The 141,647-nt window shown below is 39.8% G+C and overlaps 13 protein-coding genes across 28 annotated transcripts; 6 read left to right on the top strand and 7 right to left on the bottom strand.

Annotated features, from left to right (window-relative positions):
* Positions 1-26,141: 26,141 nt before the first annotated feature.
* On the bottom strand, positions 26,142-32,414 carry LOC6564024 (RAC serine/threonine-protein kinase). 3 transcript variants are annotated; one of them, XM_001989469.3, is made up of 7 exons: positions 32,303-32,414; positions 28,623-29,521; positions 28,340-28,537; positions 27,191-27,580; positions 26,879-27,112; positions 26,659-26,805; positions 26,142-26,597 (listed from the first exon to the last, which is right to left on the bottom strand). In XM_001989469.3, the coding sequence occupies exons 2-7, from the start codon at positions 29,145-29,147 to the stop codon at positions 26,514-26,516; spliced, it is 1,578 nt and encodes a 525-aa protein (XP_001989505.1). In that variant the 5' UTR covers positions 29,148-29,521; positions 32,303-32,414; the 3' UTR covers positions 26,142-26,513. The 3 variants fall into 3 exon arrangements, with proteins under 3 accessions (XP_001989505.1, XP_032592780.1, XP_032592779.1); XM_032736889.2 differs by having other exon boundaries at positions 32,299-32,355; XM_032736888.2 differs by having other exon boundaries at positions 31,838-32,318.
* Positions 32,415-39,122: 6,708 nt separating this feature from the next.
* LOC6564025 (unconventional myosin-XVIIIa) lies at positions 39,123-69,863 on the top strand. Of its 5 annotated transcripts, none has more exons than XR_004365165.2 (15): positions 39,123-40,077; positions 43,859-44,257; positions 44,386-44,572; positions 45,483-45,649; positions 45,722-46,632; positions 46,732-47,335; positions 47,402-47,596; positions 59,092-59,226; positions 59,298-59,525; positions 64,117-64,482; positions 64,552-64,830; positions 66,810-67,768; positions 68,051-68,434; positions 68,502-68,804; positions 69,147-69,210. XR_004365165.2 is itself a non-coding variant. In XM_032737237.2 (15 exons), exons 1-15 carry the CDS (start codon positions 39,373-39,375, stop codon positions 69,388-69,390), a joined length of 5,922 nt encoding a protein of 1,973 aa, XP_032593128.1. In that variant the 5' UTR covers positions 39,123-39,372; the 3' UTR covers positions 69,391-69,863. The 5 variants fall into 5 exon arrangements, 4 of the variants coding, with proteins under 4 accessions (XP_032593128.1, XP_032593131.1, XP_032593129.1 ...); XM_032737237.2 differs by having other exon boundaries at positions 68,502-68,660; positions 69,147-69,863; XM_032737240.1 differs by lacking the exons at positions 39,123-40,077; positions 43,859-44,257; positions 44,386-44,572; ... (4 more) ...; positions 59,092-59,226; positions 59,298-59,525 and adding exons at positions 60,850-61,119; positions 61,463-62,688 and having other exon boundaries at positions 68,502-68,660; positions 69,147-69,863.
* LOC6564026 (lipase member H) lies at positions 47,708-49,721 on the bottom strand. The gene is made up of 3 exons (XM_001989471.3): positions 49,502-49,721; positions 49,153-49,411; positions 47,708-48,868 (listed from the first exon to the last, which is right to left on the bottom strand). The coding sequence occupies exons 1-3, from the start codon at positions 49,563-49,565 to the stop codon at positions 48,034-48,036; spliced, it is 1,158 nt and encodes a 385-aa protein (XP_001989507.2). The 5' UTR covers positions 49,566-49,721; the 3' UTR covers positions 47,708-48,033.
* Positions 55,540-57,377, top strand: LOC116805424. The gene is given in 2 exon segments (XM_032737242.2): positions 55,540-55,639; positions 55,641-57,377. Coding segments are annotated over 2 exon segments (1,704 nt in total). The 5' UTR covers positions 55,540-55,582; the 3' UTR covers positions 57,288-57,377.
* A 1,302-nt stretch (positions 69,864-71,165) lies between the features above and the next one.
* Positions 71,166-78,768, top strand: LOC6563399 (NACHT and WD repeat domain-containing protein 2). Its single transcript, XM_001989472.3, has 14 exons — positions 71,166-71,321; positions 71,420-71,829; positions 71,885-72,029; positions 72,091-72,316; positions 72,381-72,822; positions 72,905-73,105; positions 74,033-74,619; positions 74,991-75,252; positions 75,313-75,705; positions 75,764-76,077; positions 76,127-76,230; positions 76,365-77,495; positions 77,815-78,014; positions 78,078-78,768. The coding sequence occupies exons 1-14, from the start codon at positions 71,219-71,221 to the stop codon at positions 78,759-78,761; spliced, it is 5,202 nt and encodes a 1,733-aa protein (XP_001989508.1). The 5' UTR covers positions 71,166-71,218; the 3' UTR covers positions 78,762-78,768.
* On the bottom strand, positions 78,758-89,345 carry LOC6563400 (protein mini spindles). 4 transcript variants are annotated; one of them, XM_032737176.2, is made up of 16 exons: positions 89,097-89,345; positions 87,360-88,125; positions 87,234-87,304; positions 86,240-86,559; positions 83,664-86,176; positions 83,337-83,574; positions 82,745-83,265; positions 82,276-82,377; positions 81,585-81,995; positions 81,256-81,445; positions 80,940-81,193; positions 80,543-80,873; positions 80,292-80,477; positions 80,091-80,229; positions 79,805-80,004; positions 78,758-79,687 (listed from the first exon to the last, which is right to left on the bottom strand). In XM_032737176.2, the coding sequence occupies exons 2-16, from the start codon at positions 88,046-88,048 to the stop codon at positions 79,607-79,609; spliced, it is 6,246 nt and encodes a 2,081-aa protein (XP_032593067.1). In that variant the 5' UTR covers positions 88,049-88,125; positions 89,097-89,345; the 3' UTR covers positions 78,758-79,606. The 4 variants fall into 4 exon arrangements, with proteins under 4 accessions (XP_032593067.1, XP_032593068.1, XP_032593069.1 ...); XM_032737177.2 differs by having other exon boundaries at positions 79,805-79,980; XM_032737178.2 differs by lacking the exon at positions 82,276-82,377.
* Positions 89,346-89,652: 307 nt separating this feature from the next.
* LOC6563401 (methyltransferase-like protein 23) lies at positions 89,653-90,680 on the bottom strand. Its single transcript, XM_001989474.3, has 2 exons — positions 90,374-90,680; positions 89,653-90,314 (listed from the first exon to the last, which is right to left on the bottom strand). Exons 1-2 carry the CDS (start codon positions 90,521-90,523, stop codon positions 89,697-89,699), a joined length of 768 nt encoding a protein of 255 aa, XP_001989510.1. The 5' UTR covers positions 90,524-90,680; the 3' UTR covers positions 89,653-89,696.
* Positions 90,681-90,940: 260 nt separating this feature from the next.
* On the top strand, positions 90,941-94,161 carry LOC6563402 (inhibitor of nuclear factor kappa-B kinase subunit beta). The gene is made up of 6 exons (XM_001989475.2): positions 90,941-91,136; positions 91,729-91,992; positions 92,059-93,260; positions 93,327-93,508; positions 93,575-93,979; positions 94,040-94,161. Exons 1-6 carry the CDS (start codon positions 91,019-91,021, stop codon positions 94,080-94,082), a joined length of 2,214 nt encoding a protein of 737 aa, XP_001989511.1. The 5' UTR covers positions 90,941-91,018; the 3' UTR covers positions 94,083-94,161.
* A 1,000-nt stretch (positions 94,162-95,161) lies between these two features.
* LOC6563403 (protein takeout) lies at positions 95,162-96,217 on the top strand. The gene is made up of 3 exons (XM_001989476.2): positions 95,162-95,297; positions 95,353-95,727; positions 95,784-96,217. Exons 1-3 carry the CDS (start codon positions 95,201-95,203, stop codon positions 96,092-96,094), a joined length of 783 nt encoding a protein of 260 aa, XP_001989512.1. The 5' UTR covers positions 95,162-95,200; the 3' UTR covers positions 96,095-96,217.
* A 4-nt stretch (positions 96,218-96,221) lies between these two features.
* On the bottom strand, positions 96,222-97,703 carry LOC6563491 (protein takeout). Its single transcript, XM_001989477.2, has 3 exons — positions 97,577-97,703; positions 96,752-96,992; positions 96,222-96,685 (listed from the first exon to the last, which is right to left on the bottom strand). Exons 1-3 carry the CDS (start codon positions 97,701-97,703, stop codon positions 96,247-96,249), a joined length of 807 nt encoding a protein of 268 aa, XP_001989513.1. The 3' UTR covers positions 96,222-96,246.
* Positions 97,704-99,980: 2,277 nt separating this feature from the next.
* LOC6563492 (GATA-binding factor A) lies at positions 99,981-116,849 on the bottom strand. Of its 5 annotated transcripts, none has more exons than XM_032737555.1 (4): positions 116,571-116,849; positions 101,922-102,509; positions 101,578-101,848; positions 99,981-101,065 (listed from the first exon to the last, which is right to left on the bottom strand). In XM_032737555.1, the coding sequence occupies exons 1-4, from the start codon at positions 116,598-116,600 to the stop codon at positions 100,365-100,367; spliced, it is 1,590 nt and encodes a 529-aa protein (XP_032593446.1). In that variant the 5' UTR covers positions 116,601-116,849; the 3' UTR covers positions 99,981-100,364. The 5 variants fall into 5 exon arrangements, with proteins under 5 accessions (XP_032593446.1, XP_032593445.1, XP_001989514.1 ...); XM_032737554.1 differs by lacking the exon at positions 116,571-116,849 and adding an exon at positions 105,969-106,016 and having other exon boundaries at positions 101,913-102,509; XM_001989478.2 differs by lacking the exon at positions 116,571-116,849 and adding an exon at positions 105,969-106,016.
* On the top strand, positions 106,280-107,253 carry LOC122322519. 2 transcript variants are annotated; one of them, XR_006246672.1, is made up of 2 exons: positions 106,280-106,803; positions 106,862-107,253. XR_006246672.1 is itself a non-coding variant. In XM_043215114.1 (2 exons), exons 1-2 carry the CDS (start codon positions 106,544-106,546, stop codon positions 106,893-106,895), a joined length of 303 nt encoding a protein of 100 aa, XP_043071049.1. In that variant the 5' UTR covers positions 106,283-106,543; the 3' UTR covers positions 106,896-107,253. The 2 variants fall into 2 exon arrangements, 1 of the variants encoding a protein (XP_043071049.1); XM_043215114.1 differs by having other exon boundaries at positions 106,283-106,803; positions 106,853-107,253.
* Positions 116,850-126,892: 10,043 nt separating the features above from the next.
* Positions 126,893-139,002, bottom strand: LOC6563493 (box A-binding factor). Of its 2 annotated transcripts, none has more exons than XM_032736747.2 (6): positions 138,708-139,002; positions 129,927-130,267; positions 128,888-129,761; positions 128,322-128,826; positions 127,351-127,735; positions 126,893-127,289 (listed from the first exon to the last, which is right to left on the bottom strand). In XM_032736747.2, exons 2-6 carry the CDS (start codon positions 130,265-130,267, stop codon positions 127,193-127,195), a joined length of 2,202 nt encoding a protein of 733 aa, XP_032592638.1. In that variant the 5' UTR covers positions 138,708-139,002; the 3' UTR covers positions 126,893-127,192. The 2 variants fall into 2 exon arrangements, with proteins under 2 accessions (XP_032592638.1, XP_001989515.1); XM_001989479.3 differs by lacking the exon at positions 138,708-139,002 and adding an exon at positions 134,125-134,207.
* Positions 139,003-141,647: the final 2,645 nt, after the last annotated feature.

Here is a 141,647-nt window from a genome sequence, read left to right as displayed (position 1 = left end):
ACAGAGTTATCGGCATGCAAAATTGAACAAAACTTATGCAGGTCATTCGCCTGCCCAGCTTTGGCAGCCAACTAGTCAGCTAGTCAACCAGACAGCCAGCCAGACAGAAAGACAGACGGACAGCTAGCCAGTCAGCCTTGTTTTGCTGTTATCCTTTTTGTCAGCTTTCACGCACAACGCGGCGTTTGATAAATTTCTTAATTAGCAGTTGCTTCAGTTGATTCAGTTGCTCTAGTTGCTAATTGCCAGGCAGCCAGTGTTAATTTCAAAATATCAACGCGTGCCGACGCCGCTTGCAACATGTTGCAATGCGTTGACAGCAAATGCAATTTGAACTTGATGGCCGGCAACGTGACATGCATATTAAGCAGCCAAGAAACGCAGACAGATAGCAGACCTGGGCTCCGGTTTTTTCTTTTTTCGTAATATAGACTGCACTTTAAATACGCATAATGCGGCGGCACATGCGCAATTAGTCGTGATTGAGTCGCAAGTTTATTTAACCGGCGGAAAGCAAAAGGCAAAAATACAACAGAAACAACAACAACAAGAATGACAACAACAGCGAGTTCAGATAACAACAAAATTACCTAAAAAGCGTGGAAAACTCTCACTTTTACTGACTGATTTCGATGAGTGGATTTTCTGTTTTTCTTTTTTATTTATTTTTTTGTGCTGTACACTAATTTTGGTAACGTTTGATCGGTGTTCGCTGATTATGAGGCATTAACTTTTGTCGATCGATTTCATTTCAGAAATTTATGCGTCTCTTTGATTGATTGCAACTAGCGCCTTGGCAACGTCTGTTGCCGCAGGCGTTTTTTGTGATAAGTGTTATAAAATTTAGGCACCTTTTAGAAATCAATATTCAGCAGGCCGATGGCAATAAAGTTGCGTTCAAATGTGACGACGCGTCGAACGGGCGAAAGGCTACAGCAAAATAAATCAGCAGGCTCGCAACCGAAACGGTAATAAAAATTTCAAATCCGTAACCGTATCCGAACCCGATCCGCACTCGTGCGCTGTGTAAACCAAACTGCGGCCGGCAAAGCAGCAGCCAGCGCATAAAACTGCGCCACTTGCCGACTTTGGCAGATGCCCAAAGAGAGTTGGAGCCGACTTAGCGCAGCATAGGCGGCTAAAGAGAGAGGCCAGCGAAGCGAGTGAGCGAGTGCGATTGGCCAAAGAGAGATTTATGGCGGACAAGTTTGTGCCTTAAGTCTTTTGTTGAACAGCTGATTGGAAGCCCCCGAGTTAGCAGCAGCCGCAGCAGTAACAGCAACATCGTTGCTCTTAACTTGCACATTGATAAGTATACGGAGTGGTGCGAGTGTATAAATGTTTACGGTTTGGCGACCTCGACCCCCCAGGCGTGTGATATCTGTGTATATAAATTTTAGCAACTTTTCTTTTGGTTCGGCCGCGATCCCAGGCCGTTGTTGTCACTGTTGGTCACTGGTCAGTTATTTTGCAAGCAAGCTTCGTGTGGGTGATTCATGTACGACTGAGACGACGTCTGCGTCTGAGTCTGAGTCTAGAGACTGAGACTCCAATTGAGGTCTTAGTCGAATGATTATTTAATCTCCATATTAACGCAAGCCGTATTTGGTCTGTGTGCGGTTTCTTTATTGACTCACTATATTTTTTTTTGAAAGTGGGTCAGTGTTAAAGATTTATTTTTTTTCGAATTTTTTTTTGGTGGGATTTCTTATGAGTTATCAGTGTAACGGTTATATAATATTGGTTTGCGCTGAGTGCAGTCTATTGTACTTTTAATATGACCGCAATGAATCACAAATTGTGGCTTGACACCTGGAGATTATGAGTGCACCATTTGCATTATAATATTGGAAAAATTATGTGATACATTCAACTTTTTCCACAGGGTACAATAAGATAACAATTCTTAATAATAGGAAACTGAGCGCAGCTCAGTTCTTTTGATGAACGATCACTGATCTCTTACAATTGATAGTTCCAACAGTTAATACGACATCAGTAATGATAGCCGCTGTGATCAAATGACGATCACTATTGCCTGATCGATTTATCAAAAACCAGATACTAGACACACATACACATATTAAAATGAATAGTCGCACATTTGTAAATCGTTTAACGATCATCTTGCAGTTCATTGAACCGGTGACTTAAAGAACTGCGCTTGGGCATTTGTACAAACACTGCAGGTGTTAATGAATGGGAATATTCTACGGCATACATGTAGTAAAATATTCATGCATGGCTGCCCTGACTGATAGATGGCATTCCCAATGAGATCTGGCCAAGAAGTTCACTGACAGAATATTCAACACCGATCGCAGATTACTTCTGTGTTACTCCGACATCCATTTTGCAAATGATCATTTAACACTGTCAGTGCTCACTGATCATAAATCAGGCTGCCTGAACTAAATTTTAATATGTAGATGTTTTATAGGTATTCATATATATGTGCATGTATATATATTTGTCCTGAGAGAATGTTAAAGTGTTTCATATTCCCATTGTGGGAAAGAGAGTGTAGCGATACTTAAATATAACAAGTTTTGGCTATAGAAATTAAAAATATTTGTTACTACATCAACGGCACACATATTTATTTTCTTCTTGCTGTACGCTGTATCTATAAGGAAAAGCTTTAGCAATCATAAATGTTTTCAGGGCGTGCAATAAAATCGAACAAAAGGTTTTTAATTTGAAATCAGCTACCACTGTTCACAAATCTACTTAAGGGCACGTGCACGATTTTACATTTAACCTGTCCATATAATTTCATGGGGAGATTTTGTTAGTCAAGTAATAGCAGTAGCAGAAATGTCTACGTAAAAAATGAAAGTACTGCGACTTAACAAAAATAATATCTACCTGCTCCTGGCTGGTTGTAAGAAACATAGAAGTGTTTTTCTTCTGAATATATATCATATGGTTTGCTTAATACTAACTATTTTATATGAAATCGTATTCGAGCGTTTTTCTAATTAAAATCTGATTAATTAAAGCGTGCATCTTCAGTAAATATTTGTATGTACATTATTACAAAAATAGTTTATTAGACTTTTAAAAGCCAATAAATATCTTTATTAAACGCTCTGCATGAACTTTGTTGATTTGCTCGCACCAATCAGTTTAGCACAAACTTTCAAACTGAAATAGCCAATAAACACCACCCTACTGACCCATATACCATCGACGCAAAGCTCTCGGGCACCAGGTTCCCAACTCCAAAACTAAAACCAGTGATAAGTCGAAGCCAGCGGCCAGTAGAGGCGGACCAAGCCCAGTCCCAGTCGTAGCTCGAGTCGATATAAACTTGATTAATGGTTTACACGTGAATCAAATCGAAGAAGAAAAACAAAGTTAATTCAAATCACCAGCATGCATTGTAGAAAGAAGTCTCAGCCAATATATATTGGCAATTATGCTGTGGCTGATTGGGCATGCCCCATGGCACTAACTGGGCCCGATCCTGTTGTCAATGTCAACTCTGCGCAGCTGATTGACATTTGCATAATATTGTGCGGGCCTAGTCAAAGTGAAAGTCCATGCGAGATTAATAGGTCGCAATTTGTCATATGACTTCACACGGATGTCTTCTTGGAGTGGCCTAGTCTGCTTGCTCTCTTCGCGTGCACATCATGTCATTTTCATTCAATGTAATTGTGTGCTGTCAACAATGCCAACAAAAGCGCGTTAAATGACATGTGCGAACTCAATCGATTACCATTTAAGTAGGAAGTGTGCGAAAACTTATGATGGGTGAAAATCGAGTTTGTGTCTTAAGTCTTTCGTATTCGGTTCCGCGCTTTGGCGCACACAAACGCAAATCTGACAGTCAGCCCACGCAGACAAACAGTCAGATATGCACATACTTAGCAGATATACATACAGCGCTAAAAAAAAACCTTTGGAATGTGGAAATTAATTAAACCGAGGAAAAGCAAGGCATCAAAGTGGCTGCAACATTCAACGGCAGCTGTCAAAGAATTTTTTCATTTGTTCCAAGTTAACTTGAAGGTTACCGCACACGGTATCTGCAGCTACTACAACTGAATTGGCAGCGTGACGGGGGTGGTGGTGATGGCGATAGCGATTCACTGGAATCCAAACATTGCATGCATCAAATGACCGTAATTATTAAGTACAAAGTGAAGATAGAGTACTACTAATACTACTACAACTACGATGGGCCACTGGCCAGTGCCTGCGACGAGCCCTGTCTTTATTTAATAGTTGTGTAAGTATTTTTCACAGCAATATTGAATTTTCCACACACATATGACATGGGTCAGTAACCTAGAAATGAAAATAACACCTTGCCTACTGCTGTTGCCATAAATGCGAACGGAATGGAGCAACGATGAGCCATGAGCCATGAGCCAAGCCAGAAACTGAACCGACCAGGCGACCAAGCAACCAACCAACCAACTGTCGACCATCGACCGAACCGACCCCCCTGTGTTTGCTAACATTTCAAGTCCATATCTATATCTAAGCATGTGTATGAGTCGACGTCAACATCAACAAGAAGACGAGAGAACCTGTATGAAAGACAAGACTTTTGCTAAGATCACTAGAAAATTTGTTAAACCGCAAAAGAAAATGTTGAAAACACGAAGCCCAAACCGCAGAAAAATGTGGCGAAAAATGAACGCACACTCGTACGCAAGCGGAATGTAAATTAAAACACTACTTAAATGTTTATATAAACTCTAACAGCTCTTAATGGGCAAGGCACAGTCCGAGTCAGAGTCGGAGTCGGAGTCCCAAAAAAGAGCCAACAACAATAAGAATAACAATGAAGGGGGGCATCGACACCCAGCCGCAAGACGGTCACAGTCACTTAACAGTTGGCATTATGATATAATAAACAATGCTGACGAAAAGTCACAGAACCACGCAGACGCAAAGAAAGAAGATCAAATGCGGTCATATACCTGGGCCAAAGTCAAGTCAGTAGTGGTTTGGCATGCGTGTTACGAAATAGCGAGCGATATCTTATAAGAAAAATCGACGAGCACCAACTTGAAGTTGTTCGTAGATTAATTTCGAGTGACAAATTATACATGAAACATAACGGCACTCTAATATTTATGTGAAGATCCCCACTACCTACTGCAGCACCACCTCAAAACTCTACCACCATCAGACATGCGTGGCGATAAGTTTTAGGAATGACTCTGTTCATGAGCCGGTGTGTCTTAGCCAGAGTTCCTGGCTGGTGCGGCAGTTGACAGCTAAAATTGAGATTAATTGTGTTAAATTAAGTGAGTGAGAAATTACAAAATTATTGCAACGCTGCAGTTAGAAACTGCAATCAGTTGAATCAGCCCCAACCACACAACGCTACCTTCCTGAATCTGAAGGCCCGTTGCTGTCGCCCTGTCGCTCTTTGACTTGAAGGTACCTACAAATTGTCTTGGGCTGTTTTGGCAGCTAATGCTCGTTTTGTTACCAAGCCCGCCAACCAGCCAACCCGACAACCCCCAGAACCAAAAGGTGCCAAGCACAAATTACAGGTGTATGCGACTGAAGGCTGCGAAAGATGCATTGCTGTGATAGCATTGGCATAGCACGTAAATTGCTGAAGGCTGTTGATTTGCTAAAGTGCACTTAGCTCCACACAATCACACATTTAGATATTCTGAGAAAGTTCTTCATTTAATACATTTGTATACCAGTGCACAATATAACATTTTGGTATGTTAAAGTTGAAAATGTTGCTTATTTTATCTGTATTAGTTATTAAGAAATAAGTTTTTCGCTATTACTTGCGTAGATAAGCTGTGAAAATTCTTTATTTAATTAATTTATTTATAATCACGTAATGAAATGAACTTCTTTGAAATATTTAAATAGATGCCAAGGCAATTCTAAACATTTATTTATGTCAAATGGACAATTTGTAGAAGAAAAACAGATGCAGATATAGATCTCTGTCATACACACACATATATATATTTTTATGGGCTTAAAGACAGTAGAAGCTATTAGGCTTGCTCTGCAGCAGTGGTTCTTAAGTCCAATCAATATATAGTTAACCCTTGCAACGAAATGATATTACTTTGCATTCAATCAGCGGCAGTTGCCCAACTGGTGATGTACCTGTGCAACAGTTTTAAAGAGCCCACACCCACAAGCCCCGAAGGTGACACATCACAAGAAAACAGTTGCCCAGTATTGAAGAGCGTTACCAGTGCCGCAAAACTTTGAATCTAACATGTGTATATATAAAAAGGCGTTGCCCAATAGTCAGTGGCAGTTGGAAGTTGCAATTTTGGCCACAGGCCGCATGCCAATGGAACGAACCACAGGAACGTCAAAAGCTGTTACAAATTGTGCAATTGGTTTGGGTAATACTAATGCTGCAGCGCTCAAAACTATTCTCGCTCTCTCTATACATATGTTTGAGTTTCTAGACCTCGGCAAGTGTGTAACTGTATGTGAGTGTGTGTATTAGTGTGGGTATGTGCTCATCAGGCCGCCACCAGCGGTGCAGACGTGCCAAAGAGGAATATAACAAACTAAAATGGTATACGACCACTGCAACCTGTTTAAGCCAACAGTCCCAGCCCCAGCTCCAGCTCCAGCCACACTTTACAGTTTGATTTCTCACGAGGCAGCCGCAGCAGCAGCATCAACAGCAGCAACAGCAACTGCAGCAGCAACAGCCGCAGGACCGTTACTTACTTACATCTGGTTCCGCACTTCAAGTTCAAGTCAGACATGTGGCTTGCCATAGCAGGGAACGGCTGCAGTCCCACTCAGAGTCCCAGTGCCAGCTTAGCTTTACATATTTGAATAGGGATTTTGTTTTCACTTCTGTCTGGGTCGCATTCAAGTCACAAGGTCAGTGGTGTCACGTACTGAGCCGCTGATTAAGCCATTGCGTCCGAGTTAGAAAGCGAATTATGTAAAATAATCAAACATAAGTATACATATACTTATACTTTCCTTAAATACATATAATTTTTATTTGATTTCACATCGCTCAAAATAAGAAGGGTTTGCCATCTTTTCCACAATAATAAACGTTAATAATTTCAGACATATAATTATAAGTAATCGTATTTAAATCTAAGATTTCCTTCTTTAACTACTTAAATTCACCTTTTAACGGTTTTGGCTTGCCAGTAGCATGAAAAACGCTACCAACCAGTTTTGTTGGTGTTTCTATTGAAGTAAAAATATTTGCAAATATTTCGCTAATGCGAGAGTCCCATGCCAATATGATGATAGTGATAATGATGATGATGATGACACAATAATGAGTTCTAGTTTCTGGTGAAGTCGACAGATATTGCCAACCCATGTAATTGTCGGCGTTGCATTTGTCAAACGTTTTTTTCATTTACCCCCTTTCCTCCCACCCCAACGTCCCGAATAGCTGACGCAGTGCAGCAATTAAAAAGAGATTCTCGTGTCAGTGCGTGGCCCTGGCTATTGCTCTGGACTTGAACTGGGAATATCAGTGGTCGGAGTCGTAGCTGCTTGGGGGACTGGGATTGATGCTGTGATTGAGCTGCACTTTGCGACCAGGCAAACCAACCGAGCGACCGACCGCAGTGCGTGGAACCTGTTTACTTGTCTATATTAGATATGAAGCAACGATAAGTGGAGCGTTGTGATGCCTTTGGAGAGCTGTGCAGAGATTTGCAGCAGCATCAGTACCAACAGCAGTAGCTACATCAGCAGAAGCAGCACAAGCAGCAGCTGAGATCGTCAATACAAACATGGCAAAGATATCAGCGACAAGCTGACATTCTCTAATAATTGGCAAGTGACATTCCTTCGCGCTTTGAATTTACAGGATTTATGGTCAAAGGCACTGAGTGGTTATACTGTATACAGCCGTGCCGTCATACCCTACCCTATATCTACATCCTCTCACCCAATTCTTTCTTTGATGCACATCCGCTTGCACTTTGGCTACTACTTCAAATCCATTAGTCCAAATTATGTGGCTGCTGTATGCAAGTTTATAGCTCTGCCTATTCTTAACTGACTAACTCCCCAGCCCCCAGTCTGCCCAGTTCCCCCATTCCCACAAGCGACCCTCTAGCGACCGTGGACTGTTGCATCTTATCTACACGCGCGTTTTATGAGGCGCCGCCAGCATGAACATCTTTATAAAATTATATCCATGTTAGTCTCATCCACAGCAATTAGCCGAGAGAAATTCAGCATGTGGGTCCATTCTCCAAATAGAGTTTTCCTTGGCGGCATCATAAATGCACAATTGGGCAATGGTTAAATATCTATAGAGAAAAAGTTAATATCCACTTTTGTCCGCTCTCTGAGGAGTTTCCAGATCATTATTAAGGCTCGTAATTTGATTGTCTACCAAGTTTTATAATTAGAAAAATAAACTTTCACAATGGCACATTAATTTTTTCTCAGATAACTGGCGAAAATATATTTTGAAAGTCATAAGAAGTAAATTTAAACTACAATGCCATTTTATTAAATAAATATGAATTAACAGAGCATGCATTTGAGAAATTGTCTGTTGTTGATTATGAAAAAGGTTAATTGGGCTACGAGCAAAAAACAAGTGATATCATTTATATACAATTATAATATCTGTCATTCGGTTCTTAAAACGGGACCATTTTCTAGTCGATTTGTAATACTTTACTGAGAATCTCAAAAATATTGGCCGAAGAAGAACAATTTTTGATTGCTCCGTGGAACATGTGGAAGGCAAACAATAAAAAAAAACGGGGCAAAGTCTCATAATTAAAGTTAAGAGCATTTCACTTACAGCCCCATTTATTTTAATTACAAAGGCCGTTCTGCCCAAGGGCAGGAATACCTGTGTATGTTTGCAGTGAGAATAGTAGTCATTTCATATCTACAATCTAATATTTGGTTGGTAATAAACTTAGCAAGCACCTGTCCTGATTGGCCTGGCAACTGCCAACTGCAAACAGCTTTATTAAAATAAGTCGAAGCTTAAGGATCTGTCTGGTGCGTGGTCCCATTTCGCGCGCTCCAAATCTAACAACTTCAGTTGACCCAATGCTAAGCAGCTATAACTTGGACAATGGCCCAAAGCAGTTTAATGGACGGACAGTCGCCGACGTCGTCGTCGTCATGGTTGTCGTTGTTGTTGTCTTTGTTGCGTTGTCGTCTTTGCTGCGCTAAAAAAAAAGGGTGGAACAAGTCTTGAGACATGTTACTCCATACTATGCCAGGCAGGCAGCAATGAAGTGAGGCAAAATGTGCTTGGTTGCCTGCTGTTGGACATGTCCAACTCGGACTTCGATTCCAAGTCCCCGTCCGAGTCCAAGTCCAGCACTTGAACTTGTTCCGCAAAACGTGTTTGGTATTTGCCTCCGAAAATACAGAAAAAAAGCTAAATAAATAGAAAAGAAAGAAAACGAAGAAACAAAAACAAACGCGAACAGCAATTTTTGCTGCCTTGCCTTGGTGACTGGTTACGACCAGGTGAACAGGCGACCTGACACTGGCAGCGGTTCTGCTTGTACTTGCCAAATGTTTTTGAATATGATTACCAACAGACAGACACACATACGAGGCAAAGCATGTTGGCCCAGAGCCAACAATCGAATCACATAACCAGCCCCCAAGTGTGGCCACAAATCGAATTGCTGTTAATTAATAGCAAACAACTTTGTCGTCTTCCAGCCAGTGGCCGATTCACTCAAGCAAACATGCAACAGGTGCGACTAATTTTGGTGGCGCCCCACGTACACGCCCTTTTTATAGCCCCAAACGTATCGTGTCTCTCAACTGTAGCAGCATCAACCTTGTTAGCTCAAAGTGCAGTTAGGCTCAGACATACTCTTTCTATTTTTTCTCTTTCTTTACAGCTTTTTGCATAATTTTAATTTGTGGCATAACTTGTTTCGTAATTGAGAATTAAATTAATTTAGCAGCAAGTGCGTGCGTGCAGAACTAGTCCGATGCCACAAACTCGAGTCCGGCTCTCGTTCCGACTATTGAGTCATTTGAGGAAAAGCGGCAATAAATTGACCAAGATAAGCAAACGTATGCCAATATTTATACCACTTCGTGCTCGCATATGCCGTTGTTAGCCTTCTGCTGCCTGTCGAATATTTCTCTAATGATCGAACCGTTGATAGCTGGCCGCAAACATATCTATCTTTTATTGCACGCAATTTCCTACCAGCTGAATTCATTCTACAAATCATTTTGCATTGCGCATAGACAAACATTTTTAGTGGATGCTGGCAGCGCAGTCGCCACGCTCCTAAAGATAATCAGTGGGTAGGCAAATAGGTAGCAGCAGCATTAGCATCAACAACAGAACTAAAACAAGCTACCAGAAACGCAATATGTAGACCTGACCAAAGGACTGCAGCCACATCTATCTGTGTTTTGTACAATGGCATTAGCATAAGTAATCAGAATTTGCAAATTGCATGTAATTATTGTAATCGAATTGGAAATGCTGGCATTGCACTGCTTCAAAATCAAATATACCTTTACAATTGTTGACAATTTGTAATCAGATAATTGATTTCCTATAATTGTAATAAGTGTATACAAATATAAATGGTATTAAGTAATTAAGCAGAATTTACTGACATATTATTGTCAGGAATGAGCGAAGCATATATTCGTCAAGCTTTGATTCTACAAAAAAAATCACTTTGAAAGCTTTCCTACACATAATTTTAAAATCATAAAACATGAACATATTTTCTACAAAATTAATAAAATAAAGATTGAAATAATATTGGTTTTTATAATATTTAAATAGCAATAATAAATATTAATTTATCGTTTACATAATTCTAAATTCAGAATTTTACCTTTAATAGAAATATGTTCAATTTTTGATAAGATTAAAAAATTACATATCCTTGCAAACCGGTATTAACCTGTTGACATACAAATATTAGTCCAGAGATTGATATATTATAAGAGTTCCGAACTTTACGACAAACTCTTAATACTCTCTACAAGAATATTAAAATGTTAAATAAAATTTAAAAAAAAAATACAATTTAAATTCAAATTTCTATTGAATTACAAATATGTATATTGTAATCACTTAGTAACACTAGAAATAACACAAAAAATGCATAACAAGACAGCGACGAGTCATCTTGTGGGCAACACAAGTATAAATATACGTCTTTAAGTGCAGCTGATTAGTTGGAAAAACACAGAGATCTTAACTTGTTGAACTTCCTGTAAAGTGGTTACAGAGAAAAGGCAGGCACAATCACACACACAATCCGCGTACAAGAGCGTATACATATTTCGATATGGGCCAATTGATTTCATTGCTAATGATTGCTAACGGTTTCCCAGACACTTGCAACGATTGCTGCGGAAATCAGTGGTTATCAAGCAACGCCCGATTCTCATACTAACTGCGCTAACTGCCACAGGTGCAGCGTACAAAACTGCGACTCGACTAGCTGCATATTGACGCACAGCTCTTGGCCAGCTAGTTGACCAGTTTTCTACTTGGCCGGCTGTGATCATGTACTTGTACTTGTGTTGGCTTTTTATCTGGGCAACGATTTGGCGCACGTTTGTGTGTGGTTTGTTCGATAGTTGTCTGATTGATAGTGCATTTCGTTTATTGTCAGTGACTGTCTTATCGCATCAATTCCAATTTGTTACCCACTTTAGCTATAGGCAAATCTTCTACCTTTGCAGCAGATCGGCAGGGAGAGAGAAAGAGAGACAGAGAGAGTTTTGGCAATCTAATTTTAGTACCTAAATATAATGTGAATATGCAGGTTTCCCTTCTGATCTGTTCTGGTCGTTTGATTACATTGAGCATGCTCTTAAGTCGGCAAACTTAATCGTTTAAGCTGAAGCGCTTTGATTGATTTGCACACGCGGCACAAATGCGCTCATGTTTTGTATGCATTCATTCATTAATATATGTATACAATTAAAAGCCACATTCAGAAGGCAGCGACGCTCAAGACACTTTCATTTGATGATTCCTCACGGCTGTATAATTACCCTATAAGACTCAATTAACTGTAAATTAAAGAAAATGCTCGATTACATTATGGCTGCACTTAATGTCGCGTGTGATAATGGACCAAAACCAGAAAGACTGAAACTAAGACTGGGACTGAGACTGAGAATGAGAACTTAACCCAAGCGAAGACGACGACGGCGACGATGCATGGAGACGAGCACGGCAAGATCAACTCTTGACGTATAAACAGGCAAGTCGAATTAGAGCGGGGAAATGTGTACGAAAAAGATAAAAAGCAAAGAATTAAGTAACAAGGCACTTAACGTTTACACTTAACAAGACAACGCTGCAGTCTTGGCCATAAACCCGATGCTGCCCCGAGACTGAAACAGTGACTGCAACTGCGACAGTGACTGAGTTTGGGTCTAAAATGCCATTAAGTGTCATTGCTCATTCCTGCAAAAGATTGATATCAAACTTTAAATATGCGTACCCAGCAAGCAGAGTGGCAGAACACAAGAACTAAATACAACAAAAATAAAAAACATCGACAAGCCCAAGTCCCGAATCCCCAATCCCCTGTCCCGGTCTTCACTATGTTTGTACATACCACAAACAAACTGATGATGTTCTCGAATCGTGGATGAAACTGTAACTCAATGAGCAGGTGGCGACTAGTAATGCGGTCAGGCTCGTTAGTTAATCACATTACGGAATAGCACACTTCCGTTACCGTAACCGTTACCGTTAAGACAGTGCAATACACAGAGACAGAGGGAGAGTATCCTGGTAGATCCTTGTTCTGTTGCGCTCTGGCTTTGCTTGCACGGTTTGCCCGATCGCACTTGTGCTAGACAAGATCTTGACAAAACTAACTCGATCAGCATTGATCAAACGCATTTCAACTGAAAGTCATGTGTCGGACGCCGGCTCTGCCGACGCCATCAGAGCAGCAGCGATCCGCACTGCATCCCAACTCCCAGCTCACTCACAATGCAGTGCAGAAATTTATGGCACCAGTTGGCCGCACCAAGCAATGCGCTACAAAATGCTCACCAGCATTAATATTTCAGTCTGTTAATAAATAGAAAGCGCCATCGCTCAGCTAAGCCTCAGTTGCATTCCCAAATGGGCTGATACCAAATGCTAAGTGGTTTTTGGCCATAGATCAATCAGTAATGGCAAAAGAAAGTCGCACATGTAGCACCCGATGCTTAGGAGCCTACTACATTAAAGACCGAAGATAACTTTCGTTAATGGTCTCAAATACTAACGTGGGAAAATATTATCTAACACTTTGCATTCAAAGTAAAACCTAAACTATCTTTAACATCAATGTAAATGGAAAATAAATGAAAACTTAAAAGTAACTCTTTTTTTACACCAACACAATAGAAAAGTATCATGTCATTTAATCAATTGCAACATGTCGTGTCATTTAATTAGTTACTACAAAAATTACATATTAATTTAAACATATAATATTCTATGTACTAAAAGGTATAACAGAAATTTAACTTCAATTAAACTTATAAAAATTAAAGGTTAGCAGATTTGTCCTACCATTTATATTACTATACTAGAAAATAAGCAGTAAAAACTTACCTTCTACTGCTTATTTTTATAGTGAGGAATACAGATTAAATTCAAATTTCAGATAAACTTTAGTTATTATGTCAACAACTTGTATTTTAAATTATAGTCCCTACAACCCACATATTAACCATGTAGCGCATTACAAATGTGAAAAATCTTTACACAGCAGCGACTTCAATGCCGGGCATCGACGTCGACGGCAACGTTCAGCTCGTTTTGCTGCTTCTCATTTTGTGCATGGCTGGAGCAACAGTACAATCAAGTTTCCACCAATGTGAATTAAATAGTTATCCAAAAGAGAGGCGACAGAGAGCTGACCAAAGCCGCAGCAGCAGCAGTCGAAGCAGAAGCAGAAGCAGAATCAGCAGCCGCAGAACGCAAGAAATCCCAGACGTAGACCACAAAGTAATGGAAATATTGAGAATTCCTTGGCAGTTGTGGCAGTGGCTCTGTTGACTGTGACTGTGACTGGGAATGGGAATGGGCCTCAGATGGGGACTGGCTAACTGACTAACACTGCGACTAGCACCGGCGCAGTTACTCAAAACGACCATTAGAAACGAACATTAGCAGAAAGAGCTGCAGCAATAACAACGTCGACGGCGAAAAAAAAAAAACTAACGAACCTTGACAATTAAGTTTGCGCCACACTGCCAAACCCAATTGGAATTCAATGTGCATGCAACGCCGGCAGCAGCCGTAAATGACGTTGATGATGATGCTCCCCATTCACACTCCCAACCCTCAGTCTCATCATCATTATTAGCTGGCCATACTGATAATGATGTTGGTTAAGATATGACCATATACTAACACACACACACACACAAACACACACACACACATATATATATATATAGACACCGACTCGTCTCGCGCGGTTGTCGCTTGCTAATTCGCCAACAAATGTTTGTTTATTGTTGTTGCTGTTGCAGCGTCTACATGTGTTGGTACAAATCGATGCGACGCATAAATTGACTGCAGCTTGCAGCAGTCTCCTCGCAGCACATTCGAAAGTCGCGTGTTGATGCGCCAAGTGGAAAAATCTCGTTAAAGGTCGTGTCACAAATTCTACCCCATTGCCAGCAGCAGCAGCAGCACAACAACAATGCCGCATAATGCCATGCATCAGTGGCGAAAACCAAAATATGCAAACTCGTGCCGATGCTAACACAATAAATTTTGCTTATCTGGCCGCAATGGCAACCATCTATAGCTACACCATAGACTCCCATAGCTATCTAAGCTGCATAGTTGGGTGGCCGGCAGACGCTGCAGCGCTGTTGCAAGTGGTAGCCGAAGCAATCAAAATACATTTGTCGCATGCAATAGTCGCTGAATTAAGTTTGTTTTTTTTTTAGCTCTGTAAGATTTATGAACTCACAGTATTGATAGATGTGAAGGGCGGAATTCTAATGCTTAAACTGTTGTGCAAACATTGAAACGCAGTTGAACTATCTGTCAGAAAATGTATGTACATTAAAAGCTAATCGAAAGAACGAATTAGAATATTGAATAACCAAATCTCCCAGTTAATTTAAACACATCATTAGTACTTATTATCTTAAAATCAAAACGTTAAATCTTACCAGTACATTATTTATATGCTTACATCTATCTTGGATGTTATTGATAAGCTTATCGAAATTCTTTTTTGGGAAGCATCACAGAGCTAATTTGAATATGTATAAATAAACTTCACAGAATAAATAATCGAACATAAAAATATACATTTTTAATATAATAATAGTACTAGTCGAGAAAAATGTTCGAATTTAAGAACATTTCTAAGTTAAGAAATCTACAGTTACATTTCCCAAATTGGCACTTTGAGCGCAATTTTCCATTTAGAGTTTTCTTCGCATTCAGTCAGCAGCTAATTATGTGCAATCATCCTGAACCTGCATCTTGTCGCAGCTGTTATCTCAGTCATTGTCCCCCATCAGACAGCGACTTTGGACAGACTGGCATGCGTGACCCCAATTTACGAATGTGATGCAAGAGAGAGAGAGAGAGGGGGGGGAGGGGAGAAGAAGGAGAAGTAAAAAAGTGGCACAAGTTGTAAAGGGCAAAGTGGCGAGAATGAGGATGTGTGCTTGTGGATTTGTGGGTTGCGATAAGCGATCACAAAATGAGGGATAACTGGTCAGTTAATGAATGGGTTCGCAATAATTGATGATACTAAATTGAGCAAATGGTCAAACCCAAAATAAAGAAAGAAAGCCACAAGGGACTGCAGCAGAGGCTGCAACTGATGTTGCTGCTGCTGCTGCTGTTGCTGCTACTGCTGCTGCTGCTGTTGTTGGTGATACCCAAATCTAAAGTGATATTTCACATCAACCTTTCTCCCGGGCCTCAAAAGCGGACCCGACGGCCGTTAAGCTACATACATTAAATTCCAATGCGAACGTGGCTGTAGCTACGGCCTTTTAATCAAGCACATTTCGAGCAAGTGATTTTATTTCATTTGTTTGTTGCTGTTGGTGTGGCTGTTGCTGCTTTTTGTGCATTTTTGCTCACTGACCAATTTAACCGCTTGAGCACAAAATTTCACCGCAAGATCATCGCACTTTGCACGCAACCCAAACAGTCAAAAAAATAAAAAAATTAACTTAAACTCAAACTTTAATAAAAAAAAAAAGAAAAATAAAACAGTAAGCCCCAAAAACAAAAAGACGTTCCTGAGCTACCTTCCAAAGTTGGACATGGGGCATGTTTATGTTTATGTATAAGTTTACTTACATTTTTGGCCCAACACAACACAAGAACAACAAAAAAATGAGAGCAAACAGTTAGCTGGCAGGCGTGCTGCATTTGCAGTCTGCATTTCGAAAATTGGTGCAACGCTGCAGTGCGTCTCTGAGTGGCACTCTCATGCTCCAATTATTTGGGCAGTCCTGTCATTGATTATATCATTCAAGCTGGGTTGAATGCACCCTCGGGCATTTTAAAAGCGCTATTCATTAGCCTATGAATTTGACGCTGATAAATTCATGAGACGTAGAAATCATCAGCATCATAATACATCACACAAAAACCCACAAACCACACATATAGACACGCCTGAATGATGAAACGATTGCATGAGGCAAAAGGCACACTTAAGCTAAATCCACATCCATATATCCATTTTAAATGCCCCCCAGTGAAACACCTGAGCATTCATCTACAGCGTCGTGGAGGCGGACGGGGGGCTTGCATGAATTTGCGCAAAAGCCTTAAAATTTAATTAAAAACAATTATTTAAAAATAAAATTTAATTAATTGCAATGTTGCATGAGTAGACTGCACCTCCATTGCTGTTGTTTTTTCGTGGTGGTGTTGCTTGCCGCTGTTATTGTAACGGTGGCAGTGGCCTCTTCACGGGGCATCCACACTTCTTCGACTACAACTCACGGGTGGTAAAACTCGTCGTATGCATATTTTCTGTCCGACGTCCAATTATCCGATTATATCGGTGTTGTTATTGTTCGCTTTGAAATTCAATATGCTGTGTGGCCTACATAAGAGTATGGGAATGTGGAACTCTTCTCTTGGCCATGGGATATGCTCATGTTATGCTCCGTTGCAAGTCGCATGCCGGTAGCTGCTTGTAAGTGTTTTTTTCTTATTTAATATTATAGTTGGATAAGTGTATTATTAGCTAATTAGATTAACTCGAAGTAATGAGCTGTCTGTTTCAGCACTTAAAATCTCACCACACACATTTCTCAAAGTATTCTATTCTTTTACCTTACTCACATGGAAATAACCTGTAGTCAGGACTAAATACATTTATGTATATCGAACAATATTTACAATAATCTCTCCGAGTGCGAAGAAACACATTTGGCTTCAAAATCATTGTTCTAATTTATAGATCTACTAAATTGTATGCAAACTATTATATGAATAATAAATATTTTAAGTAACTGTTAAAAATCACACGCTACTTGATAAAAAATAAAGCAGTTCTCAGGTACCTTAAAAAACAGAGATTTTTTTTTTTTGCTGCGTGTTGGCAATGAAGAAATTAACATGTTGCCACAAACTATAGTTATATATGCCCCGAAATTGGCAACAAGCACCAAGCAGCAAAAACTGCAAACATCCCACGGGCAGTAAGCAACGCATTTAAGAAATGCGCCCAAAATATGCAGAGAACAAGGAAATGTTTACTTTGGGCAGTTAAAATGCCGGGTCTGAGTCCAAAGTGACCGCTGCCCAATAATTTCGGGCCAGAACGAAAGCATCAATGTTGGCAAATGCCAAGTTGCGGTATTGGCCGTATGCTGTACGCATAAATTTAGCCTTAATTGGCTTTAATATTATGTTGTCAGTAAAAACCGAAATCAGCAAACGCCAATCAAAAGCAACAACCACGAGGACAATCAGGATGGGAATCTGAATTGGGACACGACGTCGGGCCGAGACAGGGATAGGGACAAGGGTTAGCAACTTGCCAAATGTGGCACGTTTTCGAATGTAGCGGTGTTGGGCTTAATCAGTGGTTTCCACGCAATTGCCAAAAAAAAGTATAAAAACCGAAAAAATAAAATATAAAACGCAAGGAACAAAATATGTGAAAGCAAAGAACAGGCCCTTCCATAAGCCAGATGAATGCGATTGTGGCAGAGCTCTGAAATATTGAGGGCCAGCTCTGACTGGTCACTCATGGTAGTCCCAACCATGTCAATGCGCCCAGACCTTCGGGGGCTTTTTGGCGCATTAGCGGCTAGGCCGAGAGCCGGGTTTGTCTTCAAGTCTGTGTGCAGGTTCAATGCCACCCAATGCGATTTTTACTACCAATGTTTACTTAGGTATACAATGTATGTCCTTATTTTAGAGATGGTCTCGTGAAAAATTATTATACTATACAAATTATAAACTTCATATAAATTTCAATTAATCTTTTCTTCTGTATAGTATATAAAACATATTTATGTAACTTTTTAAGAATGGTGTTGTCTTACTGAGTACATTTCTGCATGAGTCAAATTAAAACAAAATACAGAACGAAACGATTTAGAGACTAAATAAGTTGTAAACAAATTTCCAGTAGACGAAAAGAAAATAATATTATTATTATTAATACTAAACCAATTGTTTTAGAGTTTGTCTATTGATACGATATTTAAAAAATGGGTCTGTCTCGTCTCTAGGACTGTCAAAACATTGTTGTTGTTGCTCACAAATGCGCTATATGTATGACCATGACTGTGGATAGGTCTAGTCTGGGCTATGAGGTAGTAACATCAAAAGTTCATTATACGCGCCCGCGAATCGTGACATTGCATAATGGACGCTGCAAGTGGCCGGCCAGACATGCAAGGCACCGCCACGATCGCGTCAGTATGCTGTATACATATTTATAAATATATTTTTATAAATATATTGCGGCACTGCCACACCTACATGGGAAGCGCAGATCTTTGAGCAGGTAGCCACCAGACGACTAGATAGCCAGTTAAATTGATTCTTTCCCTAACGGATCCGTTCGCACACATCTCTGGTAGCAAGCAACAGGCAGCCAGCCGGCCACGGCTACCTCACATATTGGACGTGGTCACGGTCACATATGCCTTCCAGTTGCCCAAATCCGTCACAGACTGCTTCATGTTTTAACACTGTCCAGTTTGCAATTAGAAACCTGGCAAATGTACCCTCTTATCGCTGCACACTTTTCCTCATTTTTAAAGGTGTGTTCACCGTTTTATTTTATTTCTTTTTTTTTGTGGCACAGTCTCAGCCTTAGTCTCGACTTGACAACCAAAACTTTCAACCCATTCCATTCCATACCACAGCAGCGCCTTGTCGGCCAAATGTTTTGGTTTCAACAAACGAAGACAACAAAAAAAAAATTAAATAAAAATGTGTACGAGCATTTTTTTTCTTTTTTAGGTTATCGCATGGAGCAGACTCAGAACTCGTAACTACATACATACATACATACATATAACTCCTACATGGGTTGCTTTTTGTCATACCTATAATAAAGGCGTTTCGTTCTATGTCCAACGTCTATATTTGGCCAGTGTTCCTACTGTTGCTGTTGGCGCATTGTTGGTCAAGCCGCAAGTTGGTCAGCAGCCTCGGCCCAAATAGGAGTAGAACCACAAGCAGCTGTAATTGTTGACCCGTTTTCATACCACAGTCTGCAGCATACAGCGAACGGGCACACTGGCAAGTGGCGTTGACATGTGTAGCCAGGCTTATCCGCCAGTTGTAAACCATATCCATATCATATCCATATCCAAATACATATTCGAAATTGTGGTCAGGGTTGAAAATGTTAGCCGGAGCGAAGTGAATGCTTTAGATAATCAAAAGCTGCTACCGAACGAGAGAATTCAATTTATTATAATAAAGCAATCAATTGGGCTATCAACTACACAAAAGTGCATTAACATGTAGTGGAAAATATACATACTGTGTAGGTCAGGTAGAAAAATATTCGGTTTTTGTTGTTGTTAAATTCAATAAGAATAATATAATATTAATGCACATTTCTTTCTATTTATCTTTTACAATCATTTCACTTAGGTCTTGTAAAATTTCCAAGGAGTGTCACGAAAACTGAGCGCAGGATACACACACCTGAATAACTGAACCGAATGACTTTCCCCACATCCAAGGCATACTGAGCACGTTTGTATTTAGTTCCCATTGATTGGCAATTGGCGGCGTCGAACAACTCAATCAACATCATGTTTCAACCTTAAAAGCCGTAAGCAAAATTGCAGCGAAATCTGCCAACAACTAAATACTTCGAAAAAAAAATAACAAATAATAATTGCCCGATCAAGTCAACAAATCTATGTACACCGAAAAGGAGTAACACAACAATCGCAGACAACAATGCAATAACGTTTAGACGATGAAGATTCAATCCACAAAACAGGGGACGCAGCAGCAGCAAACACAGCGATCAATCAATCAATCATTTTCACTCAAATGCCGCTGTCGATGTCTTGCCCTATAGATTTCATTATGGGCATAACCATAACCCATAAACACTGAGTCTCCAACTCTGAGACGCAAACTGAGAAAGATACTGTAGACGTGTCGTATTCATCAGCTGGCCGGGCTTAGACATGGGCTCTCCCTCTCTGTCTAACTGCTGTGCAATTAAATAAACGAAAGTTTTTCATTAATTTCGATTGCAGCGACTGCAAGATAGACGACACTGAGACCAATGCTGAGCTTTGGATCCGATGTTGTTGATGTATTTTTTTCATCGCGCTCTTAAAACAATTCCAATTCATTAGCGACGCTTTTGGGCCTGGTTGTCAAACATACCGGCGTTGTTGGGGATCTAGTCTTGGCCAGACTCTAAGTTTCAGCTTGAGACCGGCTCTGGCTCTAGCAACTCTAGCAGCTCTCGGTTTTGGTTTTGGGGCGTGCTCTCATGCTGCTCATAATTTCTGATGGATGTGACGTGCTTTGATGTATTTCACTTTTTTAGTCAGCCAACGGGTTGGAGCAGGGTGCGTGATAGCGGGGGTAGTAGCGAGGGGTGAGTGATGTGGTGTGTGTGTGTGCTGTTAAGTGCCAGCACATTCGCGTACTCACAAGTCTTTCCTGCCCAGTCGCAGTTCCAGTGCCAGTGCTGTTGTCGCAGTTGTGCTGACCATTTTCTAGTTTTTAGACACATTTTCACATTGCTATAAAGCAAACAGCTTTGAACAGTGCGCGCCAACCAAAAGGTGAAAATAGAAAAATCGTTTCGCAAATGAAAAGCGCGTAGCAAACAAAGAAAACGAGAAGCAGCTACACTCGACAAAGGGTACAACAACTTTTGCTTAACTATCTTTCAAGCTATTTTCAGGTTTGGCCTGCATTAATCCGACAAGAAAGCTCCTCAATATTCTAAGGGCAGCATAATATATTTTTGATATGGTTAGACTATACAATCAAATTGAGCTGATAACTCAATAACTATCACATATTAAAAACTCTCTAAACACATTTATATATAATAATAAAAGAATCAAATTAAAGAAAGAGAAAATAAGCCGACTGAATCAAGTATACAAATAAATAATAATATATAATATTCAAAGACAATTTATAACACTAATAATTGTAGCACAAATTCGAATAGATCTTATATTATAGAAACTATCTGAAAATTATAAATCAAATAAGCAAATAATGATAATTTTTACTGTTCCAGTAGATGATGAGAAAAACCTAGATACATAGGAAAAATTAAACGGCATTTAATTTTGAGTTGATATTTTTGATTATTTAATTTTGTTCAATAAGAGTATCACTAGTTCGACTGATAGCTGATAGCTTAGTGTTTGCCATTTCATTTTTTGACATCAGTCATAAACCGTCGTCGGAGATGATTTTAAAAGGGAAAGCACTAATCGCACTTCTCCTAGCGCGTCTTTCAAGGGCCTGCCCTCAAAATGGGCTTGGCAATCAACTTAAGGATGTACAGCGCCCGGATTTTGTTTGGGGACCCAGCCCAAGTCCAATTTACGTTTGTAGCTTGCATTACTTTCGCTTTCGTCATGGCCATAGCTCTGGTCGCGTTCAATTTATAATTTTATGTTTTTTTTTTTTTTTTGTTTAAGGCAAGTGCTAAAAATTAATAGCTTCATGTCACAGATAATATATCCGCTTGGCGGCTCGACACATATTCTGTCTCTCTCTCTCTCTCTCTCTCTCTCTCTCTCTCTCGCTCTCTCTCTTTGTCTCTCTCCATCTATCTCTCTGTATATATACACACATTTGCAACGTTTAAATACATGTATGTATGTACTTGAACATGTACACATACAAATATTCCTATGCACATTTTTACATACATACAGAGATGTATGTGTGCGTCTTTACACATTTTGCTGTTTGCTCGTTTGGGGAAAGCGGCTGTGGCCTCCAAGATTGTGTTGCAATTAATCATCAGACAAAACGCATTGTTCGCGGGCGCTCACATAGCGCACTCCATGGACACCTTCAAAGCGCGCCCGTCACGCACTCTCCGCGTTGCAGCCTGCTCCGTACTCCATGCCCACCTACCGGCTGCTCCCGAATATTTAAGTCGGTCATGTCCGCTATTCTCTCAAGCAATTTTTATTTTTTTTTGTGAGCATGCAACAAAGTTAACTTTTGTCATGACTCAATTTGCAATAAAAATTCAAACAGGCTGGATGTGCACACTCACGGGTTTCAAATTCGTTATGGGTGTGTCTCTGATACAGCACAACATTTAATTTTATAGCAAGCATTCTCTCTTCATTTGAATATATCATAAAAGAGTGTCAAACCGAATCAAATTAAGGTTCCGATTCCGCTTCTTGTATAGTATGGTATTGTCAAAATTTCGCTGAAGATTCCATGAAATTTTATGGTATTCGGTTATGGTACGTTAGGTTTTATGGTACCTAATGATACAATACAAAAGATTGCAAAAATAACTGCTGACGGATCTCAGAGATTATAAGACTTGAAATAGACTACACATACATTTGATGTTTTATTTAAGAAATGCACTTTTCGAGACAAATAATATCTGTTCTGGTATTCGGGTTTTAAAGAAATTTGGAGTTTAGCTTCCGATTCTCAGTCCAATTCCGGTTTGACACGCTGTATAACATGATCGTTAATCAAAATGTTTACTCCTAATATAATAATATATTAAACAAATTACAATGCTTTTATATACATTTTAGACTTTGTTGTTATTCATCTGAATATTATATAAAGATTTAAGTAAATATTCCGTTGGGCATATTGTTTAGTAATGCTAAAATCGATAGAGTTTTATCAGAGACTATAGGAATATAACATTCTAGTTTTCGGTCAATTTTATTAAACTTTTGTGTAGCTTCGTTTTTATTATTCTCGACTCAAAACCCCCAAAAAATGAATCGTCCATCTTGGTCGTTGTTTTGCTTCCATGTTTTTTGTATCAAATATCTGTTATATGTAAATTTTATTTATTTATTTTAATTATAATTGTGTTTCACATGGTTACATATGTACATACACATGTATATGATATATATGTATATTGTGTATAAATATATATATATATATATATATATTTATGTTTATGTATGCATGTTAGTATGCGTAAGCGCGTATAAATGAATCATTTCATACACTATGTAGATCATTTATTATCTACATATGTCTGTTCAGTTGTTGCTCTTGTTTTACAAATGTATATATTTAGTATTTTACTTTTTCATTTAATTACTTTATTCATCAGCTTAGGGTAATTATTAAAACTGTGCGAAAATTGCCATGTTTCGCTTATCAAAAATTACATCTAATCAATTGTTATGCTTCTTGATTTTTTTATATTATAATTTTTTTTGTTTTTACAATACAAAAACAAGTTAGCTTGTCCGACTTGATCTTCGATTTGACAAAAAATAGTCAAGTTTCAAACCATTTTTAGAACACATCGTAGTTTGCAGTACATGGTATAAAAGTCCCAATTCAAAATTTGTTATATAACAACTCATTGAAAACAATAAACATTTGCTGTTATCTTGTTAGTTTTTGTGGTGGTGGCGAGGGGAAATGCTTTGATAGTGGGCACCGTAAGTGGTATATTATTACATGTTCAAGTGTCCCCATTGGGAGATCTCTTAAACACAACATAAAATTATTTTGCTTCTGAATAGGTATTGCTGGTAATGCACTTTACCTATTTGTCTTGGCTGCAGCTATATAATTACGATATCTCAATTTTTATTTTGGTACATTATGAATTATATGTGTGTGTTATTTTCTTTTTTCATTTCTTATTGTTATAATAATTATTATAAAAGCTCGCCGTTTGGCATTGGCAGATGTCGGTTGATTGTTTGGTCAGCTAATTATTTTGCATTTTCAGTTTTGTTTTTCATTTTTGCATAAGTCAAATAAAATTTTCTATAAACGAAATTTTTAACTCAAAATAAGTATTGTAACTACAAATTTGCATAGTAGAAATCGTTGTGTGGTGGCTCTAATAAGCTTTGCTTACGAAAGATTCTCTCTGAGCTGCATGATCGATCTGAAATTGAGGGATGCAGACATGGATCTCTATCCCAATATTGGCTAGCTAGATTTCTGATGTTTCCATATCGAATATAGATTCTGTGTGGATGTGCGGATGATTCAATTGCCAACTGTTTTCGTCAATCAACACAATTTGCCGCGTTAAGCAGTGAAATGTGAGATGTGATAAAGCCATGTGCATTTTAACACCCTTCCTCCATGAATATATATGTGTATGTAGTGGTGTCTAAAGTCTTCCAAGTACATATGTTAATGGCGTATACCTTGATCTGATCTGATCCGATCGCAAAACAGGCAACATTAATTGTATGCAGTTAATCTACACTCGACGTTAGTTTGACTCAACTCTGCTAATCAACTACTGGACTTATTATCATCATACATATTATTTAAGCTAAACTCGTAACTCACCTGGCCAGCTTTGAGAAAAACTTGTGGCGGTTCTTAAAGAGTTTCATTCGCTTCGCCGGTTCTTTGGCATACTATATATTTAGTTTAGTTGCAAGCAATTTTTGAATTTCGTTTTTGTTTAAGAAAATATGTTTTATTTGTTTTTGTTCTTTATATTTCAATTGATAAGTTTTTTCCTTTTCTTTTTTTTGTTTCTTTGTATATAGAAGAGATTATATGTTTTATTGTAGATATTGAAATGCCCGAAAATGATTTAATTTTATTATATCTTTTATTTACATTTTATTTTAATAATTTATTTCGTTTATAAAAATATCAAATTTTGTTTTTTTTTTTATTTATCTTTCTTGTTTTGTTACTCTTTATTTTAGGTATTATTCATTCTGGGTGTTTCAATTGCCGGATCTGGTAGGCATTCAGAGCATTTCAAGCATACTGCTCTTGAAAATAACTCTGCAAAGCCGAAACTTAAATGACAAACATTTTAGGCATTCATTTTCAATTTTTTTTTGTAATTTTTGATTTCGAATTCAAAAAATGGAAATTTCTTTATCTTTTTTTTGGATCGATTTTTTTGTTGTATATAAATATGTACAAATATTTGTGTAAAAAAAGCATATGCCATATATAAATTTTCGTTTCGCTATGAAAAAGTTGTTTAATTGCGCTTTTGGAGCGCTCATGCAGGTGAATTAGTTATGTTTTACTGATTTTATTTATTACTATTAGTTGTTGTTGTTGTTGTGTTCTGTTCTTGCATAAAGCACAGCACATCAGAGTCAACTTTACCATTAAATATAACTCGTAATTGTTTTTGTTTTTTGCTTCTTTGGAGTATAAATAATGCGTATTTTGTATGTTTTGTGTTCGTGTGTGTTTGTGTGTATCTATGTGTGTGTGTGTGTGTGTGTGTGTATGTGTATGGTGTGATTGTGTTTTTATTTCGATTTCTTGCTGTGCAAGTTTAATAAACTTCATGTACCTATATGCTAGAAAAGTGTATTTTTTAAGTGTATTAGTGTGCTGTGTGTGTTTGTGTGTGTATCTGTGAATGTGTGTTTGTGTTTTTGTGTGTAGCTGTTTACTCATTCACTTAATAAATGTTTTACTTGCATTTAAAAATTAACTAATCACTTTAAACGTTATGTTTAAAATGTTATATTTAAATGTATATATAAGTATATATGTATTATCATAAGTAGTAAACTATTTTATTTATTTTTTGTTTTTTTTTTCTTCTTTATATATCGCTCGTTCAACATGCTCTTATCTGCTCCATACGATTTTCAACTGCGCGGTGTTGTTTGCTCTTGCTGAAGTTGTGAAAAATAAGTTACTATCATTCAATTTGTTATTATTGGTGTAGAAACTTAGCGGTACAAATTTATTTGTTTTGCTCGCAATTTTTCCCATTTATATATAACTAGGCATATTATATGGGTATAGGTGAATAAGCAGAACATGATGTGTGGTATTTATGTATGTATGTATGTATGTAAGTTTTTTTTGTTTTTTTTTTTTTTTTTGTTTTTTGTGAGTGTGCTTGTAAAACTTGTAGCTTGTTCTATTGCATCGATGTGAGACTTGTGGAAGTACTTATGTGCGACGAGGTGCCCAATGTAGAGGCCATGTCTCCTTGATAGCTGAACTGTGAATTCAAAAAGGGATATCTTTAAGGATTCCGTATTCATTGAGGATGTGCAACTTACCTGCGGGAAAAGCGGCTCTTCGGCTATGGAGCCTAATGGTCCCGTGGGATCTGGCGGCGTCAGCTCGACGCTCTCGCCAGTAAACTCTTCGTCAAAATATCGTGTGTCTGTGTCTGATGTGACCTGAGGCTTGAACGGCGGCGTTATCTGCAAAGTAAAATATATAATTGCATTAATTTAAAAGCATTTTAAACGTATTTTTTATATCTTTGTATGTCACCTTCTTTTGCACCAGATCTGTCCAGTTAATACTCGCAAAGAATGGGTGCGCTTGTATTTCCTTAACATCATCCTGTCCGCCGCCCAAGCGATTTCTCGGATCCTTGGCCAACAGGCCGGATAACAGACTTTTTGCTTCATCGGGTATATTGCGTGGAAATTTCACATCCTCTACCAATATGAGCGTGAAGAGCACATCATGATCTCGATTATAGAAGGGTAGGCGACCGCAGATCTTTAAAATGCGCATACATTTAGTATAGTATAGCAACAAATGTATATAATTCAATTGATTATATATAAACCATCTCACCATCTCATACATAACCACACCGGTGCCCCACCAGTCCACAGCGCGTCCATAATCATTATCGTCTAATACTTCAGGCGCTAAATATTCTGGTGTGCCACAAAACGTTTTTGTTGTACGGCCATAGGTGATGTCCTCCTTACACAGCCCAAAATCGGCTACCTTTATGTGACCATCTTTGTCCAGCAAAAGATTCTCCAGCTTTAAGTCACGATAAATAATGCCCTGCGAGTGCAGGTAGCCCAGTGCCGATATTATTTCGGCGCCATAAAATCGTGTACGCTCCTCGGTAAAGATGCGCTCATGACTTAAATGCCAAAACAGCTCCCCACCATTCACATATTGCATGACAAAACACAAACGGTCATTGGTTTGAAATGAATATTTTAGTGACTGCAGAAGAAGATAGCGAGAACAGATTTATCAGTATAATAGCAAGTTGTATACTCGTATATCCTATAATAAGTAATTGATTCAATAAACAGTTGGAATACTCTAATCGTCTTGATATGCATTTTATATACTAGAATTTTATTCAGAATTTAAAGAATCTAGCTAATGTAGACTCTAAGATCAAGTTGTTCATACTGACGGATATGTTGGATATGGCATCTTTAGTTTGTTACCTCTTTTGCACAATTTCATTACTCAATTTTCTGCATTTTCAATGGGTTCGAGATATAATTAAATTAATAATTAAATATCAAAAAGAAATTTTACATAATTAGAAAAATAGTTCTCTTGTTCTCTTGCCATATTTCTGCAGAAGGATTTGGATAGTTGGCATTCCCTAGTGTTGCAATAATTATTTTATGGTTTTTTCCCACTGATATGTAAATATGAGTGTATATATAAAACATGAAACCCATTCTATAAAATTGTATTATCTACAAAAGTTTAAGGGAATTGTATGCAGGCACAGTTGCTTTTAAAATTAACAATTTGATAACAGAAATGATGACTGATGTCATAAACAGTTTGAAAACAATAAATCGGTGTGTGGTTTCTTGATGTCAAAACGTTTTAAAGTGTTATATTACATATTTTAGATTTCGCCCGATAACGCCTGTGGCTTGTCAGACATTTGAAGTGTGAAATAAAACAATAACAAAAACTAGACAACAAAAAACCACAAATAAAATGTTTACTCACAATAAGGAACGGATGACTTGTTGACTTGAGCACACGGCTTTCGGTTAATGTGTGCGCGACTTCATCCTTTTGTATGATGACCTCCTTTTTGAGAATTTTAATTGCGTACAATCTAGCTGTGGCCTTCTCGCGGCACAGGATCACCTTGCCGAAGGTGCCCTTGCCGAGCACTTTGAGGAACTCAAAGTTCTCCAGTGTCTGTGTATTGTGCATTGAAAAACAAACAAGAAAATCAGTTAAAAGTAACTTGCATATTGTTTAGAGCTTTAGATCGTATACATACCACTTTTTTGACACCGCTGCTATTCCGTGTGGTGCCTTGCACGGAGAACTGTTCGGATAGTTCCACCTCGGCAATGCCGGCCATATCGACATCACCCATGTCGGTTTGGGCCGATGGCGACATAGCCGTTTCGCCCATTTCGCACAGCCTGTTGGCCACATTGCGTATGGCCTCGGTCCAGGCCTGGCGCTCCACTTCCGTATCGACGGCGAATGTGCGCTCAATCACCGTCGTCCATTGCAGGCCGCGTATGATGAATGTGAAGGGCTTTGGCCGATCCACGGCCATTATCTGGCAGCCGCGCACAGTGAAATTGTTGAGCAGCTGTTCCGTCTGTGCATCGGCCGTCCGGCTTTTATAGCCCATCAGCGCACCATCCGAACAGAGCACAAAGTAACGTTGGCGCCAGGTCTTGATATGCTCACCACGCTTCTGCAGCCAGCCCTCCTTGACGATATGTGCGCGAGAGGCCACAAATGGCTCAATGGTGCTTGTGGGCGATGTGCCAGCCGCCGACAAGGACATGATCGCTTCTGTTGCCGTCGCTATTGGTGGCGGCGTGCGGGACAAGTTGTTCTCTAACAGTGCGTCGCTTACTTGCGGCGGCTTTGCGCTGTAATAATTGTTGTTGTTGATATTGTTACTGCTGCTGCTACTGTTGTTGTTGCTGTAGTTGTTGCTGTTGTTGGTGTTGCTGAAATTAAAGCCCAAGCGACTGCCAATGGGCGTAAACGTTGGCGTAGGCGTAATTGAGGCAGATCTTGTTGCGGCGGTGGCAACCACAGTCGATCTCCTCTGCGGTGCAAATGGTAGGTAATTCGTGTTGAGGCTGTTTCCACTTCCCTGTGCACCAAACAATCCAATTCCGTACACCCCAGTCTGAGTCTACAATTAGGGCACTAGTTGGAAAAACAGAAATAAAAAATTAAATAAAAAAATTATTTCAAAACGGTTTCTTAACATTTCAGCGAGTGCATACATAATGCTAATTTTCTGTACATATATAAATTCTAGAGATTGTCGCGTGAGTTCCAAATATTCAAGTAATTTTTCAGTTTCGAAAATTGTGTTTCGAACACTTGTAATTAAAGTAAAGTCCATTTTTGTATGACAGGAATCAAATAATTCTGTGAATTTCTAAAAGAATAGATTTACCAAGTTTAAATTTGTTATATCACTCTTCAAAAGATAATAATTTTTCTTCTAAATATGAAAATTTAATATATATATTTTTTGATAATGCTTTGAGAATGACAATGCCAATTTATTTACATATAAAAGTAAACTGACGAAAATTACAAGTATTTCAAAATCAGAACTAGTCCTAGCAAGTGTTTGATGTATTTCGCTTCAGCACGTTGCGATCTCCAATATGTACATATATACATACATATGCATATGCATATTATATTATTGTCTTTTGGCGTGTTTATGGCAAATTGCTCAGCCCTTTGTTGTTTTTATAGTCACTCATGTTATTATTTTTATTGTTGTTGGCGCTTGCGTCAGCAGCTGCAGAACTTTTCAAAATAGGATCGATCGTAAAAAAAAATATATCTATATATATATAAATTTAAAAAAAAGAGCCGAGCATTTACGGCATTTCCGTTCGCAGAAGGGCCTGCCGCAGCAATGCACGCCGCCCCTCTCTTTCTCTTTCTTTCTGTCCCTCTTTCTCTGTCTTGCATTTAGTCGCTGAGCGCCCCACATGTAGAGGCGCCAGCATATTGGCATCGCTGCTGTCGCAATTGTTGCTGTTTTTGAGCTTCAAACTACAAACAAAATTCCCCGCCATGTTACGCAGCCAAAGCGCGAACGGCGGCGATACGAGCAAATTTTCCGCGATTGCATTTACCGCGAAATTAAATCAAAACAAGTCGACGCGGAGTGCGGATGTTCATGAACTTACACGCACACAAACATATGTATATGCATGTGTACGTGTATTCATGTATGCATATACATATGTGTTATGTATGTGCATGCATATCTCGCTCGCTGCCTCTGTGTGGCCAGCTAGTTGAGATCGCAGCGAGCGATAAAGGTGCGAGGGGCACGTGTGCATGTGTCTGTGTCTGCTGCCTGTCGTGCGAGTATGTGTATGTGTGTGTATGTATGAGTGCGTGCGTGTGTCAGAGAGTGCGCCAATGATCGCAGCTGAAAAAAGTAAAACAACAACAGCAACAACAATAACAATAACATATTCATTTGCAATTTGCGAAAATGTCAACGCTGTGTTGTGGCTGCTCCTGCCGGCTGTACAAATTTCGCTATCTTAAACTGTAAACAAATGTACATAAAATAAAATCGACAAAATACAAGCGCACACACACACACATGCATGTATGTGTGATTGTCTGCCTGTCTGCATTGCAAAGTGCGAAGCCGCGTGTGGGCGGGGGCGATGCATGGGTTGGGGGGAGAAGAAAGACAGAGAACTTGTATGTGTGTGTGTATGTATTTGGACATGTACATACATACATACGAAGAAGCATCAAGTGATCAGCAGCCATAACAAAAAGAAAACGCTCCGCACCGGTTCAAAACGGATTTACTCCACGTTCCGGCTCTGAGTCAACTGCGTTTAAATATTACACATTATACATACAGACATATACATATATATATATATATATATATATATATAAATAAATAAATATATATATATATAATATATATAAATATATATATATATATATATATATATATATATAAATATATATATATATATATATATATATACATATGTTTATATACATATATATGTATATATATCTTTGCATGCATTAAAATGTATATAATCGCAAAAAAAGTTTTTCTATTACTTTATGTTTGGCTTTTAATATTGTCGTAAAATCAACAACCGGCAAACCGAACCGCAGGCAAAATTTTTTATTTTTTTTTTTAGTTTGCAGCCTTGTCAGCAACATGTCTAGACACCAATACAGTTATCAAATGCACATACCCACACGCGCACACATGTGCACTTACATGCACGCAAACACACACACACAGATAGATTACCATCGAACGGCGACGAGGACGTCAAAGAAGACGAAACGAAGAAGGCGAAAATACGAAGACTTTTGTCTGTCTTCCTCTGCAAGCGAGCAGCGAGCGAATGAGCAACAATAACAAAGGCCACAAGGCTCTTAATATTTATTGGAATTTGGTTTAAACTAAACACAAACACTTGCATTCAACTATTCACCTACCTATTCAAGCAAAATATAATATAAATTTTTGCTTTTTGGATTTTTACTCTTTTTTTATTTTTTCGCAAATGTAAAAGGCAGACTCTGCTGCTGCCGCTGCTGCTGAATGGTGACGGTGACGGCAGCGACAACTCACGTATGTTGTTTTTGTTTCTCTTGTGTGTGTGTTAACAGTGAGTGTTTGTATGAGAGCTTCACTCTATATGTTATGTATTGTGTCTGTGTGTGTGTGTGTGTCTGTGTGTTGTGTCTCTGTGTGTATGTGTGTGTTGCTGTCTGTGTGTTTGTGTGTGTGTCTGCTGTCTGTGTGTATTGAAGAGACACCCAGGCCACATACAATTGAATACGTATTCGACTGACACAATTGTTGAACTGCTCGCAAGTTTTGTGTTTTTTGTTCGTTCGGTGCGCATAATATAAATATGTTGTGGCAATTATATTTTTCATAAACACACACGCACTCACACTTATTTTTCCATGTAGATGTACCGTTTGGTTTTTACGCTTCACTTTTTTTGGTCTTACGATAGACGGCATATATATTGTGGTGGTTCGTCGAAACATTATGGCGGTCGGCCGATACAATAAATGCATCTCTCGGCTATTCTAGTGTAGTGGCATGACATTGCATTATCCGCAACGTAAACCTGCAAAAGTCTACACATCCTATTATATTCATAATCAGGGCTTAACTAAATAGTATATAAATTATACGCACAAAAGCACAACAGAATAATCAGCACCGAATTTAGGGAGCAAAACAAACAAGATTAAACTCAAAGACGCTCATCAAAGAGATCCGGAAATTCCTCGCTAGCCTTATCTTCAAGATCTCCTATGTAGACTCTTTTTATAGACTGGATATTAAGATAATATATGTACGTATATTTATACGTATCAGTATAAAAATATACGAAAATATTTTTAAATTTTATATATAAATAATAGATGAACATATCGCATAATTTTATATTCTGCTAGTGTGTACACACTGTGCTGTGAAGATTTTTGCTTACCGTAGTTAGAGATTTATTTTTAGGGGCACATCTCTAGCCTGCAGTTGTGTATACACTGGCCGGTCGGTCGTCGTCGGTACGGTGAAATTTTGTAATTTTTGGAATTCAAACCGATAGCATTTGTTTATGCTAATCACGTAATTGTGCTCATTGTTTAAGTAGCAAAAAGGTAAAGCCAACAATTCACGTGCCATAGGTAAAAGTGACGTCACCGTGCCTGTGCTGTGTACGCAGGACAAAACATTGACCTGCTTGCAGTGAGCTGCTCGGCTTATCAAAAGAGACGTAGAAAACGGCAAAAACAAAGGTGTTATTGACTTGGCGAGTGGCTGGAAACTTTCTTTTTTTTTGCTTTGCTTTGCTTCTCGCTTGCAGCACATTCCATATCCACCCTCTTTGTCTATTGGTTTTCTGTTGTTTCTGTTTTGTTGTTTGGCAAATAAGTTTTGTTGCATATTAAAACAAGACTGAGGCAAGCATAAAGTTAAGAAACATAAAGCCCAAATGTAAAATGCAATCCGATTTTGAGGCAATCAATACAAATACAAACACAAATGCAATTGCAAATGCAAATACAACTGCAATAATATTTGTGCGTGCCTGTGTGTCTATGCATGTGTGAAAACAAAACAAAAATTGTATACAATATGTGGAAAAGAAAGCGCATAATTGAATAAATAATAACAAATGGGGGCGAGTCTCAATGACAAAAGCCAAAGCAAAATGCAAGACAAACGAAATTCTGCATGCCTCACACACATTGTTTACGAGACTTTTAATTACACACACACTCACACACACACATGAAAACAGAAACGGTTAACTATTGTGGTTTAGTTGTGTGCGGGTGCATTCGTCTCAGGGTTTCTTTTGCAGAGAACGCAAGGAAAAGAAAATACAAGAAAACTGTGAAAACTAACCGCACTGCAAAACGAGAGCAAAGCTGGTGGGTGGGTGGCTTTGGTTGGTTGGGTTATGACAGGGGCAGCTGGAGGAACACTGCAAATCAAATTAGCTACAGACAACAAACAAAAACTGCAAAAATATTGGGCACGCCCTTGAACTTGTGCCAACCCCTGAAGCCCCCTCTCCTGCTCTTCCTAACGTTGAAGTGAACCGGCTCAAAAACCCGAAGTGCGTTTCGTTCACCGTTTAATGAGAACTGTTCAGCATAATTTTGTTTTAAAAAATTTATAACATAAATAAATGGCACATAATAAAATTGTGAAACGAATACACATAGATACATAGTTAGATATTAAACAAAAGTACAGAAGCACATATCTACGAACCCACAAAGTAATCAGACAGATGTTTATGGTTCTAAGTTTTAAGTTTTGTGTTAGATACATACATATATGTATATATATGTATGTATATGTATGTTATAGGTGCAAATCTGTATGTGTTGATGGCAATTCATAGCTGGGTACAAAGTATATCTTGTCTCTGTTTTTATCATATAAGGTGGGGCTGATAGGAGCTTAAATGTTAAAAATGATGAATGACTTTGATTTGATATAATAATAATCTATATAATAATATTTTATTCTCCGTTCATTTTTTTTACTCAATTGATTTTATTATGTGCTCTTTCTAAAATTTGCTCTCTCCTTTTTAATATTCGCTCTCTTAAATATAATGTCTCTGTGCGTGTTTTCAAATAAGGATCACCGGCCTTAAATATCAGCTATTTGATGATATTTTAAGGAAGGTCGAGAGAGAGAGAGGTAGTTAGAGAAACTCTGATGGCAGAGAGTTTATTATATTATCTAAACAACAGTTCGAAAACCAAAGATCTCGCTTCAAATTACATAATTTAGCATTTAGCATAGAAAGAAAGAGAGAGAAATAAAGCGAGCTAAATATAATGCAAAGTTTCGCTCGAAGTCCATTGGTAGATTGAGAGTTAATAACTATATTAATACTTTAGTACAAAAAAAAAGTAAATTTGTGTGGAAAAAATGAGTGCCTCTATTTAGATGGCCACAGCTGTGAACAGCTGAACGTGGTGTTTTTCAAAAGCAGTTATCAAACTTAAACTTGGCTTGCGCTTACCATTCCTTTTGTCGTATATTTACTGTTATCTTTTTTTTAGGACTTTCTTCCCTACCCCCACATGTAATAAGATGATGTTTAACTATATATAGAAAAGCGCCGGCGATGAGGTAAAGGAGCGTCGCAAACGTGAAATGAAATTGCGCAAAGAGGCTAAGGGCGGCAGAAGAGCTGGAGTTACGGGCAGCATGAGCAGCGACGAGCTGCTGCGTTTGGAGGAGGTGCGTCGGTCGCTGAAGATACGCGGTCGCCGCAAGGAGAAGGAAAAGCTGCCCAGCGGCATTACGGCCGACTACAGCGCCGATTTCTTTGCCGCACTCAATGCCGATTCAGCCAGCGGCAACAGCAATGGGAATGGCAATGGCAATGGCAATGGGAATGTGAATGCCGGGCCAGAGCAGGATCGTGGCAATGAGGAAATTGTAGCATCTGTGATGACACACATCGAGAGTCGCGGAGCCGCCAACGGTGCCGGCGTCATGGGCGTCAGTCTAAACTATGCTGAGGTTACACATTCGCTGCTCTCCGGCAGTCTCAAGGTGAGGCGGTCGCTCAACTCAAATTGTGCTTATTATTAGTAAATGTATTTTGTATTTATTTTTGTACAGAATCGCTTTCTGCCGCCCGTGCCGCCAAAGCCGCCCAAGCGGGGCATACTGAAGGGCTCGCGGAGCAACATGAGCAACGTGCACGAGGAGATTGTCCTCACCGGCAGCGGCGGCGGCACACCCGAAATGCTGATGCGCAACACCATGCAAAATGAGCAACTGTTTGAGGGCAACCGTGGCGGTGGCGGCGGCGGCGGCAGCGGTGGCTCCAATTCCAGCCAGCACGGCACCTCGTTCACATCCGTGGAGAGTCTGCGCAGCGATGGCGAGAATGCCCCCCAGCAACGAGCGATGACGCTGCCGGCGAATGCCCGCTATGGAGCACCACAGACGGCCACGCAGGCTGCCCATTTGCATGTGCTGACATCGCCGTCGCCGAGTGCGGACAGTCTCACAGATACCACAAACTCCTCGTTTGCCACGCCCCCTTTCTCACTCAGTCCCGTCGGCGAATCGCAGGGCATCGATCAATGGGCACGCGTGCATGCTTTTGAGGATGTGCTGTTGCCGTTGCCCCCAGTCAAGCTGGTCCAGTTGCCAGCGCCAAGGCAGCTCGTCATCAAGCGACAGAAATCACCGCGCCAGGACTTTGGCTTCAGTTTGCGCAAGGCGATTTGCTTGGATCGCACCGAGTCTCTGATGTCGCCCATCTTCCGGCCCGTTATCTTTGCGGAGCCGGGCGCTGGCGGCGGAGCAACGGGTCTGCTGCCGGGCGATCGTTTAATTAAGGTTAATGGCACGCCCGTCGGCGACCTGTCTCGTGAGATCATCATCGAGATGATACGAAATAGTGGCGACGCTGTCACAGTTGAGGTTCGTAATGAACTTAGTCAATCAAATGCCAAGTAACGAACACATTTAACACCATTTTTGTACCCACTGGCAGGTTCAGCCCGTGGCGGAGCTAGTGGAGCTGAGCAAACGGTGCATGGCACCCAGCACAGCCACCATCGAGGAGATCGATCATTCCATTAACAACGGCAACTGCAACACTCTGCGCCGCAGCGCCAGCAAACGCTTCAAACGTCAGGTGAGATCACAGTTCCATCAGCTGATTCTGATTGATCTTCATCAATGTCTGGATTGCTTGTAACTGTTCATTAATCACATAATTTTCGTAGTTTGTAATTAAAAGTTATTCCAAGTAGAACTTGTTACCTGGCATGCATTATTATTTCTTTTTATATACCCTCTACATAAGATAGACTGGCTTAGCTTTGTTTTGGATGATAATCTATTCATATATTTTTCCTGCTCCGATATTTGATAAATGGAAAAATGCTGGCCACCCTAATGATGCAAATCTTGTATAGTCCAGAGACTCTAATCACTATATTCGATTTTATTCAAGAATTAATCATCACTAAACATATATTTTTCTTGTTAAGAAATTGTTGAAACAGTTTGTTTCAAAGCTTGCAACCAAAACTAATTGGGATATCGGTATTTTATAATATTGGATACCCCATTCTATTTCAGAATCTATTATCACTATAGTTAAATTCAAATCCCAAATGTATTAATAAATGCAAGCATATTGTATATTGACGTGCATTTTGAGAACACGGATTCCAGTTGTATTTGGAGTGTCTACTTTAACTATAGTCCCATCTATTAAGAATTCCTATTAGATATTATTTTTATTTTGATAGACAACACCAATTTAATGAATAATTTATTCATTTAAAATTCGATTACAAATTTGTTAAGCATTTTTATTTTGACGAATATTTAAATCCTATAAGTCCAATATTTTTGTTGAATTATTATACATAATTATTCTCAAATTAAACTCATACTTATAGAAATAAAACATAAATTGTGATGAATTAAGACTCAAGCACATTACGATATTACAGACACTTGCAAACGGGTTTGTGGTCTGATCGGAGTTATATACCTAATTAAATAAGAGTTAGTTTTTGTATGATGAACCTCTAATTGTAAACTAATTTATGATTTATTTATTAATCTTGTCAAAAAATCAATAGAACAAACGGGATAAAGTATCCGATAACAATATAGAGCCAACAAAATATCTGTTGAAATATTGCATCATTGTATGATACAAAATCGAAACCTGTAGAAATAGTTGAAGATATGGTTACTGTCATGCTCAAAACAATTACAGAAATTATTCTTTTCTGATGCCTTGGCAATATTTGATAACGGCATCGACATCAATATTATTGAAAAAATTATTTTGTTTTAAAAATGTTTTTCGCTGGCTCCAGATCAAGTGATTTTAGGGAGATAAACATTATTATTTATTTAGTTATTAATATTAACTATAGTACACTTATATACAAATTAATATTACAATAAGAACTAAGATCATTAGAAAATATTTTTTTACTTAGATCCACACGATTCGTATATGTAAGGGTATTTAATAGTATAAGCATCGAACATAAATTCTAATTCAAAATAACGTCACACTTGTTTGCGATCTGAGAAATCAATATCGTTCTTAAAACACCGACTTCTCCGAGAAGCATCAGACTACAGGATAACTCACAGTCGATCGCTTGAAATTGCAGTGTTGATTAACTTGTTGACTTTAGCCCCAACTAGAAACGTGTTTGACATTTTTCACTCTGTTTATCTTCTGCGAATCTGTTGTGAAATTGTCAGCGGCACCTGAGCGAGTGATCAGTCGGTTCAAATTCCAGGCCCAGCCCTTCTTGCCAACTCTAAACGTTGTCAGTTCCCCATTGGAAATATGCAGTTGTTGTTGTTGTAGTTGTTGCTGTTGTTGTCTGGCTAAGTTCATAAAGGCGTCGACATATTTGTGCGCCTTACTCACTTCATTCAGCAGACGAAAATAAAACTGATTTGGCAACACTGTGGAAAAACTCGAACTGCATTTTAGTAAACATCATCTACAACAACATGCATACAGCAGAGAGCTAAATCCCGTCACCTCAACCCACTTCCCTCTCCCCATTTGCCAGCGGCGACACGAACAGTCGCAGACAAGCAGTGACGGCGACATCGACGTCAACAGCAGCAGCAGTTGCAGTTGCAGCCGCAGCTGTGTGCATTTTTCTACACCCACTTTAGACTGCGGCTGCTGCCTACACAAATAGCCACTAACACAGTCGTAGTCTCAGTTGCAGTCGCAGTCGCTGTAAGCGTCGCTGCCTCGTCTGCTTGTGTGCGTGCTTTTTCTTCTTCTCTTCTCTTCTTTTTGTTTTTGTCGAGTTTTGTGTTGTTGTTACTCGCTTCGTAGTCGTTGTCGTTGGAGCGGTGCCGTCAGTATGCTGCAAACTTTGCCCAAGTTCGGTACGGAAATTGAAACGCGACACGAGACACCCACTGTGAAATTTCGTTTGCGGGATTACAGCAGCCACTAAGGCAACCACAAGATCAACAACAACAGTGACTCCGAACAATTCTTTTGTCATTCAAGCTGAGCTTTAATAGTTAATTCATAACTCGCGTTCGTGACTCGAGTCTTGCATTTCAGTCAATCAATCAATCGGCGATCGCACGATGATTGGCCATTTTCAGCCAATTCAATTGTCTCTAATGTCAAAGCGTTAAGTGCTTAAACTGACACAACCACAAACATAAAAAAAAACACACACACACACACACACAGATACAATAAGAGTGTGTGTTGAGACTAACGTTTCCAAGGTTTTGGGCGCGCTCCAGTTTCTCACTTCAACTTCCCGTTTCGCATTGTGCGTCTCTCTGTCTCTCTCTGTGGTCTGGTCATGCTCCAAGTGCCTTTTGGCTGGCCATGACAATTGTTTGCCTTTGGCTTAGATCTAACTAGCCAGGTGATCACATAACAAGCACACACTTTTACACACGTACACAAGTGTTGTTTTTTTTTCTGTTTATCATGTTTCTCAAGCCAAAGAGCTTTGAGCAAACGCTGCGCGGTGGAATTGTGCCCGCCGTGCCCGCCGCACCGGGCTCTGGTCTGAATCCGTCGTTTCATCGTGGCTGCACGGGCAAGGCGCATGCCTGCGGCACCCACAAGTCACAGAAGGTGGCAACGCCAGCCAAGTCGAAGGCCACGCCCAAGGCACAGCGCAAGAATAGCATTAGCTCGGAGACGATCAGTGAAAGCGGCTCCGAGAACTCCAGCAGCTGGCCATCAGCAACGCAGGCTATGGCTGCTGCTACGGTTTCTGCTGTGGCGCCACCCAAGCCGCCGCGTCTTGCTGCCACAAGCAAGCAAGCGACTCCCAAGGAATCAACTCCCTTTACCCCTTCCAGTCTGGAGCGCAATTCCATGCGTTCGCGTAGCTTTCGCCACAACGGCAAGGTTAACACAACAGCAACTGCTACAGCAATAGCAGCAGCATCAACAGCTGCAGCAGCAACGACAACAACGACATCAATTCGACCGCCCTGGAATAGCTCGGCGGTGGCTGCATCCAAGTTCGCGGCAGTCGCCCCACCGTCGCCAGTGGCCAACATACGCGGCTCGTATCGGCGACGACGCGATGCACAAAATGCCGCTGCCCAGCACTGGTCGGCCATCTGGGCCAATGCGCTCGCCTGCAACTACAAAAACTATGATGCAAGCGTGAGGCAAAAGGTGCGCATTACATATTACATACACAACAAAACCGAAAACGAATACGAATACGAAATCGAAAACTAAACACTGCAGGGCATTTTCTGTTAAATTACACTGAAATCCAGACAAATGGCTTTATTCACTGCCTAATATGGGATTTAGAGGTTTAGAGAGAAGCTCTGAGCTCTAATGTGAAAAATACATCTCAAAGCTTTTTAATGTACTAGAAATATCGAACGTCTTTTTGATTATTAATTCGAAGCTATCTATATTTTAGGCATCAGTTGTTGCAGTAGTAAATAGTAATCATTCAAAACTATCTATAATTGGCATTAAATGTTGTAGAGATCAGTTACAATTGTTTATTGCTTGGTGGCCTCTTTTCATAATTTAAAAAAAAAATACAAATTGGAAAATATATTTAGATCAGTTGCAATACTAAATTGTAATCATCTATTCGATTATTCATTCGTAATTGCTCAAAATATTCATTCATTATCTAGTCGTCTAATACATTATACAAACCCGTGAACCTTAATACAGCCTAGTCAAGTATGGTCTTAAATTTAATTTATTGTTTGAATTATCTGCATATATTGATCAATTCAAAAACTTTCTGAAGCAAAAGAACTTCGAAATCATTGGCTTTCAATAATTAACTTTTGTATATATTTCCAGCTATCTATGATATAATTATCAGCTATTATATTTATCTATTGTTTTGCATATTATGTTAACAAATAGTGACACAAAAAGCTATTTTCAATACCTTGTTTTGCGAATATTTATGAAATGTGCCTGAAAGTATCGTATTTATTATTTAGGGTAAGGGTGTGACCCCTGAATAAATTTATTTTTAGATATTTTCCTGTTGATTAATCCATTTTCCATTACCAAGTGCACTATATTTAAGCTCGCTTTTCGGTAACAACTATTTCATGTAGCTGATTCTACTTAATTGAGAGTTGTTTGTCGTCTAGTGTTGAAAAACTTTCTAGCCCTTTATAAGTCGATCGATGAATGGATCGATAGATCGTCGAACCGTGACCCAATGTACGATTTAGTTGCTGGCTATTTTATTATGCTCGGATTGATTACGACTGGGTAAGGAACAGGGTAGGGACTGGGACTGGCAATGAAAGCGACTGGAATGGGGGACGGTGGGGCAGGGAATGGAATGGGGACGGCGGTGCGTGGGCAAATGCGCTGCTCATAATTTACGACATGGTCGTCTTGTCGCTGCATTTATGGTTTTATGGCTCACTACGCCGACGCTGGACGTCGCCGCGATGGCCTGTCGAGCGGAAGTATTCATTTACTACATTGTCCGCCTTGTTCTTGCATTTCTCTCTCTCCTCTCTCTCTCTCCGTCTCTCTTGTTCTCTGCCTCTAAACAATTGTTTTAGATATGAAATGTTAACACAGAGTGAATTGCATTTGGTAAACCTTAGCATGAACTTAATTGGCGGCCTACTCCTCTGTTGCTCTGCCTTATCTCGTTTTTCGCGCTCTTCTCTCTTTGTCTCATATCTCTCGTTGCCCTACACATGTTAATTAGCTGGGTCTGTCTGCGCATTCTTTGTCTAATTTGTATATTTCATCAACTTAAACGGTGGCGGGTTCATTAACCCACAATGCCACCGCACCGATCGCCGACTGCAGCTATTGATTGACAGTGGACAGACGCTTGTCAGTTCACTTTGTTTAGAAATCTATCCATATGCGTATGAATGTATCTGTGTTTGTATGTACGTGCCTACAAATGGATACGTATACAAATACAAATGTAGTATTTGATTTGTTGAAAAAAAGAAAAGAAAAAATACTATTTTTATGGAGCTTTGAAGAGATTATGAAATACTCGAATGCTGCTGCAGTAGTCTATAATCCGAGAGGGAATGTCCGAATTAGCTAACACTATTTTTAAACCTATATTGGCTGTCAATTATACCAATATAGCCATTATACTGGAGAGTATTTCATCACAGCTAAACATTTAAAGTATTCTTTTTATTAAATTTACCAACTAGGATGGGAAATGGGTGTAGATCGATTTTGCAGAGGTTGCTTTAATTCTATATTGGCCCTAGGCCATTTATATTCTTGGCATGTAATCATTTAGGAATTTCATTCAATTTCAATATTTCAAAAACTGCCCGCTTGGGACCCGTGGAACAATTTTGAAGCAACTATTTAAATGGTTTACTACACTTTATGTATACTTTAAGGAAGAGTTATTTAAAAGTTGCTGGTCTCTAACAATGTTTATTCTCGCTGTCTTCGCTAGCATCACTGAATTTAATTCAAATTGAATCCAATATTTTGTAATCCCATTTTCTTTCATTTTAATTACACTGTAGCAATCTGTATTGCAATTATTGATTGCAACACATTTGCCTAGACAATTCGGCCAAAGTGTTTAAATTCTCGATGTGAATGAAACTCGACGTTTGTTTCCTGTTTGAACGCGTTTAGTCGCTTTATAGTTCTAGGGGCGGCATCCATTGCCGATCCATTAACAGTGCATAACCGAAAATGACTCTAATTACGGGCTATTGAACCTTGCACAATATTTTCATAATTACGCCACAAACAACAACAACATCAGCAAACAGCATTTGTAGCTGCAAGTTAATGCAAAGTTGTATTTCTGGCAGGCAACGCTTGAGGGGTGTGTCGGGTGGACGGGACTGGCACTACGGGCGTGTGTGTCTGCTGAGGAGCTGTGGCAGATGCATAGATAGGAGCCCACCAAATGAATACTGCATCGGCAGCCGCAGCAGCAGCGAGTAAAATGCCATTTATAGCCACAAATGTGAACTGAACGTGTTGCCGGTGACGACGACGTTGGCGCGTTGCATAACGCAGCCGCACATCCACAAAGAGGCAGCCACTGTAGCATCCACACAGAGCGCGTCTAGCCCACTAGCATTTGCACGGGTATTGGAATGGGGAGTGGGATTGTGCTTGGGATTGGGAATGGGGCAGTGGGAAAGGAGATGGGATTGGGACTGGGTCTGGGACTGGGACTGGCAATGAGTCTTTCCCTCTGTATCTCTCTCTATGGGCTGGTAGTCGTCGCGTCTACGCAACTAATTAGGATTTAGAAACATCATCAAATTTAGAAATGCACCAAAATAAAACCAAAAAGAAAATCTACTCTGACGCTGCGTGGAGGTGAACTGAACTGTACTAAAGTACTGTGTCTGTATAATAAATGGAATAAATGCGTGAAAATGTGTGCGCCCAAAAATAAATGCAGAAAAAAGATCACTTGAAGTTTGCGCCCAACAATATGTTGACCCCAATTTTGGATTTTTATTTTATATATGTACAGTAAATGCTCGCGAATCGGTACAGTATGAAAATAATCAAAGAAATTGTGAATGATGTTTACAATCAGATGTGCTCCCATTTTCGTAATCGTAAAACTTTTGCGAATTCAAAAATATAAATGTTCCGAATTTGCTTTAAATGTGGATGGCGAAATGTTGAGAAAACAAATTGAAAATTACATAAAAGAACACTTATTTTTTAAACACGAATTTTGCGACAAATGATTTAAAAAAGATAACAAAATTAAGTTACGATTATTATATTATGTTCCTACAACGGTATTCGGTATATATCGGAGAATTTAAAAAATATCATTTAAGCTGGAGCCAGCGAAAAACATTTTGAAATTAATTAAGAAATAATTATTTTGCACTCAACTTAAATTAATTTTCAATTCCAATTCAAAATTAAGGAAGTTATTGCGAGCATTCATTGTATTTGTAATTTTTGTTATATTTTGCAGAGCCGGCATGAGAATGGTACAGGCGGCATTGGAAAAAGCGCCAGCGATGTGGATGTGGATGGTGCCACACAGCCGGAACATGTGTGGCTGGTGCATCGCGGTGGCTTCACCGCTGCGTTGCGTCTGCCGTCAAGCGGCACGCCACACGAGGAGCATAAGCTGAGCGTGCGACTGCTGCACAATGGCGAACAATTGAGCGTTGATGAGGATGACATCGAGAAACAGAACAGCACCGCCTTGGATCTGGCCGAGGACATCTGTGAGTTGAAGTATTTGAACGAGGCGTCGGTGCTGCACTGCCTCCGACAGCGATATGCGAGCAATCTGATACACACCAAGGCGGGGCCCACGCTGCTCGTGGTCAATCCCATGGCACCGCTGTCGCTCTACTCTGAGAAGGTGAGTCTGGTCTCGAAAACAGGATTGTTTCTGTTCTGTTCTGCTCTGTTCTATTCTGGTTTTGGTTTTTGTTCTGGTTTGATTTGATTTGATTTGTTTCGGGTTATTTATCTGTTGTCTACTTGTAGGTTGTATCCATGTTTCGCGGCTGCAAAACGGAGGACATGCCGCCCCACGTCTACTCTCTGGCCCAGACCGCCTACAGGAGTTTGGTTGAAACGCGTCGCGATCAAAGTCTAATATTCATGGGGCGTTCTGGTTCTGGCAAGACCACAAGCTTTAAGCATGCGCTCAACTACTTGGCGTTGGCTGCTGGTATGTCTAGACATTGTTGTTGTTATTGTTGTTGTTGTTCTTATTGTTATTGTTGTTGTAGTGGTTGTTGCAGCCGTGGGCTGGCCCCGTTTGTGCCACACCAAAATGCAATCTGGTGTTCGATTAGCTCATTTGCATTTTGTCTTAAAAACGCAGCTGCAATTTGTCAAGCCATTTCTCATTGCTACAATTTAACTTTAGCAATGACGCAGTTTATATGCCATAAAAGTCCATGTTTTATCAAATTGATCTTTACTTGGATATAGTTGTGGGCTACAGTTATGTTAGTTTGTTTATTTGATTGTGCCTATTTGCATAAGGTATTAAGTAAATGACAATTTTTATATTGGATTCTAATTATAACAATCATAATTAAATGTATTACGTACTCGAATGTTATATATAAATTGTTAAATCTTATACGCAGTTTTTAATAACATTGCTGTCAATAAACTAAAAGCTGTCCACAGTTATTAAAAAGATTTAGAAATATAAAAATTTTTGATTTAAGTCATGAATTTAATTGTGAAAATGAATAGAGCGAAATGAAAAGGGAGAAAGAATAAATAAAGAAATCAGGGGATATTAAAATGATAATAAATATATGGAGACCCAGAAAAAACGAATCATACAAAAAAAAAGTTAAGCTTAAGCAGCTTAGTAATAAGGAAAGTGAAAAACGTTAGGATAAGGAGAGAAAGAGAGATATAAAGACTGAGACATAAAATAAAGATATAACTTATGAAATATATATTCATGTATATAAACATATTAAATGAGAATCTTAATCTAAGTGTTGAAGTGTAAAATGTCTTTAGGGCATTTAGTTAGTGAGTACAAAATATTTGTATTTTATTTCTTAACTTAAGTCTGTTATTTAATACGAATCAAATCGATCATTATTTTGCAGGTGCATACAATAATTTTATTAATGCGGAAAAAGTAAATGCGTTGTGCACAATTCTGGAGGCCTTTGGCAATACGAGAACATGTCTCAATTCCAATGCGACGCGCATGACGCAGCTGCTCAGCCTGGATTTCGATCAGACCGGTCAAATAGCATCAGCTTCATTGCAGGTAACGTTGCCCACCTCATTCATATACCTAGATTATATATCGTTGCTTATGCTTATGCTTATTGCTACTCAGGTGCTTTTGCCGGAGCGACAACGAGCGGGCCGACGGCTGGCACAGGAGCACAGTTTTCATATAATGACGCGACTATTGGCGGGCGCTGCTGGTTTGCTGCAGAAGGAGCTGCATTTGGAGAACATCTCGTCGGAGGACAGTCATCCGTTTGTATCGTTGTCGCAACGACTCGAGGATCGACATCGAGCGGCAAATGATTTTATGCGCACGGTTCAGGCATTCGAGACGCTCAACATTGATGCAAAGGCCGTGCGTGGTATTTGGAGCATACTGGCAGCCATTTATCATCTGGGCATTGCGGGCATAACGAGAATGGGCACCGGATCGACGGCTCGAACACAGTTTGCCAATCCGACGGCGGCGCGCAAGGCGGCCAGCCTGTTGGGTGTTAATCTGGAGGATCTATCAGCAGCTGCATTTGGTCTGACCCAGCCCAATGCAACGGGCGCCAGTTTAAGTCCCTCCAAATCGCCCACCTCGGACGGCGGTCAGGAATGGGCCTGGGAATGTCTGGAAGCGCTCGTCATTGGCCTCTACTCGGAGGCACTGGCCGCAGTGGTGGCTCTGATTAATCGCCAGATCTGCACATCGGCCCACACTATTGCGTCGATCATGCTGATCGATACACCCGGCTTTCAGAATCCGGCCAGCTGTGGCCAACAAGTGGGTGCCACGCTGGCCGATTTGCGTCACAATTATCTGCAGGAGCGCTTACAAATGCTTTTCCATCATACCACGTTGGTGGCGCCACGCGATCGATATGCCCAGGAGCTAGTCGAGATCGAAATGGATCATGCTTCCGACTGTCATCCGGGTCCGCTGATCTCACTAATCGACAAGGCGCCGCAAAATCATGTGGTGCGCTCGTCCCAGCGGGATCTGCGCGAGCATGATCGTCGTGGGCTGCTCTGGTGAGTGATTTTACTATTATTAGCATTATTACATGATATTTACTAATCTACAACACCTTTTATTGTTCATCTTTTGCAATTTGGACTTGAATCCTGCAGGCTTTTGGACGAGGAGGCCATTTATCCCAACTCGAATGACGATACATTCCTGGAGCGTTTATTCTCACACTATGGCGATCGGGAGCATCACACATTGCTGCGCAAGTGCGCCGGCCAGCGCCAGTTTGTGCTGCATCATTTGCAGGGCACCAATCCGGTGTTGTATGCCGTGGATGGTTGGGTGCGGCACAGTCGCGAGCATCCTGGCATACGGAATGCAGTGTCGCTGCTGCAGGACAGCAGTCGCGAGGAGATCAATCGCCTCTACATTGGTTCACTGACGCGTGGCTCCGGCGCCATGGTCTTCTGTGGCTCGTTTGCGGGTCTGGAGGGCACACAGTCATTGCGTCGCGTTTCCAGCATACGACGCTCCTTCACAACAGCGGGCGTAAAACGTAATTCGATAATGTTGCAGGTGAAGTTCACAGTGGATGGCATCATTGACACGCTACGCCGCACGGGCACCCACTTCGTACACTGCTATCTGCTGCAACACAAGGCGGGCAAACAGGCCAAGTATACAGCGAATGGGTCGCCCAGCTCGACGCTGAGTCAGGCGACCACCGAGGAGGAGCTGGTTAATGTGCCACTATTAAGGAGTCAGGTAGGTCAACAAGATCACACTGTATCTTATGGCATTGTCTGATATCTTACAATCAATTGCTTTCAGCTACGTGGCTCGCAAGTCTTGGAGGCTGCTCGACTACATCGTCTGGGTTTTCCCGAATCTGTGCCATTGCTGGAGTTTGTGCGTCGCTTCGGCCTGCTAGCCGGTGAGCTGGCTAACAACAAAGATATCAGCGTTGAGCAAATCCTCGCTGTTAATGAACTCGACATTGCCAGCTATCGTATCGGACCAAGTCAGGTGAGCTGAATTAATTGCTATTATTTGCTGCAATTATATTGATAAGCTTTGCTTGAAAAATTTACAATAAGACAATTTACTTAAACCGAAATTTAGGCCATTATAACTATTTTCATTTTTCGTTTCCTTTGCGTTCTTATTTATTTATTGTACTTGCTCTTCTCGCAAATCTACACTGAACATGTAACGAATTATTTACTTAAAGAGTCCGTTAGTTACTTGTCCGTTGCTTAATTTATTTAAACCCATAAGAACTTTGCTTGACACAGTTAGCCAACCGAATAAAAACATTATTGCCCAACCGCAAATGCTTAAGCGTAGCCATGCAGTTTTTTTTTAAATGTACTAGATACACATAAATATATATATATTATAACTTAGCCTAAGATTATGCCAATAGTTTTTGGTTATACGCCGCCTCGTTGATTGATTGCTTGTCAGAAAAGTCCCTTTCTTTGGAGCGCGCTTGTCTCCAGTATGGTCGACGGCCTTGGTGGCCGTATGTGCACCTGACCATCGGCTGTGCCAAAGGGCGGCTGCCGTTGTGTGCTTAGGTAGTAGATACCCCTTTTGGGCACAGCCGGCTCACCGCCCATATAGCCATCAGCGGCGCATGTCAGCGCATTGTTGCTGCAACGACACGTGGCAGTCAATGCGCTCGTCAGTGAGCTGCAGCGAAGTACACCAAACAATTGGGGTCGTCGCACTGATTGGGCAAAGTAGAAGGTGGACGAGAAATGATCGCAGGCAACGTCTAACTCGGTGGCTGTTGCATTTGGACACTGCGGCTGGCCGCGACCCCAGTTCACAAAGATGGCTGCCTGACTTAGTGCATTGCCATGGGGATTGCCCAGCAGCTTGAGATCCGTGTGAATAGACTCCACATAGAGCGCATCAGTTGGGGACAGGCGGTCGGTCGGTCCCAGCTCGAGCTGTGTTAGCCCCGCTGGATCCAGTGCAAAGATGGCGCCAAGGCGTGACGCCCCAAATCGTTTACCGATCAAGCCGGCAAGATGACTGCCGGCACTGTGACCCACCAGATAAATGTGCTCATAGGGCACGCCCGTATTGTCGTGAAGAAAGCGTAGAAACTTCGCCACACTGGCGGCTATCGATGGCAGCTGCTTCGACACGCGAGCGTAGTTCAGATCCAACGACTGGCGACTCCAGTCGATGATGATCACATTAATGTTGCCGCGCGATAAATATGCATCCTTAATGGCGGCATTATAGCAGTTGGTGCTCTTGCCCGTCCAGCCGTGTATTAAGACTCTGCAAAGTAACATTTAGAGTACATTTACATTTAATGGCATGAGATAGATTAAATACAGTGGTCAACTCAGCATTACACTCACTATACACATATGCGAGACTATGTTGTTTACAAAATTGAATTGTTTTTTATCGGTTAAGCAACCGGTTACAGATTTGTTTCGTTTGTTTAATCCTGTTTCTGATTCATTAAAAATGCCGATTCAATTTCTGCACATTGTGAACTTCTGAAAGTTCTATTATTGGAGCAACCACTGTATCTCGTATATCCCCGGTTCACTGACCTAACTGGCCACTTGCTATTGAAATATGAACTCTTTAGCATGCTCACATCTCCTGGTCGCATTAGCTGGCGCTGCTGTGGATTGAATGGCGTATAGAGATCATATTGTAGGAGACTGGCTTGGCTAACGGGCTTGCCGGACTGATTGAGGTTAGCCAATCTGCTCAGACCCGTTTTCAGCAAACCCTCGATAACCTCGGATTTCGAATGTTCGCACTTGCCTTGCTCATATGCAAACATACGTTGGCCAGCGGTAACTTCTAAAACAAAAATGCCAAAAAACACACACACAAATTACACCTGATAATAAAATTAAGAACACAAAATATCATAAAAAGCACGAAACTCACTGGCAGCTGGCCAGTGCAGCAGCAATAACGATAATGAGCACAACAAGCTGTACAACAATTGCATATTTTATGAAAAAAAAACCCGAATTAATTAAGTAAAGCAATCCGATTTAATTTCAAAACAAATGCGTTCAGAATTCGTGACCAGTCATTAATTAGAAGCCACTAAAATTCAGCACTGCAAATCTTTCTGAACGAGAGCGCGACAGCAACACCTCCGACACGTTACAAGTTCTGTGCTGAAGTATTGCAAAACTCTAAATGGAGGCTTGGTTAAATACGATATGTTATGGTAGTATAAAGCTTAACACACATAACGCGTGCTGAGGACGACGTCGTTGTAATCGATTTGCACCGATCGCATGTGGAGAAGGGCACCGGCCGGCCAGGCAGACAGGCAGTCAGCTGGACAAGTCAGAAGCAGCAGCAGCAGCTTTTACAGCTCGGTCACTGTCATGACAAGCGCCCATTAAAGCTACAAACTTGTTGAGATTGAGCTGTACGGGCGAAGCAGCCTGCCTACCTGCAGCTGCAACCGGTGGCAACAATTAGCAAATAACAATTGCAGTTTTAGTATCTGCAGTATCTAAGTAAGTGCAAGCAAATACTCGATTATTTGGCTGTATGCAAAGGGTTGTTGTCACTGTTCCCATCAATTAGCTGCCGAGTTGGCCCGACCCAGCACAGAACTAATTTTAAACCAGCTTCAAGTTCTGACGACTTCTTAACTTGCGTTTGAATCGAAAATCTTCAATTTAGCTGCTTGACAACTCGAGAAATTCACAATGCAATAGGCCAATAGGATTTCACTGCCTACAGACCCAGCGAGAAATGTTGATCCATTAATTTGGCTAAAATATTCATTTATGCATTAAATAATTATATATATTAACATATATTTACACACACACGCATATTTGGCTTTTGAATATGTGTTTCTTTTTATTTGAGGTTTCTGATTTTCTTTGATCAACGGTTTTCAGCTGCAGACTTTCTTATGTAAGTTGTCCAACTATAATGGACTACTTGTCTAGTCGTTTTCGTAGTATTTTATTAAGCGACAAGTAATTTAAATTGAATAACTAAAATCAATCAATGCGTGCCATTTAATCAGAGTTTCAAAAGAGATTACAGCTATAATGCGTATAATTTTATTAATTTTGTATATCATTAATTGATATTCTGCAGCTCAAGTGTCAATATATGTTTTTGATTTGTTCAAATTTATCTATACATCTATAGCATACTCAAACGTCTATCAAGCCCCAAAATATATTCAAAGTGTCATATTCCAGCTAAAATCTTTGCTAAACTAAGTAATTATACATACACATAAATAATAATAAAACACGATCATTAGCCGACAACTTACCTCTACTCTCCCCACCATCCTCCTCCTAAAAAAAAAAGAAGAAGATTTTAACATGCATATAAAATGCGCACTTACAAGTATTCAGGGGTCGGGTTCAGCAACAAATTCATATCGTTGTTTTCTAAATTATTTAGCGGGTCGTTTGTGTCGTAGCATAAAAGTGCGACTTGGTTTTATGACAACGACATTTGAACGTTTGACTCAAATAAACCATGTAGCTCTTCTCTTTGCTGGTGTTTGTTTTTACTTTTCATAACAAAACCATTTAACGGATCATTCAACTCTCAAACACTCAGGTAACGTTAATAATTTGTATGTGCTTTTTACGCCAGATGATACTTGTATAACTTTGATCATATTGTCTTGATTTGATAAAAACAGGTTATCAGTTTTATTGTACTGTAATTTTGACGAGAAATTGATTCAATAAAGTATATGACTGAGATTTACATCTTTGTCGATTTAGTCCTGCTGAAGTTTCTTTGAACTTACTTGTGCAATTCTAGAGTACTTTATTACTTTACTACTTCCGCAAAAAAATATATGTACATAATCTGTGCGACACTGCATGCGAATCGCAATATATAATATCCTAATATAATATATATCCTAAATATAACGTTATTCAATGTTCGGCAATCTGCAGTCTAGTTTTTAAACATACGTTCCTCTCCAATTTGATACCCGTATTTACATTCGTGTTATTGATTATTAATAAATATCTCACCCTGCAATTTATTGCGTTTACAGTAAGTACTATGTGCAGTTAATGCAACAATTACAGATTCAAATCAAATTGAAATTACAAGTACAGCACGCTTCACATTGTCAATGAAACTTGCTTTTCTGGAAGAGCACCTTCTTGTTTCCGGTTTATATTATTGGTCGTTTTAGAAATTACAGACTAGAAAGAGTTATTTATTCATTTTATTTTTTATTAAGTAAGCTTTGTTCGTTATATAATATATATTCTGCTATGCCAAGAGATGTTCGTCACTTCCAGTTTTTGTTTTCTCTCAATATTTCTAATTAAGTTTATGTCTTACTTGACTAATTTATGGCTTTATAGGGGACTTATTTTTGTTCAAATAAATGTTAAGATAAACTTGGAAGTGCAATAGTAATTTAAAGATCAATTATCTTATCGTTGATTCTTTGCTTTGAGCTAAACCTTAACTGCTTCATGCAAAAATGTAAGAATTCAACCAAAAATAAAAATTAACATTGTGTTCAAATTCATGTTTGTTGCACTTATTCGCAAGCATTTAGCACATTTCAAGAATATCAATTCTTAACCAATTAACACATCTTTACACAAATATTTACTACTTTCTTTTTTTAATTATCATACTTATCTTTACTATTTATAGCTTTTAGGGTCAAAAACCAATAATACGGTTATGGTTAGAAAGTACACATTACTTAACTTCCAAGCATTTATCACAATTTAAGAATATTATCTATGCATATATATATTAATTCCTTCTGATCTGATCATTAAATGATAGAGTGAATGATACTTTTAACTATAGAATATTGTTGCTCATAGAAGCAGACGCGCCTCCATTTCTGCTCAGGTATTGCACCATTTGAAGATCGTTTCTATACTGCTAAGCATGGGTGTTCTCTCATTGCTTCTTACACGTATTACTTACTAGGGCCCACAACAATGACTGTGGCAATGTGCTCGCTTGGTTGGTTGGCTGCATGGCTGCTTGGCTGGTTTTTGATTTCCTGTTCTTTCGTACAAACTGTGAATCCCTACTTGAACAGCAAATGATCGTAATAACTAACTTTTGACGTCACTTGTTGCAAGTCCACTTTTTGTTTTTCTTCAGTCTCATTCGCTGGGTTGAGATGACGCCGAAAACTTTCACGGTCAAGTTCATCTGTGAAGCTGCCGCTTCCATTGTGGTATAGAATTCCGAGCTGTTATTGTCGACTCGGTTTTGTAATGTGCTTGACGAGCTGTGAGTCTTTAGCCCATTCTGTTGATTATGTTCAGTGTTGTCGTTCAGTTGCTTTCTATAAATGGCAAACGATGCAGCAACGCAGCAAAATTATTTCATCGATGCGTTGAATAGCGAAATGTTGCCAAACAAACCCGCCGTATGCCTATCGACTGGCAACGCGAGTGCCAGATTTAACAGCTGGGTTGATGGTGGCGATAGCAGCGACAGCAATAGCCAGGCCAGTGATTATTTTCTGAACATCTTCGTGCAGCTTTGCGGTCAGCGGAATGCTGCACACGATATTTGGCGTTTAATATTGATAATCTATGGCCTGGGCAGCAGTCTATGGCTCATCGGACGTCGCGCACGCAGTGTACGTACCGAATTCCGAATTCAATTCAAATCCCCAGTCCGAAACTGTGCCCAACCCAACCCAAACCCAATCCAATCGCAAGCGTCGCGGCTTTGACTTTCACCAAAAAATGACGTTGCGCGACCCGCTGCTGCAACCTGCAGCAGACAACACGACGATCGCAACAGCAACAACAACAACAACAACATGAGCAACAACCACATTTGTCCAATGTACATTAACATTTTTTTTTCCATGCAAACATTTAAAGTGAAACTTCCCAGCGCTCGCTTTCATTAGAAATGAATCGTTGTGGCGGCTGCCAGGGGGAAAATGGTCAGCTTATAACTTGCATAATATATTGAAGCGGGTTCTGTCATCGGAGCAAATCTCAGTGGAATATGTTTTGAAATCAACTCAAAAATTTAAATAAAACAACACGAAAACTTCATTAGTGGTTTGACGTGCAAGCGGCGTCCAACTTTGTGCAACGAAGAGGGCGTGGCAATTATATATTTACGAATTAATCTAAATCTTCAGATTGGCCCTTTAGGGCTAACTCTTTGTAAACAAGTTTTCCGGTAATTATGAAATTACAATAAACAGGAAGCTCACCACATGAGTGTTTTTATTGTTTTGTTAAACAGTTGTAACTGCAATGCGTTTATTCAATAAATTAGCCCAATACGTGTTTCTCTTACTAATTGGAAAATATGAGAGACTTGTGCTAATTGACGTTAAGCTCATCTCTTGTGCGCTGAGGTATTCATAATGATAAGTGATTGCGTCGCAAAGTAATTTCAATTTGATTAATGGATAAGTAACTCCAGATCGAGCACAGAACGTTGGGCGACCATAAGAGAGGAGTGTCAAGTTTTATAAATCATGAACTTGATATTTAATATGATTGAGAAGATAACAGATCTTGATGCATCACTGTACATTATTACGTAAATTCATAAATGGGAGAAAGGCAAAATATTAATTATACAAACTTGATGAAATTTAAATGTGGCTAATCGAATAGTTGAGGACAGACAACCTATGTGAGTGACAGGTGAAGTCAGTGCATGAAAAAAGAAACTTGGCAAATTAAGGCGAAAAAACTGAAAGAACTTCTTGAAAATATCATAAATATACAGCTAAAAGCATTTTGTGCGAAACTCTTTCATATATATACTGTAAACTCAGGTATATACTGTATACCTTAAGTTTTCTAATAATTAGCTAAATCTATTCAAATGAAAATGCCAATGGCATTTATTTATAAATTCGACTGCTTGCTTAATAGATTACTCCAAAAAGTGTGCAACATACGGAAATGTAATATTTGTTCAATGGATTTTTCAAGTTCGATTCCCGAGCTTCTGGTTGGCTCAGTATTTCTTTGCAATCGTGGAGACAGTGTATTGAACTTTCAAACTGACCACAGCCAAAGTATTTTCTATACAACATGCACTTACGTATGTACATATGTGTGTATATATATATATATATAAATATTTGTCATTGTCATGAATGAACGTTGCATATTAACATGCTCGAATGACTCCATAATACACTTTGAAGTCCAATTGCTGACAATGAATAGTTTAAATGGAAGCATAAATAAGAAGAGTAAACAGCAGAGAGCCATACAATTTTTTCACTTTTCTTTGTGTGCTCACTTTGCTGATAATGAATATAGAGTTGATGATTATGATGATGACTTTGTTGATTGTTGGTAATGTTGCTAATGAGGCGAGCCAACCATATATCGAGCATTTGAAGACTGTGTAAACCGATTTGATGCTGTTGTTGTTGTTGTTAATTAGCATCGAACCTGCAGCTGCAACACGTTGCACCGAGCTATAATGTCTAGGTTCAACACCTCGCACCCCCCCTTTTGGCTAACCATGACCGACACCAATTACGGTAAGCCGCGACCATGTCCACGGCTCTGTATTGTTGATAAGCCACTTTCGAATGCACAGCGCACTTGGCTGAGTGTATTTCTTTTGCTGCTGCCACTGCCACTGCTGCTGCTGCTGTTTCTGTTGCTGTTGGTCGTTTGTTTGGTCTGCTTGGCTGTTTGGCTGCGTCTGACATGGTAAGAAATTCAGTTGCGCCGTTGAGCTCAAAGAGAAAACAACACACACGAATTACGCGCCAAAGCCCCCCAGCAGCAGCAGCTGTGAAAGTGTTGGCCGTGCTGGTGGTCAAGTGGTCAACAACTCCGCCAAGCGACAACGTCGACCAAAAATCAGAAAGGAAATTTCGCAACAGAAACAACAATTACATGCACTTTTACTTGTTGCCCGTATTTTCATCATCGGCATTAACACCATTATCATTATCATTATCATCATCACCATCACCATCACCATCACCAATCACCATCATCAATAACTTAACTAATCGTTGTCATGTATAAGCATACGGTCAAATCAAAGCTGTCACAAGCGCACAGCACACCGCCCAGTTACAATAACAAAGTCTGCGGCGTCCCATAAGCAGCCACACGCCTTGGGCGCTGGTAAGAAGTTCTTCTCGCACATACGCCACAAGATCGAGGATAATCTGACGCCCAAGTTGAGCGGCAAGCTGTACTACAAGGGCAGCAAGCATACGCGTTCAATGAGCGCTCTCAGTTTGGTGGACAGCAGCGGCTGTGTGGGCGGCAAGTACACGCCCAAGGCAACCACGACGTCGACAGAGGAACCACCCAACAGCAATCCGTTGATGTTGACCTTAAATAGCAGCATTTGCAACTATGTGGATAGTGATGAGGAGAGTCACATGAGCCTGAATCTAACACAACAATCACTGGAGGATGAGATCTTTGCGGAGCTGGAAAAAGTCGCACACGATGAGAGCAAGCTGAACGAAGTGTTGCAGAGCTTCGATCAGATCTTGCAAGAGTATCCGCCCGTCGAGGAGCAAGAACAAATGGAGCAATCGCTGCTGCTGCCGCCGCCGCCAGCTGAATTCAGTGATCGCCAGTTGCTTTCCAAATCACACAGCACACTGAGCATAGCCTCAAGTCGTAGACAGATCTATCAGACGCCAGAGTTGGCCAATTCAATGCTCTTGCGTCGCAGCAACTCCAATGCGAATCAACGCTACAACTCACTGTGCGAGCTTAACCAGCTGAGCGGCAGCCGCATACCCATTTCCAAGCATTCCAGTCTGCGTTGCCTGGCCAAAAATATGAATACCAGCAAACAGCCGCAGCTGCAGCAAATGCCGCAGAAGCAGCAACGCACCAGATCTATGCTGGCATTAAGCAATCGCAGCGGCAGTCGCTTGAATGCTGCAGTCAAAGTAAAATTTCAATCGCCTCAAAATTCTATTGTACCGCCCGTGCGCGCCAATTCCACGCTAGAGCGTCGCCAGTTGGCCACCAAGCCGCCGAGACGTTCGAATTCGACGCTCAGATCAAGCAACGCGCACAGCGATGAACTGCTGGTCAAGTGCCTGGCCAAGGGTCATGATCTGTTGCGACAAGTGGAGAGTTTAAATGCAGGCAAGTCCCGTTGCAGTCGCGGTGGCATTAGCAAGGAGCACACTGGACAACTGCTCCGGCACAAGAGGAAGCAGCAACAGCTGCAAAAACTGCACTACGCCAATGAGGAGAAAGTGGGCAAACCCAAGCTAGAATCGTGCAAAATAATACCGCCCAAATTGGGCGAGACCTCCGACAAAAATCACGAGCTGCTGGTCAAAGTGGTGCAGCAATCGCACTCACAGTCGCAGCCACCAACGGGGCAGCAGACAATAAAAAAAGTTGAAAGTAATTCCAACTCAGATTCGGATGACTCGGGTCATATTAGCAATACGGTGCTATCAACGTCCTCCAACTCCACAAGCAATTCAATCGGCAGTCTGTGCGAGTCTGAGGGCGAAGTCGAAACGGAGCCGATCAAAAGCTGCTGCAAGCCCAATAAAATTGCTCAGTTATTGCAAAAATTTGAGGCTAAATCGAAATTGCAAAGCGACGGCAATTTGATTACGACGACGTCGACGACGAAAACAACAAAAGTGGCTCAGGTGCAGGCGGTGCGCTGCATCCAAACGCAGGTGGAGATCTATCCCACCTATATGAAAGAGGTAACTATGCGGCTGCAGTAGCCAGCGAGTCCCAACAACAATGGCGAAATGGCCCCTCCATAACTTAACTCTATTATATGCTCTATTAGTTGCAACTATTTTTTAACTATTAACTGGAATAAATATTGTTATAAAAAAAAACAAAAAAACAAAAAGAAAACCTCTTTGCTGCTTATCTTTTGTTTGCTCTCTGTTCTATATATACATTTTAACACCTGGTTTCGGCTACTTGTTGCTGTAGTTTACGTAGTTTGCTGGTGGCCCCGCCCAGTTCCGCCTCTCCTCAATCGTAAAGCCTCCACACTTACACACACTCATACACACACACACACACACCTTTTTTTTCCCCCGGTTAGTCGCAATTTCACCATTTGGTTTACTTTCATTTTTGATCTACGTGCGCTGCATAATTAAAAATTTTTGAAATTGTTTCTCGAAAAACGTCGCAAATTCAAAATCGACGACAACGACAATACACACAGTTGACACACCTTGCTAAAAGGTGCGTCCAAGCCAAATCCAATGTCTTCCAGCTAACTAATTTGTAGTCTTTATGGCGTCTAAGCCACTTCGCTGTGACTCGTTGGCATTTGTTTGTGGAGAGCCGGGGCAGCTTGCCTTATGGATTTGATGTATTTTTGTTTATTTACAATTTTCTATTCCGTGCTGCTTATTTTGATGTTTGGTTGCTTTTTATTTGCTCTCTGCACAGGTGTGCAAATTGGTGCACGCTGCTCTGTTTGAAGTTGAAATTGGTCTCAGAGTGACTGAGTCGGCCACCTTGACCTTCACTTCCTTGAATTGAGTACATTTGGTATTCGATTTTATTCATTACTCGGAATCACAGCTGCACTCAAAAGTTTACATACGATGCAGCTGAAGAGTGAAAGGTTTTTGAACTTTACAATCAGTGGTCGAAAATAATTTGCCATTCATTAATTAGATTATTATCTATTCTGATATTATAATTTTAACTTTACAGAATACTTAAATGTGCTCAAAATAAAAATTAAATAAACAAATAAATAAATAACAAAGAGCAAGAAATTACCAGCTGCCAAGTTCAGAAAAGAAAGAAAGAAGACGAAAAAGAATTTTGAATTTATCTAATGCAAATCGGAACTCTTCTTTTCGTATGACGAACACGTTCTTCAAACTTGCCAGCTGCTTATGTCAATGTTAAAAGACATCTGCATTTTGAAATATTAATTATAATTAAGCTTTAATCTGCTTTAATATCCAAATGACAAGATTCATAATCACTTAAGTTGATTGGCATATTAAATGAAAGTGTTATGCTGCCATTTTATATAGGGGCACTGTTGGTACATAAATCCTAAAAACTTTAACAGCTTTCGGTATTCATTGTAATTTAATTTAAATACCATATGGATATTAAGAATATGTGAATACTACAAACACATATTTTTGTTATTTATGATGAGCATATCAATTAGTTGAGTGCTGTTCCTTAAAGAACCAATATTTGTTATCTTGTTTCTAGTTGAAAATTTATATTTAAAGATACGGTTAATTTGTAGAACGAAGCCAATCCGCATTGCAATTTTAGATTAGAATTAGAAACAAGAATGAAAAAGAACTTTGCCGACATATGCCAAATATGCGAGATAAATATGTAGTAAACGAATCTTAGAAAATATATTTTCAGCAATTCAAAACGATGCTCTTACGTCAGCCTAATTTAAAATATGTATTTTTTAATGTACATTATAAACATATAATTAATGTGAGAGTAAATGTACACATTTATTTTGATGTCTATATTTTTATTAATTATTCTCCAAATTTGTATCTGATTCTTCAGATCCTCTTCCGTTCCGGCGTGCTCAATGAACTGGAGGCAAAGCGCGATGTCTTGCTCTCGGATCGCATTATACAGTTGCAGGCTTTTTGTCGTGGCTATTTGGCACGAAAAAAGATGTCACAACGGCGAGTTCAGGTAGGTCAAAATACTCGGAAGTTGGCTTACGCACCGAAACTTAACGACAACCCGGAATTCTTTTCCCCCAGGAACTGGCAGTGCGTTGTATTCAGCGCAATGTGAAGGCCTTTCTGGCTGTGCGCGATTGGCCCTGGTGGCGTTTGTTGGTTCGTGTAACGCCACTGCTCAATGTGCACCGCACCGAGGAGCAGCTGAAGATCGCCAACGAGGAGTTGCTCATGCTGCGCACCAAGCTCGAGAAAATCGAATACGATCGCAGCGAAGTGAAGAATGAAAATCAGAAACTGGAAGCCAAGGTAAGACAAATGTCAGACTAAAGCTAAAGTCTTTATGTTAGCTGTTAGTCTTTAAATAAAATTGTACAGCCACAGTTGACATGACATGTGGGGCTGCCCACATTTGTTGAAACGCCAAGTATCTGGGGCCCCAAGAATTGGGCAGACATATGCTGTATACAGTTTGCAGAGTGATGCTTTATGTTATGCCACAATGAATGATATGTATATGCATATAAATGAAAATATGCATGTACGACCAGTCTGCACAGTGGCACAAGTGTAGATAAAAACTGTTAAGATGTGAAAGGAAAGTTTTTTAGGTTAACTAATAAATAATGGTAAGCTGAATATTACTCAGTCTCTGTTGAATTGATTTGATATGTTTGCAGTGATTTTCTCCCAACAAAATTTAGGAAATATGAAAATTGCGTGGTAACTTTACAAAGATGTTGGATGTTGGCAATTTGGAATACAATTATCATAACTAATATAAAAGTCGAACGTGTTTTTGCAATTTGCGGATCAGAAACACATTTTATTAATAATCGAAAAATTGTGGTAATCTTACTTACGCTTCAGTGCCATTGAATGGTTTGCCTACATTGCATTTATCCAATACAATTTTCACAGTGAGTGCATTTTCCTGATAGATACAATTGAGTTAAGACTGTGATCTGGCGATATTTCCGCCTCTTGTTTGCCTTATTGTAAAATATAAATAGCTTCTGGGCAATGCGTGAGTCCATTGAACACTGACTGGCTATACATATTTATGTACATACTTGTTCGTATTTATATAAATATATGTATGTATATATATATATATATATGTTTGTGTATATGTATAGATATTTGGTATCTATCTGCACTTCAGAATAGCGAGTTGTATGTATTTTTAAATGCTGCGAAAGATCATTAATAATACTTTATTGCGGTATACTGTACTCGCTGCCATATTGTGTTGCAACTTCGATCCGCATGATGGCCATTCATTTATATAAATGTTGTGCAAATCAACAGTTGTCTCCGCTTAATACATACATTTTGTATCAATATGTATATGGCCGAGATTATGTCAATATCGAGGCTGCCCATGTTGCAATTCTTACCACACACAGGCACAGGCACACACTCCCTCTCACTTACTCTTACTCTCTCTTTCACTTAGTTCACACGCTCTCCTTGCTCTCGTTCGATTTCGTTTCTTTTGTGTGTGAGCAGCTTGCCAAAAAGCAGCTGCCCGGCGAGCTTTTGCTGGTCACGCATCGCAAGTGGCCGCCGATCCGGCGGCGATTCAATTAGTTGCTGAGCAAACGTCGTGAAGCGAACGCCGGAGGCGCCCCAAACAATCGTGCCGTGTCGCGAGATCCGTATCCGAATTCGTATTCCGAATCCGATACGTTTGCGTGCCAGTGTGCGAGTTCTAAACGGTGCCAAAAGCAAGAAGAACAAAATAATCAAATAAAAATAAGCAACAAAGAACCAAAAATCAAGCGCTACAACTTTGCAGCAGCATATCGGCGGCAATTTGATGCTTAAGCCAAAATAAATAGCATATTTGCGATAAATCTAAATTTGTTGCAAGCAAGCGATCTCAAGTTTTTGACAGCACGTAAAACCTTACACACACACACACACATACACACACACACACACACAAACAAACAGTTACATATATCCCCAAAACGAACCACAAAACGAACTCAAAACGAAATTTTACAAATAATCGAAAAACAACAAAACTTGGCTACACCAAAATTTGCACAAAACCAAAACGAAAACTCTTAAAATAAAAGCCCACTAACCGACTTGACCTTTTTATATTAGTCCCTGATTAATACGCATTTTACCTGCAAGCTACCGCCCCTCTCCACCTTCTGCTTAAACAACTACCCTGATGCCGCCACTGGCGCCTATTGCTGATACAGCAATTGATGACAGTGCTGATTTTGCAGCTGCCAAGGATGTTAGCAATGTTGAATTAGACTCTGAGCCCGACTCTGAGCAGGATAAGGCCACGTTTATGGCACGCGTCTTGGCCGCCATGAATGGTATAACGAGAAATAATAACAACAGCAGTGGCAGCGGCAGCGGCTCCTCGCTGGGCAACCTAAAGCCACCGAAACCACCCAGCAGCACCCAAGGGGCACGCAGACAGCTGCGTCTGCTACCCAAGCATCGCGAGCAGAGTCCGGTCAATGTGCTGACCAATGGGCACAGCAACAATAAAAATATAACAAACACAACACGAAACACTAGTTACACATCCTCACGGCACAGCTCCTCGCAGTTGCTTTCAACGTCCGGATTGGGTAATGCCAAGCATGAGGACACTGATAGTCACTACGAGATCTCGCTGAAACTGCCTCTACCAACAGGCTCAACAATAACATCTGGTACAGCAGCAACTCCACCCGATGCAGCACTGGATCGTTTGCGTCTCCTAACCCGTTCACCCAGTCCCGCATATTCGATATCGTCGCGCTGCTCCACACCGTCCAGTGTAACGCGCACATCGCGTCTGGAGACGCCGCCGCGTCGTGTTTTTCCCCAGAGCTATACGAGAGGCAGTGGCTTGGATCCGTATGAGATGCGGCAGCTGGAGAGCTCACCGGTGGTTTTCGATGCAAATCTGTCGTTTGTTCTGGGTTGCCAACGGCAACCGGTGCATCAGACGCTGCGTCCGACACCATCGTTTGAAGATCCGCAAACATCATCCGCCTATCTCAGCGAGAAGATACAAAACTTTCTCAAGCGCACCGATCACGTTCAGGAGGAATGGACGGCAATGGGCAGGCGCACGCGACGCCACAACAGCACCAGCAGCAGCACAATTAACACAAATGGAGCTGGTGGCGGGCCAAGCAGTCGTTGCAGCACGCCCAGCGGCAGCTCGGTGTATTATGATGATTACGATACCATATCGCTGATTGAGCGACAACGCGAACGCAACAGCATGGAACGTTGCGGCTCAGTGGGACGCACTCGATCCGCCCAGAATATACTGACCAAGGCATTTCAGCTAACCAAACAGCTGCCGCACACGCCAACGTCGCGTGGCAACTCCATGGCCAGAGAATCATCGGTGACCACCACAACAATGTCTGCTGTGAATGCAGGCGATGATGACGATGACGACGATCGGACCATTCGTGAGGAGGATGACAATGAGTTGGATGAGGTAGTTTTCGATAGATGCTTGCTAACCTTGAGCTTGTTGATGTTGCTCTGCCTTTGATATCTTATTTGATTCTCTGCGTGGGCAACATTTGACTTCATTTCGTATCCCTCCCTCTATGATGCTCGGTCTTGTCTGCCATACAGCCCATAAATATAAATGATTCTTAGGTAAACATATGGTTGAAAAATTCCAATTCCATGCAACGCTGCGGCGCTGCTGACATTGACAGCGGCATCCTCCGACGTCGACGTTGAGTTGTTGCTAAAGTTAGCGGTTCGCTTAAGTTGCTCAGTTCTGTCTATTTTTGGAACACAACAAATTAATGCGTGAATCACGCATCACGAATTCTTTGCATATTGTAGGACTTGACATGGCAATATTCCATGCTTCCACTTTATTTTTTCTCCTCTTTTTTACTTTGTTTATTTGGGTAAGGGAAGATGATTAACAGATATATAATTGGTACTTTGAAAGCTGAAATATATATCTTAGCATCTGCTATTTACTTTAGGATGCAAAGTTAATAGCTATAAAATACAGGTATATTTTTTTAATTCCATATACTTTTGCCTTGGGCTGAATAAAATGATTTATTTATTGCTTTGTGTGCACTAAAAAGCTTTAATTCATTTAGCTACATTTAATTACAATTTTTCAGTAAAAATACATTTTTAAATACTTTTTAATATATTATATATTCTACATATACATATGGATGCACACTTAAAAAAGAAGAAAAACGTATTTGAAATAAATCACATCATCATAATCACATATTTTGTGTATTCATATATATGTATATGTATCTCTGCATATTGTCTAAACATATGTATTGCATATATATATATATATATATATTGTATATTCCTATTTCTTTTGTATTGTTAAATTAAATTGTATATAAAAATTCTATATGCATCATATAAATTTAATTTCAAAGCACATATTTTTCAAATATTTGAAGCCAAAAATCGTAGAAAATATTAACTTGAACTGTATTCATATTTATTATACCCGAAATATAAGCATCGCTGTACAAAGAAAACATATTTTGAAATTTTGACAAACAAACGGAGTTTAACAAATTGTGAAAAATAATTTCCCTGAAATTACATTTTGAATTTAATGGTTTGCAGTCAATATTTGAAATAATTTGCATTCTCAGACTTTTGGGTTAAGGTCATTTGTACAACGCACCAATTGCGAAACTTAGCATGCCGATAGGATAAATAAATATATATTTCAACTGTTTATAGATATGCCAAAGAAATGAGAACAATATACAACACATGAAACAAATAGATTTCACACCAATATCTGACGAATTTTCGCATCATTTAATTTTTGGCAAGGCCATGAGATTTTTCGCATTGCAATGCCAAGCAATATCATCTCTTTCCCACATCTCATCTCTATATCTCTTTACAGTTATCCGAGCTAACTGTGGATCTGGCAGAGGAGCGTTCCACTGCGCATATTGCCACCGAGCGACTGGAGGCGGAGACTGGGGAACGTCTGAAGTTGGAAAAGGAACTTGGGGAGCATCAGACCAAGGTGAAGAACCTGCAGGAGATGAGTGAGAAGCTGGAAATGGAGCTGATATGCGCCAAATCCGATTTAAACGGCATATCCGAGGACGAGGATGCCGAACACGAAGAGGGTGCCGGTGGTGTTTACAAGTTAAAGTACGAGCGCGTAGCCAGAGAACTGGAGTTCACCAAGCGACGACTGCAGACACAGCATGAGCACGATCTGGAACAGCTGGTCGGGCTAAAGAAGCAATTGGAGAAGAAGGTATGTTGCTGTCTTCAGTCAAACTCTGAACAGATGAGATCTCAAATTTGCATTGCATTACATTGTTAGCTATCCGATGCCTACGAAGAAGTTGAGGAACAACGTCAGGTTGTGGGCCAATGGAAACGCAAGGCACAAAAGATGACCAACGAGATGAATGACTTGCGCATGCTGCTCGAGGAGCAAAATGCACGCAACAATTTGCTAGAGAAGAAGCAGCGCAAATTCGATGCCGAGTGCCAGTCCCTGCAGGATGCGTCGCGCCAGGAGCGACAGGCCAAGGAGCGCTACGGACGCGAAAAGGACGTCCTCCAAGCTGAGAAATTTACGGTGGAACAAACGTTGGCGGTACGTACAAAATAATATTTTATAGGTAATATAAGGTATAAGAATAAAATATAATCTTTAGAATTATGACGCTTCGGTTTCGTGACGCTTTCAATTACCAAAAATTAAGATGAAAACTAATAATATAAAAAATGATAAACTTCCTATTTAATAGTTATTATTGAGAATTTCGAATGCAACATGAAAATTTGGAAGTAAGCTTTATAATGTGAGTTTTTGGTTTCATCGCACATCATTTTAAAAGTCGTGATTTCGTTGTGTAGAATTGTCCACGAATGTGAAATAAAATGTGTTCTTCAGCTGAAAAACACAACGAATCTAGCTTAATCATCCCATCAACACTTGTCTTAATACATTTTCGAACTACATGTCAATTTAATTGTATTACAAATACTTGAAATTCAATTTTAAGTTCCAATTAGTGTTTGCTCATTTCAATTCTCATACAATTAATCACTCTCCCATCTCTAACTTGGTTCGCAACATAAATGTTGCCAGCACATGTTGCTAAACACTCCGCAATGTTTCAGACCACTTACATAGCTCTGTTTCGTAGCTAAAGAAAACGGCTATGTGTGGCTAAGAAGAATGGGAAACATACGAGAGCAGGACAGCAAGTAGTAAAACGCAAGCACACAAATCGATTTTATAATCAGCTCTGGCAACAACAAGTGGCAGTGCCAGTTTCAGTTGCAGTGGCACATTCAACATATTGCGGCAGATACAGATATACACAAGACTACAGTATCGGTAGACTTGCCGCTTAGAAAACTCGTTCAGCTTGTTTACCCACGCCGCTGACTGCCTGACTGTCCGACTGACTGACAGACGACTGCCTGAGTGGCTGACTGGCTGACTGTTCACTATACGTGTATACAATGGCAATATTCAAGTACCTGCCCACACCATATGCTGCATGCGACATGCTCCTCCAAGCCGCATGCTCTTTTTCGTTTATTCTTCAAGAAGGTTTTCGCTCAGTTGCGCTCAGTTGAATTGAGAGCGTGTAGTGTTGTTGAGAGTCGTTGCTTCTTTTTATTTAACCTCACGAAGGCTATGCTAAATTTATCATGAAATATGTAACGCATTTGAGGAGACATATTTTATCTTTTTCATATAAATAATATTGATAAAATACGGCACAATATACGGCAAATACGCTTTCTTGTTTCTCTGTAAACTACTCCTTTTTTTCATATAGAATAGGATCTATCTTTTTGTTTTATAAAGAAATTTCACTTCAGTTTCAATTAAAAAATCATCTAAATCGAATTACAACATGTACATCTGCCACCTAAAAGAATATACAGTTAGTGTTTTTTTTTTTTAAATAAACCATTAAATTGAGATTTGAATACGTGTTCTGCAAGGGTGTGCCAGTTTCGGTGTGGCAATGATGTTAGCTGTTGCTTCTTGTTTTCATGTTTTTTCGGGCTCTCATGTTTTTATCGGCTGTTTGCGCATTGCGTTCTGTGGTCTGTGTCTGTGTTTGGTCACACGTTTCTGCCTCTACGCTTTGTGGCTTTCTTCAACGATCGCTGGCTGATGACTGTGACCGAAACAGTGCCTCCATGGACGTTGACGCGCGATAACTGGAGTACATATATAGGCGGGACTGACGGACTGGCGGGCATCCACAAGAAACGACGATTCGAGTTCCACGAAAAAGAAATTAAAAACAACAATAATAATAATCGTAATAATAAGCAGAAGATTCGAGTTGAGGCCGCGCGTGATAACGGGCCGAGTGGCTCTGTGCCCCGTTTCTAGAATCATTTCCATATCCATTTCCATATGCGTATGTGAAATTACTCATTCAGTGCTCAAGTACAGCCATGAGTTTCAGCGCCACATGTGCAACGCGCCTGATTCAAGTACGTGAATGCTGTTTCCCGCTGACACATTATATATATATATAAATTTATTTAAATCGTGATGTGTTTATTCTATTCGAATATGCTGTAAATCTTGTCTTGCAGGACACACGTCTCGATCTGGAGTTAAAGGAGGATAAGCTTGCCTCATTGCAGCGCGAACTGGAGGAGATGACTTTTGGCGGCGGTACCGAGGAGGAATTTGCACAGCTGCGTCGCTCCAAGAACGAAACGGAACGACGTGCCAAGGAGCAGGAGGAGGAGCTGGATGAAATGGCCGGGCAAATACAGCTGTTGGAGCAGGCCAAGCTGCGTCTGGAGATGACATTGGAGACAATGCGCAAGGATGCGCGTCGAGAGTCGCAACAGCGCGACGAAGAGCTCGAGGAGGTGCGCGGCAATAGCTACAAGAAAATGAAGGCGCTCGAGTGTCAGCTGGAAACGGAGCACGAGGAGCGCACACTGCTGCTCCGCGAAAAGCATGAATTGGAGCGCAGACTCAGCTCCATGGAGGATCGCGATCGTGTGGATCGCGATGCTGAAGAAGCGCTGAACCAAAAGTTGCGTCGTGACTTACGCAAATATAAGGCGCTGCTGAAGGATGCACAAACGCAGCTGGAACGACTCAAGGCGGATACGCCTGGCAAGACACTAATCAGACAGTTGCGTAATCAGTTGGAGGATGCTGAGTCTGCACGTACGCTGGCTATGAAGGCGCGTCAGACCGCAGAGGCGGAACTGACCGAGGTGCAGGCCATGTTCGAGGAGTCGCACAGGGCTCGCAACGATGCCGAGGAGCGCGCAAATGCGGCGCATCGCGATCGCGCTGAACTGCAGGCTCAGATTGAGGAGAACGAAGAGGAGCTGAGCGAGCTGATGAAGAAGTACAGCGCCACCGTCAAGCAGCTGAACGCCGAGCAAATCAACGTATCCGAATCCGAGTTCAAATTCACCGAACTCGAAGTGGAGCGCAACAATCTCAAAGAGCAGGTGGCCGAGCTGCAGCACAGACTGGACAATGTGGAAAATATGGGTGATCCCTCCATGGCTGTCATGTCCAAGCGGTGAGTACGGCAAGGATTAACTTATCTGTATGCATATATAAAATTGCTTGTGCTGACTAACTGACTGCATGACTCATTGGTTATCAGAGCAACGCCGAAATCGACGTGTCTGATATCGTTTCCATACAGTGATTTCAAGGCAATTAGAAATTCCACAAGCATATATTTCCAACATAGACATCAAAATTCTTATTCTTGAGTAATTAATATGAAGTTAACAATTATAATCGGTTATTATCTCAAAGTTTAGTATAACAACTGAAATCTTAAATTCTCTTGCAGTTTGGAGATGCGCACCAAGGAGCTGGAGTCACGTCTAGAACTGGAGCAAGCGACACGTGCACGTCTCGAGGTGCAAGTGAGCCGACACAAGGAGTCTCTAGAGAAGCTGCAAAACGAAGTGACACAGTCGAAGATGCGCGAAATGCAATCGCAGGATGTGCTCAAGAAATCGCAAAAGAGTTTACGCGACATGCGCGAAGAATTTAACTCGCTGTCCAGCCGTGAACAAGAGTCGTTGACGCGACGCAAGGACTTGGAGAAGAAAATGGAGGTTATGGAATCCGAGGGCACGGCGCTAAAGAATGACTTGCGTTTGGCGCTGCAGCGCATTGCCGATTTGCAGCAGGCCATGGAGGAGGAGGGTGAGGAGGAGCTAAGCGAGAGGTGAATATGAGTTAATGCATACGCAGTGAATATTCTAAATATACTAAACTAATTTTTATTGCTGCAGTGAGGATAGCATTAGCTCGGTGGGCTCTATTAGCGATTTGGAGGAGCGTCTGCGACCCGTGCATGCCAAGCGCAGTTCGCAGCAGTCGTTAAACCTGCCAACTCTCCCTCCGCTCACCACACGCACGCTGATCTGCGAAAAGGACGACAACAGCCCTAGGTACGCTGATAACGAAGTCAACTCAAACAGCAGGCAGCACAAGCACTAAGCACCGTAGTCGCATTAGCTCGATAAAATACTTATGCATATGTATAACTATAACTATCAGCAGCTAGCTAGTTAGTTAGCTACTTAGCTTTTAAGGTCTGTTTTGCTATTTGCCGGCTAATATCTAATTAACATAATTACTTCATACATGCTACAACTACAAACCATGCCATCCACATCCAAAACTGACCCAAAAACAAAAAACGCCGCCTCCCGCCATCATCAACAACAACAAAAACAAACAACAACAAAATACGATAACCAAACAAAAACAAACTCATAAAAACCAAAATGCTTTGTAAATATGTTTATGCATTCAACATATGCCAAAACACATCCCGCCTTCCAAAACGCCCATCCAAAATGCGCCTCCCCTGTTGGTGTGCGTGCGTATGTGTGTGTGTGTGCGTGTAAACCATTAGCTTTTTCTTATTATAGAATAACAGTGACGTCGCCATCGTCGCCACACATACATAAGCTGGCAATGGCGGCTAAAGCCATACCGGACTCCAAGCCGGACACAAAACCTGCAGCATCCACAGCAGCAGCATCTAAGAAAACATCAACATCAACAACATTGACAACAACAGTAGCAGCAGCAACAACGACACCAACAACAACAACAACAAAAGCAGCAACATCAACAAAGGTCCTGCAAAATGGACAGCAAATCGCTGGCTAAAAACACCCGTAAAAAAAGAAAATATTTCTGTTTCGTTTAGACGCTGCAGCTTGTACTTGTTTTATTTTCTTCTGTAATATTAATTAGTTTTGTTTTTTTATTATTTTTATTTGATTACTGTTTAGTTCAATATGTTTAACTATTTATTATCGAAATATAGCTACATAAAATAATAATTAAATATAATAAACAGAATCGCATATGCAATGCAGTTTCCATTCAATTGGAATCGTAGTTAATTTAATTTGCGCGACAGTCCCTATATACAACAAAAAGTGATTAACATGTTTTATCCTTCTCAACAAACAAAAACAAAAAAAAAAAAACGATACACTAACGTTTGATATATAAAACACTTATAGAATATAATCCATTTTCCTATAGCCAACTTAAATGAAATTAGTTAAACGCATTTCAAAATCTTAGACAAGTATGCATTATATGCAACATAATAAACGTTTTACTAAACTAAATTCAATATTTATACACACATACAATTATCAACAGGCCTATGATAAATATTTTACATACAGCTCTCATGATAAGTACATCCCATTTACAAATAAACGTTAGCAACATTTTTCACATAATTCATCAAAAGTCAAAGAATATAAAACATTTGCTAACTATCAAAAAACCTTCATTAAATTAAAAGTAAAAATAAACAGAAAACAACAAATAAATATATTGTTATAAAACCCAAGCATTGTGTATCAATTTATTACTTAATTGGCAGATATAATTATAAACTGATGAGATATTATTTTCTAATGTAGGAAGTTGTCAACTTTTCCAACTGAACTCCAACTTGCTTTCTAATAATAATGAGATGATTATAAAAAATTCTATTGAACCATGGCCATATTTTTATCAACCAAGCAATTTCCCACATGTCTTAAATGGATTTAATACTGAATAAAGTGCCATTTGGAACTTTAAATAGAAACATTTCTACCCTTTTTTAGTTGCACTTTTAGTTAAGAATTGCTCAAGTTGAAGTATTTATATCTGATCGATTACTCGTACCTGGTACTACACGAAATTTGTTGACCTCAAAAATCATTCAGCTTTTATCAAATGTCAGCACTAGTACAAAGGGCATACAATGAGTTTGAAAATTGGGCGTAATTGAGCCACTTGCAACATACATTGATTTATTCGTACAAGCACGCACACCTCTGGGTCGAGGTCAACTGTTGAAGACTTAAAGATATACATTGGAGTACACGGCATAGCATGAGGACTAGGCTACAGAAGTCGCACCCGCAACTGAAGGCCTGCCCATTAAGTGGCACCGTTTGTTGTCAGCCGCCAACGACTTTGAAAGTTGCAAGAAGCCAACGCCTGGGAATGTAAGGCAAGCACGCAACTGTCGACGTCACGGCTGATGAGACTTTCAGAGCACTTGAGAACACTTGTTGTAGAAAGAGAAATACGGTCAACATCAATCAGAATGGAGATCTACTTACTACAACTAAATAACAAACTGCAACGACTTTCCAATCAAAACAATGCCGCCAGCCGGCAGGACAGCAACAAGTGTTGCCCGTGGCTACCCAAAAGTGGGAGGTAGGTAACGAAGCTAGCTGGCGTGTCAGTTGAGCTGAACTCAAAACAACCCGTCAACTAGGCGACTGTCAAATGCGCCACATATCCGTAATCCGCAATATCGACCAAACAGCGGCAACTAATATAATGTGAACTTTAGCTGACTTTCTGGGTCTCAGTTTGGCGCAGACATATATTGGATTTCAACCTCTACGGATCGTCCTCAAAAAAAGGACTGCACCACACATAAGTGCTAGCAGATTGAAACTGGAACTTAATCATGGATGACCGCACTATAGATTCCATATTCTTGGGTTCCCTGGAGTCCCTGCCGCCGGTTAGCTCGAAAATTGTGCGTATTTTTACCAGCTCCACGTTTACGGGTGTGTTTTACAATTACAAATCGTTGTGCATCATATTTGTGTGTGTGTGTTGAGCTCTTATGTAATCGCGTTTTATGTGTTGCTAAATTGCTAAATAGATACGACGATGGAGAGAAACACACTGATGGCCAAGTGTTATCCCCGAATCAAGGACTACTGTCGCGAGAAACATGGTCTCGAATTTCAGGTGGTCGACATGCGTTGGGGTGTTCGAGATGAGGCCACAGACGATCACATGACCACCGAGCTCTGCATGCGAGAGATCAAAAATTGCCAGCGCCTATCGATGGGACCCAATTTCATTGTGTTTCTGGGCCAAAAATACGGCTACCGTCCCATACCCACATACATAGTATCGTCGGAGTTGGCTTTAATTTGCGAGGAACTAACATCGATGGGCGTGGATCGTGCTCTGCTAGATCTATGGTACAAAAAAGATAGCAATGCTGTACCGCCCATCTCAGTGCTGCAGCCCATATCGTCAATTTTAATTAACTTCAACAACAAGGTAAGTTCTTGGTTAGCAAAATGGTTTATCTGACTTATCTGTGCGAGATTCACAGCGCGTGCCCAAGCTGCAAGCAGAGGATCAGGCTGTCTGGTGGGATACGCTCAACAAGATGCAGAAACTGCTGCGCAAAGCGACTGCCTCGTTGGGCGCCAGCAATAAAATGTCAAAGGACGATGTACACAACTATTTCATGTCGGGTATGTAACGATTTAAAACGCAGCATGTGAAGGAATCTTAAAGTGTACGTTTATTATTTAGTCACGGAACGTGAGGTTATCAATGGCATACTGAATGTGAAGAATACAAAGAATCATTGCCTATCCTATGTGCGCTACATAAACAACATCAATTTGCAAAATCTTAAAAAAGCTTCGCTCTTTGTGGACATTATCAATCGCAGCTTAGACACGGAGTCCGCTAAACTACTGGGTGATCTAAGGGATACTCGGTTGCCAGCCAAGATAGAGTCTAGCAATGCACAAAAGTAAGTGGAAACTCATTAATTATCATTGTTGATCAGTAAATTTGTAAGCTATTCTTTTATTTAGATACACAGTGGAGTGGATTGGACGCGAGGGTCTGGACATTGAGACGCATGAGGAGTATTTGAATCATTTCATTTCGCACTTCTATAAGAATGTTGTTAAGCTCGTGGATAGGGCCATGCGTAAAGAAGACTCCAGTGCACAGGGGCAGATAGTAACTGAGATCCTACAGCATTTGCACGCTTGTAACAATTCGGTGAAGATCTTTTACGGCCGTGAAGAAAGTTGCGAGCGTATCAAGCGATATATGCTGGGGGATTCAGATAAGCCACTTGTCCTTTTTGGTGACGGAGGCTGTGGCAAAACTTCATTACTGGCCAAGAGCGCTGCGCTGGTTGCCACCGAATGGTTTGCCGACAAGCGACCCATCAATATCATACGGTTCCTTGGCACCACGCCGGATTCGAGCGCCTTGACGGCAACGCTCATATCTATATGCCAGCAGGTGATATCCATCCATTATTTACAGCTACATAACTTATCCATATTGTGTTTCTACTCAATCAAAAATATGTTAAACTATGCAGATATCGTACAACTATATGCTACCCTTTGAGAATATACCAGATGATATTGTGCCATTAACAGCATATTTTAAGCAATTACTAACTTATGCTAGTCCCAATCAGCCGTTAACCCTATACTTAGATTCCGTTGATCAATTGACGGGCACTCAAGATTCAAATAAGGTATCCTGGATACCAACACGTTTGCCAGCCCACTGTAAGGTGAGTGCGACAAACAGATCGCTGGTCTTACTTACATACTTACTATCGGCTCAATGAGCTCAACAACTGCATGTACTGCATGTCCTTAAATATGTGATATAAATCTATATTTTGTTAATGCATGCCCTTTTGTATATTCAATCTCTTATTAATACTAATTTCACTAAGTACACGTTTAGAAATCTTAAATAAAATATATATTTGCCATTGATTGATTAGTTTTGCAAAGAATTAAATTGTTCGATTTTAATATCCGAAATCGACTCGATTTTCATTTTGCGTTATACAACATTTTATACAAAATATTTGTAATAAAATACTTACAGGCAGAAAAAAGAAACTTAAATATAGTTTAAGGTCTCTAAAGGTGTACTATAAGAACTTCTGCATGTCCAAACTCACTTTACAAACTCGTACTAGCAAATGCTCGAATATTTTTGCACAGACAATCTATAAAATCTGAATTAATCGTTGATTGTCAATCAATTAAAATTCTTAAAGTACAATATATACAATAGAATAGGTTCAAAAACAGTGAAATTCGACTCGTTTACATACCAAGTTAGGTATTTTTTGTAAAGCACTGCATGAAAATACATTTAAAAAGTTTTTAGATTTATTTCTATTTTAAGTTTCCAAAATTGCATGCTGCCAATACCAGGTATATGTACATACAATGTATTATTATATGTGTTACTAAAATATTTTGCTGCCTTCCCAATCGGTGTAAGTTTTTCGAATTGCTTGACATGTGCGTGCTAAACAATATTACTCGCAATTAACACCAAAATCTAAAAACTTTTGGCACCCTCACACAAAACGACTCTAGAAATGCCGTTCTGCATGAGGCAATCTGATGTATCATATACTTTTACCCTATCTGCCCCTCCTCTTTTATTGTATAAATGCGATTGGGATTGTTCACAGATTATCATTTCGTGTGCGAATGAACCGGCGAATCCGACAGTTTCCCATGAATATCATGTGCTATGCAAAATGATTGATGTGGAGGAGAACTTCATAGAGGTGACTGCTCTGGGGGAGGATCTGGCGATGAATGTGATCAAAATGTGGATGAAGACAGCGTGTCGCGATCTTAACAACTACCAGTGGCGTTTGGTGGCCAATGCGTTTAGCAAATGCTCACTGCCCATATTTGTGAAGCTGGTCTTTGCAGAGATTTGTCGATGGCGCAGTTATACGCGTCCGCAGGAGACCCATCTGGCCAACACCGTGATGGACTCAATAATGTTGCTCTTCGAGCGTGTGGAGAAGCAGCATGGTCGCATCTTGGTGTTTCACGCGTTGGCCTACATTACCGCCTCCAAATCTGGTCTATCCGAAAGCGAACTTGAGGATCTCATCTCATTGGACGACAAGGTCTTGGATGATGTCTATCAGTACCATATGCCGCCAACGCGTCGTATTCCCCCACTGCTCTGGACGCGCATCAGAAATGATCTGCCCAACTATCTGAGTGAACGGGAAGCGGATGGCGTCAATGTTATGAACTGGTACAATTAGTGCGAATTCTCTTAGGTTTCTAAATATTTAAGATAAATTGGGGGCATCTAGAATGAAAATAGATATGAACTGTATACATAAAGCTGTTTAATACAGTATAACAGATAGGAATCGGTTGATTAGATCAGTTCCCAAAGAGCTAATCTAACTAACATCACATCATTACATTTTTCATCAAATCGTCTTCAAACGAAATTAATTTCAAGCTGTTTAAAGGGGTTAAATTTGTAATAATTTCTCAAAAATGGAATCTTACTCAATAATATTATTAAAATTGGCCAGCTTATGTATAAAATTGGATAACTTCCCAGAAACATTGCACAGCATATACTAAAAGATATTATTATCATGTGCTCCACAGGTATCACAGACAGTTCAAGGACACAGCCAAGGAGCGCTACTTTAAGAACATGAACATGGCAATATATTTTCATTCCATGATTGCAGATTATTATTTGGGCATTTGGGGAGGCGGCATACCCAAGCCATTTAAATTCACGGAAATTCAGAGGCATCGTTTTGGACTGGCTGACAAGGAGGGATCTGCAGATCGTAAGGTGCCGATACAGCCGCTGGTCTTCACCAGCAAGGATGGCCTGTCCAAGCGCTACAATTTACGAAAGGTACGAAAACGAGATCGAATCTAATCCCGATCCTAGCTTAGATTTTCAAACATCTTGCAGTTTGGGGAGTTACCTTTTCATTTCGTGCGCTCGCGTCGCTTTAAGGATCTGTTCGAGCACGTGCTCTTCAATTATGATTGGCTGCATGCGAAGCTCTCGAGTTGTCCACTGCAGTCAGTGCTAGCTGATTTCGAGGATGCTTCGACCAACACAGAGGACAAGGAGTCGAGACGTGAACTGATGCTGGTGGCGGATGCATTGCGCTTGGGTGGTGCCATTTTGGCCATTTATCCCAATATGCTGGCACCGCAGCTGATTGGACGACTACTACCCGAGATTGGTGGCAATCCCAATATTAAGATGTTGCTACGTGCCTGTGATCGCAGTGGGCCCAAGGATTGTGCTCTCATTCCGGTCAATCATTGCCTGCACACACCTGGCGGACCACTTAAGGTGAGTTTCGTAGGCATTTTATACTCGATCCGAATGTAGACAACACTCAACATTGCAGTACTCTCTGGAGGGTCATCAGTTCGCAGTATTTGCCTTCTGTCTGACAAGCGATATGCGTTACATGGTCTCCATATCAACGCATTTCATTACCTTTGATTTGTCCACATCAGATCTAACGCGAGATGTGAATCCCGGCATCGAAGGCATCATGCAGCAACTAGTCCTCAGTCCGGACAACAAGTGGGCGTCTGCCTATTCGAACAACAATCAGACGGTGCTGCTCAACATGCTCTCCAGCGAGTTTGTGGTTATCAACAGTCCATTCGAAGATTGTGATGGACCCATTAGTGGCTTATATCTGCTAAACCAAAAGTATGTTCATCGTGGGTTCAGACTTACTCCTCAACTAATCGGTTTATAGTCTTTTTGTAATTTGCAAGCTGCGCTGGGCGAAATTCGACATGCGTGGCAACTTGGTGGACATCTTTGAAGTGCCGGGACAAAACACAGATTGGGAGATATTGTGTAAGTATTTGAAAATTTAGACAATTTGTGAAACATAATAAATACCTCTACCCAAGCGTACAGTTATCTTATTGTGATGGCAGATTTAGTATAGTTTTTTATAAATTATTTGCATATGTCATTTTCTCCCGCAGCAATGGAATTCTTCACTCCAACCGATTACAATGTGATCTTTTGGTCGGGCTCCATTAATGAAATACGCTTGCGTTTGGACTCTTGTCGCACGACAAACTATTCAAATTCAGTTCAGTTCTTCAGCGCTTTGGTCATGAACAAAGGACGCACGCGTGCTTATGGCTGTGCCAAGAAGGACAACTTTGAAGTATCTGTCTATGATTTTACGGAAAACGAGGCAACGGGTGAGATACACTGGAGCTTCGTGGAGACGCTACCACGATTTGAGAACGATGATAAGGAAATGTTGCTGCAGTTGCGCCTGGATCAGCACCAAAACGATCGCATGTTGCTTGGCACCGCTGGCAAGGGCTTTGTCATCTGGGATTTTGGCAACAAGGAATTGGGTAGTGAACGCGCACCCATATTCGAGGGTGCAATGTACTTGGCTTTGCCGCATGGCGTTCGCAACATCACCACTCGCATCATGCAGTCCAATTCAATTATGGTCAGCTCTAAGCTGGATTATGCAGTTGCTGGCGTTCGCAAGAATCTCTACGTATGGTATCTGAACACTGGACAGCTGGCCAAAGTGTTGGATGCTCACTTCGGGCGTATCATACAGCTGGAGCCGCTTACCATTGGCAATTGGAACAATTTGGTTACATCCTCCATAGATCGTTCAGTCAAGGTATGGAACATAAACAACATATTTGAAAAGGTTCACGTGATTGATCGCCATGAGCTGCAAATCGACGACATCAGTCTCTCCGAAGTGGACATGGCTGTGACAGTTACTCGCAGCTGTGTGGGCGTCTGGGAGACACGCTCCGGCCGCCTGCTGGCCAAGCTGGCAGACAGCCCCTTGGGTGCCATTGTTACGCACGCGGAAATCACACCGGATGGACGTTACATTATCTCATCGGAGACGGGCAAGTTTTTGATCTGGAATCGCGTTTCCGAGCAGGTCGTTTACCGCGACGATCAGCCTGGCATACAGCAGATAACACTCATGGATTACGGCTATAAAGTGTTGACCGTATCGGTGCCCAATATCAATCAGCGAGATATCATTGCAGCTGCGGCAGCAGCAGCCGGTGCCGATGAAACGAATCGCTTAACGGCCATTACAACAGTTCGTTCGGTTCCAGGTAAGAAATTGGCGCACATAGCTGCGCAGTATAAATTTAAGATCCACAAAGACAATATAAATTCTAATATGAGTGTAGATTTGTACATTGTACATTTTTAAATCATATATCTTCAAAAGAATTATATATTTCTCTGCAGCAATAATATATTCAACATTTCGTAGAGATAATTTGAATTGAAGCCGATAAGCAAAGTCCAACTTTCTATGTAGTCTAAAATTTTTATTGGAATAAGTTCCTTTGAATTGAAGACCAAGAAAATAACTATAATGTGAGTGTTCATATTTATTCACTGATTTCATTATCTTTTACTTTGCAGAAGGCACAATACTATTTCGCTTTGATTTTCCAATACGCATGATAACTGGCATGCCATTTCGGCAATCAGTTATAACAGCTGATAATGCTTATATTGTAGTGGTTACTGTGGACAAGTCCAACAAAGATTGCCTGGGCCTTTATAGCGCCACGAATGGCGCATTCGTATCGAAAATACTGCTTAAGGGTTGTGCTATTAAGGTAGGTCATATACGTTATGGAGCCATTAACTAACAACCGATCTGACAAGGATTAACTTCACAGGAGGTGTTCGCATTGGTGCCCATGCCACACAAGGCGAATCAAGTGGCTGTGATTAGCAGCGAGAAGGGCAGCATTATGGACATCAAGAGCAAGAAGCATGTGCGCTCCATAGCCAAATGGGGTGGCAGTCTCACAAGGGATGGCAAATGTGGGCTATATGCACCGACGCGTGGTGGACTGGAGCTGTTGGAGCTGCGCAAGGGAACCACGGTGAAGACTTTTATACCAAAGATCGCAGAGGGTGTATTCTCCGTCATTTGCATATTCACGGAAAATGATGAGTATGTGGCATATTATCACAGCGGCAGAAAGACGATTCGCGTCTTTCGCACCGCTGACACTGAGATGATAGCCAACTATAGACTGCAGGCTGAGCTGACGGCTATCAAGAGCAGCAAGGATGGACGTGCGATTGTCCTGGGCACTGTGGATGGCTGCATGTCGGTCTTGGCCATTGTGGATCCCAAAAAGGAGGAGATGATTGAGTACTTGAATGCGCTACCGTCGCGCGATGAGAATTGGAAGGCAAAGTTGGCCAAGATGAAGGCGCGCGTCGGCTTCAAGGCGGCCATAAGAGTGGCTACCATTTCGTCGCGCTATGCTAAGCCAAAGAATGGCGACGGTGATGGGGAGGAAGAGGAACTAACTGAAATAACGGAGGACGTTGTGCCTGTGGCAGATTAGATGATTTATAAATATAACATTTATTTGTTGCATAAATAATGGGGATGTTACAAAAAATACGCGTTTATGAATGTGAATGTGAATGTGTGTGTGCATGTGTATGTGTATGTTTGTTAAACTGAATGAGGCTTAAACTAAAGAGTTGTTAAATCAAAACGTGAATGCTTTATAGTAAATTGTTAGTTATCAAGTTTCGTGGAGATTGTAGTGTGTAGAGTATGTTTGTATTAATAATAGTTCTTTAACACGCACTGAGCATGTTGACCATTTGCTTGGCCTGGCTTAAAAACAATATCGGTTGGGTACAGCCACATAACAAGGTTTATACAAGAATTTGAGGGAAAACACAATTCATTTTTTATTAATACACAAATATTTAACATGTTATTGCTTCAACTTTAAATTTCAACTCAATTGTAATAGAAAGCACTTTAGATAATCGCAAATAGAAGCAAGGAACTAACTTAACAAACGACGACGAATGAAACAGGCTAAAACTGTAGATCTTAAACTCAACCAATTGAAAAACAAACTCAGTGCTAATACGTAGATAATTTGCTTTTACATTCGTTAGTAGTGTTTAATAGTTGGTATGTAGTATGCTGATGTTATTATTAATGTTATTGTAGTTGTTGTTAACCTGCCTTTAAACATTATTATGATTATACCGAGAGTCTATAAGCATACGTAAATATGTTAAATAATAAATTGTTTATGTGTTTTACGCGGCCGCTTTAAGAGCTGGATAGCATATCTCGTTTGCCTATCAGCAATAATATGTAATATATATATATAGCAGAACGGGTAAAGTGCTAACTAAATAGTAATACGGCTGTCGTCCATACTTATTGGGCGTGATTCTCCTTCTTAATCTGCGCCAGCTTCGCCTGTATATGCTGCAGGCGATTGGGCGACAATTCGGGTTTCTGCAGGATAAAACAGAAAAAATGGGGTAACGAAATACATTCGTATTATTATTAAATTATCAATCATTAAAATAAAATGAATTCCCGTTCACTAGAGAATTCGGAGCACACTCTTACCTCACGCCTGATGAGAGACACTTTCTGTGAGTTCATTGAGTTCAAGCACAGATTCTCGTCGGCCACCCTATTGTCCAGCATGTTGGAGCCATCCTCCGAGTTGTGCCGCGTGGACATCATCTTCTGCAAACGGTCCATCCAATAGTCCGGATCGTGAACATTTTGATGGTTGACATCTGTGAGATAAGAACGTGTAGCAGCTGCAGATTGGTTATAGAGTATGTTAGTAGACAGGTGCGGGTAGTTAAAAGTTGCAATTGGTCTGGTAGCTGTGGACACCACTAACCTGTGCGATTATCGGGCGCCTGCGTCGAGCCTGCGTTTTGGTTGCGTTCTATTTCGGCGAGACCCTCTTCAATGTACTTGTGGAAAGTAACGCTGGCGCCTTGCAGGAAAGTGCTCAGATCTATGTCAGGATTTTGCTGCTGCAGTGATCAAACAAAAATTTTGTAGTCTAATTCTGGCAAAGGCAACACAAAAAACGTACCTTAAAGTCATACAGCTTCTGCAATCCTTGCTGTTTAGTATCCTTGTCCGAGATTAACTTGAAAATTTGTGACACTGTGTCGTGCGTTTGATGTGATATGCGCTTTGCGCCTATATCCTTGCCTGGAAATTGCTGACGCTGAGGTGAGACACCCGTGCCGGACACTGTGCCGTCCTTCTGGAAATTCTATGAAATAAATTGCATATGTAGAAAGAACTATGACACGATAAATGGAATGTCTGCCCGTTTACCTTCAAGATGCGTATCAAATAGGTGTGCAGCTCCGAGTGTGTGGGTATCTGATTGAGATGCTGCAATATGGCATTACCCTTCACCTTGGCCATGTTGTGTATTATTGTTTTGATCGTGCGTAGTGGCGTATCCGATGGTCGATTTTGCCACCAGGTGCTGGGCAGTGCCAGCATAAATTCATGCACTTCTAAGATTACGGCATCATAGTTCAGCTCATTGGAACGTTCTGGTAGCATTTTAATGTTCCGCCAAATGCATTTCATAAGTAAATCTGTAAATTTGGGCAGATTGGCCACCGGACAGGACTCTCTTAACAAACGTATTAGGGCGCTGCATGAGATTCATAACTAGTTGTTGAATTATATCCAGATATATGTGTATAGGGGATATGCTTACCAGTATATGTTTGTAAAGTTGACCTTGTCCAGAACTTTGAGGCATATGCCATTAATTACCTTGTTGTATTGGCCATCTTCGCCGGTTGTGAGCCGTTGATCAGCCAGAAGATGTAGCAACGTAGACATGAGATTCTTTATGCAGGCTACGCTCAGCGTTTTGCCCAGAATGCTAGCATTGAAGAATGTATACAAAATGGACAGCAATGGCTGGTAGACAACCAGCGCCTGCGACAAGGGCAGCTGCGAGAGATTCTACAAGCAAAGAGCGTTATTATTACTCGACAATTGGATTAAAAACAATGTTAGCACCTCACCTTTAGCTGTGCCAGCACATTTTGTATAAATATTTCTTCGTAATCGCGCAACACGGCCTGTTTTTCGGGTGCTTCAATAATCTCGGTTAGCTCGTTGATGGCTGCACGGGCTTTTAGCGTGTCAACGCTGCTGACTTGCTTAATGATCTTCACCAGCTGCGGATCATGTTTAGGCAGCACATCTGCCAAGCTGTAAAGAGATGGCAAAATCATGCACTCATTGAAAATGTGTATGAAGTGTGCACTTGCTGGTAAAGTGCCTGAACAGCTTTAACAGCCGAATTCAACTATAACATACATTCAGATCAAGTCATCTTTCTTCAACTTACTTGGGAACGTTGTTATCCAAATTTGCCTGCTGTTCCATCTGCATTCGCATGGGACTGCGATAGGGTGAAGTGCCGGTGGCCATGTTGGGATTTGCCTGTGGCGACGTGTTTCGATTTTGTTGAATGAAACGCGAGCGCGCTATAAGTCGATCGAATTTCTCCTGTGGATACATAAAGCCATCGCGTGTTGGTAGAACCTTAATGGGCTCGTAGAGGGGCGAGATATCCACTGTGGGCATTTCCTTGAAGATCATTTGATCGACGCGCACCCAGTCCTTCTCGATCTCGGCCATCACCTCCGGATCTAGGCCAAAGGGACCGCTTGTTCTCTGCTGCTGCGCCTGCTGCTGTTGCAGCTGTAGTTGTTGCTGCAGTTGCAGCACCTGCGCTGACGGCACCTGATCAAATGTGCTGTGAAAAATAAACGTGAATTTCAACTTAGATTTGGAAATACACAAACTCTTGCAGTATATGGGGGCATTTCTTATACATTGAAAAATGGTTAATCGTAAGAGCTACTGAAATACTTATTTTATATAATGACACAACAAAGGCAATTGTAACTGAGCAAAACTGTAACAATGAAAAGAGCGCAAGCAATAAACACACAGCAAAAACAACAACAAAAACAAAGCAACCAAATTATGAGTGCAAACATATATATTCATAAAAGAAAAGAAGGCCACTTTACGCCTGTCGAGTCAGGGAGTATAATTTGCTTTCAACGCTTGTGGCATTCCGCTCCGCCAGTCTGTTGCATTCGCCACGCGCATTTAACTCTGGCTGCTGGCAGCTATGTGGCAAAATTAATAGAAAAGAAAATAAGCCAAAACAAACAAAATAAAAAATACATACAAGATCAAATCATAAATATAACAAATTTCTAAATCTTTCAGTTTGAATCGATTTACAATTGTTCATATTAATAGACATTATCACTTTATAATTTAATCTCGAAACGCATAAGGTATAATTTAACATTTTTCAATTTCGATTCTCTCGAAACAAATAGTCTAATTTGTATAGCATAATAATGATTAAAAAAAAATACAGTAATTTTCAGTCCTGCCAAACCGTATATAAAAAAAAACTTTAGCTTTGTTCTAATTTTCTGTTTGATTGAAGTCGCGAGTCTTCGATAACTATAGTATCACACTTACCCCTCCTCATCTGGTGGCGGCAACTCATCGTAGCCATTGCCAACAGCATCTTCAATCTCAATGCTGCTTTGTTGCACCACCTGCGTCGGCTGTTTCACTCCAGCTGGCATCTCTGGAGGTGCAGATGGTTTTCTTGTCTTTTTGGCGCGCTTAATGCGCTCGTCCAGCATGGAGAGATCCTTCTCGTTAAGCTGGCCAATTAGCTTATAGATCTTTTCGCCAGCCAGGAAGTATGCCATCACAATGCAGTTAAGAGCCGCATTACGCACAGAGTTGTCGCGATCCGAGATTTGTCGAGCTATTTCCTTGAGTGCCACCTGCTGGGATGGTTGGCAAATGCCCAGTCCGTAGTACTCGATGAGAAACGTCAACTCGTCCAGGCACTCGGTGCGCTGGCGCGCATTCTTGGATTTCAGGCCATCCATAACATACGAGAAGACTTTTGTAAAGGGATACAAGAGATTAATTTGTCGCAGCACGCGGCGCACGCCATTTCGGACAGCATCCTTGGGATCACCAATCTGTGTGTAAATAAACGAGTATTACGAAATTTGTTGCAACACAAAATTGTATTTCTGATTTTGCGACTCGCCTTTAGTAGCAGATGGGGCACAAAGCTGCTGCCCTCGTTCTCTGCCATCATATACTCCATTTCGACCAGCATCTGGAACACTAATGCTAGATACTCGAGACCCTTAATAAGCACAGAAGGGTTCGTATCGTAGAAGCGCAGCGTAAGCCACTTAAGTATTAAATCCAGATTACAAATCAGCGCCTTGCTGTTATTCGGCAAATCTTCGCTCAACTGTTCTATGACTTTCAAATGATATCTGAAACAGAAAATTTGGATAAATACCAAATTGAGTTAGCAGAACCATTTTTAAGCTGTTTATTAATGGTTCATTGGATATAAACATACCGGAAGTCATCGTGAAACATATTTGCCATCATTGCCTTGTTCACATTAGCTGTGGTCATCTGATCGCGCAGTAGATCCGTAAACTCCTCACGCGGCGTGGTAAATGTCCACTTGAGTACACGCATCTTTTGCTCATCGATGAGTCGCTGATTTTTAATGTTGTTGACCGCCAGCAGCGGAGACATGTCCACATCCTCGTCCTTCTTGCGCGAAGCTGGCGGCGCGTTGGCCTTGTCACCGCCAGCACCAGCTGCCTTGGCCACACCCTGTTTTTGAGGCGCAGCACCGCCACCGCTGCGCACCACTTTCTTGGCCTCTTCGGGTATGGGTGCTTGCTGTTTACCTTTGGGCAGTGGCTTGACCGGTAAATTGGGCCGTGCCTTCTCCAGTGCGGCCATGATATCCTTCTTGGAGGCGGGCTTCTGTTTATCGAGTGCTCGAGCCATTGACTCGAAACCCAAATGAATCATGAAGCCCAGCACAGCCTCGTTGGCGTTCTTGCGCACATCCGCATTTCGATCACAGATATGCGCATACAGATGCGGCACAATTGTGGTCAGCTCCTCCTTGGGTATCGTCTTTGGTGGCAAAGGCGGCAACTTTTCAGCCAGCCACGCCCACAACTCAACCTTGAGAGCCGGCGAGCCCGCTTTGAGAGCATCGGCAATCATTTCGCTCTCAAAGAACTCCTTATAGCCACCCTGTTCGCCAAAGCTATTGATGCAGTTGAGTGCAGCGGCACGCACAAAACTCTTGTTGTCGCCCAGCGCATGGAGAAAGCCCGGGAAGAGGACACGCACATGACTGCGACAGCCAGCGCCCATTGCAGTCGACAGCTGCTCGCAAATGGAGAGGGCCGTCTGCGCAATTTTCGCATTGGAGTCAAGAAGACGATGTGCCAATGCTGGCGCCAGGTCACCAATGCTAGGTTTGATCAGCTTGGCCTCGGTGATGATGGCCTGCAGCCTGGTGAGTCCCTCATTGCGTGTCTTCCAGTCCTTGTCAGACATTTCCTTCAGCAGCGATTCTGTAATTTGTCCCGAGATATCAGCACGTGGCAAGAGATCGGTCAAGTTGATGGGCTCAGGCGATCCCCGAGCAGCACCATCTTCACTGTCATCATCCTCGGCGCCGGCGCTACTGCACTGCACGCCACGGATTGGCCTGGGCGGTTTCTCACCCAGATTCTTGTTGAATTCGGTTTGAATTTGTGATTTGAGTGCTGGTTTCTCGCCATCGAAGAATATCATTAGAGCATTGCCCATGTACATGGTCATGGTTCCCACAAGTTGGATAGCAGCGCCGCGTACTGTCGGATTTGTGCTCTGGACACCCTTGCGCACATCATCGATTAGCATTTTGGGCTGCAGCTTGAAGCCAAACTCAATGATGGCCTTGTTTATCCAGTTAAATGCCTCGGACTGCACCTTGGGCGATTTTTGCTCAAGGGCAAAGCCCAGCACTTTGCCAACGACAAGCTCCAATTTGGTGGCCTCTGCCAAAGCGGTAAGCACATCGGCGGCCGTTCCAGCATTCTTGGCATCAGCCAGCTTCTCAGTTATCTCATTGACCACATGATCCACGGTGACGGCTGTAAGCGGAAAACTTTCGGCCACGCTTCGAATCACGTCCAGCTTGAGCTTGAGTACTTGAAAGTTCGTCTCCTTGAGGCCAGGCTTGCGTCCGCTAACAGTGCGCACCAGAACTTGAGATATGCCCGGCTGCTTACCATCGTAGCTGGGAATTTGCGTTAGCAGCTGCTCCACAGCGGCCAAACGATTCTTCCAATTGCTGTCCGCCAAACCGTTCAATATATCGGCGGGCAGCAGCTCATCCGCTTTATCCTGCACCTCCTCGGGTGTCAGTTCGCGCTCGGAAGCCAACGCTTTGCCACTGACTGCCTTGGATAATGCAGCGGGTGCTGCACTTGCTGCTGCCGCTGGTTTTTTAATCACCTTGCGGGCACCTGTCGTGGCCGGACGCGTGATTGCTTTGGGTTCGACGCTACCACCACTAGACTTGGCTGCAGCTGCTGCTTTTGTCGACGGCGCTGTAGCCGGACGCGCCTCCTTTTTGATTGCGGCTACTTTGATCTTGATTTCGGCCTTGTCGTGACACTCCTTGATTTTTCCCATCTTTAGCGGATCCACATCTGTGAGCAGCGGTCCCAGCGCCTTCTCGCTTACGAGTTTCATAAGTGTGCCCAACGCCTCGGCGCTGCTGTCGCGCACCGTGGGATCGGATTCGTTGAGTGTCTTCAGCAGCGTGGTGGTCAGCAGCTTGATGAGTTTCTTGTTTAATGCTGTCGGCTGTGTGCGACTGAGGGCACGGGCCAGGAACAAGGCCGTCTCTGATTTCACACTGGGATTTTTGTTGGCCAACGCTTCGACAATATGTTCTTGTTGTGCCTCTAGCGATGTGGACGCATAAATCGCATCCATGGCCTCCCGCAAAGCATTCACCACATTGGGCTTCTTCTCCTTGAACTTCTCCAGTAACGCCGGCACGCAGGCCTTTAAATATAAATATATTCGATTATCTTTCTAACATAGACACTTAAATTTCGTTTCACTTACCGAGGCATAGCTTGAGAAGCGCTTGGAGAGACCCTTAGCCAGCATCGCCAGGCATTTGCCAGCCATGGCTACGAGCACTACATTCGAGTCCTTGGTGACGACCTTCTTGAGCGCATTGACCAGAGTGCCATATTCACCGGCCTCAAGCTTGGGATGATCTGTGAGTAACTTCTCCAGTGCCTCCAGCGACTCTTTGCGCAGCGTCCATTTCTTCTCATCGAGTTTATCATAAAAATCTTTAGGCATCTTGGAGAGTATATCAACGGGATCGATTAGATCCATAGGATCAACTTCCTCAGCGCCAGCCTCTGCATCGTCGTCTATATAAAACAGCATGAACATTAATAAAAACTATACAATAAAGTTAATCATTTATATTCTAAGTTTGGCAATATTCTCCTTTTTTTTTACAAATATATCGGAGCTTTCCAATAAACAAGCAAGGCAACTGATAACCTTCATCCAAGCAACGGGATGGAAAGCAAAAGGTGTGTAGATCGTGCGAAGTCGCAACAGCAAAAACATGGCTCTAGTGGGTTCTTTTCGCCCCGCCGACAACCTTAAGGTAATCTTTGAAGCATTTAATATTTTTATTGAACTTTCAAATTAATTCGTATGAAATAATATTAAAGACAGCTATGAAAATAAAGACGAATTAGGTCATATTGTGACAAAGACTTTTCATAGACGATCTTATTTTTTATAATTGCGAACTGTTTGAATCAATATTCATTAAATTAAAGCCTTTGTAAGATTATGATCTACAAAAAAATTGATCGAGGATCGCTTTTCCCCAAAAGTGTCGAATATTGTGAAATTTTCAATCAGTAAATTATACCTAGTGATGAATGAATCGGCGAGTGACAAAAGACATTTTCTTTTAATGCTTGCTTACGATTTTTCTTGATGGGGTTAAAGGGGGTTTCATTATCTGCTTATAGGTATATATATAGTCAAGATAATAATAATAAACTGCCTTAGGCATCGTATTCACCATTGTATGCATCTTCTGTGGCGGCCTGATCTGCAATTTTAGCCTGCTTTTCCTGTTGAGACTTTAGGTATCTGCAGGCAAAGTGAAATTATCAAGAGGAACTGAATAGTTGAGAGCTGAACTTACCTGGTTGGCTCGGCGCGTTCGCCTTTTAGTTTGTCAAACTCTTCCTCCAGTTCCTTGATGGTTACCTGCGGTAATGACGAAATATGCGACTTCATGGCGGCGCCAATCCAGCGATAGATTTCAACGGCCAACTGTTTGGTTTCATCACGCACCCCTTTGTCACGGTCAGATAAGAGTATAGCCAATTTCTTTATTAAAACCTTAACGCCGATAACCTTGGATCCAAATTCACGCATTGCTTGGGTGGTTGCCGCTACGCAGGCGGACATAATTTTGGGATTCTTGTGCTCCATGCCTTTTACGAGCTCCTCCACGACGGCCTCTTGCTTCTCAATCTCAACATACATGAGCGTGACCTGCACGGAAAGCTCCCTCGTCTTAGTCTTAGGTGCGGCGATGCATTTCTGAACGATGCCTGACATAACATCACCCACTGTCCGTCCAGCCAGGCCGCTGTTCTCCACAAATATGAGCGCCGCCTCCAGACCCTTCTCCTGCGCAAGCGCATTCGAGTCGATGACCATTTTCTTGATTAGTCCCGCATACTTGGACCATTCTGGTGAGCGTTCATCATCCAGTTCGCGAAAGACTTTCGCTGCCTCCTCGTAGCCATCGACGCGTGCTTTCCACAGCTTGTGAACGCATCGCTCCTCGATCGGCAGTTTTTTGTATTCGGTATCCTCGGCCATGCTGCCCCTCTAAGTGTTGTCTGTCAGTTGCTGTTATCGACTTAATCAATGATTTAGCTCGTCGAACGTGCGACTAGCTGAAAGTGAAATAATCGATTGAAATTTAAAACTGTTGAGTACGTGTTTGTAGTGAATAGCCTAAAGGAAAATCAAAGCTAACTCAATGAACCAGAACTTCCGATTTAGAGAGCGCTGCCAATTTAGCCATTTCCTCCGTTTGCGGGAATTTAAACCTTCTGCATTTATTGAAGTAATCTGGGTATCACTGGTCTTAGGCAATCAAATTTAATGTTTCAAAATTGAGCTTAATTGTGGATGAAATGTTGGGCCAAGGAATTTTTGCAGTCGCAGCCGTCATGCTTGAAAAGAGTCGCTGCTTGAGAGGCGACAAAATTAAATGGGTCGCAATGCCATATTTAGAATTTGCCTTCATTTTTCTTTCAGCTAAATGCTATTCTTATAGCAAGAACATATATATATTTATTTTTAACAATCCGGCTTGCAAATCTTACTTATGACGAATACGCCGAAAAAGCCCAATCCTGCTTTGGAGTACACGCACCCCTGATGAAATCATATCCCGCGCATTTTTCTCTGTTGTGCGACAAGCCATAATAAATAAGACATGTAAATAAGTTACTCCTACCCCTGCCCCTCCTAATAAATAACAGACATACATGCCAGGTAGGTGGTTAGCGCAGGGTATTTAGTTGCCGCTAATGTCTTTGTCGGCGTTTTGCTTCTCACTCACTCACTCACTCGCTCTCTATTCTTGTTGAGTGTATGAGTGAGACGTACGCTCTCACTCGCTCGCGTTTCGAATTAACGGATCAATCATAACAGCAAATGTTTCTCAAAAAGCGTCGTGCGTCAACAAAATGTCGTCGCTAACCGTTCCGTTCCTTCTCGTTACTAATTAAGTTTGCAGTTAATAATTGAAGCAACTATATAGTTTAAGGCAAGACCACAAACGACGCCCACAGCAGCACCAGTAACAAAATGCGTTGTTAATAATATACGGAAACATTCCTTTGCAGGCAGCACTCACCATTAACATAGGGCAGGCAAGCAGCTGGGCAGCTGGCGCAACGTAATGCAATAACTTCGATTTTTCACAGGCACAATAGCAATACACACGCACACTACTCACAAACTCACACTAATACACTAGCACGGCTTTGTAGCCAAATCGAAATGGTAATCCCAAGCTGTTGCAGCAACAACTAATAATACAAACTGCACGAACTTGTTAACGTTTTGTGCTACTAACTAACAAAGTATTATAGTTAATTTTTTTGTTTTCAAATAAATAATAAAACTGTGCACGACTTTTAAAAGGCGACAGCGACGCTCGCTGTCTGTGAAATACTTGTCGACATTGACGTGTGAATGGCAATGGCGCATTTGCCATTTGCCAGCGCTATGTTAAGCGACGAAAGACGCTGTTAACTCAATGTAACGAAACAAAAGGCGCGCGAGTATGAAAAAAACATTTTCTAATTCCCTTCCAAAAAATATCTAATATTTTCATTATGAAAATCTGTAACACACTGAAGTAAAATTAACCAACCCTATACGTATATGCACATATATTACACACATGATTACATAATAATTCGTTGCTTGATTATTTTCCATATTTTTATTATTACTCTACTAAATCTTCGACTCGCTGGTGCTCGATGAGCGTAATCTCCAGCAAGTGTATCGTATGCCCGCCCATAAACTCAAGCAAATCCACTCCGGACTCCTTGCCAATCTCATCCATATTTATGCTGGACGCATGCAGCTTCCACTTTTTGAGCAGCGCCTCAATTGACCAATCCGCACTGCGCTCCTGATATGTGAATATGAATTTGGCGCCACGATTGCGCTCCAATAGAAACGCCACAGTCACAATGATATCCTCGAAGACGCAGGGATCGTAGAAGCAATCGGCTGCTATGATCAAGTCCAATGAAGGCAATCGAAACACGCTGTTCAGTAGAAGACCCCAGCTGAGGCCGACGACGTCGATGTCAATGCCCGGTTGCAGTTGATTGGCCAGGCAGGATTTGCGTATGTGTGCCAAAGATTTGGGCAGTATGCAATTGTCGGTGAGCACCACCTGAGCGCCGCACTTGGCGGCCAGTATGCCGGGCAGCGCCGTTCCAGCGCCCAGCTCCAGAATCCGTTTGCAGACCAAAGTTTGACGGCGTTCCCACAAAAAATGCGCAAGAATTGGTGCACTTGGCCACGTGTAGAACGAGTAGGCGCCCTGCAGTATCTATATTCACAAATATGTATTACATGTGGCAGACATTGCATTTGAGTTTTTAATTTTACTTCGGGTATCTTAATTTCCAAGCGTTCTATGGCTGCTTCAGCGCCGCCTCCAACGTTGCAGCTGAATACAAACTTGCGTATGTGATCGGCGCTAGCTGTGGCAGCCACAATTTCATTATCATCGCTGCTGCCGTTCATGTGAAAACGCATTTTCACACAGACATGCGCAGAAAATGATGGCTTTTATTTATAAATTTCCAAATTTCCAGCTATTGCCACTTTTGTTTACAACCTGTTTGCCAGCAATTTAGAGATGAGCGCGTGACTTAGTCGCAGTGTCAGCCAATTTAGATCCAAAGTCACAGTTACAGTATCGCCAACAATTTGAATGGTACTATTCAGTAAAGAATATGAGAATAAAATATTTTTGTAATAGTAATAATTATGATTGAGCTTGAAGTACAACTTAGAATTAATATTCAATGATTCGGCCTGTGACTAATATTTTCAAGCCACAGTTCACATTTTTAAAGATCGCCCGCCTTTAGTTGCAATCGATCGATTGCCGATACATCTTTGGCCAATTCATTGTTCATAACGATAAACCTATCAATGTAAGCTTGTTGCTGTTCGGCTGTCGCTATTAATACATTCGGCGGAGTAATTTTCAATATTCTGATTTAGGTGTAGGCTAATATTGCAAGCATGCCTCCTAACTGGAAGAGTGTGAGTGTTGGTGACTGGGAACTGTTGGGAATCCTAGGTCAAGGCGGCTTCGGCGAAGTTCATCACTGGAAAAATCGCAAAACAGACCAGGAAGTAGGTAAGCAATCTCAGCATACGTGCTTTTATTTGGAATTATATATATATATATAATATATACTTTTCCATGTATATGTGCACATACATATTTATAGAGTTATTAGTCCGTACACCAGCACCACATACATACATGCTTGAATGCAATTCTCAGAAATTGTCTTCTTCAAGAATCGGGTTGTTTATCCGTTATCGCTATAATATTATTGAATACTCTGTTGCCAAACAGAAAAAGACTATATTTGTTTCGTTAACTCAAATGTTTTTGATGGATTTAAGTTTCTTCGCAAACGCATATTTACGTATCTAACAGTTGTGGGGTCATTGCTTTGAACCAAAGTTATCCTTGGAATGATTTAAAAGTTACTGTTTTTGAAGTCATGGAATTTTTAGGTGTTCACAGAGTATTGCGCAGTCGAAATATTCAACGTGCAAATACTCGGTTGCCTCTGTATGTCTGTGTTCGAGCTGATAAGAAAGCGTCGAGAATTAAGAGCTCAAACCCTACGCATCTCAAACTGTTGTCGATGCGCTGAGTCAGCTTCAAAATTGTTTTGTTTGACGTTACTCAAATGATTGTTTATTTATTTGGCCAGCCACTAAGCGCATAAAAAATGCCGAAAACATGAGCGTTGATCAGCAGCGTAAGCTGCGGCAGCGCTGGAAGGAGGAATACGAATGGACACAGCAACTACAGAATCCGAAGAGCATTGTCGCCGGCGTTAAGCTGAGCGCCGATTCTCAGGCATTTATTGATTATTTGAACAAGAATCACTTTTGCCAGCTACCCGTGATTATACTGGAATATTGCAATGGAGGCGATGTACGCAAACTTTTGCAGAAATCGCAAAATGCCAATGGTGAGTTTTTGCCTCCTACGCACTATTCCATAAATGGAGGTCTAACTAATATTTGATTTGCTGCAGGTTTGCTGGAGTTTGAGGTTCGTCAAATTTTAGGCTCTCTACGTCAAGCTGTTGACTTCCTTCACACGCACTGCAAGCTATGTCATCGCGACCTTAAGCCCGACAACATTGTAATACATCGCCTGGCTGATGGCCGCCGGCTGTACAAGCTAACGGACTTCGGCCTATCGCGCGAATCGCCAGACAAAACGATTCTGCAGAGCGTGGTGGGCACACGCCATTATTATGCACCCGAGGTGGTGGAAACCGGCAAATACAATAACAAGGTGGACTACTGGTCGATGGGCATCATTGCTTACGAGTTGGTGACGGGTGTGCAGCCATATATACCGCACCAGAGTGTGGTCAATATCCATCAGAATTTACAGAAAAAGCCTTGGAATTGTATTGCCATAACTGAGGATTATGTCACTCCGTTGCGCTTCCATTTTCACACTGAGATACCCATCGGGCATCATTTGAGCGTACCTTGGCTGGCGCAGTTTACAAAGTGGTTGCCTTTGGCTCTCAATTTCGACTATTCTCGGCGTGGCTCACCAGCAGCAACTGATGAAGTACAAGATGCGTCTGCAGCTCCCGTTATATTTACGGAAATTGATCGTCTGTTGGAGATGAAAGTGCTAACCATCTTCGCAGCGTGTGCCTATAAGCGCCTCGAGTACGAAGTGACATCCAGCATGACAATGCAACAGTTGTTCATGTTCATTGAAGAGTCCATCGGATTGCCATCATCGTCTATTTATCTTGTGCTGCCCTTGGGTCATCCACACAAACGTCTGACCAGACAGACGAAACCAGTGGATCTCTTTGTGGACGATTGGTGCGACAACAGCGAGGGATCGCGTAATCCTCCAGTTATGCTTTACGTCTTTAATGTCACTGAAAAGTGCCCATATGTAAAACCAGTGCCATACATGCCGCCAGCGCTTAAGCACTACCTTTCCGCAGAATATAAAAAATTGGAAAACTGGTTAGTGGATCGCCTGATGTTGGACATGCACCATGTTCTTCACACAGAGCAGGCCCACGTGAGAATGTTGGTGTGTGGATTTAAGGATTACGCCTTATCGCTAGAGCACGAGGTTCTCGAATATCAGATATTAATTAAGACTTTGGATAAGGAAAAGTATAAATGCTGTGGCGCCATCGAGCATTTCCAAGTACTGCTCAGCGCTGCAGAAGAGCAGCAGAAATTACATTTGGTAATCGCAGCGCAGCATAAATTAAGGTCTTTATTAATTTACAATTTATGCTTTATATTCTTATAGAACTATGATGATGAGTGGAAATCCAATTGGATGAAACTGGCCATCAAGCATAAGGAGATAGTTACTTCTATTGAGAAAATAGTACATCACTATGAATCTATTTTAAACAACGTACGGACGGATTGTATAAAGAAGAGTCAAGAGATGTACGACAATACTATTGAAAGTGATATATTCAATATGTAAGTATACAATTAGTAATCACTCTACAATCGACAATCAATAATCAATTTTTATTATTTGAACAGCAAGGATTATCAGAAGAAATATCTGTACAGTTGTCCAACGTGGTCAGAGCTGTCAGACATTTCGATTAATTTTGCAAAGTCTCGTTATGCGTTCCTCGAAAATAAGGAAATGAAGAATTTGCGCGAGAGCACAAACCAGACGCATTTGCGCTTCTCCAAAATACCAATTGTTGTGAATAACGCTCATGAGAATCTCAGGGCTGTGCAAGCACAGCTGCTGCACCTACAACTGCAAATGCTGGCAAGTGCTAATCCGATACAGCAGGTGCCCATTTTTGACCTAAACAATGCAATGAGCCAACTGAGCTTTGGTGTCGCTAATGGCGTAATTCCACACAGTTTGGATGCTTTTGATAGTCTGTCCACCGAAAATGTGATTGCCCAGGCGTTGTACACCAGGCAACTGTGCGTTTCCCGATCTCTCATATGATGAATGTTATTTAAACTAATTAAATATTTTTACAGCCTGGAAAGTGGGATGGAGATCGATCAGACTGTTCAACATTAAGAAAATGTGTCTCCCAGATTAGCAGCTGAAAATTTTAAGTTTTTATAGCATTAAACTGATTTAATATTCTCGCAACAGATATTATAGGTTAGTCGTGATGTTTGTATTGCAGTGAAAAACCCATTAAGTACATACTTTCTTGATTAGCATTAGTAGGCGAGTCGATATACCAATGAGTTCACATATGAACACTTATTTTGTATACAATGTTATCCGGATTAAACTCTCCAATTATGTGTGTTATTATTTGCAAGAAAGCATGAACATTAAAATACTATATCAAATCGCTTCCATATCAACATTTTAATAATGGAGATGTCAGCCGTCCGCTTTGCGAATTTATGTTATGTTCATCGTGCTTTTTTTTTTGTTGTATTAACTAATCGCTTTTGGTTATATATTATTTTGTCTTTAATGAAGCCGATTTTATGTTATGATTGCATCTTGTTTTAATTCCTTTTAAATATTTACACATGTAATTTTTAATATATATATATATATATTATTCGATATACGTTATTGTTTGGCTTTTTATTTTTTTAAATACAACTGGTTGTCAAACAACAAACTTTCGGACTAATTATACTTTGCACTTAACAGAAAGTAAAATTATATTTACTAGTAAGTTAATGTCTCTTGATGTGTGTATGTGATATTTCAGAAGTTCTCTAGAAAATAGCTGATATTGTAAACAGAGAAGGTGTTCAATCTGCTTATGTGATAGAAATACAATTCTTACGCCCAATCGAAACTAAAAGTTTAGTTACAATTTGGGCTATTAAGCACAATAACAAATTGACTCATTTGTATTATATACAAATTTGTATATATTCTTACATATAAGTATTTGAATTGGCTAAATATCATAATATATAGTCAAGTAAAATGTTTGCATAAAACATATATACGTAAGAACCACTTGGCTGAAAAAACACATGTGCTGATGCGACTTTGGAAATTTGCTGAGGATTGCAATGTCACGGAAAATTGCACGTCTGGCAGAACTCGATGCGTCAGCTTCTCGACGGGCGGTCGACGCTGAGCTATAAAAGCAATGCAAATGCTGGTGAAACGAACAGAAATCGCTTGGCGTCAGTTAGACGTAAAACTAACTAAATATGGAGCAAAAATCATTAATTACCTTATTGCTGGTGGGGTTAATACTTCAGGCAACCGAAACGCTGGCCAACCCCAAAGAAAAGACAAAATCACTGCGTGAGTATCTGTTGGGAGTTATGGTGTTTAAGCCAATAATTCAAGCCACCTGCAGCTGGTTTTCTCAAGATTTGTCAACGCGACGCGCCGGACTTGAATAAATGTGCACGTGAATCCTTTGAGTCACTGGAGCCGCACCTGATGGACGGCATACCAGAGCTGTACATACCGCCAATGGAACCACTGTTGGTGCCCGAAATCAGAATGGATCAAGATTCGGGTGCTATCTATCTACATTCTGTGTATAGGAATGTTAAAATTTCGGGCATGTCAAAGCATAGGTTAATAAATCTGACCATCGAGCCAAGTAAACATAAGATCTCCTTTTCGCTGACATTCCCGAAACTTATGTTGGATTCGGAATATAGCATTAAGGGCAAGATCATGATGATGCCTCTGCTCGGTGATGGACATTGTCATATGGATCTAAGTAAGCTTTGACCAATTCTTAAGCGAGTTACTACTTATATATTTGTATTTTGCTAGCCAATCTTACAATGGATACGGAGCTGAATGGCCAGGAGTATATTAAAAATGGCGCTACCTATTTAAAGATCACGGATATAAAGGTCATATATAAACTGTCCAATGTGCATATGGAGCTGGATAATCTTTTCAATGGCGACAAGGTTTTGGGGCAGAGAATGAACGATTTTCTTAACGAGAACTGGAAATCGCTGTCCGACGAGGTGCGCCCATTGATAACCAAGGCACTTGTAGATATTTTGCGCTCCTCCATCGATAAATTGTTTGCTACTTTCCCCTACGATGAACTTCTGCCCAAAAAGAAGAATTGAGCAGTTCAAATTAATATTAAATAAAGTATAGATTTAATCATAGGTAGGTAGTACAAAAAATCAATTAAACTACTTGCAACAACAAAATAAAACTCAAAATAAATTACATTTATAATATAATCCGCAAAGAAACTCTTTGGCTGCACTTACACTCAGATTAACCATAGTTTTGTGGGCATCTTGGAGAACACATTATTCCATAGGCCATGGAAAATGTCAGCTAGCCCCATCTCCAAGTCGGGCCGCAGCTCTGCTATGACCTCGTTGCCATTCTGATTTAGGAACGCGTTAATGGACGTGGCCAGAATTTCATTGCCATTGAAGAGATTCTTCAAATGAATTCGCATCGCGCCCACCTGGAAGCTCACTTTCATCTCATCAATGTGTATAATCTCATCCCCAGTCTGGGTCTCATTGCGCAGCGAGATCTTTGTGTAAACGGCTGTATGGACATTCTTCAGAGCCATGGCTACGTCGCCGTTGCCAACCAATGGTAACAGAAGAATATTACCCTTTAGATTGTACTTGGCTCTGATGCGCAGACGCGGCAACTCCAGCTCAAAGTTCAGTTGACGTCGCGACAGATCCAAACTGCATAAATATTTAAATCATAATTACAAATGACGAACTGGCTACATTTCCATTCCATTTACTTACCTAGCTCGGCGCACTGTCGCATTTGAAGGTCCGCGTATGATAAGGTTTTGAAAGCCGCCGGACAGAATCAAATTTCCACTGCCTTTTGAAACAGATACCTGATCAATATTCAGCGGATCGAAGCTCCTCACACCAATCTCTGGAATGCCAGCGGCAAGCGCGGGAAAGCAGCCCTCAAATAATTGACGGAAACATTTGTTTTCATTGGGACTGGAACGCTTACAGGTTTGTAGCCAAGATGCTGCACAACAGGAAAATCAATTATTTCAATATTCAATCAATTACAACATTTTTAAACTAATATATCAGACTAATATATCATGTCGATATGATAGGAGGAATCGGTCGGCTTTACAAATTTGCATTGACAATTGGATATCGTCAATTTGACTTCTCTCTACAAGGGTATGTAATCTTTGCCGTGCCTATTTCTCTTTTTTTTTTTTAATAACCAACTTTAACTGTTTCAAATAAGCTGTACGAGTATTTATTATAAAAGATTTTTATTTACAATAAAAAAAACTTCAATATTTGGTTGTGAGTAGTACGTTTTATTGCAATAAATTACAATTTTCGTTTTGAAAGCAAATCAATTTGAATCCGAAGACCAACTTGTATTTACAAATTTTCAATTCACTCAAAACTAGAAATTATAAAGATTTTTGATTTTGAGGTCAAGTGATAACAAAAATATAATAAATAATTAGTTTTTTAAACTTAATTCATATATTCATCTTCATTTTATTTTGATTGCACTATTATTAATCACTATTCATACTATGAACTATCTGAAGCAATTTTCATTATTTGTTATGTTTCACTTACGTCTTTCCTGCAGCGGTGGTTTATTGTTAACAATTTCCCGCGTATAGGCTGCTGTGCTTGGTATTAGATAAATAAAACCGATAAAACAAAAACTGTATTGAAACTTCCAGTTTGCTGTGCTAAACATGTTTAACCACACAATTATCCTTATTGGGACAGCTTCCTTTATTATTTAAAATTTAGACTTAAAAACTTGTCCGCTAGCAGCGACCGTTGGCTTCGACGTTTCAAACTGAATTGCTGCGGCAGCGAAGTGAAATGTTGTACGAAACCATGACATTAGTTTTATGTGTGGTGCGGTGTGTGTGTGTGTGTGTATGTTGTTGCTGTGTGGCCTGCGGCATCCACTTTTCGAACATTTTTGTTTACTTTTGTGCCCGTACTACAGATTCCGCAACATGCGGCTGCAGCAACACAGAGTGGAGTTCAAACCCGTACCCGTTTACACCCGCTTTCGAACTAACCGGTGGCGATGTGAACGCATTTGTGAAGTGTCGCAAAAACATTTCTAATACCCTACAAATGTTCGGGTGGTTTGATAGCTACATACATCTTAAGCTGTTGCGCAAAAATTATGCATTAATTTCCGGCGATATATTTTAATTTTGTATTCTTAAATTGATTTCATTTAAATCGTAAATTTATACCTCAATTAATTTATACTGTATGCAAAATTCGACTTCAGCTTTAATCAATAATCCATATGTGTTTTTAAAATTTGGATTTTTATTTTGTTTTGAATTGTACTTTCGTTCATTGCGTAGACGCCACCAACTTGTTTTCAGTGTCCATTGCGCCACACACCCGACTGCCACACGCCCGCCCGCTTCTCAGACCATTCCCCTTCACTAAAGCTGTTCACCTGTTCACTACTTCTGGTATTACGCAGACATCACTCCAGAGGAGGGTGAATGGGGACCCAGACTACGTCACCGTGGTTGCTGTTTCATTGTCATGGGTGTTGGTCTGCTTCGGTTTGATTTTTTTGTTGTTATTGGGAATTTTCTTGGCTTGTTATGTTATGTTGTGTGCTTCATTGCCTCGGCGGGTGCCTCCGCATCTAGTTGCAAGTCTTTTGTTATGCAGTCACTTGAATTAAAGTTGGGCCCAATAATTTTGCTTCATCTTTGTCGATGCTTAAAATAAAATGTTGACGTTAAAAAAAAATTAATATGCATGGCCCACCTGTGTTGTATCTTTGCTTTTCTTTACCACTTATTTCATTGTTGCATGTCCAGACCCAGACCCCCTGGCAAGGTTAGTATTGCGCCAATAGAGAGGTAGCTTTACATTAATTTTTCTCCCAACATTCACCATTATATCAGCATCTCTTTTTCGACTTTTTTATGCTGCGTCGTGTGCGGAAATTACCAAATTAGCCGAATGTTGTAACAATTTTTATTTTGATTTTTAGTTACAGCTTCCATTGCATCCTCACCGACTGCCAAATCAAAAAATGAAATCAAGCTGAAATTTAATACATGCAGACCAGTCATAAATAAATGCAGCAAAAAGGCTCCCGCGTGTTGCGTAATTTTTATTTTGATATAGTTTCGTTTTTTATTATAGCGATTATTTGTTGTATTTATATTTGTATTTTTTATTTTTCACAAATATTTTTATTTTAATGCACTTTATGTGCAATTTATTTGGCTGCCAAGTGACGTAACTTTCACACTTGCCCACTTTTTTGCAATGCGTTGCGTACTCGAACACATATGAAGATATCTAAACACCAACAAACTGCATTGAATAAATTGTAAAAAAAACACATGTTAAATTCAGTAGGCCATCATGAGTTCAATAGCTTCAGTTGAGACTTTTAATTAGATATTTATATGCTTCGTATGTTTGCTGTGTATCGTGGGTGTTTTCCTATTGTCGACATTGACCGAGTAAAATTTGAGTAAGTATTGTGAAAGGGTTATTGATAATTGATACAGGGCAGTTTTTCAGAATTTTCGACACTTAAATAAATAGGTAATTTATGTTGAGATGGATTCTTTTTTAAGTCAGTACCTTTTTAATGTGTTTAATAAAAACTTTGAATTTATATTCAACACTTATAGTAGATATATTTTATTGTACCAGCTTAATTTGCTTTTTGCTCTTCATAATGTAAGGCCAAACAACTCTTAATTTATTTAATTTGATAGGGCACAGCTGAAAATGGCGTGAACAATTTTAAATTTTAGAGCACCGCCACAGTTCTGTTGGTTTCAAATAAACCTTCCATCAATGTATTTGTTGCATACTTTTGAGAGAAACATACCATATTAAGCGCAACACTTTCGCCTACTTTTAGGAGCAGGTTAATTCAAAAACGAATTTTGAAGCAATGACAATCGTAAGTTTGTCTACGAAATAGCAGCTTCATGTTTGGATTTATGTTGAAATTGACATTTATTTATATGATAATATGCATGGCCTTAAATGTTCTACTAGTCTTATGTCTAAATGATCTATGATTGTGTGCGTTTTATGAATTAACAATAATTTATGCTAGTTAGAGAAATAGGTTAATACAAACGCTTTACAATTGCTGGTTAAAACTAAAACTTAAGCTAACTGGGTACTTACACAAGGTCGAGTAAATAGAACGAAGCGATAAACAAATATTTGTACAAAACTTCTGTGCACTTATTTACAGGTGATAAAAACTAATTGCAACTTATGTAAAACTAATTCAAAAGTCTTTTCAATACCATTCCAACGAAGCTCCAACCAAATTATCTGGGGAAGAGATCACAGTGCCCGCCGCTGCTGCTGCTGCTGTTGCAGCTGCTGCTCAGGATGTCGCCATCAGCTTGGCGGCCTGGATGACATTGTGCTGATGATGATAGCCAGCCAGATCACTGGTCGCCCCACCCGCCATCGCCGAGGAGGCCGCTCCGCCCAGTGCACCAAACGATGCCCCAAAATAACAGTTGTTTACATAGTCATAGTTGGTGGCACTCGCCTCCGTCTTGACTCCATACGCTGCGGCTGCGGCTGCCGCATGTATATGATGATGAGCTGCAGCCGCATGATGTCCATGCGAACTGCTGGCTGCCGCCGCCGCATGCAAATGATGGTGCTGATAGTGTGGCGAGGGTGTGCCGTTGCTTAATGTGGGCGTGTCCGCCGCATTGCTGCTGTGCGTCGTATACGCGGAGGCTGCCGAGCTACTGCCGGCCGTATACAGCTGCGAACTGGCGCCATGCAACTGCCGCACACTCAGCTGCGATTGGTGGCTATGCTGCTGATGCTGTGCCTGCTGCTGTTGCTGTTGTTGCTGCTGCTGCTGCTGTTGTTGCTGCTGTGCGTAGTGTGGAAAGCATTGCTGATGCGACGGTACTGGGTGTTGCTGCGGCTGCTGCTGTTGCTGTTGCTGCTGGCCATGATGCTGCCCCATCAGACTGCTGGCGACGCTACCCGCCAAAGTGCTCTTCAGATCCGTATGCAGCTTGTTGAGACTGTGTCGTTCCAGGCTAAGCGTGGGCTTGAGATCTGCAAAGTTAATGAATGAAAAACAATATATGTTAAGGGGATACACCAAAGGATTCTAAAAAATAAATGCGAGCACATCAAGTTATAAAGAAAGGTAAAGACGATAGATAGAGTAGTAAAAGTTAATCATTTTTGTCAATACACATCGAGTAGATCATTCCTACTTCTTCCTACATTCCTTCCTAGTGTCAAATAACGGTATACAACATATGCTCGTCAAAATGCGCATATAACAGTAGCTGAGTAAAAGTATAATCTGTCATTTGAGATCCAAAATATTCCCATCAAACGCAATTCAAAAACTCAAAGTTTACCGGAAAATACTGATAAACTTTTTGATGTAAATGTGTAGCTTTTCAAAATTTTACAAGGACTTAAATAAGTTGACAAAGAAATATTCTCACGATGTGCATAAAAGAAATTGCAATTATGATAATAATTTCAAGTAAGGAATTGATTGAACTTCTTTATACTTTAAGAGGATTGCATTAATTTAAGTTTCATTTACTTACCATGCTCTTCCTTGCAGTCCTTGATGGCCTCCGTGTTAGAGCCGGATCCCGAGCCACTAGTCGTTGTGGAGCCGCTGCCTGTTTTCTTGGGCTTCCGCTTGCGTGTCTGTATGCCATCCTTGCGCATCGCCAGTGGCCGATTGACGCCATGCAGCTTGAAGTAGAGGCCACAGGCATTACAGACGGGTTCGCCGTCATTGTTACGACGCCAGAGGGTTGTAGTGCGTGTGCCACAGTTGGTGCAACACAGCCCCAATCGCCGTGTGGCAGTCTATTGGCAAGCAAGTTTTGATTAACATGGATATTAAGTGTATATATGGTTTGCGTCTACTCACTGCACTCACCAGTCGCTTGCTGGGCTTTATCAGCGGCCGGTTCATGCCGTTCATCTTATGATACAGTCCGCAAGCGTTGCACAGATAGTGTCCGGTACCATCCCGCCTCCAAAGCGGGGTAGAAATCGCACCACAGTTGACGCACTCGCGTCCCTCGCCAAACTGAAAGTCCATGGCACTCTCATAAGGGGAGGAGCGCTGGAAGCCAGTCGGATCGTAGGATCGCCAAGGTGCCATCATCACTGCTGCATTCTGTGTGTAAAATTGTGCCGGCAACTGGGCATGCGGCGAACCAAAGCCATCCGTTGTCCAGGCATTCTGGGCTGCTGCTGCACTGCCGAAATGCGCCGCAACGTGATTGTATTGACGATTGGAGGGCACATAGACGGGCGCATTGACGGCCTGCTGATGATGATAGCCAGAGACGCTGGCAGCGCCCCCGGCGGCGGCCAGATCCGTGTAGGCGGCCGCTGCAGCGGCGCTGCTGGTGTGATACATCTTGGAGCTGGCTGCGACGGCGGCGACCTGCAACTGTACGTTGTGATAGTCGCCGCTGAACTGTGGATAATCACGCGTCGACTGCTGATCCGATGTGGACTGCAAAGATGACAAGAAAGAATATCACATAAATTAGTTCAAAATTATCGTACTCGCTGTCGCTCTCTCTCTCTCTCTCTCTCTTTCTCTATCGTTTCCATTTCCTCTTATCTGCAACTCGATTTATAACAACTCTCTATCTGACCAGCAACTCCCTCGCTCTTTGAGCTACTCTTTCTCTTGGGTCTCCCAGGTGCAGCTGCCATTGGGCGACACCCCGTTGTGGGTAGCCATTTTGGTTTCCGACTCTTTGGCTCGCTGCAATTCTTTAGCTCCCTCAGCACACTACAGAAACTCCCTCTGTCTCTCTCTCTCTCCCTCTCTCTCTCCCTCTCTCTCTCTCTATCTCTCTCTCTGACTCTTTCTTTCTTTCTCTCTTTCTCTTTGTCTGTGTTCGTGAGCAGAACCCGTTTTCTCAAGAGCGCCCTTTCGTTCCATCTTAAGCGAATGGAGCGCTGCATCTTTTGTGCCTCGTTTCTTTGCACTTACAAGTTAAGTTTCTTATGGATGCCTTGCGTAGGATTCTGGATTATGTTTATTAGGTGTACATATATTATAATTTACGTACATGTGTGTGTGTGTCGGTGTCTGTGTGTGCATTGTGTGGGCTTCGAAGGCATTAAATTAGCTCTATCAACTAATTTCCTTCTTCATATCTGCAATAATACTAATGAATAACTTTTGATTTTATCTACCGGCCATCACATTTTTTAAATGATATTGATTTCCATTAAGTGAAAATACATTCAATAGTAAAATGAATAATTCACCTACAAATGCGCCTTCTTCGGAAGTAAAATAAAAACTATCATGAAAGTTTAAATAAAGTTGATCTACGAATACAATTTTTATTTGCATACGTTTTTATAATAAAAATTGTGAAAAACTATCTAAATCTTATATATTCTGCTCATTTGTAGACCTTAGAATTTAAATCTATTTTTATTTAAAATTTAATTTCTTCACTTCTTCACAATATAATTTCTTCACTTCGAAGCAAGCTTCTTTTTTATTTCTACATATGTCTCATTTTATAGCTTTAAATATTTTTATTTTTTTTTGTTTTCATCTTGCACAAAATCATTTTTCATTCAACATTTTTGCACCACATGAAAAGTCTTCAAGTGCTTTTGGCTGATTTTCAAGACGTTTTACGAGTTATAAAGGTTCAATAACCAAAAAGTAAAACATCGAAATTTGTGTTTCACATCAAAATCAATTAAGGCGCCAATTGCATATTTTTATTTATTTCGTAAAATCCGTAAATACGTATATTCAAATATATCTCACTGAATTTCCATCCTACAACAACAAACCAAATTTGACGTCTTTATCTTATCCCAGAAATTTAATGCGATGATGTATGAACTTTTTAATTTCTGTTTGCCTTTTCAATATCAGCGCATTTCACTCTCATAAGTACATGTTCCACAATTAAGACGCACAGATGGCTCCCGATCTGAGGAGTGGTGAATTTAGACTCCATACTTTTTTGGCGTTAAATATTAAATAGTTTTTATAAAATAGCCAAGTTTATAATGGTTATCAAACATGAACTAACGAATTTACATAATATATGTAAGAATATTATATTGGGGTATTTTTTTTTCAACGCCAGCATTTCAAAAAGCGCTTTTTAGCCGACGGCAATTAAGGTTTTTGACTTGCGCCAGTCTTTGGAACTGGTTAACAAGAAAAGTTCGCGATTGCTCAACAGAAATTAAGAAATATATGTATGTATGTATATACATATATATATATATATATATGTATATATACCTTTTAATTTAAATAAAATTGATTTAGTATAATTAATAGATAAACAAATAACTTAAGATGAGATGGCGAAAATATATATCTTGAAAGTCAGAGTAATAAATGCAAAACTGTTTTTAAAAATGATATCCAAATCATAAAATAATTAAATGCAAAAAGAAGAAAATTAGTAGAAGCCGTTTGCAACACATTCTTCAATTAGAAACAAGATTAATTGAATACATTTTAACACAATTCTTGAAATGTCAGCGCTATGTGCAGCGTTCCACAAACGCATTGGAGTAAAGAGAGTGAGAGACAACGAGAAAAGGAGAATAACAACCAGAATTTAAGCCATCAAAGAGTTGACCACGCGTGCATAATGTTGTCGCTCCCTTTAGAAGATCAGTCGATCAAAGAGAGCGCCGGCCATGGCCGGAGCATGGAGCGGTGCTGGATCAAAGGAGCTGCGACCACACGAAAAATTGTCAACATGCTGCAGCCTTAAGTGTGGGCCAGAGGTAGGGAAGAGGGATGCGCTTGGCCGCAGGCAGGATCGAAATCGGAACGGGATCACTTTGGGATCGCAAGCACTTCGAAGTGACTGCAGAGGCGCTTTGGCGCTTATTAAACTGCGAGCACAAAAAACACATAAAACTAAGGCTGACCAAAAACTGAAAGAAGACAAAGAAGAAGGCGAAGAATTAAAATAAACAGCAATAAAAAATCAATTTAATAAAAATGAGCCACAGATCGTCGAGGCAACTTCGAGATGCTGATGAGGACGATGAGTAGAACGTTAATAATTTGTCACTGCAAATGAAGGAATAAAAACAAACAGAGAAATCCACTTGAGGAGTAAAAGCAACAACAACAAAACAGCAACAAACAAGCCAACAAACAGAGAGGGCAGCGAGAACACTTAGGATTGAAGCGGCGCTTTAAGTGGTTTCTTCTTTTTATAAGTCTCTCGACTACAGCCGGCGAAACCGGGTGCGCTCACTTGATCGGAGCCAGCGCCAGTTCTATGCCAAGTGGATCCTGTTTTCAGCATTTCATCTCCTTTACCCGCACCCGTTACACACACTGACTCATTCATGGATTGTTGCGACGGCAATTGTACTTGTCTGTATAGCATTAGCTATAGCGGATGTCATCCGATTAGAACAGAGTTTTGTTTTCGTATCACTGCTTGCTTGATGTTTCTTTTATTTGCATGAATGCATTAGATATGACTTTTATGAAGTCTCTCAAATTATTAAAATGCATTCAATGATCTTAAGCTTGTGATTGATTGATTTGATTTTAGCTTTGACAATAAAGTAAGAACATTTTATGGATTTTTTTGTTATTCAATTATTTACTATTTTTATATTGTCAAGTGATATATGATTCTCATTTCAACAGCAAAGTTTAGCAATTCAATTAATCATAAGCAAATAAATCGGAAAGCCCTTATATATTATATACCGATAAAGACTTATGTTACATGTTGAATTATACAGAATTAATCGTAATGCATAAAATCATTTAAAATTTAATTCAACTCTGAAGTATCTCAATTAGTCCAAATAAAATCTAATAATTTAAATAAATAAAGCAATATCTTCGTAGTATCAGAAATTTAAATAAAGTATGATTTATCGATGGGAAATGAAACGTGTTTTGGATTATGCAAATAATGTATAATAAAGCTGAACTTACATCGCCATCACTTAGCAAAATGCCCATAATTTATTGATTTGAGTTTTTGGCGCGGTTTTCTGTTTGGAGCTCGTTTTACAATTGATTTATTGGCACAAGAAATTCAAGTTCAAATTGCCACAAAACATCACAAAATCGCATGCAACATTAAATGCAGCACACTTGGAACTGTTTTATTTGGTTACATTTGTTGTTATTATTTATATTGATCGATTGGGTTGAGCGCTTTTGTTGCAAGTCTTTTTATTAATGTTTTTGCTAACAAAGCAATCAATTTTCATACGAACACTTTACAGACTTCATATATTTTTACATTTCTTGTTGTTTTCTTTTTGATCACGTAATTATTGTTGTGGCAGATCGGGAGCGCAACGAACCGACTTCCTTGAGGCGTGCAAACAAACTAAAAAACTCCTCAAAGTAAACAAAAACTTAATCCCAAAAATCCAGTTTCAGTTCAGCACAGTCAACGCCGACGTCAACGGCGACTGCAGCAGCGACGTTGCGTCGGCGAGCAGCGCCACGCAAAATCGAAAAGAAGTCAATAGCAACAACATAAAAAGTCAATTTCATCAATGGGCAAGCTGGCAACGCACTCCGTCCCTCCTCTGCTACGTTCCCTTCGAGTGTCACTTGCAGGCGTCGCCTTCACACAAACCTCCGACGCGCGAGCGAGATGGGGCCGATGCACCAGGCGCAAGAGCGAGACGTGGCTAGAGATGACTGACTGTCAGGTACAAGTTTGTAGGTGCATTTCAAATGCAGCTACTGCGACGCTGACTGCGCTGCAGCGTCGCAACGTCAACACGAACCACACGAAATTAGTCAATTTCATGTAAGTCTTAAAAAATAATGCACTGCACTTCAAACTGAAACTGAAACAGGTTCAACAGCGAGCTACTTGCTCCGAAAACGGTAGGCACTTGAGTGCCTGGGCCAGTGTGAAAGTAATACGCTCGCCGAGTCTCGAGTTGGGTCAACTACGCTCACTTTGTGGGCACTGCCGGGTCCAGCCCATTGTGTCACCAGATCATTAAACTGTAGCTGTGTGTTGCGGGGCGTGTGTTTGTGCTCAAATAATACAGACCTGCCTTATAGGACACAGATCGAAGGATCGAATGGTAAGATTTAATTAATTGACGTCTGTTTGCGTTGCGCCTAATGAGGGTCTATTAATTGTGAAGACCCTAATTACAAAGGATATTTGGGGTAGGAGCAAATTTAGAGAAAGTATTTCTTGTTTATTTAACCAAAATAATGTACATTAAAAAATTAAATGTCCAGCTCAATGTCCAATAAGGTAACAAAAAAGGAAAAAATGTGACTGTATAATACGTCATAAACTCAGTGGCTTACTGATTTTGGGATGGAAATGTGGAACTCCGTTTTTACTCTTTGTGATGATCAATAATACTCCTTACTAAATTAATTTAACATAAGCCTTGTCCTTTTGTATACGTTGTCCATTTATTTTAATAGTAAGCATAGGGACCGATTAACCTAACTAATATACCAATTACACAAAAATTTTAAAGCAAAATTCAAAGTGCATATCATTTATTTGATGATTTATTTAAATGATTTCGTTTAGCCAAAACTCGTTCGTGTCAATGATTGATTTACTTCCAATATCTTTTAAATTTCTTGAAAACTAAAGACTTTCAATAAGGTCACACTATAAATTTATATCATTTTATATGAGCCACTTATTTATTAACACTCATATGTCTAACAGATAACCGCAATACGTCCACATAGCGGTGACAACATTTTCTAATCACCTGGGTGTGTGTATCATTAATCAAACGATTTGCCTTAGTTTCTGGCAATCGCAGATCACATAACTCACCCGGCAATAAAGGTTCCTTGTCTGTTTGCAGCCTTTTTGCCTGGCTGTGTGCTGAGCAAATTCTTTCCATTAAAATGCAAAAAAAGCGAGAGAGAGAAAGAGAAAGAGGGAGCGAAAGAGAGAGATAGTGTGATCTCTCTGTCCAAAGCCAAGGTACGAAAGATGTCAAAACAAAAACCGCAAGCCAGACAAGCGCATATTTCAATCGACGCTGACACATCCTGCTGCGCTAATGGACCTTAATTTGTGAACAGCTTTATATATCATGCGCCTGACCGTTAATGTGATCATCCACACGATCTTGTTGACGCGACCCAGCCGCCCCATATACGGCTGGAGCTGGAGCTGAGGCTGGAGATGTAGCTGGAGATGGAGCTGGAGATGGAACTGCCGCGGTGATTAAGTTTTATGACATTTATCGCGCAAATACGCTGAACGAATTGACCACATATAAATGAATGGGCATGAGTGTGTATAGGCTCGGCACGCGCTTTCCCCGAATACAAAATCAACGCAACGCTTCAGTTGCGTCAGAAAAACTCAATGAAAGTAGAGAAAAGTAAATAGAAAAAATCATTGATATGCATATTACTACTATACCGATAGCAGCCAGACAAATGATAATTGCTTTGGCTCCACTAATCCTGTATATACCCTTTCAGCTGTTGCTGTTGCTGCTGCTGCCCTACCCAACAAATTGTAGAAAATGTCAACCGAAATTTCAAAGTGGCGTCACCGCCAACGCTATCCTAAGTATTCCACAATGCGCTCTCTTTCTCTTCAAGCCTAAACCCCTAAGCGCTCTAGTGCACTGCATTTGATTACAGTGTCTATTGATCATCTCATGATTGTCTCGCTCTCATTGTCGCTCGATCAACGTGGTTGCCTCTCGCTCTCTCGCACATGCTGTTGCCATCTCTTGCGCTCCTTCGGCAAAGATGAAAGAAATCTTTATGGGTTTTTGTAGTGATTTTAAGTGGATTTGTGGTTCGATTCTTAATGGCAAAGTACACCAGCAGCAACATCAGCCGCACTCATCCACCTTTAGCTCCACTCCGCTCTCAGACCCATGTCTGTGGTTATATCGTTTTTATTCAAATTTGTATGTTTATGTTTCGTCTCATGTGTAATTATGAGAATCTTTGAGATGCAGACGTAGCTCTCTTGAGTGTTTTAAGCAGTTTGGATTTGTAATTATGGCATTTTTATTAAGCAAAAACATTCGAAGAGTTGAATTTCGAGTGTAAGCGATTTGTGGGACTTACATGAAGTTTGTGCGTCTATTGGAGAGTATTACATATATATGTAAATGAATGAAGTGTTAAATGGGGAGTGTCTAAAATGTTTTGCTTAGCTGTTCAATATACAATTGGATGTCTGATATCTAAGCTAAAACCAATATATTCTTTAATATTTTTGTGCTTAAGTTGTAAGTATATGATTTAAAAATAATATTTTAGAATGGATAAAAACCACATTTGAAAAAAACCATATTAAAAAGAGTATATTGATGAATATACATATTCTTGCAGGCCGATATATAACTGTTGAAATTTGGATTGCGCTATTAATTTAAAGAACGGTCAACGGGATGAGTACTCCGATGCTCATCATTTTTATTCAAAAGCTTATTAAAACTCCTAACTATTAAGTTTGGACCGGATGTCTGGTCGACAAATTCTGCAAACCCTGCAGAGTATTTTTAAGATTACTTTTGTTTACTTTTACTTTTTTTAATAACACACATATTATTTCTCTGCGCAACATCGCGACTTGCCGCTATTATATTCCAAATAAGATATCGATACAATTAATCAACGACGCTGAAATTGTACCCATTTCTCTGGGTATAGATTACGAGATTAGCAAATAGATGAGAAGAATTTTCATCATGCATATCTCAATTTTTACATATATATATATATATATATATATATATATATACTTGAGTATCATGACGTATTTTCAAGTAGTGTGCTTTTAATCTGCTAGTGACTAATCGTATGCAACTTCCAGCAACTTCCTCATTGAAATGTTATAATACTGATCACTGGAGAAATACTTCTCAGGATTCCGCTTGCAGAGAGTGCCAGATAAGCTCAGAATGTGACTGTAATAATTTTGATTTGACTTGAGTGTAAATAAGTACTCTTACTTACACAAGTATTATATCTGCATGACTTATCGCATTGCAATTAAGGCTTTTGCCTCAGTGCAGCTGAGCAGCAATTACTCATCACTTTGACACATGACTGCACCGAAACTATCACACACACACCCAACACACTCATAAGCAAACAACGGCAACGAGTCAAGTCTCTCTCCAAAGCACTTGGCAACAACTAATACATAATTGAAATGCGGCTACTTACACATTCAGCAACAACACGAAACACAAAACTCAATTTGAATATTTCAAGTGATAAGAGCGAAGAGCTTCCCCCAAACAGCAAAAGCCACAACAACAACTAACAAGCGATATAAGCATGCTAGAGCATTTAACTGATTGTTCCAATCAGTGATTTTGTGAGAAGAACAGTGTCAGCCCATAACATTTCATATGCTCATACTCGAATGCCAAACACCGAGCACTGAACACCGAGCATTATATGGAGGCGCGCACTTGGCTTATCAATTGCTGAAATGATGGCGGAAATGGTGCGTTATTGTTATTGTTGTTGTTCTTGCTTAGGAATTGCTGATAATACTTTAATTAGTATGCGTTTTGTTTTATAATTAATTGGAGTCGTGGCAATGTCCAATTTTATGCTGGTACAAAAGAGGCTCAAAGCGTGTGAAAGGCATGCAAAACAAAAGACTTAAGCAACGAACTTGGCATATCCTTTTAATTATTTATTTTAATTTTTTTGCCAGCCCTAAGAGTTGGGCCTAGATGCCAGATGATGACAGTATCTGTGTATAAAACTTGATTTGGCCCTCATGCTGGCGTCTATATTAAGCAGCGCTTTCTCTTGATCTTTGCCGGCAAAGATCTCCACACACTCTTTCTATCTCTCTCACTCTCTCTTTCTTCGCATCTGGCCCTTTTTTCTGTTCTCGACCACACTGCAAGCAGTGACAAGTTTTCAGCACGCGGGCAGACAAATTCCAACTCCAAGCCTCGACTGCACCAGGAATTCAAATGTGCCTTTGCCCATATGTATTGTGTCTGTCCGTCGGTTTGTCTGTCTGAGATTGTCCATGCCCAAAGCTTTTAAGTGTCTTGGCGTCGGTGCGGCTTATGCCGTCTCTCTATCTCCGTCTCTCGGCGTCGTTTCATTCGTGACATTTACATTTGTGAGAGCATATGGCCGGAGACATTGCCGGAGTCGCTGAGACAATTAATAGCTGGTCAAAGTGGAAAAATCTACATTCGTTTGATTTGATTACTTGGCGCGGACTGTGAAAAGATCTCGCCTAATTTTCCCTTGTCTTTAATTAATTAATTACTGGCGTAATATTCTACTCTAACAGAAAAGATCTAGAAAACTTTTAAAAGTTGTTGCTTCGTTCTTTAACTGTACGATTTACGTTTTAATGACGCTTGGCGCCGGTATACTGATAGTGCGACCGGATTATGTATGGGAATTACAAAGATAAATTGTAAATATAAAATATAACCATTCTGAGCTTCTCAACGAGCTGTATGAAACTTTTGTGCAAGATTTAGTCACTTGCTTATCGGGCTTAACTTATACGCCAGTTGCTTCCTTTGTACAAACGATAAATACTTTGATTGTATTTTATGCCATCGAGTTCCACTTGGAATTGTTTGCCTGATAAGTGAATTGTAATGGAATTGCTATGAATAATGCTAGCTTATCGTATTAGGTTATATTAGCAGCAGTATGAGCAAGATTGTCGTTGATTTAATAACAATTAAACTAAGCATACTGTGTGGGCCTATATATAATTTCACTAAATGCTTCCCTATATGCCCTATAATTAGCTTAAATAAAAATACAAATAATTGTAACAGATTCACAAGAAAAATGTTGGTCATTTCGATCACCCACCCAGATGATAGTTTGTGCTTTTAATAATTTTGTATGGAGCTAAGTCTGCAGTTAATTTAAGCTATAATGTATGATTCATAATATCTTAATTTCCCTAATACGTATTAAGTAATCTTTTCCATGGAATTTTGTTGGAGTTGTGTAAAATTTGCCACACAGCAAGCAACCCAGACTTATGACGCCAACCAATCGCGTTGGCCTTGTTGTTTGAGTCACAGGTCCAATTTGAGTTTGCTATCTGTCAACCCAGTACCTCTTGTGCAATTAAACACCGCCGCGTAACGCACGACATGACTCCTGTCCTGCCCATGACTCTGCCCCTGCTCCTGGCTCTAACTCAGACTCCTACTCGGGTCAATGGGTCTTGGCCTCGGTGGTCACTGGTCACGTTTTGATAGACTTCCTATTGGGTTGCCAGTCGTTGGCTGTGCCATGTTCTTGCCCCGTTGACCTGCTTAGAGCGCAATTCGCATATACATATATCATTGCCTGTTACGTTCTGTTCTGCTTGTTATTTTCACATTGCGTGCTTCATATTTTGCTACCTGCATGCGAGTTGGCTTGCAGCAGTTTCCAGTGAGTGTCAAAAATTGCATAATTACGTTTCTTGCACTTTGCTGAGGGTTCAGTCAGGGCAGAGTTGTCAGCTGACCCTCAGGCGGCAAGTGGCGTTGTTTGCATTTAGAGGGTATAAATTCAGGAACTACTTTCTAAAATTACTATTACGTTATAGCACGTTGCGTACATTTCCATATTGAAGTAAATATATTCAAAAGTTCATTTATATTTATTACAAATACGAAGAGTTTAATATATAAAGCACATGCATCAAATTATATTTTTATTTTTTTTATTATATTATGCATGCGTTTTTTGTTGACACTCGAAAATAATTGTATGATATCTAAGATTATTTAAATCCGCATCCAGTTAAAATTTATTTGGTATGGATTTTAAATTGGCAGCAATTTATAACTTTGTTATCGTTGTACAAATATACATCTTTCATTGCGTACATTTGGCTGGCAACTCTGTCCGCAACCCAATGACATTTCCAGTTACCTTTGCTAAACGATTTGGTAAAGATTTATGATGCAATTGCCCAAAAGGCACCTATTGGCTTGGCTGTTCAACTTGTTTTGCCTTTTTGTTGAAAACCGATTTTAGTTTTATTGCCCTTTGGTCTCATAAAAGTGTCATAAATTAGACGGCGCTTAAGCACGCACACACTCACGCAGAAACGCACACACATATTCTTGGATACGGATACATCATGCAACCTGTGCCACTGGTCACACGCAGCGTTTTGAACTCTCTTTTGGTCTATGCTGGCACAGTTTCAGTTTTGCCTTTTGGTCCGCTTTTATGGTCAAAACACGGACGGACACATAGTAATGCAGCAAGCTAATGACTTTATTGCCCTTCTTGCAATGCACTTGAAGTGGAAACTGCTGTCGTGTTGTGTCATTGTTGCCTTATGGCACTGCTCCTGTCTGACTCATTTAGCCAGCACTATTGTCTACTCTCAGTTGCTTTGCCTGGTGGCGCCAGCAGTTAATTGCCCTATGAAATGGTACTTGTCGAGCATATGCTGAGATTTCGCCCGCAGACAAGAGAGTGAAAGTGTAGCAAGAGCTGAGGGATTGCGTGTAATTGAGATAGATTTGGCTGAAGGTCAGAAAGAATGCAATTGCATAGCGCGAAATTCGAATAGGAGGCAGCTAGCAAAGTGATGCAACTGATTAACGTCTAAGTAATTGTGCCCTTTGCATTTTAATGAAAACTAATTAACCTGCATAGTTTCTCAATTATTTATGAAGCGCATTTAACAAGAGTTCTAGCTTATCAGCAATTTACACACTTGTCTAATTTATGTGCATATATAATTAATGCCATTTCGATGTTTAAAAATGAATAATCATCATGCTTTGCGCCTTTCTTTGCTTTCTACTCGCTAACAGGCGTAAGCGCAAGTTTTGCGCTTAAGTCTTTTGTTTACTCTACGACTGGCTGACTTCGAGTTTTATGCACTGAAAATGTGCGAATAAATGCATATACATATATATATATATACATGCATTTCCCAACTACTATGTAAGTGCTGAAAAGTGCACGATAAGTTTCCGGTTTGAAGCTGCTTTGTGCTTGACCTTAGTCCCCAAGTAATTGTTTATGAAGAATCGTAATTTAAACATTTTGTTATCTCTGCAGCGCTGGTAAAATGAAGGTATCCAGCAGATAATGCAAAACGCATATCGAAACCCCCATACTACATTTATACCCGCATTCGAAATATTGCTGGAAAGTTGCAGACATATTTATGACATGGCTTGTAAATATTCAAATTGGAATTTATGGAATTGTTTTTATCAATATTTTGTACACGAAACAATAGCATACAATTCCAGGTGCATAAATTTGAGATTTCGATCAATTGAAAGGTATGAAAAACGAAATTAATTTGCTGTACTATCAGCATCAAAAGTCATAATTGAAATGAATTTACAGAATTTTTGAGACTCACAATTTATTGCTTAGTGCCCGATAAAAATATCATTTTATTTATGGTTAATTTCTTAAAATCCAAATTATACCCTAAGTTGAGGTAATCGAATTTAATCGAGAAATGTTAATCGTATTAAGTATGCATTTGCGGTCACATAATTAAAATAATATATTAGTAATAATGTTAACATGCAGGATGCAGTTCCCAAAATAAGTGAGTTTAGAACCAACAGAACTGCACGAAAATTTTAAGATTAGATAACTTATAGACACACCAAATAAATGCAATTTATGATAGCTTTGATTTGTATTCATTTCCTCAGTTAACTAAACAGTAATTTTAAAGCGTTGAACTTAAACATCCACTTACTATACAAGTACAAATACTGTACTACGGATTGTTAATTTCGAAACAGTAGACAAAACGTTTTATAATATTTTATTATCAACTTGCAAATCAGAATTGCATCGCCTTATTAAGTGATTACCTTGTTTAACTCTAATTGAGTGGATCAATATACATAAGCACTGGAATTTATGTTGCTCCTATTCGAAAGTTGAAATCAATTACAATTATAGCACCCATAATTAACATTACGTTTCTACAGTAGCATTTTAAAACCATGATATATGGATACATTAAGATACTTCGTAAAATCGTTTGTATTACTTCATTATTTTAATTAAATAAAATGTAATCGGTTTTCTAAAACGGGCTGCTTATTAGATATTTCTTCTAGTTTCACTTAATAGTAAAGCGGAATTAAAAAATGGGTAAATAAATGAAGATATTCTTATAAATTGACTGATTGCATGAATTATATAATCAAATCATTTAAATTCATTTCTTTATAAAAACAAATGAATTTTTAAGAAGTTTCCGTTTTTAGCTGGTTCAAGGTCTGAATTTTGTGTATTTTATGAAATGTTAATAATCAAATGCGCTTCGAATTCAATTAAATTCAAGGGGTGCAATGTGATAATAATATTAGCAGCAATCTAATTGAATTTAAGCTAAGTTTTGATATAAAGTTTATCATTTAAATGATAAACCTTTACACATGTATTGTATAATTTTTGTTTTCAATTACAAACTTTCCATATAATCATTCTACCATATTTGTTATTGCTTCGTTGTGTACGCATATGAATCAGCCTAAAAATAACAAGGCTCTGTAATTTGTAAAAGTAATTCTTCGAAAAAATAATCAATAACAAGTTGTTATATTATTCATATAATCAATGTAAATCAGGTTTACTTAAGTTGACTTACTTAGATTACAAACTATTCCATCTATACTGTATTTTAATTAAATGTAAGAACCTACATCAGATTATGCAATATAATAATAAATTATTTCCAATTGATATCAATTTGACAACTACCACACATGATTAATAATAAGCACAACTAATTGACAAATACTACAATTGGAACAAAATGAATTAGTCACATATAATTCCGGTGCACTTAAATGCCCTAGGGCCATTTTATGCACATAATTTTATCTTTTTTATATGCATAACTAGTATGTAGGAAATGCTTATGCCAAATTAATATAAGAAAAACCAATATAAAAAATAATCAATAACTTTACTGTCATTAAAGTTAAATAAATAAATTGCCCACACTTACTTGGTATAACGATGCCAAATATTTTTCCAATTGTTATTGATGATTTTTATAATGATGTATGCAAATGAAGCAGTGTATATGAAGTGGGCTTATTATTCTTTATAGCCTTTTTGTGGTTGTTACGAATTTTAATTGCTTTTAAAATGCATTCATTGTTTGACGGCAAACGTTTTGTTCGTTTGCTAAACTATATTCCATTTAAATTGAAATTCGATTGCACATAAATTTTAGCAGATGCCGTTTTTTATTGCATGCACTAAGACATAAATGACACGTCACTTACAGATACACAGATCGAGATATAGATACCGATGCAGATACGGATACAGATACAAGTCTGTTTAGATATTCGAAGCCCAGTTTAAAGAGACATTTGCATAACGTTGGCGAAAATTATAGTAAAATAAATTTGCATAACACGCACAACAACAACCTTAAACACATAATTGACAATAGAAGCACAGATAAAGCGACACGCAACTTGCGCTGAATATTTAAAGTATGCGGTGAACGGTGGCAATAACAACAGCAACAAATATCAAGTTAATTGTTGTTGTTAATTTTTTGTTTCATAATTTGCATTCGATGATAATTACAATGCACAATTGGCGACGGCTTTTCAGCATTTTCACAATTTCACAAAGAACAACGCGGCGTGTTTGCAATTTCGCGTACAAACGTTCAAAAGTCAACTGAATACAAGACTCAGGACTCTAAAGTTTTTGGAACTGCAGCCGCTGATATTGTTGTTGTTCTTGTTGTTGCTGTCGTCGTTTTCTGATTGGAATGGGGAAGCACACAGGGGGGCCGACAAGATGGAGCGAGCGAGCAAGCGAGCGAGCGAACGAGTTGCGGGTCTTGTGTTGAGCTTCCGGTTGGATGTACACTATGAGCGCGACTGTCGCTTCTGGCTGCCAGTGGCTGCCGCAGTGGGCAAACAAACGAGTTTTTCCTACAACGTCTCACAATCTCACACACACACGCTTACGCTATCGCGCAGTGGAAGTGGGTGTTGCCTTTGTGGCGCTCTCTCTCTTTCTCTCTCGCTCTCTCTCTCTGTCTTGCTCGTTCAGCCGCTCGCTTGCTCGCTCGCACTCGCTGGCGTTCGTAATCAAATTGTAGCCATATTAAAGTTAGCTTGATTTGCTGTTTAGATATGTGTGTGAGTGTGTATGTGTGTGTGTGAGTGTGTGCCTGAGCATGTGTATGTGTAAGTGGGCCTGCGTATCGCTCTCTTGGGACTGCCCACTTTCGTGTTCTCGCTTCGGCTCTCGTGTCGTATGCGCAACATTTTGAGTTATGCGCGCTGGCCATAATTATAATCATTTATCACCCAACACACTCGCGTACTCACGCGCATAATCATTAATATTAAGAAATCTGTATATTAAACATAATTCTTGTATAAATCGAGTTAAATGTGCTGGCATTTAATGTGCATTCTAATTGCCATTTTATTTGCCAAGCGCCAATTGGCATTTATCTCAATTGCCACTTAATGCACCATTTGAAATATTCGTATAAGTATAATAGATAATTTTCACACATTCCTATCGTATAACTGTGGTTCAAGCTTTTATAAATATATTTTTAATTGAAAAAGTATATATCAAGTCTGTTCTGCATAGCTCGCAAAGTTTTGTTGCGCGAAATTCGGAAAATATAAGAACACGTTTATAATTATTGGTATGATAGCTTTTAAGTGAAAGACTATTACACAAAATAGAAGACCTAATAACTGAAATTACGTACTCAGAAAAGTAATAATATGACGTATTAATATGAGCATCGAAACCGTTAACAAACGTTAGTTTTATTTAAAGTATTTTTTTGAAATGTAACGCATTCTCTGCAAAACCTTATCTATTATATATATTTCCAGCAGGTATTATTGAGATAGTGAATTTATACATCCAATTTGTATCGTTTTGTTGCTTTCTTTCGGTAGGCAGTCATTTATATTTGTACAACTCGTGGAGGCGTTCCGCTTGGAATACAATTTTATTATGGTAGCAAAAATCTAAGTAATAATGTTCACAATGCGAAAAGATAAAACTACTTCTTCATTTTTTGTTTCAAAAATACACATGTTTATGTCAATAGTTAAATTATGGAGATGATCATTTCAAACAGCTTCATTGATTTGTTTAGTTATTTAAGCTTTGGATTTTTTATCTCTTGCAAACCTGCTTTTATTCACAATTTTCTTTGTTTTATCATAATATTGATTGGTTGTTAATTCTTTACAAGCGTAAATTAGTTAAATTACTTATTAACATGTTAACTCCCTTATAAACATATACAAGCGACATTTTATTGGTTGTAAAATAACTTCTAATTATATATTACCGCATGTATTTAAAGAATGACGACATAATAAAAATCAAGTATTTTACACACCCAGACAAAAAATAATTACACTTTCTGCTGTATTAATAGCTCCATGCGTCTGAAAAATGTGCAATTAAATGTAGAATTTCATACACAACAGATTGATAAATGTGTGGCCCAGCGATATGAAAAATCACTGAACACTGTTGAGAGTGTCCACAGCAAGTTCAATTACCACAAATTAAATTTATTAAATGCAAAGAAACCAAGGAGCGATAAGACCCATTTATTTATAGGCGCAGCCAAAATACGAGCCGCGACAAATGCGGCAGCAAAAAAAGCAAAACAAAAGAAACAAGAAGACTAAAAAACTACTTCATAAAAGAGACAAACGCCACACGGCACCCAAAAGCGGCTACCTGTTTGAAAAGCAGCTCGGTCTCGTAGGCAAGCCTGAGTGTAGATACTATATAATTTTTATGTGAAAACTATATATATAGGAAAACCTAACAACTTTACAAATGAAATGGGACCCGAAATGCGTGTGCGATACGCGGTCGGCCATAAAATGCCTCAAGCATGCAACAAAATTTATGCGAAACTTTAATGAAACGCAGACGGACACAAATAACAAACCACTCACACGTGTGTGTTGCACACACACACACATTCGCCAATACTGTGAGCTAGCCTTTCCTGGCCAATGAACGCGTCGTGTTGCATGACTCCACCTCAAAATGGGGACCAAAAGATTGCCCAGCGCACGCAACGGGACGAAGCGTACAAAACAAGTTTTGTGTGGCAAGCAGTCTGAGGTCCGAGCAGTAGTAGGTCCAGGGCCAGACAGGGACGCGGTGTCCTGCTTGATTGCCAGGCGCGATAAATGCCGCGAGCGCGTGTTACCAAACTTGTGCTTTGCTCCTGGCTCTGGCTTTGCAACTGGAACTGGAATTGCGACTGTGGTGTGTGGCATGTGGCGTGGCAGAGGTGGTGGAAGAAGCGGCCGACCCAAAAGTGGTAGAATTTGTAATGGTGGCTAGTGCAGCAAGCAAAAGCAGAGCTCAATTGCAAGCCAGAGGCGGCGCTTCTTTGTTTAAGCTTGGCCAGAAGCGAATCTTACTTTAATTTGTGATAGTAAACTATTATGTATATTTAAAAGAAAATTTAAAAACATTTCGATGTACAAATATATAGGTAAGAAACCCTTAAATTTAAATAATAAGGATCAGAGACATCATTTATTTGTAATCCCTTTGCCTTTTCTAAAACAGTTCCTTATAAAAGACGAATCCATTTACGAAAATAATGTTTAATTTGCTAATTTTTTTATTTTTAATTATTTAATATCTTAAATTAAATCACAATTATGATTGTGTTTGTTTAGAGTACACATTTCTTAATTAAAATTAATTTATTGTAATACATACTTTGATTTTATGAACTAATGAAAAATAAATAATAATAAATGTAAGAATTACTTACGCACACGATTTATTAATTTCTTATTTAGTTATTACCACAAGTTTTGAGTCCCCTCTTACAAATATTTATAGACGACGCCATTGCTTCTTCTTACGAACATGCTTCCTGTGGTGGCAAGCAAGTCGCCTTCATGGCGCCCAAAAGGAAAAAAAGAGGAAAAATAAATAAAAATGGGCAGTGCTGGGCTGGTCAGCGCCTGGGTCTCTTCTGGTACAGACCAGCTCCCCGCCGAGGTTGTCGTTTCCTGACCCATAGGCCAGAATTGCATGACAGTTTTTTAGGCTTTATCCATGGCACTGCCATTGCAATTAATTTTGGCATTTTGACATTTACGCTTTTTGTTTGGCGCTATCTCAAGCATACGCAAATACTTTTTGTTCAGGTATGCTGACGCTTGATAACACATTGTGTGTATATCATTTGCAGTGGAATTTTCTCACGTTAAGGGTTTTCGAAAGTTGGACATTGCGGCGCCAGTTCCCATCCTTAAGACCATTTAATTACAGTCATCGAATAACTAGTCTAACAACTTTGTAAATGCGAGCCAGACAACTGGCAGCATTTGAAAAATTTATGCTGTCGATAAACTAATGAAAAGCCCAACCAGATACTCTAGCACTTAATTGAAGAGGATCCAAGTCAAAGATTTGTAAAAATTGCTGTTCTTCCTATTTTTGGCCTGGCACTTTAATGGTGCCTTATGAAAAGAGCCAAGTAATCGCAAGCATGAAGTGCGTGCCATACAAAGTAACGATACAAACGAGATGGCGCCAATGCCCAACAATTTTGTAGCTTTAATTATTATCGACATATTAATGTTGTTAATTTTATTGGTGGTAGGACGCATAAAACTTATCATTAGTCGATTTAATACCCTAAGCTATTTGCAGAGCAATAAAGGTTTATCAAGAACTAAGAGAAACTACTTGGTTGCAAAAAAAAGGAGTGAATAAAGCAAACAATCTATCTGTCAAATAGCTATGAAAATATTCGATTTTCATCTTAGTATATACACATTAGTTATTTGCGCAGTATACATTTCGAGTTCTTACACAAATTTTTAAATAATCGTTGACTTAGGATAAAACCTCATAGGCAATATTTTTGAGAAACTTAAAAAAAAAATAAGTAAGTCTTGTCATTAAATATTTAATTTTGAACATTTTTTCTCTTAACTGTGGTCCTCAAAATAATGGTGCATGGCTTTTATTTGTAATGCCAGCTCTTCTGTCTGTGAGTTATTTTTCATTCGTCATTTCATAAAGAAATAAAAGTGTAAATACAAACCTTGGATCTATAAGGCAACTGCGGCAAGCTACGAATGTTGATAAATCCTAGCTTAGTTACATTTTATTTATAGGAAAGAATAACTCAAAAGGAAATAACAAAGTTTATATAATGATTTAGACAACTCATCTAGTTGGGTAAACAAAAATATTATTTATTTAAAAATAATATATTAACTATAAATACGAAACCCATTTTGATATCAATAGGAGAACATGATTTTGTGTTGTATTGTGTAAAATCAAAAGCTGCTTATCAAAATAATTAATCATTTTAGTCATTCAATTATAAAAGTTAGGAAAAAATAAGAAATTAAGAAAAACTAATGTCTTCTGAGATTATAAAATGTATAATTAACATTATCCACTCAATTATTTAATAAGATTTAGTATGAATATTTGTCATGGCAAACAACATAAACAAATCCTGACTGATACCACTAATTATTCCGATTGAATACACAATCGTCTTGCATGTTCTGTCATCAGAGCCAACCAAATAAGAATTGCAGCTCACAAATGACCACATTTATGTATGTATATATATTTATATATATTATATATGCACAATATATATCTGACAAGCACCCAGTCGACCAGTTCGGCCAACTAGTTGCCCCGCGTCTGCACTTAACCTCATCCCCTCAAGAGTTGTGGTGACATTTAAAAGCTGCAAGTGCATTAGTGTGAAACAAGGATCGAGGCGCCGTCTAAATTACACACACACATATACACAGACTCACACAGATAGGCAGATACACATACTGACATCGCGATCAAGATCAAGTACCATTTTCAACGCTTCCTTTGGCGCCACATTTCTGAGGTGGAAGTGAAACCCTTTCTCAGCGCGGTCCACGCCACGATCATTTTGCCCATGTGCATTTTGAAATGCAAACGCGCGGAGAAAAACAAAAAGTCCGCAGCACCGAGCCGATAAGCAGAGACACAAAAGTATGCGCAGAGTGCCGCAGACTCCAGATCCCAGATCCCACATCCACAGACCAGAGACTGAGTGCTATCCTGCAGCCAGCTGAACTCTTTTCGAATTCATTTTTTTTCTTTAATTTTTTGTTTTGTGTTTCTGTTTCGATAAGCGCCGCATCTTCAATCTTCCTCTGCGGCGTCGGCGTCTGCATTTCGTTGCCCAAAGAGCCCATCATCATCATCATCAGTGATATGCTTTACGCCGCAGAGTGTCCATTAGTTGAGTCGCCGTCCTCGTCGTCATCGTCGTCGTCTTCGTTGCGTATTGGGCAACACAGATAATGTGATTTTGGGCTCGACCCAAGAACGAAATGGAACGAGACGCGCGTGAGTTGTGATAAGCACCAGAGACAAGGGAATACCTTGCCTCGTAATCACCGTTCCCTCTCTCTCTCTCTCTCTCTTTCTTTCTCTTTTTATCCATCTCCCTCTCTGCCCGTATATTCTGTCGCTTGTTCGAAGCAATCTCATTTTGTCTTTCGTGTGAATTCTCGGAAATTCGATATTTTTTCCTAGAACTCCAACGATTGCGTGTGAGTTGCATTTGACTGGTTTTTGTGACGTCACCTGGGCATGGTTTGGATTGGCCTGAACGGCTAAATGGGCATGCGACTAATAGAGAAAGCTGTGCTTAGCCGGATTATAAATGTGTCTAAGAGCTTATTAGTTTGCATAGAAATAGTCAGACATTAAATTGGCCGAAGTGACCAGTTATGATCCGCTTATACAATAGTCTTAAAGATTCGAAGCTCATCATTTGTATATTTTATCTATCAGAAGAACAGTATAAATGCCTTATGAGACTACAAAAGCGACTACAAAAGCTTCAAACATGTTCTAAATTCCAGTCAAAGTAGTATTCTCTAGTTAGAAATCTTTAAAAATTATTATGAAAGAAATTTGATTTAAAAATGTTGAGCCACAGCTTGTAAGAATAACCTTTTTTAAAAATCATCACTGAAAGTTTTTGGGGGCATTTAAAATGAAATAGACATTTAATTTCAATTAATTTAAATACGTATAAAAAAATGCTGCAATAAGTGATATATGTACAAACCTTAACTTAAATATTTCTCTTAATGGATTTGGATAAACACACAATTATTAGTAAACAATTATATTATATTAATTTACAGTTTATATCCAATCCTATATTATTATATTATATTAATTTACAGTTTATATCCAATCCTTACACGCGATATATATATAACGTGAGTAGAACAATAATCTCCTTAAAATTATTATATAATAATTATAGAATACTCTTTTTAAATTCTCTCTGCAAATGTCACATTTTTAATGAAATTTGGTCCATAAATTTGACCTAAGCTTTAGAGCTGCAACTTACCGCGCATAATCCACTCTATCTTTCTCTTTCCCTCGAGCTCTCTCACTCTCTCTCTCTCTCACATAGAACTGGGAACATTTCTCACTGGCGGCGGCGTCTGCCTATCTTCTTTTATCTATTTTAACTGCGCGTTGTTTAAAGCGCATTTTCGTGTCGTTTGTCGATTTGTAATACCGAGCAACGATGATGGTAACTGGGATGGAGAAGATGCAGTTGAACTGCCACCACCAACTATCCAAACAACCAACCAACCAACCAACCAACCACCATCAGGCTAAGCTCTGCCGCTGACTGGACAGCGGCTCTGGCGCTTTGAAGTTTGCCTAAGTGGCGCCTCAGAGAACCCGTTTGGTTCGTGGCGGGTTCAAAAGGCCGCCTTGGTTGGTGGTCATCATTACACGACTGGCATGTTTCACTGGCTAATTAAATGCATCTCGCCGGACAGTTTGGAACTTTATGTTGGCTTTTATGCCCTGACCCGAACCGATATCTAAATAATAAACACACGCATCTACATCTATGTTTGCTCTTAACTATGTATTTATTATTATTATTATTATTAAATAGTGTGTGTTGTACATGAGCAAATGCTTGAATGCTTTGCAATTAGCTTAATAGAAATTCAAATGCATGCATAGCTATAGAGATTAGTAAAGAGCACTTCCCCTCGCCATCGACATGTTGCCTCCTGTTCTCCACTTTCTGGTCTCCGGTCTCTAGTCCCCGGTCTCTGTCTAACAGTTGTACGTCTGTCATAATTTCTGCGATAGTGTCACAGGCACAAGTGCGCAATGTGCTCGGCATCTGACAACCATGTGGCTGGGGGGTGGGAGGTGTGTGAAAAATGGCGCCCCGCTTTCATATCTTGTTGCTTGTCACATTGAATTATTATTTTATGGTCGGCTTGGTCGTTTTTGCCGTTCTATAATATCAATTGGCCAAGAAACGGAACAGGTTCGCCAGTGTGTTTTACTTTGCTGTTAACTAACAAGTAGCCGCATTAACAGAGCTGGCTAATGTTTTAATTTGTTGTTGCGGAGCAACTTGGAACGGTTAGAGAATCGATGCAGTTAAACAGGTGCGGCTGAAATTTAGGAGCATTGAGTATTATCAACTGGAAACCAAATTAATTAGGGATAATTGCAATGGTTATTCAAATGTAGGAATTGTATTTTGAAGACTATTTTCTAAAATCAGGTGCCAAAGTGTGCATAAATCTTTTCATTGCATTCCTAAAAGGAATCTTATCTCCAAATTCTGTTTTCTATGCTTCTCACTTACCCTCAAAGCCGGAAATATGGCTTTTACGATGTCCATATGCCATTAAGAGGTGAAATTTTAAAGATAAAATATAAACAAATCTAGTTTGATTTTTTTAATCAAAATAGATTTTAAAGAGCTTTTTATTTGATGACACAAGTTTCTTCGTGATCGAACTGTTTTTGTGGAATTTAAGTTTTAGTTCAATTCAAAATATGTGTTATTAAATCTGGCATAATAATTTATAAAGTTGCAAATTCCTAATGTCTTCGAAGACCGGATCAGCTCATCATTTTATGACTCGTCTCAAAAATGTTTGCAGTAAACTAAAGAAATTCCTATATACACCTCGCAAATTCGCTAACTATTCCCAAATGTGCGAAAATCTAATGAATATATTTCTTTGAGCTTATTTTGTGGGACAAGTTGTCTGCTATCCACCTGCCTGATCACGCTAATCGGACGGTCTCAAGTTAAGTTGATTTGTTGTTGCAGTCTCAAATACCTCAACGGCATTAGTCAATTTTTCATGTGATTTTTATCTTGGTTACATCAAAGATACACTTAGACGAAATAAAGATAGAAGCCTGCCGACTGTTTGGCAAAATGTTTCGCAACTCCCACTCGTTGGCAACAAAAAGCTTCTTCTGCCGTGTCCACCAATACCAATGCGCCGGCCACTTGCAAAACCTTGCGGCGAACATAATTTGTTCAAACACATTCCAAAGCTGCTTGTGCTGCTCTCACTGTTGCTGTTGCTATTGCTACTGCTGGTTGCGGACCCGACCGTCTCATTACTCATTCAAGCACTCGCATTCGCACCCAGTCGCATCCCCAGGCCCAGTCTCATCGGCCCGAGTCGGGGACTGAAGTTACATGGAGCGCCGGCCAGCGAACGAACGCTAATAAAAGCGGTCGTAAAACAAGTTTGCCTAATTGATCGAGCGTACGCCAAAACCGAAAACAAAAAAAAAGAGGAACTAAAAAAGAAATGAAGAGGGTAAAACGAAAAAGGCGAAAGAAAATCAGACAAAGGCAACGACTGGAACTGGAACTGCAACTGAGGCCGGTCCACGATCCACAGAGTCCACGATGTTCACAATAAGGCGTTAATATTATACCAAGCTTGCGCGCCTGTTTCGCCTGCCGCTCGAGGCTCATCCAAAACGGACCAGACATTTTTGCCATACCAACGACTACAGATCAAAGGCAGCGCCACTAGGCGGTGGCGTTACTCGGCGGCGGCGTTGTGCGTCGGACAGGCTTTTAAGCGATGACACCAAATCGCTATTTAGACACTGGTCCCGGTTCCAGCCCCGGTACCGGGTATGAAGTCCGAGTTTAGCGGCCCGTTGTTGGCCTTTCTTTGAGGCCTTCGCCTTTTTACTTACTTGTTAAGATTTTATGTTCTGCGTTGTGCGTTGTGCGTCTGTGGAGGTCATTAAAATTAATTTGGATCAATTTGGTTTGCTGCCAAATTGTTGACAATGAAATATAACAAGGCTTGGCCAAGCCAGGCGACAATACAGACAACTCGCACTTTGTAGAGTCATCAAAGTCTTAAGTGTCTTAAGCGTTTACAACTTATTTATTTTTATAAAAAGAACTTAAACGTACAAAATCGTAGGCTTCTTTATGGCCCTGTGCTTTTTAGCTAAATTACTTCTAAAGTGGAAAAATACATACAAAAGTTCATATACATAACTATATATATATAAATATATATATACATATACATATACATATACATATACATATACATATACATATACGTATACATATACATATACATATACATATACATATACATATACATATACATATACATGTACATATACATATACATATACATATACATATACATATACATATACATATACATATACATATACATATACATATACATATACATATACATATACATATACATATACATATACATATACATGTACATATACATATACATATACATATACATATACATATACATATACATATACATATACATATACATATACATATACATATACATATACATATGGTAAAGTTGATATTTGAAAATTAGTTGCTAAATAATACGCACAAATCATTTCAAATAATTTGTAACAATTAGTTGACTAAGGGGAGGAAGACATAAAACTAGCTTCAATTAAAATGGTCAGCTTAAAGTGTTCAGATGTTTTTAAGATTTTAAGAAGTTTTTCACATTTAAAATATTACGTTTTGATATAAAAAATAATTTTTGTAATTATGCTGCAAAAGAAAACAATACCTCAAAGATAAAAGTTATTAGTTACAGAAAGTGTAAATAAATTAAATGCTTACAAATAAAACCGATGTCAAACTTCAGAAATCTAAAAGGAAAGAACATCATCGTTCTACGAATCTCAGCCACCATTTGCAACTTTAACTAACTGGGATATGGGTCTCTCTACAACGTAAGTAGCATACCTAATCTTACATAAATAGTTTGGCAATCTTGACATTTTGGTTAAGTTTACTATAGTTTAAGTCGTACACATTAGTTATTCGATGAGCGCTCTGGCAGACCTGTGCGCGTTATAACAGTTGGAGTCAGCTCGCTATTGGAACTGCGACCACTTTCGATTGGAGGAACACTGTGAAACAAATGAACATAATAGTCATATTGTAATGGTTTGTCGTATTAAATCAACTTACGACTGTGCAATCTGACGGTTCAGTGTGACCGAGTTGGGCAGATGTGGCGATTGACTCTGTGACGGAGGCTGCTGCTGCTGTTGTTGTTGTTGTTGCTGCTGCTGTTGTTGCTGCTGTTGTTGCTGCTGCTGCTGCTGCTGCTGGCTGAAAGGCGAGTGACTTTCGCTCGTCACATGATGACGCGACATGTTCAATGTGCCATCGGATGTCGGCACTGCAGGATTAAGCGGAATGGTCACCACACGCTGTCCGCCAGCGGGTCCAGTTGCAGACATATCATGCAGCTCGGGACTCGCATTCTGTTGGCTATTCGGCAATCCCACAGTCACCTGTGATGGATACACTAAGCCATTGTTCACCATCAAATTGACACCCTGCGACATGCCTACAAAATAATAAGACAATGAATTATAGTTGTCAACGATCATATTTTGGGTAGTCCCTGTTTTAATTTTAGTTGAAATTTTATAAAAAGCAAAAGAGTATTTTGTTAAAAAACTTAATCACACTTCCATCTAACATATTCTATTCTATTCTATAATTTATACTAAAAGAATATCTTTGATCGCTATGTTAAAGACTTTTAGTTGTATTATGTACGTGTATGTGTATATTAGAAAGTAAATATTATGTCCAAATAACTTATACAAAGAAATAAATCTTACATCTTTATAAAATTAATTGAAATATAATTATTTCAATTAGATAATGCACTCCCTATAGTGGTTTTTACTAAGAACATAAAAAACATTACCAATCTATAAAAAAAAAACAATTTAAGCACGATTGATATGGCGTATACTGTTTAAAATACCAAAATAAAATTCATTCAAATCTAATCAATTCGATTTTTGATTAAAACTTGTTGGGTTTTCAACAAAACCACGAATGCGTATCTGATCTATAATATGTATGGTTAATAGCTATCGTGCGCAATAATTATTACAATTATTATTAATTGATTTACTCACTTGGCAGCACTCGATGGGGCATAGATGCTCCATTGTTCTTTGGCTTGCGCTTGCGTTTCTGAATGCCCTCCTTTTTCATGGACAAGGGTCGATTCATGTTGTGCAGCTTGAAATAAAGTCCGCAGGCATTGCAGACGGGATTGCCCTCGTTGTTGCGTCGCCAGAGCGTCGTCGAGTTTGTCGAACAGTTGGCGCAGGTGACTCCATTGCGGCGATTGTTTGGAGCAGCGGCTGCCTTCGGCTTCTGGCGCTGTGGCACATGCCGTCCCGCCTGGTTGCGCCCATAGCTGGTGCAATTGGGGCAGTTGGGCCACTCGTTGCCCTTGCGCATGAACGATGTCTGACAGGTGTCGCACTTCAGCTCCGTCATATGGGTGGTTGAGGTTATTGCGCTGGCCGCTGCCAGTCCGTGATCATAGTTGCCAATGCTGCCAGCGGGGTTCCAGTGGGCGGCTGTCATGTTGCTCGTGGGATATTCATCAATGACCTGCGTTTGATAGTTCGTCTGCAGGTTGGCCAATGAATTAAACAAGGAGTCAGTGCATACTGCTTGATGCGATACTTACAAAGGACACATTCGGATAATCGCCACCAGTCGTTGTCCACAGCCCAGGATCACCACCACTGGCACTGTCTATAAACGATAGCGCTTGATATGGAACCGTTGGCGCCTGCCTCAACGGATTCAAGTTCGGATCGGATTTGGTTATGAACTGTGTCGTCCCAGGCACACTGTAAATGGTGTTCCCCTGCTGCAATGTTGCCGTCGTATAACTGTTGCTGCTGAACGTCGTGTTGGGCGTAAACGTTGCATAGGCATTGCCCAAATCCGCATAGGTCTTTGACTCATTTGCATGCACGCTGGCATCCACAACGGGCGTTTCATAGTACAGATTGCCGCCGGGCGTGTCCTCAGTTACATAACGCACGTGTGTGTGAGTAGCTGCAACAGCTGCGGCGGCAGCAACTGCTGCTTGTTGCTGCTGATGATGTTGCTGTTGATGCTGCTGTTGCTGTTGCTGTTGCTGCTGCTGGTGATGATGCTGCAGTACACCCTCGCTGCTGACCACAATGGTTTCACCATAAGGTCCACCATTGGGTGTGGGGCATTGCTGCTGTTGTTGCTGCTGGTGTGTTAGTTGTTGGGGTTGCTGCAACTGCGATTCGCCCGAAACATCGCTCTTGTCAATTGTCTCCATTTTAATGGGCGCCACATCATCGCTACTGCATATGATCTGGCCCGAGGGATACGCATAGAGTGTGCTAGGATGTGCCACCTGATCGGCGACCTCGGCCGCAGTCCGCGGCGCCATTTGAATATAGTGGGGCGAGTGATGTGAACTCCGCTGATACTCAATATGCGTCTCGGGTGCCGAATTCGAGCTGGCGGTGCTGCTGTTGTTGTTGCTGTGGTCGCCCTCATGCGCCTCGTTCAGCTCGCTAGAGGTTTAAGGATAGATTTAAGGTTAATAGTTTATAACTGCACTCAGAAGAAAAGTGTCGAAAATTAAGGTAGGCTGAACTTGGCTCCAAAATTATGAGACTTTCTAAATCTTGTGGCGGATTTCTCCAACTGTGGTGTGAATCCTTGTTTATGCTACTTACAGTGTACCCGCTGTTGTTAGGATGCGTCGCTGCTGTGTGCGCGGAACTACAACGTATTGTGTCTGCTGTGTCTGCTGCTGCTGCTGCTGATCATCGGATTCGCTGGCCTGGCTGCCCGTCTGCACTAGAATGCCTACAGTTGTCGTTGTTTGCTGCTCCTGTTGCTCCTCCAGAACGGTATTGGCTTGTGGATCGTTGCCGTTGCTAGTCTCAATTTTGATTTTATCCAGCAATTGCAGCTGTTGTTTGCTGAGCACTTGTTGCTGCTGCTGCTGCTGTTGTTGCAGTTGTTGCTGTTGTTGCTGCTGCTGCTGTTGCTGCGGCGTCGTCTGCGCTTCCATCTGCAATGGCCAAGGCATAAATGATGAATGGATAGCTTGTTGACAGCTTGTTGTCAAAAGTGTGGCTCCAGTTCCGGCCACACAATGCGAACTTGGCCGGCCGCCTCTATTTCCGCCGCATAAAAAGTCAATAAGAGCAAAAAAAAAAAACAGAAAACCCCAGACCCAAAAGCAGGCAACGGCAACGTTCAAAGGCGCCGCTCAGACTCAGAACTCACAGCTTACAACAACTCACAGCTCGCAACTCAATGTGTCGCCTACAAATCATAAAAAATACGAAATACAAAATACAAAATGCGAGTACAACTTCGAGTGTCTTGTTCTCTTGCGGCTTGTGCCTGAACTTCTCTGTTTGCCTGTCTGCTTGTCTGCTTGTCTACCTCGTCGGCCGGTGTTGTGCCAACACATTTTTCACTTTTCCCAATTTACAATGCAGCAAACCATGGCTCAGTTTTCTGTTTGCTCACAGAACTCAGTTTCGTTTTCTGTTTTCTGTTTTTTTTTTTTTGCTTTTGCCGGAAATCAAACTTAACAATTTCGCGCCAGTTTGGACTAAAACAAATTACAAAAAGCAAAACTTGTTGCTGTGGTTTTGTTAAGTACGTCACTTCAATTTGTTTTTTGTCTTTTTTATTTTATGACCCCATTTGGTGGGGGTGGCGCAGCAAAGTTGTGTAAACATTCGATCGTCATCGTCACCTGATTCATAATGGTTCTTGAAGGCCTAACTGTGCTTAACTCTGCGCCTTACGAGTTCCATAAAATTTCAAAGCTTTTAGGTGCGTTTTTATTTTATGTCACTACAGGGAAAATCCCAAGTACAAAACGGAATAATAATAATTAAGGCGACTGCACATAAAATTTATATGCAAATAAAAAAATTACACAGTACACATTTGCTTTAGCTGTTGTCTAAAAGCAACTTGACGTCTTGAAAGGAATATTTTCAATATTCAACATTCAATAATACAATTTAAACCACAAATTAGTAAATTCTGGCATACAAATTTGGTTTCCATACAAAAATTATATAATTTATAGTATCAAAAGTAACAGAAACTTAGAAATCGAGTTGATTTAAAACTTGTTTCATTGTTTTCTTAGAAATAATTATTTATAAATAAATAATGTGTTAGAATTGTTTTTATAGACTTGTTGTATATCAAAATATTAAAAAAACAACAAAAAAAAAAACGAAGCAATATTGAGTTATTGTATCTAAAATCGACAGTTTGATAATTGTAAATTACCTTGAATGGATGATGTTTCATGTTTTTCATATCAACACCATATCAACCTATATAACGCTTTTGCTGAACATTTCGAATTAGTTAAAATCTCAATAAACTGCGCACACAATTTTAAAATTTTTTTGTTGGGAATTTCCAAAAAAAATTCTTTGTGTTACGATATTATATTTTTTTATTCAACTTGTCAGAAATGATCGATTTAAGTAGAATTAGAATGACTTAATGAATATGATTCATAGAAAGTCATTCGAAGTTTTTGGATATCAAAGTACAATGTATACGTCAGCAATGAAAAATTAGTGTTGAAATTTAAATATTAAATAAATATGCGACATTTTTTTTAGCAAGATATTTAAATCTATTAAATAAAGTAGTTTTACCAAAGTCATTATACTATTGTTGAACGAAAGTTCAATGAATTTTCTACAGAGATAGTAAAATGCAAACGTGATTGTTTATAATCTAGGGTGTAGTATGATATGATACTGTACGATATGCTACATGCACGTGCCATTGTTTGTGCTTATGTATTTATGTATGTATGAACCTGAAAGTTTAGTTAAGATACTGCTACCAAACGACAATAGTATCTTATCCGTTAACTGCTATCAGCATAAACAATCAGCTGTTTGCTACTGCTGCTGGAGAGCTGGGAGGTCATATTTGATTTTAGCCCCACCATCCCCCCCATCGGTCGATTGGCTACGTCATCAATAGACATGGACAGATAAAAACAAAAAGCCCAAGAAAATATTTAATACAATGCATAAGTTTAGCCGTCATGTAAAAGTTATGTGAGTTACGAGTATTTGCTCAAGTTCGTCATGGGTGCGGATACGCGTTTATGAATGAAATCCGTGCAGTCACACCTACAATGCTTGTTTTTTTATCTATATAAACAAAAGATATTGGCTATATGCATAATCGCACCTCTTTTCGCTTTCATTTGACGCTGCCCCACGAGGGGCGGTACAAAAGTTAAGAACCTGGCGCCACGAATAGATTTGTCGGCTATCAGCTTAATTAAAAAACTGCGTTGCAATGACTTTTTTCTAATGAAAATAAATAAGTATATATATACATATATGTAAGATTAGATGGCCGAAGCCAGCTGCATTTACAACTCCATTAAAGTGCCATCAACTAAATGGCCTAAGCCGCTTTGACCCTTGAGTTTATCAGCCGTCAACGTCAACTGTCAACTGGCGACGCGTGTCTAATAAAACTATCTAACCCTGCAATGGACTATCGCAATCAATTGCAGCCGCTGATGCCGCCATTGACCAAATGTTAACTGCTGCTCGATTGCGATTGGTGGGCGTTGCAACTTCCGCTGCTGCAGATTACAAAAAAAAAAAATAAATAAAAATAAAGGAAAAGGCAACCCCCATGGACATAAGGGTTGGCAATTATTTCATTCATAAAGCATTTCACTTCCACATTTCATGGGCTCATCCCTTACTTGGCTCCGGGACCAAAGCGAGGCGATAAGATTGACATAAATTTCTCATTACCAGCGTTTCTTTAGGTAACATACAATAAAAAAATTGACCTTTTTGTCATGAATGAACCAACTGCGCGTGCTGGGCCAGGACCCAATGATATTCTATCCTTATATGTGGATATGTGTGTGTGTATCGTTTAAAGGTATTTTGACGCCACCGCCGCAATTTCGCTTTGGCCTCATAAAGATAAAACATCTTTCCACATTCGACTTCTTTAATGGATTTTTCTTCTTTATTTTTGTGAAATGTTGCAGTTGTGGATATGCATGCAGGCGACTGGTGAGTCATTCATTATAAATCAATTTGTCTTATCTTAGTGACAATTTTCCCTGTCTGTCCCTCTAGAAAAAAATCTGTTAACTGCCGCTGGCGCTGCTGCCGTTTTCGACCTTGCTTACAGCGAAGCAAAATGGTTGGCCGTAAAATTGACAGCAAAAAAATTAAAATAAATAAAATCAAAGCTTAGGCCGTAATTAATCACTAACGATTTCGTTTTAATATTCATAATATTGTTAAGTCTCTGTTGTTTTGGAAATGAATTCGTTAATTCGTGCTATTTGAAAACATATCTTTGAACAGACACAGTCTTCTCAGCTCATTAACGTTATGGTTAGAAACAATTGAAAATGTTTATGGCAATACCATAAAAAGTTTATAGGTTCTGTTGTTGCTCATCCGTAGCTACTCAAATTTAATGAACCGGTGTGAGAAACCACTGGCATCTTTTTACGGCGTCAAACTCCTTAGATGCTACATTCTAATAGCTCACGCTGTCTTGTTAAAGTATCTATAGATAAACTGATTTCAAATGCAATACTAGTTTTTTTTTTAATTTTTTGAGCGAGTTTTTATTTTTATTTTACTCATAGAAAAGCTTTCTTTCAATAAAATCAAGATTTTGAAACTGAAGCTAAATGCCTAATAAAATAACTTAAATATATATTTTTTTAGAAATTGATTATACTAAGGCAGATAAATTTTAGACGAGTTTATTGTTAATTAAGAATTTAATTAGCAGCATCACACCAACTTATAAATTTATTCTCATTTAAATTTCTATATACTTTTTTTTATTTTTTAACAATCTTTTATTTATACGAACCTTCACCTGCATCTTGATATCGACAATTTCAATACTATTGCAAACCATCAAATGTTCGTTGCCTTAACTTTTGTATTGTATTGTTGTTTAGTTTTATCTAAGTTTAGTTTTTTTTTATCACTTGAATTCTGTTTTTAAAAATGATCACATGCACTGTTAAATGTTTTTGTTTTGTTAATGCTACAGAAAACACCTGTTGAAGAAGCGCGCGCAATGAAAATGAAATAATTATTTGCTTCAATTTAAATCGGAAAAATTCACGTAGCAATTGAATAAATGTGTGCGCAACTTGTGTGGGCAAAATTAGTAGGATGTGCTTTTGGCATCCGTAGAGCGTTTTCGTTGTTTCCCGCGCGGCATTTAATAATAATAATAATAAGTGCTATTTTTTCGAGACCAACTCGAGCCCGGGCTGATGGCGACGACAACACCGACAACACCGAGAACAACGACAACAACGAAGACAGCAGCAGCGATACCAACACCGATGTCGACGTCGATTTGGACGCAACGCATTGCGGTGCCTGCCGCGTTTAGCACCTTTGCCTCAGCGCCCAATTATAAAACGCACACAAACGCAGCGCTCTTCTCTTAGTGGTATATGGCATATAGCACATTTGCGGTTGCCCGAGTGTGTGTGCGAGTTATGATTTATTTCTATGCTCTTACAGCGCTCTTGTATCTGTCGTTGAATTTATGTACAGGTATTGGTTATCTTATCACAGCAGCGATAAGCCTGCAACTGTGTGTGTATACACGATGTGTATATGACGGTGTGTGTGTGTGTGTGTATGAGGGAGTATGTGTGTGTATGAATAGCAAACAACAGGCCTGCGGGCAGCGACGTCGAGAACGCTGCTAGCGATAAGTATCTCATAGATACAAATTGCGCATACGTGCTCAGATATATTCAGTGGCGTCAACCAAAACCAAAAGCCAGTCACAGGTCCACATTTATATATGTAAACATATATATATATATATATATATATATATATATATATATATATATATACCTGTGTAATATATATATATGGCTTATGGACAAGGCTTCAGTTTCAGCTAAAGGTATAGCTTGTGCCCCTTTCGATTCTATATTGCTGGCCCAGTCAGCTATTTGTCGATTGTGCAATTTGCTTGGCGCATTTTCTAATTACAGTCGTAAAACACTTTCTGGCAAACTAATAAAACGCGCCAAGTTAGTCAACACTTGGCTAACACGGGCACATTGTGTCAGCAGACACCTGCCCGCAGCCAACTTGTAATTTATATGGTGGCCCCCGACTCTCCTATAAGCTCGTACCAACTCACTATATGTGTGTGGGCTACTCTGTTCTACTTAATAATTGTCTCAAGTGTCGTAAAAAATAACAATTCACAACAACAACAATCATTGAGGGGATGTGTGTGTATTTGAGCACATGCTGACACTATTCGACATACTCAATTCTGTGCTTCAACACGCACAACGATCACATGTGGTTGAGGATCAATCGAGCTGTGTTGCAAAATGTTCCGAGATCTAATCAATAATGTCTTTTATAGTAATAAATCACACATACTTCAGTTACATATATTTAAAATCTCTACATTTTTAATAACATATGCAGAAAACCATCCTAATAATTGGAAATTCTAGATTTTACGCTGCTATATGCAATTTATGAAAATTACTTTCTCTTTATCCTGCTCGACTAATCAGTTGTATAATTATTGTTGCCATTAGAGTGAGTAAAGTGAGCTAAAGCCACATAATTGTTAAACAACAAAGCTCAATAAATTGGTTACAGTTTCTGAATAAATATTATCCAATTGCAGTGAAAATGGATGAGTATTTATGAATGCAATCTGCTAAGCTAAAACTGTTGATTATAATATTTCATCAATTCCAGAAGTGTTTTGGTATTTGTTTCAGTTCGACAACACTCCGAGTGTGAAACATACCAAATCACTTCTTTACTATAATTTTAAGTCTGAATATAAACAAAATAATGAAAAATCTTATTCAGAACCCGTTGTGCAATAGAGTTAAGATCATTCTGCCGCTGCAAAGATTTTCAAATGTTGTGTGTATCCTCGACAGCGCCAAGTAAATAATAATAAGTAAATATGCCCACATAAGTATATTTACCAAAAAAAAAAAAAAAAATACCGGTCTTGGCAATATCATAAATTGTTTATAGTTACAGCCATAAAGCAAACGAATATATGACGGTCATTAACATACACCTTATATCAGAAGAGAGCAGCAGGCGGGCGGGTGAACATAAATCAAATTGGATGAAAAATGACCCGGCCAGTTTGCCAAGTATATATGTACATATGTATAAATATATATAACTGCAATTACTTGCAACTATCTCCTTGTGTATAATGTGTGAGCACACATCCAGTATGGATTCTATTAGCATATCGCTAACAATGATAAATTTAATTGTTTCAACTTGTGGTAAACATAAATCATGTGGCCAAATCTTAAAAGCACAGCCAAAACAAAAGTATCTAATAGTTTGCCTGTTTAAAGTAGCCACACTCAATGCATATTTGAGATATGCTGGCCGGAAGGTGTCACAAAACATCAACGCTGTGATTAATAACAAGTGCAAAATGAAACTCAAAAAGCTGACAGCTTTCAGCCCCCCATTCTTCGTTCCAACCAACAACTCTGACGTTGTTACAAATGGCGCAACATGAATTCAACATTACGATTAACTCGAAGGACTGCAGAATAACGTCGTCTGGCGCTCTGAATCAGAGTCAGGCCAGTCGAACTGTTGTTTATAGGTAAGTCGTGCAATTAATACCCAAACGTTGATGATACAAGCCGCCTGGCTTAAAATATTGAAACCTACAATTTATGGCCATAAGACGCAAGACTTATTGGCGGCACAAACTAAGGAATTTATGGCACTCAAATCTTCCATTGGGTTTTCTGACCAACAGCATTATAAGTACGGACTATATTTATATATACCCATATACATATTTATAAACGGGTGTTCCTATCTTTCCTAGAATCACACTTTTTTATACCCTTCAACTTGTCCATGCAGTTTCAAGTGCTACGCTCCGCAAAATGAAAACGAAACTCAGTTATCAGCACTTCTACGCTTTTTGACAGTATCGCTGATCAGTTGAAGCACTAGCTTTTTTTGAAATTTAATTTATAAATTGTATATATAACATGCGCAACAATTGCTGCTTCAAATTGGTTGCGTTCTTTTCAACTTTTTGTTCGTTTTGTATTTTGCTTTTTGTTTTTTTTTAGCGGTCGTCTGGGCGGCTGATAAGGAACTCCAAGAAAATGAAACGCCAAAAATGCCAACAAAGGCGCGCCATAGTTTTAATTACTTACTTATAACTGAAAATGGGAACAGCAACAAAATGCCATGCGGCATTTATATTTCGTTTCTAATTTTTCATTAAATCCATGCTAGACTGTGGGGGATGGGGTCGGCACCACCACCAACCACCAAAGGGGAAAACAACCAGTAACGTCCACGGTGTTATGGCGTGGTTCAATCAAATTAAAATGGAAATTTTGTAATGGCGGCAATGTTGTTGGTTGTGTTGTTGGTTGCTGGTGCCGTCTGCTTTCGGTTTGGTGAAAGCAAATTGAGTTCAAGTAAATTTCTATTAACCTGCTATGCTCTTTGGCCATAAATCATGCATGGCACACAATGAAAGCCTCGCAGCTACCAACTGCCAGCTACAAGCTACCGGTGACGTGAGTCAGTTATAAAAATGAATTTACGAGTAACTGACCGAAAAGATGTCTCACTGAGAAGACAGGACAAATAAATAAATATTCTTAGTTTATTAACCTCGATAATATTGAGCAAAAAACTTTGATTTGATAAAGGTATAGTAATTGGAATTATCATCTTGCAATCGCTTCTAATATTAGTATCTATTACAATGATGAAACAAATTTACTACTTAGAATAGTTTATTGGGGTAAAAATAATAATTATATAACTTAATTATTTATCTTATGCAAACCATGCAGCTAGAAAACTAAGTTAACGTAAATTAATTATATTTAATTTATAGTACTGGAACTATAAGATATTTTCTTTTATATTTAATGTAGATTATATTCAAAGACACAGATACTGATCAACGAGAATCTGGCTTGTATTCCCAATCGTCGGATTGTGCAACTTGAAGTAAAAGCTGTGTTCTGCAAGTTGTAGGGAAGACCATGGAAGTACATTAGATATTTTAAACATATTTGTATATATATACACATAGTGGAATTAAACGAGACTTAATACAATCAAAGATTTTTCAGCGCTCTCAAATCCTTTTTTTTCCATATCCACTGAAGGACCATAGCTTTATTTTATAATTAATATAAGCCATTTTAATATAATGTGTACAACTTTGCTAATTGTTCCCAGAACTAAATATGCTTGTTGTAAATTAGCTGAGTATAATATAAGTAGAACGTGTTTACATATAAAGAATATATGAACCATTATGTACCCAATGACAACACCCAATGGCAAAAGCTGTCTCTTTCACATGTTAGTCGCTTGGTAACGTAAATTGCCGTTTACCTTCCTTATACGCATACGCACCTTTGTTTACCAATATGGCCAGACATGACTCATTATAATAACTGGCAATCCATAATAATCCGTTGTCTGTCGCTGTTGTTATTGTTGTTGTTGTTGTTTGTAGTGTTGGCCTTTGTATTCGCATGGCCAGCGAAGGTTCGACAATAATAACAACGTGAACAGCGACGCCATTAACAATCATGGCTACTGGCGCTGGGGTTGAAATGGGCTTCTGTTACGGGTTGGTTTTTTTTGGGTAGCCAAATACATCGAACCTGACAGTCGCGCCGATATGACGAACATTATTAATTACTTATGAAGCAAACAGAAAAAAAAATATACGTTTAAATTAACAATACATTTTTGTTTTTGGTTTTCATGTTATTATTATTTGTAACGTGATTAAATGTATTTAATTGTTTATTGGAATTTCACTTGCACTTGTATTTTAGACCATTCCACTTCACTTGCTGATTTGATCGACGTAGGCGCGAAACGCTGCCGATTTGTGAGCGCTCTAAAGTAAACGAAAGAAAGATCCCCGTAAAAGTAGCGTCATGTCCGTGTCACTTTTCCGAGTAACCTGAGGAAGTGTTAAACTACTACGAATCGGGTATGGTAACTTTGCTCGTTTCCCCCAAATGGCATATTGTGCACAACTGATTGTTCCTATCAACAAAGTGATTTTTCCTATCGTCGTCGCATATAATACACCTCCATATACATATATTTATATATATATATATATAACATATCGAATATCTGAGAATAGATAGTGGCCTTAGATAAGTTAACGTATCTTAACAGAGATTTCGAGCTACAAGCACACACACTCTCACACACACTGGCATACAGTGGCAGCAACAGGCCCCCAAAATATGTAAGAACCCGCCGAGAGAGTCAGAGACAGCTACTCCTTAACCTACTCCAATGGGAGTCGACAACTGTTCAGTTGAGTTTAGCGATAACCCGATGTCCATATCTCTGGTCTGGTTGTGTCAACATCTATGACTTACCGATGATGTTCGAGGTAACGAATGGTAATCGCACTTCATTTGCATAACCGATAATGCTTGCCTTGTGACGTTGCCAATTTCTTGCTGGTGACCTAGCTAGATAAAAGTATCTAATCTTGGCTTTTGCGGCAATACTCGCATATAAATACCAGACACATGCACATAATCATAATAGTGGAATGCCACTGAATTTATAAGATAATGAAGATTTGCTATCAATTTGTCGCTGCTTTTATTATTATTGTTGTTGTAGCGGTAGGATATTGGTATCAGTGTTGGGGTATCATTTGAGGTTTCCCCAGCGCCTGCCTGGCCCTCTGATTGTTGCGTTTGGTCTCGTTATGGTTCAGGTTCTGCTTCTGGTTTCTGGTGCCTGTTCCTCTGTATCAGTATATCAGTGTTTGAACTGATAATGTCCCAAGATAATAAGCGATAATAATTTGAATTTTTCAGTAATTCCTTAAGTTTGGACACCCAACGGCATGGAATCTAATCACAGTTGGTGAGTGTAACTGGGATTTTCAACATGGAAACATTGTTCTTTTCGTAGCGCGCTTGTTGCACATTTATAGGATACTTAACATTAAAATAGATCACAAATCAAATCAAATATTTAAATACAATTAAAACCCTGTCACAGTGTGATTTGTTATTGCATTAAACCAATTAATGTAATCCATAAATTCCCCAAAGAACTTAACAGAAATACTGTTTGAAAAAACGCATTTAATTTGAACAATAAACTGTTGAACGTGTATTGTGCATGGAGGAAGTATCATAAATATGCCTAAAAAGAATTTATTGCATAATAATTCCAGCTTTTCAATGATTCATATCGAGACGGTGCTCTTTTAATTGAGTAAAGCAGCTGATGTGTTAAACGATCAAAGCTTAATCCGTTTTTTAAATTAATTAGACGATCATAATTCTCAATTGGGCCTTAAAAGCTTTAAAAAGTTCAAATCGCTTACGGACAAAAATATGCATAAGCAAAAATTCAAGTAGCACTTGAAACAAAAAGTAGCCGCTCAAATAAGTGAACGATTTTCGCCAACTGATTAGATAAAAAGGCGCATTAATTAAAACGATTTCCTCGAAGACTTAATTTTAGTACTTATGTGAAGAGTACTTTGGACAAAGTTCAGAATAGCGTTATTAATTTGTTAATTGTGTAGTATGTGTACTTTAAATAAAGGACTTCCGGCTTATGTACATATAAATCACGGGTATATATTTGTAATTAAAAAAGAATTTGGAAAATGTTTTTCATCTCAATTAAAGTTATTGCTTTTGATTTGTTTTGACTAACAATATTCCAATGAGTTACCAGTTATATACAATAGGAATGAATGATGAATTTTAATGCTGTGAAAAACGAGAATTAAATATAATTTAGTATAAGCCATTGACCTTAACTTTGATAAACGATTTCTTACCATACAAAAAATATATTTATATGAAATTTGAATTCAAAACAAATTGGAAAAAGTAAGTACACCATTATAAAGTACAAACCATTATTAACAGAAGGGTACAGCAAAAATGATAGCAAAAACCACCAATAAAGTATTGAATGCGGGTTATTAAAACCGAACAATATTGTTCATGTTGAAAGTCTGTCTTCAGAGTTCAAATTGCGAAGACATTGTTTTAAAAACGATGTTGATGACAAGCCCGTGTCTACATACTTTCATTTGTGTTTATGAGCTTGCCGCAAGCCTCTAGCCGCACGCTTCCCGACTCTGACGCTTTGGCATGTTGCTGTCACGTCGCCGTTCTGTCATTGCGTCGACAGTTGCCCTCCACAGTTGCTGTTGCTTTTGCTGTTGCTGTTGCTGTTACTGTTGTCTGTGCTTGTGCTTGTGCTGCTTCTTCTTTATTTCATTATCTTAAGTACACATTTTGAAGTACAAACGTCAGTTGGCGATAAGGCCCACAAAACGTA

Source organism: Drosophila grimshawi, unplaced genomic scaffold, assembly GCF_018153295.1.
Source record: "Drosophila grimshawi isolate 15287-2541.00 unplaced genomic scaffold, ASM1815329v1 contig_311, whole genome shotgun sequence".
Taxonomy (NCBI): Eukaryota; Metazoa; Arthropoda; class Insecta; order Diptera; family Drosophilidae; genus Drosophila; species Drosophila grimshawi.
Note: the sequence above shows the minus strand (reverse complement) of the source record. Positions and strands in the feature narration are given on the sequence as shown.

Excerpts from the sequence above, each read along its gene's own strand:
- LOC6563491 (XM_001989477.2), bottom strand. The coding sequence starts at position 97,703 with ATGTTTAGCACAGCAAACTGGAAGTTTCAATACAGTTTTTGTTTTATC. Across the intron at positions 96,993-97,576 it reads ACCACCGCTGCAGGAAAGAC|CATCTTGGCTACAAACCTGT; the intron begins GTAAGTGAAACA and ends CCTGTTGTGCAG. Across the intron at positions 96,686-96,751 it reads GCGACAGTGCGCCGAGCTAG|TTTGGATCTGTCGCGACGTC; the intron begins GTAAGTAAATGG and ends ATATTTATGCAG.
- LOC6564024 (XM_001989469.3), bottom strand. The coding sequence starts at position 29,147 with ATGTCCTTGTCGGCGGCTGGCACATCGCCCACAAGCACCATTGAGCCA. Across the intron at positions 26,806-26,878 it reads CAGATCTGGTGCAAAAGAAG|ATAACGCCGCCGTTCAAGCC; the intron begins GTGACATACAAA and ends TTTACTTTGCAG. Across the intron at positions 26,598-26,658 it reads AAGAGCCGCTTTTCCCGCAG|TTCAGCTATCAAGGAGACAT; the intron begins GTAAGTTGCACA and ends TTGAATTCACAG.
- LOC122322519 (XM_043215114.1), top strand. The coding sequence starts at position 106,544 with ATGGGCAAGCTGGCAACGCACTCCGTCCCTCCTCTGCTACGTTCCCTT. Across the intron at positions 106,804-106,852 it reads ACGAAATTAGTCAATTTCAT|GTTCAACAGCGAGCTACTTG; the intron begins GTAAGTCTTAAA and ends AAACTGAAACAG.
- LOC6563402 (XM_001989475.2), top strand. The coding sequence starts at position 91,019 with ATGCCTCCTAACTGGAAGAGTGTGAGTGTTGGTGACTGGGAACTGTTG. Across the intron at positions 91,993-92,058 it reads GAAATCGCAAAATGCCAATG|GTTTGCTGGAGTTTGAGGTT; the intron begins GTGAGTTTTTGC and ends GATTTGCTGCAG. Across the intron at positions 93,980-94,039 it reads GCGTTGTACACCAGGCAACT|CCTGGAAAGTGGGATGGAGA; the intron begins GTGCGTTTCCCG and ends ATATTTTTACAG.
- LOC6563399 (XM_001989472.3), top strand. The coding sequence starts at position 71,219 with ATGGATGACCGCACTATAGATTCCATATTCTTGGGTTCCCTGGAGTCC. Across the intron at positions 71,322-71,419 it reads TACCAGCTCCACGTTTACGG|ATACGACGATGGAGAGAAAC; the intron begins GTGTGTTTTACA and ends ATTGCTAAATAG. Across the intron at positions 73,106-74,032 it reads GTTTGCCAGCCCACTGTAAG|ATTATCATTTCGTGTGCGAA; the intron begins GTGAGTGCGACA and ends GATTGTTCACAG.
- LOC6563403 (XM_001989476.2), top strand. The coding sequence starts at position 95,201 with ATGGAGCAAAAATCATTAATTACCTTATTGCTGGTGGGGTTAATACTT. Across the intron at positions 95,298-95,352 it reads AGAAAAGACAAAATCACTGC|CTGGTTTTCTCAAGATTTGT; the intron begins GTGAGTATCTGT and ends AGCCACCTGCAG. Across the intron at positions 95,728-95,783 it reads ACATTGTCATATGGATCTAA|CCAATCTTACAATGGATACG; the intron begins GTAAGCTTTGAC and ends GTATTTTGCTAG.
- LOC6563492 (XM_032737553.1), bottom strand. The coding sequence starts at position 116,600 with ATGCTGAAAAGCCGTCGCCAATTGTGCATT. Across the intron at positions 102,510-116,570 it reads GCCGTCGCCAATTGTGCATT|TCCACATCGGATCAGCAGTC; the intron begins GTAATTATCATC and ends TCATCTTTGCAG. Across the intron at positions 101,066-101,577 it reads GGACTGCAAGGAAGAGCATG|ATCTCAAGCCCACGCTTAGC; the intron begins GTAAGTAAATGA and ends TTAACTTTGCAG.
- LOC6563493 (XM_001989479.3), bottom strand. The coding sequence starts at position 134,172 with ATGGTTTGCAATAGTATTGAAATTGTCGATATCAAGATGCAGGTGAAG. Across the intron at positions 130,268-134,124 it reads ATATCAAGATGCAGGTGAAG|ATGGAAGCGCAGACGACGCC; the intron begins GTTCGTATAAAT and ends TGGCCATTGCAG. Across the intron at positions 128,827-128,887 it reads ATTATCCGAATGTGTCCTTT|ACGAACTATCAAACGCAGGT; the intron begins GTAAGTATCGCA and ends GCCAACCTGCAG.
- LOC6563401 (XM_001989474.3), bottom strand. The coding sequence starts at position 90,523 with ATGCGTTTTCACATGAACGGCAGCAGCGATGATAATGAAATTGTGGCT. Across the intron at positions 90,315-90,373 it reads TGGAAATTAAGATACCCGAA|ATACTGCAGGGCGCCTACTC; the intron begins GTAAAATTAAAA and ends TTGTGAATATAG.
- LOC6564025 (XM_032737237.2), top strand. The coding sequence starts at position 39,373 with ATGTTTCTCAAGCCAAAGAGCTTTGAGCAAACGCTGCGCGGTGGAATT. Across the intron at positions 44,573-45,482 it reads CTACTTGGCGTTGGCTGCTG|GTGCATACAATAATTTTATT; the intron begins GTATGTCTAGAC and ends ATTATTTTGCAG. Across the intron at positions 68,435-68,501 it reads GAGGAGGAGCTAAGCGAGAG|TGAGGATAGCATTAGCTCGG; the intron begins GTGAATATGAGT and ends TTATTGCTGCAG.
- LOC6564026 (XM_001989471.3), bottom strand. The coding sequence starts at position 49,565 with ATGCAATTGTTGTACAGCTTGTTGTGCTCATTATCGTTATTGCTGCTG. Across the intron at positions 49,412-49,501 it reads GCTGCACTGGCCAGCTGCCA|AAGTTACCGCTGGCCAACGT; the intron begins GTGAGTTTCGTG and ends TTTTTGTTTTAG. Across the intron at positions 48,869-49,152 it reads AATAGCAAGTGGCCAGTTAG|AGTCTTAATACACGGCTGGA; the intron begins GTCAGTGAACCG and ends GTTACTTTGCAG.
- LOC6563400 (XM_032737176.2), bottom strand. The coding sequence starts at position 88,048 with ATGGCCGAGGATACCGAATACAAAAAACTGCCGATCGAGGAGCGATGC. Across the intron at positions 82,378-82,744 it reads CCGCCACCAGATGAGGAGGG|CTGCCAGCAGCCAGAGTTAA; the intron begins GTAAGTGTGATA and ends TTTGCCACATAG. Across the intron at positions 81,446-81,584 it reads TTGGATAACAACGTTCCCAA|CTTGGCAGATGTGCTGCCTA; the intron begins GTAAGTTGAAGA and ends ATCTCTTTACAG.